A 141928-nucleotide genomic window follows, 5' to 3' on the forward strand; every position below is an offset into this window, starting at 1 on the left:
CTAGGGTGCCCAGTGACCCTTTTCCATATCGCCCTGCAGAGACCTGGGTCAAAAGAGCCCTCAGCTGGCCATCCAACTCCGAAGGCTGGCCATTCCAATTGACACAGGGAGCGAAGTTTTTGGCTAGAAAATTTAACCCTATATTCGTTCTCCTGTTCGGGGGGGGGGAAAGCCAATTTAAAATTAGTGAGAAAACAATCCAATGGGGTATTTTTGGAGCAGGATCCTCCCATCTCGGTCCTGATGGTTTGGAAAGAAATACAAAATTAAACACACAACAGACAGGACACTAACGCACGAATGACAAGACGAATAGGCGCCACAACAAAACTGAAATTAAACCTTCCCTTATTCCTCGTCAGGAACCTCGGGGTCAGGGGAGGCTTACCGGCCCGTCAGCCACCTCACTCCTGACAACAAACGGTTGCAACCGGCCAAAAACTTACCTCCGGAGGTTTTCTGAGGTCTGTGCCTGAGTCTCCTGCTGGATCCCGCCATAGAGTCTCGGCTGAACCGGGGTTCCTTACCCGGGCATCTCGCTGGGGCCTCCAAAATGTAAGACCGAGGGCCTTACCAAACGCTCCGAGGAGCTGAAGTGGAGCACACCCGGGGATCCCAGCGGTGCCTCCAGAATGTAAGACCAAAGGCCTTACCAAATGCTCCAAGGAGGTGGAGTGGAGCACACCCGGGAAGGAACACACCGGCCATGTTGGGAAACAGACCTTTATTAGTCTGGCCAGACGGCACTCCCGAAGCAAAATAGCTCAGAGAGGCACCTGGCTCAGAGTCCGAGGTTGTTTTATAGGGGGTTAAGCGGGGTGGGGGGGCGTTGTTTAACATGTGGATTCACAGAGAAAAAAAAGAACAAAGGTTAGTGGCTCATTATCACATGCTGATGTTCAGCAGACATCCTGACTGACAGTTGCGACCACCCTGTTTACAGATTGTCCTATAGATACTGGGCCCCGGGACATTTGGATTTAGGGCAAACAGATGGCTGAGTAACCTCGCCCTATTACTGATTGTCCATTGTCCCGAGGCAAACACACTCCAACCATCAAATTTACAACAAAATCTAGGGGAGTAATTAACTTTTGAATCACACAGTCCCACACCTGGGAGGAACCCCGCTCCACCTGCAGCCAGGCTTAGCTCCATGCACCTAGCATTGGCAACCCCGTTAAGCCTGGGCCCATCTCTCCCACACCGCTGCTGTCTGGAGCTCTAAGCGGGGCTGGCCTCGAAGCCAGTGCCGGGCCACCCTTCCCCATCTGCAACCAGAAAGGCCCATTTTCGGGTCTCCTGCTCATAACTAGACTCTCCCTCTAGTCATATGGTAATTACAGCCCCTGCTCTACTTCCTTGAAAAGATCCAGGTTGGAGATGCCGGAAGAAAACCTCTATTAATGTATTTGAAACGAGGTCTTGCTTTGTATTCCATGCTGGCCTTGAACTCACTGTATAGCTCAGATTGGTCTCGAACTCCTGGCAGTTCTCCTACCTAGCCTCCCACATACTGGGATTACAGGCGTGCGCCACCATATCCAGCTCTGAAAACCTTTAATAAACTTATCAGTGAGTTATTCAAGAGGAGGCGACCTTCAAAGCCAGAGGACCCCTAAAGGCCAGGCTCCGCCCCTCAGGAGAAGCCAAGGGCTAGGCCACACCTCTCAGTATAAGCCAACCAACAACTAGGCCCCGCCCCTCACCACACACCAACCAACGGCCAGGCCCCGACCACCAGGACTAGCCAATAACCCTCAGGATACTCCAACAGCCAGGCCCCGCCCCTGGATGCCCCGCCCCCGGGCACCCCAGCGGCCTGACCCCTCCCCTCGCGGCGCGCTAACGGCTGGCCCCGCCCCCGCGTGCGCGGAGACGTCCGGACGCCGGCGTCAGCGTGGGCTGAGGTGGCAGTGGCGCAGTCACCATGGAGCTCCCGGCGATGTCGGATGTCATGTTGCTGTCCTTTTTCGTCGGGCTGTTTGCCCTGATGGCGTCGGTGGCAATCGCGCGGGGGTGGCTGCGTGCGGAGGAGGAGAAGAAGAAGGCCAGCCAGCCTGTCGGTACGTTCGGCCGCGGCGGGCAGGAGCGCCGCGTGGTCAGGCTGCGCTGACGGCCGCGGAGGCCAGGGCTGTCGGGCCTCGGTTCCTTCTGTCTGAAAGGAGATTCGGCTCCGGAGGTGCGGTTCTGCCCCGCCGGGCTAGTGGTACCCTGGGTCTGGACGAGCCGAACCGGCGCTGTGTCGGTGCCCGGGGCTGCTGTCGTAGCTCTGGGGACTCAAGCGTGCGGCGGGTTCGAGGTATTACACAATGGGGGCGGGCAAGGGTCCGAGGGCGCTGCTGGACCACCCTGCAAATTGCAGCGCTCCTCAGAGTACCTGGTACCCTGTGACGGGCTTGGGAGTCTTGAAGGAGTGCAGCAGTGTATCGAAAATGTGCATCTGAAATCTAAATCTGTGAATCATAATCCTGTAAACGTGCAAGTGAAAAACATACGCAATTGTCAGGTGCATGCCTGAATTTCATCACCTGGGAGGCTGAGGCAGGAGGGTCTCATGTTGGAAGCCCAGCCTGGGAGGCTTAGTGACCCTCTCAAAAAAAAAGGCAGTGGATGTAGCTCAGTGCAAAGGACCTGGGTTCAATCCCTGGTATTGCAAAGTAAATAGTGTAATAAATTTCACAGAAAGGTCAGTACTAGAAACAAGACCACTGGTTTTGGGGAGAGATAGTCATAGGACTCTTCATTTTGGAAACCATGAGGTGGTTTTTTTGATAATTAGGTGTTGGGTGCTGGGGATAGGTTGTGGCCTCAATGGCCCTCTATTCCTGAGCTACGTGGCCAGCCCATTTTTGGAAGAGTTTACCAGGAAGCCAAGGAAGAGAGAGGCAAAACTGAAGACAGGGAGTCACAAAACAGCACTTGGTGTGACTCAGAGGCCTGGAGGGGCTTTTAGAGCAGGGCCTGATTCTCAAGTATTTCATTTGAAAGTGGCGGCCGCTATTGCTGGCACAGGGTTGATGCTCAAACACATGTTGACTGAGTTCTTAGAGGCCTGCCTTTAATGCATATATTGGGCCCTTTCTGTATATATTATCTTGTCCAATTCTCTGGATCTCTTTTCTGGAAACCAAGACCCAGAGCAATTAAATGACTCCCCCAAGGCCACCAGGTTCATTTGTGCTCTTCGCTCCCCACATGGGGGCAGACGCACTCCCCTTGGTGTGCTAGGGCATTCCCAGCTGCATCAGCCCAGAGAGGACACCTCTTCTATTTGCATGGAGGTGCTGTTCTGTCCAGCAGGAAGCAGCCTCATCCAGGTCAGGTAGTGGTGCTGAAGAATCCAGACCCCAGGCCAGTTCCAAAGCCTCCGTTCTTGCTCATATCACAGGCTTTCTCTCAAGGACAAGGCCACATGAGTTTCGTCTCTTGCTCTCCACTCACTTGGGGCCTGCTGAATCACAGGTAGTCAGTGCTTACAAATAACCAAATGGATGAATGGTGTCTTCCTTATAGCCCAAAAAACAAACAGACCCAAGAAGCCAGGATCTAAAAAGCAGAAACAGCAGCAGCGGATTCGAAAGGAGAAGCCTCAGCAACACAACTTCACCCACCACCTTTTGGCTGCAGCACTGAAGGTATGTGGGTCCCCATGGGTCCCCACATGCGACACGTGGGACTCGTGCCCCTGTTGTCCTTCACCTTTGTCATCGTCTGTGGTGTTTCAGACCCTGCTACCTCTGGCCGAAGTCAGTGGCCGTCCCTGTCCGATCCCTCCTCTGCCCAGCTCACCCTCAGCTTGCTAGTCATCCAGCATCGGGCCTCCAGGTTTGGCTTTGCTGTCTGTTCACCCTTCATCCACCCTTTGCCCAGAGCCATAGTGGGAACATATCATGCATGGACTTCAGCAGCAATGGCAAGTATCTGGCCACCTGTGCAGACGATCGCACCGTCCGCATCTGGAGCACCAAGGACTTCCTGCAGCGGGAGCACCGCAGCATGCGAGCCAACGTGGAGCTAGACCATGCCACCTTGGTGCGCTTCAGCCCTGACTGCAGGTGGGACAGGATGAAGCCTCAGGTTTGCCCGCAGAAGCCCAGCCCCAGCTTCTGGCCTTCCCATATCTGGTTGGGGATAGTGAGGAGGGGCCCAGGGTCTCCTTGAGGGGCAGGAAGAGAGCATCCAGATAGTGTGGACACTGCCTGAGGCTTCCTGGAGGGCTGTACCGCTTTGCAGCAAAGAAACAAAGAGCCAAAGACCTCTTCTACGCAGCAACTTCCAATGCCAGGCTTCCAAATGAATCTTCGGAGCTCTCAGTTTTGTTTTGTTTTTTTTCTGGTACCGAGGATTGAACTCAGGACCTTGCGCTTGCCAGAAAAATTTGTTTCTTTTTTTTTTTTGGTACCGGGGATCAAACTCGGGACCTTATGCTTGCCAGACAAATTTGGCGCCACTGAGCTACATCCCCGGCCCATCTCAGAGTTTTCTGAACCATAGGGAGAAGGTAAAGGAGCCAAGCAATGAGAATCCTTTGATTTTTGTGTGTGTGTGTGTGTGTGTGTGTATTTTGTTTTTTATTCTAGTGATTGAACCCAGAGCTTTTTTGTGTGTGTGCTGGGGATTGAACTTGGGACCTTGTGCTTGGAAAGCAGGCGCTGGAACCACTGAGCTAAATCCCCGGCCCTGAACCCAGAGCTTTAGACATCTCCAGCCCTTTTTACTTTTTATTTTGAGACAAGGTCTCACTAAGCAACTAAGTTGGCAAGACTGGTCTTAAATTTTTTTTTTTTTCAAATTTTCAATCTTCCTGCCTCTCAGAGTACTGGAATTATAGGCATGTGGTTTTTAATAGTTTTAAGATATTTTGAACAAGATGTTATATTGTAAGGTCACACATGCTGTAGGGCGTGAAGGGAGATCTTGATTTTTTCCAGAAGTCCAGCATAGGACCTAAAACCCTAGGCCTCCATCTCCAAGTGAGAAGGAACTATCTGCTCTGTCTCTAGAGCCTTCATTGTCTGGCTGGCCAATGGGGACACCCTCCGGGTCTTCAAGATGAGCAAGCGAGAAGATGGAGGCTTTACCTTCACAGCCACCTCAGAGGACTTCCCTAAAAAGCACAAAGCTCCTGTCATCAACATTGGGATTGCTGACACAGGTGAGAGACAGTCAGAGGGCGGAGCTTGCCTGAGGCTTGAGAAAAACCACCTGACCCAGGTTGTGTTTGCAGAGTAAGTTGTTGGTACCTGAGGGTTTTTTTCGGCCTCAGTGTGACCAAGGGGCTGTGGCTCTAAGCAGCCTGGCTCTGTCCTCCCCTGGAGTCCTGGGAGCCACAGGATGTCCCGGAGGAGGCAGGGCGAGGTGCAGTCTTCACCCCAGTCCTTATCTGTGGTGACCCTTGGCCTGGGAGGGGATCGTGGGTACTTTGGACAGCAAAGGCCTCATTGATATCTTTCTGGGGAATGTCAGTTGGTCAGCTCACTGCCTTTGGCTCATGTCCCTCCCCTCCCCTTAGGAAAGTTCATCATGACAGCTTCCAGCGACACAACTGTCCTCATCTGGAATCTGAAAGGCCAGGTGTTGTCTACCATTAACACCAACCAGATGAACAACACCTATGCTGCCATATCCCCTTGCAGCAGGTGAGGAAGGGCGGGCATCGGGCACAGGGCCCAGCTGGGCCTGTACTGGGCTCAGAGCAGAGAGGCAGTCTGCCGGTGGACTGGGCGCTCAGGGTGGAGTCTTGGGATGCTTAGATCAGGTCTCAGCTCTCCTCCTTGCAGTGATGGGATGTCGTGCAAGCTGCCAGTCCTGTCTCTCTCTTTGTCTGCACTTGTTAGAGGGTAGGGTTGGTGTGCTATGTATCTTAGAACCAGCTAAAAGGTCACATGCACAGAAGCACTTGGTATTTTTTTTGTTTTGGTTTTTTTGTTGTTGTTTTGGGTGTTTTTGGTACTGGGGATTGAACCTAGTGTTTTTGGACTGAGCTACATACCCAGCTTGTTTTTTTGCTTTTATTTTGAGTCAGACTCTTCCTGAGTCAATAAGTTGCCCAGCCTAGGCTTGAACTTGTGATCCTCCTGCTTCAGCCTCCCAGAGTGCTGGGATTCCAGGTGTGTGAACCACCATGCCTGGCTTTAGAAGCACTTTGTTAACAAGTACCTTGGGCTGGGAGGAGTGATAGAACACTTGCCTAATATGTGCAAGCCTCTAGGTTTGATCCCCGGTACTGAAAAAAACATGCCTTTTTCTTTTCTTTTCTTTCTTTTTTTTTTGGCACCGGGAATCAAACTCGGAGCCTCGCACTTGCCAGGCAGGCGCTGTGTCACTGAGCTACATCCCAGCTCTAAAAAATGCCTTTTTCTAAGGAAAGATGTTTAAGGGGTTTAGAGGTGCAAGATGCCCTTCAAATCCAGTTTTCAAGCAAGCTGGGTTTTGTGGCAGGTTTGTGGCCTCATGTGGCTTCACTCCGGATGTGAAGGTCTGGGAAATCTGCTTTGGGAAGAAGGGCGAATTCCAAGAGGTTGTGCGAGCCTTTGAACTGAAGGGCCACTCAGCAGCTGTCCACTGCTTCGCCTTCTCCAACGACGCCCGGCGGTGAGTGCAAGGTAGTGCCCTGATCTCCTCCAAGACTCTTCTGCCTATGGGTTCTGGGGCTTGCAGGGGTCATAGGAAGTAGTCAAGCTTCCTGGCTGCAGTCCTCAGGCTGTCCTGGGCTCTTCCCTGCCAGGGGGTGGTGGAGGCTCGAGCTGTGATGTCCTGTGTTACAGGATGGCCTCTGTGTCCAAGGACGGCACATGGAAACTGTGGGACACCGATGTGGAATACAAGAAGCAGCAGGACCCCTATTTGCTGAGGACAGGCCGCTTTGAAGAGGCGAGCACCATGCCGTGCCGCCTGGCACTCTCCCCAGACACCCATGTCTTGGCCTTGGCCAGCGGCACCAGCATTCACCTCTACAACACACGGCGCGGTGAGAAGGAGGAGAGCTTTGAGCAGGTCCACGGGGAGTGTATCGCTGACTTGGCCTTTGACATCACTGGCCGCTTGCTGGCCTCCTGTGGGGACCGGGCTGTGCGCCTCTTCCACAACACCCCAGGCCACCGGGCAGTGGTGGAGGAGATGCAGACCCTTCTAAAGCGTGCCTCCAGTGACAGCACCCGCCAGAGGCTGCAGCAGCAGCTGGCCCAGGCCCAGGAGGCCCTTAAGAGCCTGGGTGCCCTGAAGAAGTGACTGGCTCAGGCAAGGTCTTGCCACCTGTACCCACTGCCGCCACTTTCTTCCCAGGTGCTCCCAGGTGGAAACCTTCCGGAAGGAGTCCCCTGATTTTCTCACTGGTCTCTGTCCCATTAATCCTATTCTTGGCTACTTAGAGCTCGCTCTCCCCTTACTGGTTTTGACTCCTGGACCCAGGAACAAGGAGCTTCTCTCCTGGGTACAAGAGGTGGCGTCTGTCCCCATCTAGCACTGAGGAGAGTGGTAGAGGAGCGAGAGAATTTGACCTTTTGACAATGCACCGTGACACCCAGAGAAGTTCATAAATACAGAGGTGAAGCTCGGAAACACCCTGAACAAGGTGCAGCTTTGCAGGGTGAGACGTTGGAAACCTGGTTACAGAGCAGGGCAGTGAAGTCAGGGGAAGCTGAGTCTTCACCGGAACCAGGCTCCTGACTCCAGCAGAAAGGAAATGGAATGGATTGCATTCTGGGCTTCTGTTTTCTTCTTTGCATAATGGAGAACAATGCTGTGGCTGCTTCCCAGAGGCGCCGATGTGAAATGAGTACAAAGTCCCCACACTTTGGAGGACGAGGAAAAGAGGGTCAGTGTCATTAACAACCAGCTATAGGTGGGGGTCAAACACAAACTCGTTCCTTAGTAAGGTGCTGTTGGCTAGGACTCAGACATTTTGTACCTGGGTCAGCTTCACATTTTGTGAAGGAATAGTGTTATCTCGAGGTGGGGCTCCTGCCTTTCCGAAGGGTACATTCGCTTAAGGAGCCCTCTTCAGCTCATCACTTAATGTGCTTACCCACCCTGACCGGCACAGCACTGAACAGGGATGATAAATGTGAAGTGGGCTCTGCCATCAAGGATGCCTGGAGGGAGGAAATAAACACATTTTTCATTTATTCATAGCTACAGTAGACTATGATAAAGGTCAAGAGAGGATTGCAACCAGGATGGAGGCATTGGGTAGGAAGTGGAAGGGATACTTTTGATAAGGGATTATGTCTTCAGAAGTCTGAATTTTGGGCTGAGCATGGTGGCATACACCTGTAATCCCAGCACTGGGAAGGCAGGACTGAGGCAGGAAGATTGCCCCGAGTTTGAGTCCAGCCTGGGCTACATAGCAAGACCCTATCTCAAAACAAAAAGTTTGAATTTTGGGATTTGGGGACTGTCTAGGGAGAGGCCAGGAGATGAGGACTCTGGAGGATTTGGGATGAGGCAAAATATATTCATCAAAAATCCAAGTCTTGGGCCGGGCATTTAGCTCAGTGGTTCTGGTGCCTGCCTCACAAGCACAAGGTCCTGAGTTCAATCCCCAGTACCAAAAAAAAAAAAAAAAAAATCATCCAAGTCTTGATCTCTTGACCAAAACCAGGGCCTGCCCTAGTTGTCCCCAGTGCTGTCGAATGTCAGAGCAAGCCACAGCCTTGCCGTGGTCCTTATTGCTCCTTTTTCTTGACACCCTCCATCCACCACCATTACCTCATCCTCACCTCAGAAACCCCTTTCCTTGTGCTTCAGGTGACATGCAGAGCCTGCCACCATCCTGGACATGGCTCCTGTCACCCAGTGGCTTCTGTTTTCCTTTGTTGCCTGGTTAATTTGCTCTTCAACATAGCAGACTGATCTTTTGACAGTGTAAAACAGATCATGTTACTCCTTTCAGAGGTTTCCCTTCACTCTTGGAACAAAATCCACAATTCTCACCCTGGCTCACACAGTGCTATGTAACCTCGCTGTCCCTCTGTGATCCCTTCCTGCTCCAGCCATGCCAGTCTTGCTGCCCCAGAATGGGCAAGCTCTTTGTAGCTTCAAGTAGGCCCTGTGCCTTGCTGGTTCCTCCCTGTGGAAGCATTTTTCTTCTCTGTTGACAGCAGGCTGGCCACAACTCAGTTCTTGGTTTCTTTGTACCTTGAAATTATCCTCCCTGCCGCCGCATCTGAAGCAGCCCTTTCCCCCCATCATCACAGGCATCACAGCTGATTTCCTTCGTTATATTACTCAATGCTGTCAGAAAGAAGCCTGTTTGGATACTTGTCTGCTTCAGGGGTTTCAGCTTCAATGCTTACAAATCTCAAGTGGATGCTAAAATCACTGGAGACTGCAGCAAGCTGGAGGAGAAGGGGTCCTGGGTGTTTGGGTGGGGGGCAGGCTGCTGTGCAAGGTGCCTGTCTGAGAAGCTTGCCATTGGCACCTTACTGAAAACATCAAGCACTATGAGGACCACACAAGACACTGACATGGCCAGGATGTGACCAGCCAGACTCACTGGCAGCCCGAGGATTGAAGAACCCACGAGAATGTGAGCTGCATGAGGACTGGGTGTGCTTCAAGCCAGGTCCCAGGCACAGCAGCTGGGACAAAATAAGCCCTGGGTAAATGCTGAGCACAGACCAAGAGCTGTGGGTAGAAATTGCGGTGTCCTGCCTGCCTCATGCACTCCCGGTCTCCACTGTGGGCTTCCGTTCCTAAGGGTGATGAAACTGCACCAGGGCCTGGCGGATGCCTGATTGTCAGAAGGATGAAACTCTTTGACATGCCTGTTTGGAGAAGCATCTCTGGCCTTACTCTGTGCTCGATGCAGGGAGAGGAAGAATTGTGTTACTAAAGTCTGACATCTTGGTACCGTTGTAGCTGGGTCACTGACTTGGGATCAAGAGCAGGGAGGTAACCTGGCCTCTGGGTTAGTTTCCTCACCTGTAAAATGGGAAGAAATTCTGTCCTTGCCTACTTTCCTATGTTATGAGTTTCTGAGTAAAAATGCTACAGAAAGCTCATTGTACAGTCTCTTTAAGGACCGGAAGTTCTTCCGAGAGATGGTGCCGCTTCTCTTGTAACCATAGAGAAAGTGGATACCAACGTAGAGCAGCAGCTGCCAAGTTTCTTAGGTTAAAAAGTCTTTGTGAATAAAGGAATCATAAATAATTTCAATATTACTGTTTCAACTTCTTTGGGTTTAAAATTTTTCAAAGTAGAAGGCTGGGGGAGCTGGGGATGTAGTTCAGTGGTAGGCACTTGCCTAGCATACCCAAGGCCCTGGGCTCCTGGGCTCCATCTCCACCACTGCCCCCCCCCCAAAAAAAACAGTTGGGGAAACTTAAAATGGTGGCATGTAGCCTATTTTTAAATGGTCATCAAAAACTGAAAAACAGGCAAGGAGGATCACAAATTTGAGCCCAGCCTGGACAAATTATAGGTGAGACCCTGTCTCAGAATTTAACACAGAAGGATCATAGTCAAGCCCAGCCTGGGAAATTAGACCAGTGCAAGGACCCTGGGTTCAATCCCCAGTACTCACCCCCGAGAAAAAAACAGTGGGAATATTTGCATTAAAAGTGTTCTATAATTGGAGGCTACTGGAGGTAAATAGACTGTTATGATGAATTACCAGGGATGGTGGGTTATTTCATACAGCATGAGATAGACCCAAATTGGCCACATATCTAGAGACTTAGTTTGGGGATTCATGTACTCTAAAGTGAGCTCAAGCAGGTCTTCCCTGGGAGCCTGGCTTGCTCTCTGCACACAGCTCAGGTTGAGGCCCACGGAGGGCAGACCTTGGCCTTCATGATCAACTGCTGCAGTTGAAGGCAGGATTGGTCCACAGACGCCTGGGCTGTCTTCCGAGATGCTGACTGCCAAGTCCTCATCTCTGGTTTCAAACACTGCTCCCAGGGCTCAGGAGAAGGATTCTGGCTCTGCCTTCCAGTCAGAACACGCAGCTGGATGGTCACATGTTCTTGATCACACAGTGGCTAGCCCTTGAGTATTAAACCTTTAATCTATCACCTTGCTATTGTTTTTTGCCTTGGTCATTTTCCTGGCAGCTACATCGAAGTTTTTATCTAGTGAACTACCTCTTTCCAGTTATTAATCCATGTGGTTTATAGGGGATGACATAAACCCTCCATGACCCATTAGCAAATTGGGTGCATAACCAATTGGCAAACCCCTTGAACACTAGAAGGGTGAAAAAATATATGAATACATATATATATATAAATATATATATATTTATATATATTTATATATAAATATATTTATATATATATATTTAGTACTGAGGATTGAACCCAGGACCTTCACCCTGAGCTTCATCCCCAGCCCTTAACTTTTTTTTTTGACAGTCTCACTAAGTTGCTAAGTTGCCCAGGCTGAACTTGAACTTGTTACACTACTGCCTAATCCTCCCAGGGTGCTGGAGTTACAGGGATGGGCAGTCACACCTAGTTCCAAAGTGTCACATCTGATTCAAACAGCTTGAACCAGCTGTGGAGTTGGGGGCATAATCTTTTAAGTTCCCCAAACCAGAAGCTACTTTTAAGATGAAAGTGGCACATGCCTGTAATCAGAGCTACGCTGGAGGCTGATGTGGGAGGATTGTGGGTTCAAGGCCACCCAGAGCAGTTTAGAAAAACAAAAAGGGCTGGGGATGTAGCTCAGGGATAGCTTGCCTATCATGGATGAGGCCCTGGGTTCAATCCCTAGTACCAGGGAAAAAAAAGGTCAAAAATAGATGGCCTGGCCCGGGGATTTAGCTCAGTGGTTTTTGCCACCTGCTGCACAAGCACAAGGACCTGAGTTTGATCCCCGGTACCAAAAAATAAAAAAAATAAAAAATAAAGGCTGAGAATGTAGTTCAGTGTGTAGGTCCTGGGTTCAGTCCCCAGTATAGAGGGAAAAAAGAGGAAGAAAAAGAAAAAAGGTGTCTGTGGGGTTGTTCTGTAGCCTATAAATAATAGTTTGTTAGTCTGTAGGTCCCCACCTCAATCATTTTCTTACATAGACATCAGAGCACTCCAGGAGGTGGGGGATGTAGGGTCTTATGGACAAATACAAGGCAGAAACGGGGATCTGGATGTGCAGGGCAAGGACTGAGGTGTGCTGAGGACAGATGGAGGGGCACGGGCTGTGGAGTAAAAGGGAGCTACAGGGGGCTGCGGTGCAGTTCACATGCACATGGCCCTGGGTTTGATCCCCAGCAAAAGAAAGGAAGAGGGGGTGAGAAAGAAGAGAGGGAAGGGAAAGAAAACAAATAATGGGAGAAATCTCAGGGGAAGCCTGGGCAAGGTGGGACAAGGAGAGAAGTCAGACACAACTCCCAGGTGTTGCCTGAACTGGGAGAATTGGAGAAGTCTCGGGAGTTGGCCTGTCTCCTGGCACTTCTGATCTGCCCTGCATTTTATTTTTCTGTTGCTTTCTTTCCTTCACCTCAAGGGGAGGGAGTTCAATTACTCACCTGTGCATCACTCAGTGTGTTCACTGCAGTAGGTCAGGTGCCTGGGGCTCAGGCAACAAGTGCTCAGTTATTTTGCAGCTGCCAGGTGTGACAAATGGATGCACCACCTTTGATCCTGTTATTTCTAGCATGATCCTGTCCATGTGCTAGTTCAGCAGGCAGATGTTCCTCTGTATGCTTATCAGGCCAGGATGCTGGTTGCTCATGACAGTCACAACTGGAAGTAACATCAAGTTTAGGGTTACTTAGGCATTTCTCTGAGAAACAGAGAAGGAAGTTTCTCTAGAGGTGGGAGAAGTAGGCACTACTGATCTGCATCTTGTATGTACCCTAAAGCACTGCTACAAGACTCAAGCAACACGGCAGGCATCAATAAATTAATAAATGAAAGTGGCAGGGGGCAGCAAGCTGTTGAGCCATGTGTAAGATAGAATAGTTACTCAAATATTTATTGAGCACTTACAGTGTTTGTGGATACAGGTTTTGGAGTAGTATATCCACTCTTGTCAGAGGTCAGCTTCTCGGTCACTTTGTCTAGATTGTCACAGGACTCTCATTTCCCTTAACCAAGCATTTATAAAAAGGCATTTTAGAGCCAGATGTGGTGGCACATGCCTATGAACTCAGTACTCTGGGACACTGAGGCAAGTGGATTGCAAGTTGGAGCCCAGCCTGGGCAATTTAGTGACTTAGCAAGACCTGGTGTCAAAAAATATAAAGTGCTGGGGATATAGCTCAGTTTGAAGGCCTTGGGTTCAATCCCCAGGTTTTTGTTTTTGTTTTTTGTTTTTTTAAAGACAGTCAATTTAGCTGAGTGTAGTGGTGCATGCAGGTAGTCCCAGCACGCAGGAGGCTGAGGCAGGAAAACTGATTTGAAGGCCAGCCAGAGCTACATAGCAAGACCCTGTCTCAACCCACATACACAAAAAGCATTTTAAAGGCTGGGGATTTAGCTCAGTGGTTTCACCGCCTGCTGCACAAGCACAAGGACCCGAGTTCGATCCCCGGTACCAAAAAAAAAAAAAAAAAGCATTTTAAATATGTGCTGTGGTCTGCATGGTCTACTGAACCAGAAGCACTATTTTTGTCTTGGTTTTGTGGTACCTGGGATAGAACTCAGGACCTCAAGGCCACTTCACCACTGAGCTAAATCCAGAGCTCCTCCCCCCACCTTGGGGACTAAACTCAAGGCTTTCGAACTGAGCTATATCCACAGACTTATCTGAGACAGGGTCTCCCTGAACTGCCAAGTTGCCCAGGCTGTACTCCAACGGGATCTTCCTGCCTTAGGGTCCTGGTGCTGGGAACTACAGCCACATGCCACCATGCCCAGCACTGAGCCTTTAAAAAAAAAATTGAGACAAGGTCTCACTAAGTTGCCCAGGGTGTGCTTGAATTTGAGATCCTCCTGCCTCAGCCTCCAGAGTAACTGGGATTACAGGTCTGTGCAATCACACCTGGTGAACCAAAAGCTCTTTAAAAGCAAAAATGGAGTACTACTCAGCCATCAAAAACGAGAAATTAGAGACATTTATTGCTAAATGGATGCACATTGAGGCAATACTCTTAAGTGAAATAAATAGGACACACGTGTAAATACCGAGCAGTTTCTCTCCTGTGAGAAACTGGAAGTGTAAACAAGGACTAAAAGGTATAATAGATAATGTGAAATAGGAAGAAAAGGGGCAAAGGGGAAGTGGGAGAGGTAGGGGAAAGGAGAGGTAGGGGAAAGGAAAGAAGGGAATGGAATATGAGAAAAAGAAAAAAAGGAAACAAAGTCTTTGTAAATAGGGAGGGATGGAAGGGTGGAAGGGAGGGCAGGGGAAGGGGGAAAAATAAGAACCAAGAGAGTATGTAAAGGTGCATATCTCCAGTGATGAATGTCATTATATTGTATACCTAAAATGTACCAGTAAAAGGATATACTAAAAAACAAAACAAAACAAAACAAAAAAGCAAAAACACACCATTGTCACTGGGAACAGAGTCCTGCCCAAAATAGAAGTCATTTGATCAACAATTGCTGAATTACATGCCAGGGAAGTGAAGTGCTAAGTACGAAGAATATCCTCTAAAGTTTGAATCTGAACTGGATGTCAGAAAAGTTGTTTGCTCAAAAGGTGAAGAGGTGAGAGAATTCCAGGTGGGAAATAAGTACATGTGAAGATAGGAAGGCATGCTGATGCCAGGCCTGAAATTCCCTGTGGTCGGAGCAGCCTTTTTATCTGAGGTGCAGGGCTGGGATGGTGCACAACCTCAGTTCCATCAATCAGGTGCATAAACTATTCATTGAAGGAGCAAGAGCAAATGGGTAGTGACCTCTGAATCCCCTGGGAAAGACCGTGGACCCCGCCCACCACCTGTGCCTCGCACCTTGCTCCTTGCACAGCACGTGCAGCCAGCGAGAAAGCCCTAGGGACGCCCAGGGCGGGGCGCGCAGGCGCGCTGAGGCCTCGAGCCCCAAGGGGCGGGCGGGTGCGCGCGGTTCCTCGCGCACGCGCACACGGAGGGGGAGACGGCCGCTGTGACGCTCCGGCGGCGGCGCGTGAGGTGCGCGATTCCCCGCGTCTTGGGACCAGTGTCCCGGCTGCCGCCGCCATGTCGGGCCGTTCCGTCCGGGCCGAGACCCGCAGCCGGGCCAAAGACGACATCAAGAAGGTGATGGCGGCCATCGAGAAAGTGCGGAAATGGTGAGGGGCGGGAACCGAGGGTGCAGGCTGGGCAGTTGCGGGCTCAGGCCCTGAGGAGCGCCGCACTAGCAGACGGGGTGGGAGCCGAGCGGCTGGCGCTGGGGGGGGGGGGCGGTGTAGGAGAAGGCGGGAGTAGTGTACGCCGGCTTCGGCGTGAGGTTAGAGGGCGTGCCGGCCGTGGCCAATCAGGGGACCGCCTGGCTCGTGGACCCGCCCACCGGCCTCGGCCGCCGGGTTCCGGCTTCCTGTATCGCTCAGCTGACGGATTCTGGAGTTGCGCACTTTATCCTGGGACAGACCTACTTGTGTAGCATCCCAGTCTCTGTTTCCAAACTGACCGGTGATAGTAATGAAGCATCATGAAGTGGTTTCGGTCCGCCACACCCACCGAGAGCGCTCCACATATTAAGTCGTTTAAGTTTGGTGAGAAATTTCTCGGGCAGTCTAACTGCCAAAGGAGCAAGTGTGGTCGTGGAATGGAAACCTCGTTCCTTCCTCGAAAACCAGGTTCTCTCATGCTGTGCCCTTGGGGGACAATTTCTCTTGGTCCCCTGGGAGCCGTCACTTGAGTCGATTGTAAAAGGCGTCTATAATATTCGTTAAAGACGTCGATTGAGCGACTGTTTTTCTTTTGTGGCACTGAGGATTGAACCCAGGGCCTTCACCCTGAGCTATATCCCCAGGCCTCCCTATATTTGAGCGATTGTTTTGTATCAGGATCTCCGATGTCTCATTATATTAAACTTTCACACCCAACTCCTGAGCCCTTCTCTCTAGCTGATTAGTTTATGTCTGTGTTAACTTTCTCCAGGGACCCTTCTGTAGTCCCTCCCACTCTTCACCCTCCCGCCTCTCAAGGGACAGCTGTACCAGGCACTTTTATTGTCCACTTCCCCGAAAGACGGAGATTCTTTCTCACAATACTCAAGGGTTTTCATGTATACTTGAGACTCAAGTATTAGTTAAATAATTTAGTTTTCCTTCTTTATTTGGGATCCTCCTGGATTTTGGTGAAACCTAAACATCAACAAACTGTTCTTTCTCTTCTTGCCATCCCGTGTCCCAGCAGCCTAAGCCGTAGGGCCATCCTTTCACATTTGGCACTCTAGCAGTCTTCCTTCCCTGTGATCAGTAGTCTTCCTGCCTCTTCTATTGCCCATTCCCCAGTCCGGTCATGTTGTACTGTGTGATTTTGTTTTTTTCACTTCCAAGTACCATAGGCTTTTAAAAGCACACAGCATAGCACCCCTCTGCTTCCAAAGTGATGGTTCTGCTTTGGTGGCTTTTTTTTTGAGGCACGTTCTCACTATGCAGCCCAGGCTGGCCTCAAACTCGTGGTGATCCTCCTGCCTCGCCCTCCTAATTGCTGGAATTACAGGTGTGTGCCACCAAGCCCGGCTGATGGCCTTTTGTTTTGCTTTTAAAGTAATGACCAAAGAAATTTCTTCCCCAAAAAAGAAACTCCCTCCTGTCTGGCTCTTTCAAAGGATGCTGGTAGCATGCCCCTGCTCTGAGAAGGTACCCCCACATCCTGCTCCCATCTCTTTACCTAGTTAACTTATAGCTCAGCTCCGGAGTTGCTTCCTCAAGGTTACTTTGAGAGTCCCCATCTACATCAGGTCCCCTTCATAGAACTTTCCACGGTTGTATGAGATTGAACTCTGCAGTGCATTATTTGTGTTTGACTTTTTAACATACTTAAGTGATACGTTTTTTGGATGACTCAGGCCTGTAGTACCAGCTACCTGGGAGGCTGTGGCAGGAGGATTGCTTGAGCCCAGGAGTTTCAGATCACCCAGGGTGAGAGGGACCCCATCTTTTGCGGGGGGGGGAGGGGGGATAGTTAAACCTAATGATTAAGTAATTAATGGTGAAATGATCTGTTGATCTGTTTCCTGTTGGAATACAGACTCTAGGAGGGTAGGGAGAGACCCCTGGGTTCTAGCATAGGATTTTCTGCATTCCTGGATGGAGCCCAGCACAGTCTTTCCTATTAGGTATTTGTTAAATAAATGAGGAAATGGGATGAACTACTCAGAGATTAATTCCAGTTTCCTAAGTTTTCATTCAGTTGCATTACAATTTCTTGGGGCACCCATTTGGTTGGGACTGGAGGAATAGGGAGCATCATATTTCTCTTGCTAGCAGGAGTGGCAGTAGCTTCTTGGCTGTGGCAGAAGTGGATAACTCAGGGCTTGGTGAAGATAAGAGTGAGATGCAGGCCAGAGCTGGCGCAGGAATGGGGAGCCAGCTCTCCCTCATCATTCTAGTTCTTGGTGTGACTCGAATTGTTGCTGGAATCCCAGCTTACAGTTTATCCCTCCAGTCCTTTCAACATTTTCGTGTGTTTCTAGCAAATCCTTTCCTGCTTAAACTAGCTGGAGAGGATTCTGTTGTCTATACCTGGTAATGCTAATGGATAAAATAAGTGCTTTATGAAAGGTAAAAAAAAATTTCTCTTTAAATTTCTGTGGTGTCATAATTTGCTGAACTTGCCTATAATCCCAGTTTCTTGGGAGGCTGAGGATCATTTGGTTGGGCCTAGCCTGGGCATTTAGCAAAAAACTGTCTCAAAATGGAATAACAGAAGGGCTGGGCAGGAAGCTGAGTGGTAGGGCACTTGGCTAGCACTGAGTTCTGTTCTCAGCACTGCAAGATGAAACAAAAGAATGTGTGTAGATTCCTCAGCCCAGTGTTTAATCCCTTCTACAGAGTAGCCTCAAACTGCCTTCCAGCCTTAGCGTCCACAACTTGACTATTTGCCGTTCCCAGCAAACACTTCAGGTATAATCTGATGATACTCAGGTTGAAGGAACGATCCTCTTGAACAGGAAATTTATTTTGGTGTTACATTCTAAGAATTGCCTTTCTTTTAGGGAGAAAAAGTGGGTGACTGTGGGTGACACATCCCTTAGGATATTTAAGTGGGTTCCTGTGACAGACAGCAAGGAGGTAAGTGTGGAAGAAAATCCAGACAACAAAAAGGTATCGTTTTCTCTGTCTCTGTCTCTCTTTTTGATTATCTCTTAATGAAGGGACTTACTTCTCCGGATCTGAGTTGGAAATACTTGAAGGTATCCTCTGTCATTGTTCCATACAAGGCCTCTCTTTAACATGTGCCCCTTGTTGCCTTCCTTTAGCCCATTCTGCTTTGCCAGGGCTTGACAACCAACATCCCAGGCCTATTTCCTGCCTGTCACTTGTCAGTGTAGCATTCTTGGCACACAGCAGTGCCCTTTGAACCTAGGGCCTCACATGTACTAGGCCAGTGCTCTATCCCTGAGCTGCACCCCCAGCTGATACAGACCATTTTTGAGACAGGGACTCACTGAGTTTTCCAGGCTGGAGTCAAGCTTTTTATCCTCCTGCCTCAGCCTCCCAGGGTGCTGGGATTACAGGGCTGTACTACCATGCCTGTCTGATACCTGTGTATTCTTGAAAAATATATAGTACTGTTTAATACATGTGTATATTATATATAAAACATACCTATTTTACTATAAACTTGTATTTTTTCTCTTTTGTTCAGTCTTGACTGAGCACTCTTCGTGCACCTGTAAACATGACTAGAGCCATTACTTTTGACTCTGGCAGTGTGTTCTCTTATTTGGAGAGACCATGGTTAGCTGCATAGCCCCTGGGTGGTGAACACTCGTATTATCTCCAACTTTCTTTTTCTTAGTTGTTTTTTAAAATTTCAAATCTAAAACATACAGAAAAGTATACAAAACAGAACTATACAGTATAATAAGTACAAAGCTAATATTCTTATTACAAACCACCCAGGTCAAAAAATATAGCCTCACGTAGTGGCACACTTCTATAACCCCAGCTACTAGGGAGGCTGGAGCAGGAGGATCACAAGTTTGTAGCCTTGCTGAGCAACTTTGTGAGACCCTTTCTCAAAATAAGATTTTTTAAAAGCCTGGAGATACAGGTTAGTGGGAGAGTGGGCCCCTGGGTTTGATATCTAGTATGGGGCGGGGAGAGGAGGGGGACAAAAGGATATGGCCTACTCCTCAGAAACCTCTGTGTCACTCTTCCTGACAGGCTCCTCCCTTTCCTCAAGAGGTAATTGCTCTCCTGCCTCTTTTCTTACCTCTTCTCCAGTCACTTAGAAGCATTGGTAACTTTATATAAACAGCGTATTTATGTGTGGTTGTTTGTTTTGGTTTGGTTTTTTGCCCAGCATTATGTTTATAAAAATTAGTCCATGTTGTCTTTGAAGCTATTTGTTCATTTTCTTCCCTTTCTACTTCCCCTCCTTTTCTTAGAAACAAAGTCTTATTATTTTGCCCAGACTGGCCCTAAATGCTTGGACTTAACCCATCTTCCTGCCCCAGCCTCCCCACTAGGAGACTTGGTACTTCCAGGTTTTTTGTTATTTCTTTTTGTTTGTTTTTATTTTGTTTTGCAGTATTGGGGATGAACCCAGGCACATTCTATCAGTGAGCTATATCCCAAACCTTTTTTTTTTGAGAAAGAATCTCAGTAAGTTGCCCAGGCTGGCCTTGAGTTTGTGATCCTCCAGCCTCAGCCTCTGGAGTAGCTAGAAGTACAGTCATGCACCACACCTCAGTATTTTGTTGTTGTTTTGTTTTGTTTTGTTTTGTTTTTTTAAAACAAAGAAAATTGCATCTGGAGCTAATGAGGATGGTTTATGCAGTCTTGAAAATGTGCTCCTTGCACCTTTTCAGTGCTGTGTGGTATTTCACTATCTGACTGTCATCACCCTTTTGATTCTCCTATAGATGGACATTTGGCTTGGTCTTGGTTTGGGGTGAGGGGGAGTGGTGACCCTACGAACATTTTTTGTTCAGCATCCAGGTCAGTGTGTTGTGCATTTTCCCAGGAATGTGTTCCTAGGAGTGGGATTGCTGGGCCTTAGGGTATGTGTATTTTCACCTGTTTTGCTCATGCTAGCCTCTTTTCCAGACTGGTTATACACATACTTATATTCCCACCAGAAGTATGAGAGTTCTGCATTGCTCCAAATCCATATCAGCTTGTGGGACTGTTACACTTAGGCATAAAAATAGCTTCTTGAGGTTTTCATTTAATGATTTACTGTCATTGGTGATGAGGTTGTATACCTAGTCAGTGATAAGTCTTTTGGATTACCTATTTTAGGAAGTGCTTGTTTAAGTCTTTTGTCCATTTTTCTGTTTGGTCAGGTAGTCTTTTTCATATAACTTGTAGAAATTCTTTGTATATAGTGTTCTGAATAATTTAAATGTTCAATTTTATGCAGACAAAATACATAATCTTTTAAAAAAATAAATACTAGGTGTTTCTTTAGTTTTTGAGACAGGTCTTAGTTCAGGCTGGCTTTGAGCTCACTCTAGCTGAGGCTGGCCTCAAACTTGCAATGGTCCTCCAGCATCAGCCATCACGCCTGTCTGTAATAATTGATACTTCTAAATTAAGTCTTGGGGGGCGGGCTGGGGGTTGAACCCAGGGCCTTCCAACTGAGCTATGTCCCCAGCGCCTTTTTATTTTTTTAAATTTTGAGATCGGGGGTCTCACTAAACTGCTGAGTTGCTCAGGCTGGGGTGGAACTTGGCATCCTCCTACCTTAGCCTCTCAAATATTGGAACTACCAGGGTGCACCACTGCACTTGGCTGTTAGTTCTTTTTTTTTTTTTTTTTCAGTAACCTCGTGCTTGGGAGACAGGCGGCAGAACCACTGAGCTAAATCCCCAGCCCAGTTCATTTTGACCTGTTGTTTCTTTTACCTCTTTGCCCCTGTGTCCAGCCCTTCTTCACTTCAAGTCTTATCTTGTCCAGTTCTACAATTTCTAACCTGTTTTTCTTTTTTTGTTTATTTTTTGAGACAGGGTCTCACTTTATGGTACAGGCTGGGCTTGAACTCACTATGTAACCCAGGCTCACTATGTAGCCCAGCTCAAACTCATGGCGATCCTCCTGCCTCAGTCTCCCAAGAGCTGAGATTATAGGCATGCACCACCACGCTCGGCTGTTCTGAGCTTATTGACCCTGTTTTCACTCATTAATCTTTTCTTCAGTTATATCTATTTCTACTAAACTCATCACTTAATTTTTAATTCTGAACGATTATATTTTTCGTGCCACCCTGTCTCAGTTTGCAGTGTCAGCCTGCCTTTCCGAGGAGACTCACCATGTTTGGCTTCCATCCCTCCTTGCATCAGTATTGTCTTCTGTGGACTCTCCTGTTGCTATCTGTCATGGTGCTGGAGCTCCCCAGTGTCGGGGGTGCCTTCCATGTGCCCCTCTTTGTTGCTGACTGCTCTGGCTGCTAATCTGTGATGCTGAGCCCCGGCTTCCCTCTAGGTGAATTTAAGGGGTGCGGTTTGTGTCAGGGCTCAGCCTTCCCTGTTTCCCCTGTGCAGTCTCCTCCTGCCCCAGGGACCCCAGCACTGTTCCTTTGGGGCTGCCTTTATCTGGATCCGTTCCCAGGCAGGATGGCACCCAGCATTCCCAGGTGAATATCTAGGGGCTCAAAGACAGCACTATGCTCCCCACCAGTTCTCACTGCAGTGGAGGTCTCATCTTGTCCGTGAGGGTCAGGCAGTGGGATCTCTCTGGTGGCTGTGGCTGTGTATATGAGGCAGGACCTGTCTCCTCCTTCCTGGGACTCAGGCACCCTGGGCTCCCGTCCAGGTGATTGCAGAGCCTGTGAGCGTAGCCAGCTTGCAGCTGTTCAGGAGAGGGCTGGGGATAATCCCAAATCGCTGTCCCCTGCAGACAAAGCCAGTGGCCCCTGGTGGGAGCACTCAGCATCCCACATTGGGGTGGAGCAGATTCTTGAGCCTACTCCAGCTAGTGTGGTGCTGTTTCATGCACATGTTCACACAGTGGTGGGATGGACCCGCCTCTGGGTGGAGAATTCGGTGTCATAATAAATGAAGTTTGTTCTAGGCCACTCCTGAGACAGGTTGGCTGGTTCTTTGTAAGTTTTACAGCAGCTTTTCTGCAAGCATAGCTGATTGGCCTTGGAAGCACTTGCCAAGCAGCCAGCCTTCTCCCAGTGTTTGTGCTGATCGTGAGCTGGGGTTCAACAGCTGATCTCCCTTCCTGGCAAGTAGGAAAGATGGAAAGGGCAATGATCAGATTGGTCAAGGAAAAAAATATGAAGGAGACCAGGGGATGGAACAGCTGCTGATGGGACAGTCCACTGGCACAAATCTGGTACAGGTAGGGTTAGTCATATGTATTTATATTCTTTCCATTTCTGTTTATAAGCTTTCAAAGTATTTTCCTTTGGATCTCCAAACTTTGAGGACTTCATCCTTGGGAGATAATCTTGATGTGTTCATTGTACATCTACAATGTTGGATATTGCAGTATTGTTTGTAGTATTGAAAAATTTCAGGGCTGGAGATTTAGCTCAGTGGTTCCGCTCCCTGCCTCGCAAGTGCAAGGATCCAAGTTTGATCCCTGGTACCAAAAAAAAAAAGATTATATTGAAGGAATTCACAAAGTTTAGTGTATGCCCAATTGTGTAAAGCTCTTATAACACTTACAAAAATGCCATTGAGCCAGGCATTTTGGTGCACACCTAGAATCCCAGCACTCTGGGAGGCCAAGGCAGGAAGATTGCAAGTTCAGGCCCAGCCTGGGCAACTTAGTGACTTAGCCAGACCCTGTTCAAAATAAAATTTTTAAAAAGGGCTGAGAGTGTATCTCAGTGCAAAGGCCCTGGGTTCATTTTCCAGCACTCCGAAGTTATAGAAGGTTATTCAGTGAAATAGAAATAGAGAAATGTTTATAATATGGTAAGGAGTGGAGGAAGGAAAAGCAAATTATAATACGATGATCCTTTTTCATATGCAGGTTGTCTCTGCAGGTGATTTTTTTTTCTGTATTTTCAGAATTTTATATAGTGAATACATGTTTTATGTGAACACATAATCAGTAAAGAGATGAGAGAAAGGTAATGGTAAAGCCAAATATTGGTGTGGGTGCTATGAAAATAATACATCAAATATATTGCTGCATCTTTTGATTTTATTTTTTCTGACTCTGGGGTTGGAACCCAGGGCCTTGTGTATGCTAGACAGAGGCTCCACCACTGCACTGTGCCCCACCCTGCCATGTCCTTATAGAAAGCAGTGAGATATAGTGTAGTTCAAGAACAATAATATGGGGTCTTTTTGGTTTTGGTTTTTGTTTTCTTTCTTGTTTTATTGAGACAGTGTCTTATTATGTGGTCCAAGCTGGCCCAAACTCACTGTGTAGTCCAGCCTGGCCTTGAACTCATGGTGAGCCTCCTCTCGCAGCCTCCTGAGTGCTCAGATGTTTAAGCATATACCACCATGCCTGGCTCCATTTATACTTTTGATCTAGAAGGAATATGTTTTTACAGATTTATCTGAATAAAGTAGGAAAAGAAGTGAACGTTGAACGTTAGTGCTTTGTTCTTAGTAGTGATAAGCACAATCTGAGTTAAAGCTAAATGTCCAAGAGTTGAGATCTGATTGAATCATGGTAATAGAATATTATGCAACTGTGAAAAATAGGTTTATGGGGCCAGGGATTTAGCTCAGTGGTGCTGCACCTGCCTCACAAATGCAAGGGCATGGTGCTGAGTTCGATCCCCAATACCGGGGTTGGGGGGGAAATAGGTTTATGAAGGGATGGGGATGTAGCTCAGTGTCACCGTGCCTGCCTGGTCTTGATTCCCAGACCAGAAAAAAAATTGGTTTATGTAGCATATGTAGTGAAATGGCAGAGCGTTTGCAATTAAAATTACATCTGTGTGTGAAAAATGAAGGTAAGGACAAGGTCTAGGGATGTGGTTCAGTGGTAGAGCACTTGTCTAGCGTGCACAAGGCCTTGGGTTTCATCCCTAAGGCTGCCAAAAAAAAAGAGGAGGTAAGGACACACATAAATATATACAGCTGATTTATTCAGAAACTAAATTGTGCTACTAGCGTATCTAATAAATTAACATGTATAAAAGATATGAACTGGTAAATGGGAGGTGACTTAGATTTATACATTTTGCTTTTGAAATGCTGTTACTTGCAAAAGCTTCGATTGATTATTTCCTTCACCCTGGCTTATTGCTTGCAAGCTAGCACTTTCCTGTGGTTCTCCTACCCATACGAGCTACATCCTGTTAGCGGCAAAGGCAAACATGCATTGATCATTTGGAACGCATGAGGACGATCCTTCACCGAGGGGTCCTTTTGTCCTGTGCTGCATGCATGATATATATACGGTCTCTTTTTGTCCCACTAGCAGTCCTTTCTTCTCTTCCCCTGTGCTACTAAGACAGGAGTCCTCTTCAGATGAATGTATTTCTTGCACATCCACGCAGGGAAGGGCTGACTGAGCATGTGATTGGAGTGCAGGAGAGCCACAGGGAGCTCTAGGAGAGGCAGAAGCACTTCCTGCTCACTTTTGATTCAGCTTATTTGCCTTAGAAGGGTTTGTTCTACACAGATGCTGAGGCTTGAGAAGCACTGTGCCCAGGATTCTGTTATCCTTGGCTCCCTGGAATCTCAAACCCTCTCCTTCCTGTTTAGTCCTGTTCTCCCGACTTTTGTGGGTTCTCACATAGCAGAGCATCTTTCTTCTTCTTTGTGAGTCTCCTGCTTGGCTCTGTCATATTCTTCTTTGTTTTCCTTTTCTAGAAAGAAAAGTCAAAATCCAACAGTTCAGCAGCCCGGGAACCTAATGGCTTTCCCTCTGATGCCTCAGCCAATTCCTCTCTCCTTCTTGAATTCCAGGGTGAGTTCCATCTGTATGTCTTCCTTGCAGGAAAAAGGAAATTTAGATGATCTCCCAAGAATAAGAATAGTTTGCAGTCCATCTCCTTGCCTGTGGTTCTGCTGTTATTTTGCTAGGCACTTCACAGAAGTCTCTTCATTTACATCTCACAGTAACTCTGAAAGGTGGATAGGAGTAGCCTCATTTTCTGTTGTAGGAAACCAGCGTGAAATATGTAAAATTACACAACTCCTATGTTGCAGACCCAGTGTTGGGGCCTGATGTCCTGGACCAGAAGCTTGCTTCTCTTTAGATAGTATATTTTATTTATTTATTTTGGTATCGGGAATTGAATGCAGGACCTTGCACTTGCCAGGCAGGCACTTCCACCACTGAGCTACATCCCCGGCCCCTTAGATGGTATACTTTAAGATTGTGTCTTTTTGGGGCCGGGGATGTAGCTCAGTGGTTTTGCTGCCTGCCTTGCAAGCGTAAGGACCCAAGTTCGATCCCTGGTACCAAAAAAAAAAAAAAAGACTGTGTCTTTTTTTTTGGTACCGGGGATCAAACTCGGGACCTTGCGCTTACGAAGCAGGTGGCGGAACCACTGAGCTAAATCCCTGGCCCTTAAGACTGTGTCTTACACTAGGCTATCCAGAGCAACGCTTTGCCTCCTAACCAGCCCCTTGCCTGTGTCAGCCCTGGAACCACAGTGCCACTTTTCCAGACATGGCAGTCTTTGTTTATGAAGCACTTCACTTCCATTTCTCATTTTTATGCATCAGCCTGTGATACAAACCAGGTAGTTACTGCCATCCCTATTTAGGAAATTGATGCTCACAGAAGAGTGCCACAGCTCACAAGTGACAGAGCAGTAGTATTTTTATAATAAAGTCTGCTTTAGTGTGGAGGATAGAGGTCTTTTTGTAGGAGTGAAGACGACAGGGGCTTACAGTCTTCTCTTTGGAACGAGATTTGGAGCCAGCCCAGCAGCAGCGCCCCCCCCCCCGCCCCCGCAAGGTCAGTGGCATATGGGAAGGAGAATTCAGGAGACAGTTTTCTAGCTCTGTGAGGGGTGTACAATAATTGAGAGTCTCTGGAAGGCTTACAAGCCACATTTCCTCAGTCTGGTCCCTGTCTCCTCTTCATTCAGGAAATGGTTAATGGGCTCCTGCTGTGTGCCAAGTACTTACTGTGTGTTACATTTGGGAGTCACAGAGCCTGCTGCACAGGTGTGTGAAGCAGTGAACGCAGGGTACACGGCCCAAGAAGGGCATCACAGCGCATGGGCTCTTCCCCTATGTGAACCAAGGAGGCGGGACTGCTGCACTGCTGGTGTAGGGCTTTCCGGAGAGACTGGGGTGTGGAAGTCATAGCAGCACAGAGGACCATTGTGAACAGCCCTTGGGTTAGCGTGCAGCTTGCTGGAGCCCAGGCTGCATGTGGGAGAATAGCAGGCAGTGAGGCCAGAAAGCAGCCGGACTTTGCATGTGGTAGCCAGGTCATCTCGGGTGTACCCTGAGAGGCATGTTGTAGGTGGCAGGGACCATGCAAGGGTTTGGAGAGATTACTCTGGCAGTGGTGTGAGGGCAGGGCACCTAGTGGCTGTCACAGAAGCCCATGCAAGAGACAGTGAGGCCTGAACTAAGGCAGCAGGAGAGGACAGAGCAGGCCCAAGTGAGCTCAGAGCCAGAGGAGACACTGATTTGGTGACTGGCCACTGGAGGGGAGGGAGAAGACAGCTGTGGTTGACTGTTTTGAATTTACATGACTTTAATCCTTCCAAGAGAGTGCCTGAGTGGCAGTCCCTCATCTGTGGGGAGTCAGGCGGCCAAAGGCTGAGTTGACCACCTCCACACACCAGCCTCCTTCAGGTACCCAAGAGTGCCAGTCTAATGGTAGTGTTTCCTGGGTGATGTGAGAAAGATGGGAAGTACTGACTGTGGCTGCATCTCTACCCCTCCTTGCACTGGGCACCTAGGAAAGACCAGCCCCAGGTTGTAATTGGTGGTTGTGAAGAAGCAATTAAATAAGCATAACCCAGCCCTCCCAAGGTCTAAAAGATTTTAGTGTGTCAGTGCTTAGAATATGTGTGATCAAATGGAAAGTGTTTAATTAATCCCTGGAGACTCTGCAGACAATTGGCAGTGCCCAGAAACCCCACTAGAGCCCCCCTTTTCAGGGAGTGTCTGCAACAATGACATGGTGCCCACTGTGTCCATGGCTGGCTGTGAAGATTCCAGGTCCCCAAGAGGAGATTCAGTCCTCTGGCCTGAGTTGAGTTTCTCTTGAACACGCCTGCCCCAACTGTGCCCTTGCTGTGTTTGGTTTTCAGACGAAAACAGCAACCAGAGTTCTGTGTCTGATGTCTATCAGCTCAAGGTGGACAGCAGTACCAACTCAAGCCCCAGCCCCCAGCAAAGCGAGTCTCTGAGCCCCGCACACACCTCTGACTTCCGCACTGATGACTCCCAGCCCCCCACGCTGGGCCAGGAGACTCTCGAGGGTGAGTTATGGGTGACCCCACACAGCATCATGGGAGGGGCCTTGCCTCTGGCCTGATTTTTCTCTAATCCCAGCAGTTGGGAGGCTGAAACAGGAGGATCCCAAGTTTGAGGTCAGCCTGGGCTACATAGTGAGTTCAGGGTTGGCCTAAACTAGATAGTGAGACATAGTCTCAAGAAAAAAAAACTGATGGAATCAGATGTCACCTTAAGTCCTTCTAATGTCAGAACTGTCATGCTCTTTGCATTATATCTTGGGATTTTTTGTTATAGATGTAAGTAGATGTGTATATGTCTTTGGTCCTTGATAGCTTCTGTTGGTGGATGGTCCATTAACAGCAAGTCACAAAATTTTTCTGTGGGTAATCCCAAGTGTGGCTTATATTTGCTGTGTGCTTACTATTTTCTGTTCACAATTTGGGCTCCTTCCATGTACTTTTTTCTTTTTCTCTTTTTTTTGGTACCAGGGATCAAACTTGGGACCCTGCGCTTTCGAGGCAGACAGCGGAACCACTGAGCTAAATCCCTGGCCCTTCTATGTACTGTTTAATTCTCATAGCAACCCTCTCATAAAACTGGGACAGGAGTCAGGATTGGAGCACTTGGCCTAGAGAGTGGCAGAATGGGCTGGCTTCCAGCCTGGCACTGGTGGTAACCCTCTGACATAGCCATACTCTCCACATCTACCATTAGTGACCAGAGTCCTGGCCCCACCAAGCCACTGTTCCTCTGGCACAAAGTTGCCTCCCTAGAACTTGTGGGACACCTCCAGGGGTGAGGCCGAGACTCTGGACCTCCTGCCTGTGTGAGACCCACACTTGGGCTGACCTTGCTTTTTCAGAGCCCTCCCTGCCTGCCTCAGAAGTCGCTGATGAACCTCCCACCCTTACGAAGGAAGAACCAGTCCCACTGGAGACCCAGGTAAGGCAGCCCTCTGGCCTTCCCTGTTTCCAAGGCAAGAAGGAAAGTCTTGCAGTGAGGTCGCATGGGTAGCACCGAGTGTGTTCAGGTGGGCCATGGAGGCAGGCGGGTTGCTTCTCCAGGTCTTGGGAGGGAAGTGGGGTGTCTTCGAGGAGGCAGAGGGTGGGCTGTGAGGGTCTGTTGGAACAGGCCCCACCACTTCTGGCTCCACTGCCTCTAGATGGCGGAGGAGGAGGAGGAGGACTCTGGTGCCCCGCCACTGAAGCGCTTCTGTGTGGACCAACCTGCAGTGCCGCAGACGGCCTCCGAAAGCTAGCACTGCCTGCACACGGCCTCCGAAAGCTAGCACTGCCTGGTGCGCTCCTCCTGGCCCTGCCTCTATTTATTGTATTCTGGCTCTGGCCGTGCCGTGTCACTGGGGTTAGGGCAGCACTGGGGCCGAGCCTGCACACGGGAGCCCTCCAGGCTGGAAGGCCAGCGTAGGACCTGGGGTTGTAGCGTCATCAACCTGTCCCTGGCACCTGTGTCAGCTTGCTCCTAGGAAGAGGAGTGCTTATGTCCTTTTAGCACTTCAGCAGGCTGGAGCCTCAGCCATTCCAAGGTTCGTCTGTCACCTCCTGGTAGCATTCTCTGCTCTAGAACCTCTGGACGGAGCTGCTGGCGCTTCTTCAGGAGAAAGATATGGAAGGCACCTCTGGGGAAGAGAGTGCCGAGGTTACTTGAACTTGAACAAAGACTGTAGATTGTGGGACTGTCTCAGGGCCGGAGCCCTGTGGTCCCCTTTGGAGGCCTGGGTAGAGATGTGGGTGGGCTGGGGAGGCTCTTCCCCAGGAAGGAAGGGCCTGTCTTACACATGGCCATAGTCCCTGTAGGTTTCTTGCCATCCTGGCCGTTCTGCTCCGTCCTCAGGAGGTGCCGCCTCTCCTGGGCCCTCCCGCTGCCAACAGCCCTGTCCCTGTGACTGTCCTGGCCCCATGTATGCACACACGCAGTTTCTGTCTCCACCTGTACATTTCATTCCAGTGTCCCCTGCCTCCTGCCACCACCGACCCCAGCAAGGATCGAGGTTCTGACAACAGAACCCACCCCCCACCTACTCCTCAGCTCAGACTTTATAGAAAGCTCCCTTGCTTTGAAATCTGCATGTTTAATTGAACTTTGTGATTTTATTTTTTGTTTAAAAAAGTTTAAGAAAATGGAAATGGGCAACAACAAGTGAAGACTTATTTTAGCACTGAATAGAATATTTTTTAAATTAAACTATTTGAAATATGTCCTGTTGGTATCTGAGCTCTTCATTCTGGAAGGCTGTGGGCTGGTGTAGGCTGGTGTGGGCCGGTGTGGCGGAGCGCCTGGGAAGAGCAGGCTCTGGAGTGTCCTGCACTGGCGTTGCTGCGAGTCACACTTCACTCACTGGTTGCACTGAGTGCAAGCCAGTCCTCGGGACAGGTTCATGAGTTACTTCACTTTGACCCTGTGCTAAAATACATGAAACGTGAGACATCTGTTTTAAACTCATTAGGTTTCTTGAGACAGGGTCTCTCTATGTAATCCAGGTTGGCTTTAACTCACTGTGTAGCCCAGGCTGGCGTCAAACTCACTGCGATCCTCCTGCCTCAGCCTCCAGAGTGCTGGGATTACAGGCGTGCACCACCATGCCCAGATTCATTTCAAACTGCTTTAAGTATACAGTTGAGTGGTGCTGAGTACATTGATGACGTAGCCATCACCACTGTACAGCTCTGAACTCTGTCATTACACCAAAGACCTTGCACTAGCCTGGTGTGATGGCCCATCCCCACCATCTCAGTTACTCGGGAAACTGAGGCAGGAAGATCACTAAGCCTAAGTCCTGCCTGGGAGGCTTAATGAGACCTTATTTCAAAAAATAATGTTTTTGAGTCAGAGTCTCAACTGTAATTTCAGGCTGGCCTTAGATTCAATTCACTATGTAGCCCAGGCTGGCCTCAAACTTGTGGCAGCCCTCCTGACTCAGCCTCCCAAGTGCTGGGATTACAGGCGTGCATCACCATGCCTGGCTCATCCGGTCTCAAAATTTTAAAAAGGGCTGGAGATGTACCTCCACTTTAGAGTCCCCAGGTTTAGTCCCTAGTACCTCAGAACAAGCAGCAACAAAACTGTGCACCAAGCAAGGAGTCATTCTCCATTTCCCCACCCCCCCACCCCCTAGTCTTGGACAACCACAAATCTGCTTTCTGTCTGAGTTCTTTTTGTTCCTGATTTTAAAGGGAAACAAAAGAGTCATGGTTGGAAAAACGCCAACGTTCTGTGTTTAAGTTTCATTTCCATATACTCTGAAGCACCTCCTCTCTTGGGAGCCTCAGGTATGATGAGACTAGAATGGAAGACCTGTTACATTGTCCCTAGTGTGTTGATTTGTTTTTTGAGACAAGGTCTCACTATGTAGTTCAGGCTGCCTTGAACTCAATATATAGCCCAGGCTGGCCTCAAACTCAAACAATTCTGCCTCAGCTTCCTGAGTGCTGGGATTATAAGTGTGGGCCACCATGCTCTGCTAGTTTTGTTTTTTCTTTAAAAAGTTTACATGCTGGATGTGGTGGCCCACCTCTGTAGTCCCAGCACTCTGGAGGCTGAAGCAGGAGGACTGCTGTCAGTTGGAGACCAGCCTGGGATACATAGCAAGACCCTGTCTCAAAAAAAAAAAAAAAAATTTTAGCTCAGTGGTTTCGCCACCTGCTGCAGAAATGCAAGGGCCCAAGTTTGATCCTTGGTACCAAAAAAAAAAAAAAAAATGGGGCCGGGGATTTAGCCCAGTGGTTCCATTGCCTGCCTTGTAAGCACAAGGACCCGAGTTCGATCCCTGGTACCAAAAAAAAAAAAAAGTACATAACATGCAAGGTGCAGTGGTGCACGCCTGTAATCCCAGTACTTGGGAGGCTGAAGCAGGAGGATTATGAGTTTGATGCAATCCTGGGCTACATAGGGAGGTCAAGGCCAACCTGGACTGCATAGCCAGACCATTTCTCAAAACACCAAAACAAGCAAGAAAGACTGTGGAAATCATTGTGGAGATTTCTAAAAGAAAACTACACGTTCCTTTTGACCCAGCCATACCTCTTCTTGCTATCTTCCCGAAAGAATTAAAAACGTCATACCACGGTGATATATCTGCACTCATGTTTATAGCAGGACAGTTTGTAATAACTAAATCTTGGAAACAGCCCAGATCCCCATCAACTGATGAATGGATAAGGAAGATGTGTGGTTTTTTAATACAGTGGAGTACTACTCTGCCATAAAGAAGGGTGAGCTTCAGACTTTATAGCTAAATGAATGGACCTTGAGACCATACTCTTAAGTGAAATAAATCAGACACACATGTTCAAATACTGCATTGTTTCTCTGGTGTGAGAAACTGAATGTGAAAATAAGGACTGAGATGTATAATGGAAAATTATAAATTGTATAATGGAAAATTATACAATACAAATAAGTATTGTAATTATACAAATGAGGACTGAGATATATAATGGAAAATTGGGAAATAGGAAGAAAGTATTCACATGGGAAGGGGAACAAGGGAGGAGGGAGGGAGAAAGGAAGGAAGGGACAAGAAAAAAGTGAAAGGGCTGGGGATTTAGCTCAGTGGCACTGTGCCTGCCTTATAAGCACAAGGTCCTGAGATCAATCCCCAGTACCAAAAGAAAGGAAGAAAATAGAAATAAATGGAAACAAAGCTTTTGTACATGGTGGGGGGGGCGTTGGGAAGAATGGGATAAAATTTTAAAAAAATTTTTTTGTGTGTGGTACTGGGGATTAAACACAGGACCTTGTGCTTTCGAGGTAGGCGCAGTGCCACTGAGCTACATCCCCAGCCCAATAAAATAAAATTTATTTAAAAAACAAACAAGAGGGCCGGGGATGTAGCTCAGTGGTTTCGCCGCCTGCTACATAAGCTCAATGACCTGAGTTCGATACCCAGTACCAAAATAAATAAATAAATAAAAACTTGTTAAAAACAAGAAAGGACTGGGTGTATAGCTCGGTGCTCCCTGGTTTGAATTGCCAGTACTTTTACAACCAAAAAGAACTGGGTTTTGTTTTGTTTTATTATGTTTTGGTACCAGGGATCGAACTCAGGACCTGTGCTTGTCAGGCGCAGCACCCCTGAGATACAACCTCAATTGCCAGTACAGGAAACAAAAAATTTAACATACTACCAAGTTAGCAAATGAGTGGTATATAAAGTAAGATTATTTTTTCAATGCTGGGGATGAAACCTAGCTCTTAATACGTGCTAGGCAGGTGGTCTACTTTTTCTTTGAGTCAGGGTCTTAGTGTGTAAGTCCAGACTGGCCTCAAACTCCTGCCTCAGCCTCCAGAGTAGTGCTGGGATTACAGGCATGAACCATCATGCCCAGCTAAATGCTCTACTACTGGAGGAGCTATGTCCCCAGCTCTTTTTAAAAAATTGAGAGAGAAAGCTGGGCCTGGTGGCACACACCTACAATCCCAGGCTTAGGGAAGCTGAAGTAAGGAGGAATGTCACAAGTTTGAGGCCAGTCTGTGCCCAGCCCAAGATTGAATTTTTTGTGTTGTTTTTTTGGAACTGGCGATCGAACTTGGGACCTTGTGCTTGCTTGGCAGGTGGTGGCACCACTGAGCTAAATCCCAGCCCCAAAAATTGTTAAAGTGTTTAAACAAAGGAAGGGGCTGAAAGTGTAATGAGCTGGGCTTGGTGGTGCATACCTATAATCCAGCATTCTGGGGAGCTGAGGCAGGAGGATCATAAGTTTGACCCCAGCCTGGAAAATTTAGCAAGACCCTGACTCAAAAAGTAAGCTGGGTGTGATGGCACATGCCTGTCATCTCAGCACTCAGGAGGCTGAGGCAGGCAAATTGCCAGGGATTCTAGGCCAGCCTGGACTACATAAAAAAACCCAACAAGCTGGGCTGGGGAATTTAGCTCAGCAGTGCAGTGCCTGCCTGGCAAGCACAGGGTCCTGATTTCGATCCCCTGTACCAAAAAAAACACCAAGCAGGCTGGGCATGGTGGTGCATGCCCATAATCCCAGTACTTGGGAGGCTGAGGCAGGAGGATTGCCTGGCTTTAAGGCTTGCCTGGGTTACATAGTTTAAGGTCAGCCTGAACTACATGTGAGAACCTGTCTCAAAAACAAAACAAAGAAGCACAAAAAACCAAGCCAACAACCCGAACCCCCCATCAAAATAATAATAATAATAATGAAAAAAAATGATAATAATAAAAAGGAGTAAGCTCAGTGTGAAGGCCCTGGGTTCAGTCCTGAGTACTGAAAACAAATTTAATAAGAGACCATAAAAAATAGGCAGGGCTGGGGATTTAGCTCAGTGATTTTACCACCTGCCTCGAAAGCACAAGGTCCCGAATTCAATCCCTGGTACCAAAAAAAAAAAAAAGACGGGATATAGGACTGGGTTCAATCTCTAGTGCTGGGCTGGGGGGAAAAAATTCCATCCATCAGGGGACAGTAGAAATGGACAGGAAATTGCATAGTAAGTGCTGGTGCCCACATAGAACCAGGTAGGATGGTGAGGAAGGTAAAACAGAGAGCCATCCGTTTATTACTGCATTGACTTCCACCTCTGTGCCACTTCACTGAAACGGTTCTGTGAAAATCAGCCCAGCAGCTCCCACCGCTACCCTAGACTCTTGGTAAAATGTGGCTTAGGAGGATGAGAAAAAGTAGGGAAAGCCACAGAAGGACCACGAGATAGTCCCACCACTTGTACATTTCCTCTGGGTCCTGGTAAGTTCAATACTTCGCACACTTTAATTATTTTTGTTTGACCCAAGTTCGATCCCCGGTACCAAAAAAAAAAAAAAAAAAATTTTTGTTTGGTTTTTGAGGCAGGGTCTCACTGGCCTTGAACTTGTGGTGGTCATCCTGGCTCAGCCTCCTGGAGAGTTGAGGTTATTACAGGCGTGCACCACGACACCTGCCTTATGTCATTATTTTTGAAGGGTTCTGATAACTACTTGTAGACTGTCCCACAACCTTTTGTCCCAATAACCTTTGGCTATTTTGAGAGATTCAGGTTAATTTTTGTTTTGTTTTCTTTTGTTTTTGAGACAGGGTCTTGCTATGGAGCCCAGGCTGGCCATGAACTTGAGGCGATCCTCCTGCTTCAGCCTCCTGAGTGCCACCAAGCCCAGCTAAGGGATGAATTTTTCAAATCAATGTTCTTACTAGAGGTCTTGCTGGCTGCTTCTCATTGGCTTATATCAAGAGGCACATACAGCCAGGTGTCATGTTACACACTTGCAGTCAATCCCAGCACTCAGCAGGCTGTGATAGGAGGCATGGGAGTCAAGACCAGCCTGGGTGACAGAGACCCTGTCTCAGAGAACAACACAAAAGGCCCATACTGTCGGTTTGCCCCATTCTTATTTTTTCAGTTTGTCCCATTATTGGTGATGCAAGTTTGATCACTACAAAGGAGGTATCAACCTTTAAGGCATTTCTACACTTTCTACATTACTGAGTCACCTGTGTGGTGGTATTTTTAGATTATTCTCCAACAGCCTTTACCAGTGATCTTTGTACCCAATGACGATCTGTCTCTGAATCAGTTCTTCAAATGTTGCAGATGTTTTTCTTATGGATTTCATTTCCCCCGAGGCAGGGTCTTGCTGTGTAGCCCAGGCTGGCCTCGAACTCACTGCCTTAGCCTCTTGAGTGCTGGAATGACCCGTGTGCACCACCACACCTGGCTGATCTATCATTGTTTTACATCCATTCACTGGCATCACTTCTGGGTTTTTTGTTTTCTCCGAGAGTATTACTACACTCATGGATTCCCTTTACAGTCAACATGTTATGATCCATGTTTTTGTGTACGTGTGGTGTGGGGACCTCGAACATGCTAGGCAAGTGAAGGCAAGGGCCCTACAGTCAGCTCTACCCGTCCCTTTTTTTTTCTTTTTGAGACAGGGCCTTGATCATGACTGGGAGTCCAGGCACCCAGGCTCTCACTACATGCAGAGCCCAGTGGCCTCCTGAATGCCAGACTCTACACTTGTGCCACCACACCCGACCATTGTTTTTAATGTCCAAATCATTCCACATTTGGTCAGTTAGCATCCTTTGTGTTAGCTCCTGTGCTCTCTGGACATTTTGTCCTTATTCTTTGAGTAATTCCTTATTTTGGGTACAAGATGTTTCAGATTCACTTGGGACTTTGCCAGCCCAGTCATTTTCCCAGTTAGCCCTGGCTCCTTTTAGTGGAAAATAGTTTGGTTTTTTTGGTACCGGGGATTGAACTTGGGACCTTGCGCTTGTGAGGCAGGTGGTGGAACCACTGAGCTAAATCCCCAGCCCCAGTGGAAAATAGTTTTAAAACCCAGCCAGGCAGGGTAGTGCATGCCTGTAGTCCCAGCACTTGGGAGGCTGACGCAGGAGGATCACCTGTGAGTTTAAGGCCAGTGTGGACTACATAGTGAGTTCAAGGCCAGCCTGAACTACATAAGGAGACCATATCTCAAAAAACAACAACAAAACAAAACAAAAATCTAAATAACCCTGGCTTTGCTGAAGAGGAAGTAGTAGAAAGACAGGACAGATCTTGGAGGTCATGAAGGTCATGGTTCAGCTCTACTCCGTAGGCTCCAGGGAACCAGGCAGTGGACAGGATGCAATGGACAGGAGGGAGGCAGAGGCAAATGGGAAGGACATCATCCGCCTGATGTGTTTTACATACTGAGAGGAGACTGACAGTTCTGTCAGTCAGTGGATAGAGCAGTGATAAAATCACAAAAGAAAAAGAGTGAAACAATCCAGAGAAAACAAAAGGGAATAGACTCAGTTCTCACCATGTGGCTCATCTGTGAATAGTCATACTGCATACTGATTTCACTGATCACAATATAATCACAGTATAATTACTTGTGGGATATATTTATGTGTGTGGTGTTTGTGGAGGGATATAAGAGATGCCAAAAGCCAACTAGGCAGGGTGGTGCATGCCTGTATTTGCAGCATTCTAGGAGGCAGAGGCAGGAGGATCACAAGTTTGAGCCTACCCTGGGCAACTTAGTGACTTAGTGAGACCTTGTCTCTAAATAAAAAATAAAAATAAAAATAAAATAAAAGGTTTGGGATGTAGCTCAGTGTGAAGGCCCTGTGTTAAATCCCCAATATGAAAGCAAGGGGGAATGTAAAAAGCCAAAATTATAATACATTAAAAATTACATCTCCCATTGTCTTTTATTTGTGATTTATGAAGCAGGGTGGCTTCCATCCTGCAAAGTGGAACAAAAGCTCCCATTGGGCAACAGAACAGTGGGCTCAAAAGTTAACAGAACAATAGAAAAGAGCTGGTTGCTCACAGGTTACTTCAGATTACTTTCTGTGAGGCTGAAGCAGAAGTCACTTCCTTATGACTCTGACTCAGGTTGACTGGAATCTCCTGTTTTTGAGAAAAGCTGGTCTATTTTGGGATGGATCTGTTTCCTTAAAGTTTCAGTTTGACTATGTGACACTTAGCATGAGTGACTCCACTTTGGTTTCCTCTGGTTTGTTAGGGTCTCGGGGTGCTCTGTGCCAAACCCTGGCCTCCCATCATTCCATTTCACAAAACCTGAAGTCCTCGTCTTCCACTGGAAAAGTCAACAACCAAGCCAGGTGTGGTGGCCCATGCCTGTAATGCCCATACCACAAAACTAAATTAGACTAAATTTAACAAGGGCCAGGAGTGTAGCTCAAGGCAAGGGCTCTGAGTTCAATCTCCAGGACTAAAAATAGAAAAGAATTATGGAGGTAAAGGGCTGGGGATGTAGCTCAGTGGAAGAAGCACTTGCTTAGCATGTGCCAGGCCCTAAGTTTAATCCCCTAGCACCAAAGGAAAAATGAAAAAAAAAAGCCAGGGGGAGCACAAAGTGGGCCAGGGCAATTGCGAGAGTTCTGCTTTTTACAGGAGTATTTCTTTTTGACCTATGTTTATGTTTCTTTTTGGAACTTTGTACATTTTACATGAAAAATATTTGTTGGCCATGTACAACATTTTAAAGCAGAAAGCCACTATAGTAATAGTGTCAGCTAGAAATAATAAAGGCCTAAATTAGGATACTGTTGGGATGGCAGGAAAGGAAAATAGTTTAAAATTTTAAGGCTGTAAGTCAGGCATGTGCTTGTAATCTCAGCCACTCAGGAGGCTGAAGCAGGAGGATCACAAGTTCTAGCACAGCCTGGGCAACACAGTGACTTAGACCTTGCCTCAAAATTGACAAAAAAAAAAAAAAAAAAAAAAAAGGACTAAGAAGGTAGTTCAGTGCAAAGGCTCTGGGTTCAATACCTGGTGCTGCCAAATTTTAAAAATTAAGAAAATCAACCATCATTCCACTTCTCCAAGGTGAGGACTATTCTTTACTTGGGGAGCCCCCATTCAGCTCTCGTGATTGTTCCTGGGGCTCCAGTTGTTGGGGTCTGCTCACAAACCCCAGCCCAGTTTTCACTTTGCACTTCCGGATTCCCAGCTGTGTCCTACATGGCTCTCCTGGGTTCCCAACCCCAAGCTCTTGGGTGATTTTCCCATCTCACAGACCCCAGACTGGACTCCAGCCCACACCCGCCCCAAGTGCTGGTGCAATCCTGGTACCCTAGAATCGGTCTCTGATCTAGAACTTACCTTCCAGGGAGACTGATTATTTTTGTTTGTTTGTTTTTTGGTACCAGGGATCGAACTCGGGTCCTTGTGCTTGTGAGGCAGGCGGTGGAACCACTGAGCTAAATCCCTGGCTCCTTGATTGACTGATTTATGACACTGGGGATGGAACCAAGGCCTCTCTAGCATGATAGGCAAGTGCTCTGCTACTGGGCTGTACTCCCAACCGCTGAACCCAGGGAGCCCTGAGCTATAGACCCCAGCACTTTTTTCTTTTTCTTTGAGACAGTCTCACTAAGTTGCTCGGATTGGGCTGGAACTCACAATCTTCCTGCCTCAGCCTTCCAGCTATCCATGCCCAGCCGAGCCCTGGATTTCCTTGAGATGAGGAGAAAAGGAGACAAGGGTTTAGAACAGGCTGGCTGCATTCAGGGACACCTAAGAGCCTAGGCTCTTGAAGAACAGGCTGGGAAAGTACATGTGGAAACCTTTGGAGCAAGGAAAGAGCTTAATAGGGAGAACATTTAATCAGCGTGCTCGATTGTTGTGAACAGTCCAAGCAGTTTGACAACGTGAGTGTCCTCTGCTTGGAGAAGCAACTCAAAGGTCCTCAACCCTCAGTTACTGCCATTTTCTTCTATGAACTCTGTAGGCACTCACCATAACGAGGTCTAATTATTTATGTATTATACTTCTAGGGCAGACTGTCTTATTTTTTTCCCCCTCTAGCAGCCAGCACTCGGTCTGGAACGTTCCAGGATGCTTGAGTGGATCTAGATTCACAGATGTCCTTTAAAATTATTTTTCCAAAGACGCTTCCACATTATCCTTTCCACCACACCTCTAGAAACAAGCAGGATGCTAATACCCAGATCTCAACTACACTCTTGTCCAGAATAAGTTAACTCTGGCGTGAGCAAGAGTGTAGTTCAAATTGTCCTTCCGCAAAGGAAGGTGCGGGGTTACTTCCCGCCAACTCATCCTCGAAGCCCAACTCCACCCACCCATCCCCGGGCGCGGCCAAGCGCGGCGCCTTTAAGAAGGGGGCGGAGCACAAGTGGAAAGACAAAGCCCCTGGCCGCGCGCTCCCCCTCCCCCCTCCGGCGCACTACACGGACAGTGGTGCCCGGATGTCAGTGTCGCCGTCGGTGACAGATGGCGCAGTGTCTGTGTATTTGAGGGGGCTCCTCTGGCCTGACCTCCTCGAGCTCTCGCGTTCTCTGTTCCCCGCTGTCTCGCACTTTTAACTCAGCTGCCGGAGGCCCGCACGTCTGTCACTAGCGCTTACATAACGTGACCTTTCACCTCTTCAGACTGCCCTCTGGTGCACTGCAACCTAACTACGCGGCAGGGGCAGGAGGGCGGGACCCAGCCGCAGAGCGGCAGCTGCTTCGAGCCAATAGACAGTGAGTGCTGACCAGCTGTCCGCCTATTGGCGCATTCTCCACCGGCGCCACTGGGGAGCAAGTTAGTGTGTACGCTGGCCCGGCCGGGGGGAGGAGGGGAATCTCCCGCCATTTTTCAATAATTTCCTCCGGTGCCACTAAGGAGTCGTGACTGCCGGCTGCGGGGACCCATAGCGAAGATTGGCCGAGGGTGAGAGAGGCTGCTGGGAGTCGCAGGGGTGTGAGTGGGAGCTTCTGCGCGTCCTCGCGCTCCGCTCCATGGCTGTCGTGCGGTCGCGCCGGCCGTGAGGGAGCCGGAGTTCGCGCCGCCCTCTCACCCCTCCCCTCCCCCACCGCCCCGGGAGCCAGGCGCTCGCTCGGGGCCCGGGGCCTAGTGCTGCGCTGCGGGGCCGGCGAGGAGCCGCGCGACCCCCGCTTCCGCCGCCGCCGCCTTCTCCGCCGCGATGGCGCCGCTCTTGGGCCGCAAGCCCTTCCCGCTGGTGAAGCCGCTGCCCGGAGAGGAGCCGCTCTTCACCATCCCGCACACGCAGGAGGCCTTCCGCACCCGGGAGTATCCTTTTCCTGCCGCGCCGGCCGGCCGGCCGGATGCCCACGGCCTGTGTCGGGTCGTGGTGGGAGGACGGGGGCCTGGGCTCTGGGGCCAGGGCAGCTGTCAGGGCCGCCCGCGGGCCCGAGTGCCCAGCTCGCCCCGAGCCTCCGGCCCCGAGTCCCGGATTGCGACTGAGCCGGGCCCGCTCGAGACGCCCCGCGCCGCGCGCCTCCATCCTTACCAGCTCCGCACTTTGTCCCCTGCCTTGGTGACGACGAGCGCACTTCCCTGCTCCCTAACTTGGCGTCAGCCCTTCGGGGAGTACCGGGGAGAAAGCAGACTTTTCCTTTGCGTTTTTTTTTCTTTTTTACAAAATTTAAATGAAACCGTCGACTTAGGTTTTTGAAATTGTACCCGCGCGGCCTCGTGATCCGGCTGGTGCGAGTCTTGATTGCGTCTCTCTGATTTCTGCGAGGGGCAGTGGTGTTTTCTCCTCCCGAGTGGACTTTAGGCCAGGGATGGACTGACAGGACCGGGAGATCCACCTGAAAAAACGAATTTCCAGACGCAGGAAAGAAAGGGAGAAAAGCTGCTTTGGAGGACAGGAGCTGATGCTCTCTTCTTGGGCACACAGATTTGGAATGTTGAAAGTTTAGAAAGAAATATTTTGGAAAATGAAATTAAAAACAACCAACATGTACCTAAAGTTTTTGTGCTTTAATTTTTTGGAACATGAAGCTGATTTTTAAATACGAAGCTGCTGTTCTGATAACTAACATTTCTTGCACAAGCACATACAGTAATCTTTCATTTATAAGTTGTATGGCGTATTTTTGTTGCAGATGCCAGGTGAATCATTTTTAAGGGTTATTGTAAAAAAGAGGTAGATTTCAGAATCAAGCTTGATATAGTACTAGTTTTAGCACCCCTTTGCCCTTAGGAAAGATGAGACTTAATGGTTTCTGTTTGCTTTTGTATGAGAAGACTTGTCCAGGTGAGCTATTTAATTTCTCTTTAATCTTTGCTTTAATGGTGTACTTCATGGGATAATCTCATTTTTGTTTTGAATGCAGCTAGGTGTTTGCACACAAAGAGACTTAGAAAATGAGTCTGAGTTAATCAGGAATTGTCTTGACAGTATATGATAGCGCTGGGCACTGTGGTGCATGCCTGTAATCCCAGCACTTTGGAGGCTGAGACAGGAGAATCACTGCAAGTTGGAGGCCAGCCTGAACTGTATATAGCAAGACCCTATTTCAAAAAAACCAAAAAACAACAAAAAAACCCAAATTACATATCCCTACAGCATCTTGGATCTGCAATGGATCTTGGAGGTGATCTGCCATCCTGGTGGCAAGTGGCCTGAGAAGTTGGCTTGTTGTGGTACACTGGTGAGTCAGGATTATGTACCACTCAGTGCTCTTTCTACCTCATCCCTGTAAGTAAATTGAAAAGAAAGTGGAGTCCTGGGGATCAAACCTAGGGCCTCACAGCCATGAGCTCTACCACAGAGCTATATGTATCTCCAGCTCCTCCACTTGTAATTAGGCTACTTTGTGTCTGTTCCAGCACTCTGGGAGGCTGAGGCAGGAAGATGGCAAGGTTGAACCCATTCTGAGCAATTTCGTGACTTGGTGAGATCTTACCTCAAAGTAAAACCAAAAAGGGCTGGGGGATTTAGTTAAATGCTTAAGCCCTGGGGCCGGGAATTTAGCTCAGTGGTTCCACCACTTGCCTCTGCAAGCAGCACAAGGACCTGAGTTCAATCCCGAGTTCGATCCCCGATACCAAAAAAAAAAGAAAAAATAAAGAATAAGCCCAGGGTTAAATCCCCTGAGTAAGGGGAAAAAAGATTTAATTGGTGATATAAGAATTATTTATCTGTTAAATATAGCACTGTTCTAAAGTTAATTTGCTTTTTAATATTCCAAAACATCAGTGGAGTAAAAATTTACTTGTTGGGGGCTGGGCATGGTGACTCAGCCTGTAATCACTGTACTTGGGAGGCTGAGTCAGGAAGATCCTGAAATTGAGGCCAGCCTGGACTACATATTGTATTCAAGGCTGGCCTAGACTAAATTTTCTTTTTATTTGTGAGAATCTGGCAGTCTTCTTATCATTTATTCTTTTAGTTGTTGATGGTCACTCACACTAGTATTAAGAGTTTAGAAATTTAAAAAAATTAATTTTTCAGGTCTGGTTCTATTGGAGTGTAAGAAACATGCTATAGGGGCGGGGATTTAGCTCAGTGGTTCCACCGCCTGCCTCTGCAAGCAGCACACGGACCCGAGTTAGATCCCGAATTCGATCCCTGGTACCAAAAAAAAAAAAAGAAAAGAAACACGCCATAGAGAAGAGATGAATTTCAAATTTGTAGCAGACACTAAGCCATGTGAAAAGTGACCATAGATAGCTAATTTAAGACTGACAACTCAAGCTTTTCATGTAATTTAGTGAAATCATTGAAATATATATATAAAGAATTTTTCTTAAAATGACAGTTGCAGGGGCCAGAGTTTAGCTCAGTGATTCCACTGCCTGCCTCGAAAGCGCAAGGTCCTGAGTTCGATCCCCAGTACCAAAAAAAAATGACAGTTGCAAACTGATATCTGAAATATTTTCAATGGTATGTAATTTAATAAACATTTCTTCATTTTTTTATTTCCCATAGCAGTATTTAGAACTCTTAACAAAAGAGTTCTTTAAAAGTGTTACATATTAAGGTGTAATTGCTCTCTGGGGAATTTCTACAAGAGGAAGCTAGCGCTTGGAGGATGGTTTTTAAACAGCTGGACTGTAGGTTGGCAGGTTGGCATATTTATTAGACTGTTAGTGGTTTCATAGAGGAGAACGAATAATGGTTGGCTAACAGCTGCATTTGAAGTATTTTTAGTCTCGCTTGTCAATTTATATTATATTTTAAGATTTAATACCTTTTAATTACATGTATATTGTAGCAGATTTATATGATATTTTATTGACCTCAGACTGTGAACTGGTATGTTCTTGAAAATACATGTATATCTTTTTCTTTTTTTTGGTATCGGGGATTGAACTTGGGACCTTGAGCATATGGGGCAGGTTGCAGAACCACTAAGGTAAATTCCCAGCCCACGTGTATATCTTTATTAAACTTCAGTGGATGTTGTGAATAATCACGCATCTAATAACTGGGTGTTATATATTGTTGATTATTGTTTTATAGTTTTAATGTATGGTATATTGGTTCTCAGGGTGGTACCACAGGTAGTACCACAGGTAAGACACTGGATCTTAGTTGAAGAACATTAATTTTTTAGGGGGGTGTTGAGACAGGGTCTTGCTTTATAGTGCAGGTTGGCCTTGAACTCATTATGTAGCCTAGGTTGGCCATGAACTTGGTGTGGCAGTCCTACCTCAGCCTCCCACATGCTGGGATCACAGGTGTGTGTCACCATGCCTTGCTAAGAATATTAACTCTTTTTTTTGATACCGGGGATCAAACTGAGGTCCTTGGGCTTGCTTGCGCAGCAGGCGGCAAAACCACTGAGCTAAATCCCCTGCCCAGAACATTAACTTTTATTAGCCACTTTTGATGTGATTATTGGACATTGATGGGGTAATACACTTGATTGTATCTGAAGTCAAGTTAGATTTTTGTTGTACTTGGTTTTTTTGTTTTTGTTTTGGTTTTTTGGTACTGGGAATCGAACTCAGGACTTTGTGCTTGCTAGGCAGGTGCTGTGGCACTGAGTTACATCACTGGCCCTTTTTTTGAGACAGGGTCTTGCTATGTAATTCAGGCCAGCCTTGAATGCTCTTTGTAGCCCAGTCTGGCCTCAAACTCCTCCCTGCCTCAGCCTCCCAAGTGCTGGGATTACAGGTATGTGCTACCACGGCCGGTGTTGTTTCTGGTTTTGAGGGAGTCTGTCTGTACCCCCTGGCTGGCCTGTAAACTCAATTCTGCCTCAGCTTCCTGAGTGCTGGAGCAAGATGGGTTTTAAGAAAACATTGAAGCTACAACAGTTACATACTGTATTATTTTTATTGGTTGCTTCACATGTCATAGTTTCTAAAGTTTAAAAACAACTTTGTGGGTTACTGTATGAAAACTTAGTACGATGAAGGACTGATTCCTACAGTTAAAATGGCTCCAAGCAGAGTTGACACTGCAGGTTTTAAGTGTTGTAGCTGTATATGGAGTTAAATTGCAGTTGCAAGACAGAAATTAATTATAATTAATTTACTTAGCAGTTCTGGGAATTGAACTTGTGACATTCATACTGACTTGCATCCCCAGCCCTTTCTCAATTTTTTAAAATTTTGGAACAGGACTTGATAGGTTGCCAAGTTTTCCAGACGGGGCTTGAACTTGTGATCCTCCTGCCTCAGCCTCCCATAGTGCTGGGATTTTAAAAGGTGTATGCCACCACCCCTGGCTAAGACAGGATTTTATTGTACAGTTAAAATACTGAGCTCTTAGGTTGATTTAAAAATAATAAAACTATACCAGATTAGGGTTTTTTTTGGTTTTGTTTTTTGTACTGGGGGTGGAACTCAGTACCTTGCACTTGGGAGGCAGGCGGTGGCACCACTGAGCTAAATCCCCGGCCCTATTTTGTTTTTTTGAGATAGGACCTCACTGTGTATGTAGTTCAGGGTGGCTTTGAACTTGAACTCCCAGGGATCCTCCTGCCTCAGCCTCAGTTCTGGGATTACAAGCATGTGCTGCTACACCCAGCTTTTAGAGTTGTTTTAAACTTCCTGGCAGTCTGAGCCATAGAGAGAAAATGGGATTAAAAACATTTTTTTTTTCCATAGAGTCTCAAATTTTTTTTTTTTGTACTGGGGATCAAACTCAGGTCCTTGCACTTTCGAGGCAGGCGGCAGAACCACTGAGCCAAATTCCTTGCCCCATAGAGTCTCAATGTATAGTTCAGGCTGGCCTTGAACTTGCAGTGATCCTCCTGCCTCAGCCTCCCTAGTGCTGGGATTGCTGGTGTGTGCCACACACCCTTGACCTAAAAAGTAAATCTTGAGTTGTTTTATTTGTCATTTTCTCTTAGAACTTAGAACTCTTAGGATTACAGTTATACTTTTTTTTTTTTGAGGCAGGGTCTGCCTTTGTAGTTTAGGCTGGCCTAAGCCTCTCGAGTGCTGGATTTACTGACATGCGCCACCATGCCTAGCAGAGTTAAGCTTTTTTAACCTCCATACTTTCTTGGGCCTCTTCAGTTCAGGCCATCAGGTACTTTTGAAAGAAAGAGTCCTCAAAGGGCCAAAGTGAAACAGCAGCCTATTGTAAGAATGTAGGTAGCTCTTGAAGTCATGAAAGTAGATGCATAATGAGATAGTCAAGAATTTGAAAATATCTTATCATTTATAGCTTACACAACCTTTGGAGAATTGCTTTGACATTTTGTCTGCAATTGTATGTGCTACAGTTGGTGGAACATAAAAACTACAATTGGCGTTTGAGAGTGAGTGACTTATTTTGGTAACCTAAAATCTGAAATAGGATTCAGAAGCAGCTAACTCAGTATCTTTCTGATGGGCTTTGTTTCTTTTTCATTTTCAGTTTGCTTTCTTCTTCTTTTTTTTTTTTTGGTACCGGGCATCGAACTTGGGACCTTGCGCTTTCGAGGCAGGCGCTGGAACCACTGAGCTAAATCCCCGGCCCATTTCTTCCTTTTTTTTTGAGAGAGGGTCTCATTATGTAATTCAGGTTGGCTTTGAACTCACTATGTTGTTCAGGCTGGCTTCCAACTTGTGATCCTCCTGTCTCAACCTCTTGGGTGCTGCGACTACAGGCATGCACCATCACTCCCAGCCACTTTCTTTTGCTCTGAGTCAAAGTAATAACCAGGACAGAATACATAAACCCAAAATAACCATTGTTAGGTCCATTAGGGATTTCAACTTTAGACTTTAGAAATAAATGTAATTTGATTAGCCAGTTAAAATTTTTAAGTTAATGTTGTCAGAGGTTATTTGTTTTGAGTTGCATACCTTAAGTTTATAGTGCTGTCCATTAAAAAATAAGCCATATCCAATGTAAAGTTTCTGTTCTTTGCAGTACTGGGGATTGAACCTAAGGCCTTCACACTGAGCTGCATGCCCATTTCTTCATTTGAGATGGGGTCTTGCTAAGTTGCTTTGGGTAGGCTCTGACCACTTGATTTATTTTTTTATTTAGCTAGCAATATTGGATACTGAACCCAATCTCATATTGAGCCTCGGCCCTTTTTATTTTTTGAGACAGGATCTCATTAAGTTGCTAAGTTACCTAGACTGATTTTGACTCTGTGATCCTGCTGGGATTGTAGGTGTCCCCAGCCAAGCCTGGCTTCTGGTCACATTTTTTTTGGTACCGGTACCAGGAATTGAACTTGGGACCTTGGGCTTGTGAGGCAGGCAGCAGAACCAGTGAGCTAAATCCCCGGCCCTCTGGCCACATTTTTGAAATAGGAAAGGTGAAGCTGGGTGCATTTCAAAATAAAAATAATGAAAAAGGTTGAGAATGTAGCTCAATGCAAAGGTTCTGGGTTCAGTCCCCAGTCCCATACCAAAAAACCCCAAACTGGCAAAACAGATTTTTAAATTTATTTTTATTTTTTATTTTTTTTTTTTTGTTTTTTGTTTTGTTGTTGTTGTTTTTTGGTAGTGGGGATTGAACTCGGGTCCTTGGCTTGCGAGGCAGGCAGTGGAACCACTGAGCTAAATCCCTGGCCCCAGATTTTTTCTTATTCTAAGACCTAGGCTGAAGAAGCACATCCTGTGTGTGGCATGCCTTTCTAGTGATAAAGAAAGAGCTGGAGGGAAATATACTGGCTTTTAAAATCTGCCCAGAAGTGGCACATACCACATTTGTTGGTTCAGTTGTATGGCTAACCCCAGCATGATTTGTTTTGGTTTTGGTTTTTTTTGGTACCGGCGATTGAGCTCAGGACCTTGCGCTTTTGAGGCAGGCGGTGGAACCACTGAGCTAAATCCCTAGCCTCCCAGCATGATTTTATTGGAGCATTAAAATATTGAACACCACGAGTGGGTTGAAGAGTGTACATTCCTCTTACAGTCCACATCACAGTGGGTCAGGGCACCAAATCTGTGGAAAGGATGTGAATCATTGGAACAGTGATCTGCCATATTTGAAGGATCAGGAGATGGATATTTCCTAGGGGAAGTTATATTTGAGATCTAAAGGGTGACTAGTTAGGTAAATAATAGAACTATGTATTTGGCAGAGCTGTGAGGAGTTAGTGTGATTTTAAAGATCCTTGATTTTTTTTTTTTTTTTTTTTTTTGAGATGTGTTGTTGCTGTGTTGACCAGATTGGTCTCAAATTTATGAACCCAAATGATCCTCCTGCCTTGGTCTACCAAGTTTGAAGGTTCTTGATTGTTAGAAATTGAGGAGTCAGGCATGGTGGCATACGCCTATAATCCCAATACTCCCAAGCAGGAGGATTGCAAGTTTGAGCCCCCCCAGGCAATTTGTCAATTTAGTGAGACCTCGTAACTTAGATGAAGGCCCAGGTTTCAGTTTTCAGTACTGCAAAAACAAAAACCAAAATGAAAACAGATTACCCTTTCACATACCTAGAATGAAGAAATGGGTTTGGGATGAGGTTACTGTAGCAGAGAAAGAAACTGAAAAGAGTTGCATGAGACAGGTACTTACGAAGTAGGCTGAGACGTGTGGATTTGGCCTTCAATTTCGTGGAAGTTGTTGAAAAACTTGAATAGAAAGAAGCAAGACTTTTTTTTTTTTTGGTACTGGGGATCGAACTCGGGTCCTTGCGCTTGCACAGCAGGCAACTGAACCACTGAGCTAAATCCCTGGCCAAAAGAAGCAGATTTTTAGGAAGATCCCTATGGCTTCTATGTTGAGAATGGATCTTCAGCCAGTGGAGTAGTGAAATGGCCACTGAAATAATCTGGCCAATAGATCCTGAGGGATCTGAGTAAATTTACTAGCGTGGGGTAGAGAAGTACAGTAGATGGATTTTGGAGATAAGTGAGGTAGGTTTGAGAGGATTAGTAATGGATTGGGAGTTAGATGTGGTGGTGCATACCTGTGATCCCAGCACTGGCGAGGCTGAGGCAGGAGGATCACTGAGTACAAGGTCAGCCTGGGATACATGAGATCCTGTCTCAGAAAAAAAAAACAAAAGGCTAAAGATGTAGCTTGGTGGGAAAGTCCTGGGTTCAATCCTGAGTACCAAAAACAAAAGAAGAAGCCAAAAACCAGTTTAGTGTGGCATACACCTATAACCCCTGAACTCTGGGAGGCTGAGGCAGGAAGATTCTAAGTTTGAGTCCAGTTTGGGCAATTTAGTGAAAACCTGTCTCAAAATAAAAAAATGGGCAGGGGATGTAATTCAGGGCAAAGGTCCAACGTTCAATCTCCAGTACCTCCCCAGAATTTTTTTTTCTTTTTTAGTGAAAACAGTGTGTAGGGTGAGAAGCACAAAGGACCAGAGAAGAATATTTTAAGAGAAGCTGATTACATTGTTGTTGTTGTTGTTTTTTAACATTGTTTTAATATGTTATGCCTGGATTTTTATTTTTACTTTTTAATTTATTTTATTTTTTTGGTGCCGGGGATCGAACTCAGGTCCTTGCACTTGCGCAGCAGGCGACGAAACCACTGAGCTAAATCCCCGGCCCAGAAATGGTTTAGATAATGGTTCTGTTACTGGATAGAAAGGATTGAATTAGGAAATATACTACAGTAGTTGTTTTTAAAGTTTTTATCTTTATTGGTATTGTGTTTGCAGTACATAGTGATTACATTCTAGCGATGAATTGAGAAATACATTATTCATTGCAGTTTGGAACTAAGAAGATGAAGATGATTTTTGCAGTTTCTGACTCGGACGAAAGGGCCATTCAGTGAGGTTGGGAACATCTTTTAGGTTAGGAAGGAGGCAGGAGAGCAGAAGAAAGGCGATAGGGGTCTAGCTAAGGCGTTGGACCTGAGATATCACTGAGGCAGGCAGGGTCACACTCTTGCATGCTGCTGGCCACATGCGTCTAGATCCATGGAGAATGAACTGGGCATGTTATTCCTACTTTGAAAAATAACCAATAAGGCCGGGCATGGTGGCACACACCTATAATCCCTGTACTAGGAGGCTGAGGCAGGAGGATTGCCTGACCTTTGAGTCCAGCCTGGGCTACATGGTGAGCTCAAGGCCAGCCTGAGTGTATAGGGAGACCCTGTCTCAAAAAAAAAAAAAAAAAAGAATAAAAATTCTCTTTTTAGGGCATATTTGTTTATATACTTTCATATTCTCCCTGAAGACACAGTAAATTTTTTAAATGTAGCCAAACAATATATTAGATTGTTATGAAGCTTTTTGAAATAAACTTAACAATTCTTTCTCTGGTTTTTTCTTTTTTTTTTTTTTTTTGGTATTGGGGATCAAACTCGGGACCTTGTGCTTTCGAGGCAGGCGGCAGAACCACTGAGCTAAATTCCCAGCCCTCTCTGTTCTTATTTTACCTCCCCTCTGCTTCCCCAGTGGAAACAGACTTAAACAGAATACGAATCTTACTGTGGTAATGTTCTCATGGAAGCCATCCTGTTACTTCCTTTTCTCTGGGATAGGTCTTTTATTTTTGGGGGACAAGTTTTCCTTCTGTTGCCCACACTGGCCTTCACTTCCTGCCTCAGCCTCCCAAATAGTTGGGATTACAGGTGGATGCTGCCACACCTGTGTTGGTTTTGGATTGTTTTTGACTCAAGGTCTAGCTAGGTAGCTCAGGCTGACCCTAAATTTGCTGTGTATCTCAGGTCTGCTTCAAACTTGGGATCTTTGAGGCTCAGGCTCCTGAGTGCTGGGATCACAGGTGTATACCATCATAGGACTTAGTTTTTATAAATTCTCAGGGATTCTATTTCTGACAGTTTTTACTGCTATAGTACTCTGTTTTTTAATCACTTAGATGTTGCTATCAGCCCTGTTGAGGGAAATTAATTTATTGCTTAGATTTTGGCAGATCCAGAGAAATATCTACAATGAGTGAAAGTGCTTATAATATTGGCTAAAATTGTTATTTTGGATTATAGATATTGTCCTTATTTTTTGCCTTTTCACTGGTCATTACCCTAGAAAATTTAAGAATCTTCACATATTAAAAATGAACACTTATGTCGGATGTGTGGTGCTGCACATCTGTAATCCTAGTACTCCATGAGGCAGGAGGATTGCAAGTTCAAGCCCAGCTTAGGAAATTTAGCGAGATCGTGTCTCAAAAATAAAAATTTTAGGACTGGGGATTTAGCCCAGTGGCACCGAGCCTGCCTTGCAAGCGCAAGGTCCTGAGTTCGATCCCCGGTACTGCAAAAAAAAAAAACAAAAAACCTAAATAAATAAAATAAAAATAAAAAATTTAAAAAGCACTGTGGATAGCAGCACAGTTTGTAATAGCTAAAACTTGGAAACAGCCCAAATGCCTATCGACTGGAGACTGGATAAAGAAGGTGTGGTTTTTTTATAAAATGGAGTACTACTCAGCCATAAAGAATGAGAAACTAGAGACATTTATAGCTAAGTGGATGCACATTGAGGCCATACTCTTAAGTGAAATAAATAGGACACGTGTTAATACCAAATAGTTTCTCGGTGTGAAAAACTAAAAGTGTAAATGAGAATCAATGTATAATTGATATTGTGAAATAGGCAGAAAATGTCTAAAGGAATAGGAGAAGTGGGAGAGGAAGAGGAAAGGAAAGAAGGGAAAAGGAAAGGAAAAACATGGAAATAGGGAAGGGTGGAGGGGGTGAAGGGAGGGCAGGGGAATGGGGAAAAAACAAGAACCAACAAACATCATGTAAAGATACAAGATCCCAATGATGAATGTAACTATTGTATACCTAAAATGTGCCAATAAACTAAATGGGGAAAAAAAAAGCGCTGTGGATGTAGCTCAGGTTCAAGGCTTTGGGTTAAATCCTCAGTACTGCAAAACAACACAAAATTGAAAATATGAATCCTTGTTATTTGGAAGATAATACTACAGAGGGAGCTGTTCAAATACTTTGATTTCAACTAGTATAATATGTGTCACTTGGAAAGTACATGGATTGGCAGCTAGTTGTAGTGTCAGTTTGTTTTCTTGCATAGCATCTGTTGCTGCATATGAGAGTAAATTAGTTACTTGCCATTTGAATTTGAATGTGGCTGACTGACTGTGAGTTCCATTCGGGACAGTGTGGAAAGTTGCCATATGTGTATGTGGCACTAACTTGTGTGCTGTTCTTTCTTTAACTCCCTCCTGAAGACTCACCGAACCACATCTAATAAATGATCTTGTGAATGAAGTATTACTGGACACAACATAAAGACTGGATAAATACTGTATGAAAAGTATTTTTAGGACTTTTTGGGGTTTCATTTTTGTAGTGCTGGAAATTCGACCCAAGGCGTCAAGCGTGCTGAACTGTATCTCCAGCCCTGGAATTTACTTTTAAAACCTAGGAAGCAACAAGTGTTTATCAGGTAGAATAGAAGGCTATATTGGTAAATGGACCATTAGTATATGTACAAGGTTATTACAAATTAACTGTGAGACTGAAACTTGCTGACCATCTGAATTGTGTAACAGTTACATTTACCTAATTTTTTTTCCTTTTTAGACAGGGCCTCACTATGTATTTCAGGTGAGCTTTGAGCTCACTATGTAGCCCAGGCTGATTTTGATTTTTGAGCCAGTCCTTTTGCTTCAGCCTCCCTAGTGCTGAGATTACAGTGTGCACCACCATGCCCAGCTTTTTAGAAATTTTTAATACTGTGTGAGTCTTGTGAAATGAAACTTTCGTAAGTTGAGGAAATCACGTATGTACTTACTAATGCTTGTAAAACATGACAGACCATTCTAACCATACTTTAGCCTTAATTTTGCCTTGCATTTACCACTTGAAAACCTTCATACCTTGATTTTTTTTTTTTTTTTTTTTTTTGGTACTAGAGGTTGAACCTAGGGCCTTCTCACTGAGCTGCATCTCTATCCCTTTTAAATTTTTTATTTTGAGACAAGGTCTCACTAAGTTGCCTAGGCTGGGCTCAAATTTGTGATCTGTCTCAGCTTCCTGGAGTGCTGGGATTACAGGCATGCACCCTCATGTGAACCTGGCCATTTTATGATTTTTATGCTATATATTATAAGAAGGATGCTGTAAGCTGGGAGTGGTGGTGCATGCCTGTAATCCTGGCACTCAGGAGGCTGAGGCAGGAGGATTACCATGATTTCGAGGCCAGCCTGGACTACAGAGTGAGATCAAGGCCAGCTTGTACTACAAAATGAAACTGTCTCAAAAAAACAAAACAACAGAAAAAGATACTGTAGATTTTTTTCTATAGATAAGTATGAGAATGGGTTGGTTGTCTATGTTGGTTAATATTGTTTTCCTGAGCCACTGCAACAGAGAGTATGAAGCCCGCTTGGAAAGGTACAGTGAGCGCATTTGGACGTGTAAGAGTACTGGAAGCAGTCAGCTAACGCACAAGGAAGCCTGGGAGGAAGAACAGGAAGTTGCTGAACTGTAAGTAATAGATGCATTGCCCACTGACGCTGTCTTCACCCTGAAAGGGGGGTGGGTATTGACCCTAAAGCAATATTTGTATTTAAATTTGTTTTTCCTTTGAGACAGGGTCATGCTATGTAGTTTAGGCCGGCCTTGAACTCACTGTGTAGCCCAGACTGGTCTTAAACTCATGGACAATCCTGCCTCAGCCTCCTGAGTGCTGAGATCACAGGTGTGCTTCAGCACACCTAGCATGTATTTAAATTTAGGGGGCACATGTGCTCGCTTCGGCATCACACATACTAAATTTAGGGGGCACAAATTGGAATACATTCTATTATGCTGTATTGATGTCTGGTTGCTTTTGCTTAGTAGCATTTTGCTAGTAGCGAAGTGGGTGGAATATATTTATGTGTATACTTTCTAGGTACTGTTTTTGCTAGGCCTTTAAGTGCTTTTGCTCTTTTTTTTTTTAAGTCAATCAGTTAATTAATTAATTAATTTTGGTACTGGGAATCAGACTCAGGGACTTGCGCTTGCCAGGCAGACATTTGTACTTTTGCTTTGTGAGTATTTTGGAAATAGAGTTCTTTTTTTTTTTTTGGTACCGGAGATCAAACTCGGGACCTTGCGCTTTCGAGGCAGGCACCGGAACCACTGAGCTAAATCCCTGGCCAAGAAGATATTTAAAAAATAAGGACAGTTTATCTAACTGAGGAGGTTGAATTAGATATTATAAATCCTGTTTGAGTCAGGCATGGTAGTGCACCAGCACTCTGGTAGGCTGGGGCAGGAGGATTAAAAATGATTGAATTCTTTTTCTTTCTTTGTTTTTTGTTTTTGTTTTTTTTTGGTATCGGGCATCAGACTCAGGACCTTGTACTTGTGAGGCAGGCGGCGGCACCACTGAGCTAAATCCCTGGCCCAGGATTACAAATGAGAACACAGCAGTGACAATTCAGTGAGACCCTGTGTCCAAATGAGAAAAGAACTAGGGATGTAGTTAGCTCATTGTGAAGGCCTTGAGTTCAATTTCCAGTACTACAGAAAAATTGCTGGTTTAATAAGTGAAAGTATCTTGTTTTAATTTGCAAGGGCTTTGGAGTTCAGATCATGGTTCCAGCATGTTAACTTTTCCTCATTTATTTTCCTTATCTGTAAAATGAAACTTGTAGATACCTCACAAGGCATTGTAAGAAATAAATTAATTAGGCAGGCATGCTATTGGATACCTGTAATCCTAGCACTTAGGAGGCTGAGGCAGACAAATTGCCAGGAGTTCAAGGGCACCCTAGCTTACATTGTGAGTTCAAGGCTAGCCTGAACTACATGGCAAGACCCTATCTCAAAAAAAAGAAAGTAAATGCATATGAGGTATAACTCATGTAATCAAGAAGTTAATGTCTTCCTCACCAAAGATGATTGAAAAGAAGTCCACTGCAAAAGTAATTTAAGGGGGAAATGTTCAACCTTACTGGTGATAACTCCTATTGCTCTTATTTGTGGATGAGGAAACTAACTTGGATAGATGAATCTGAGAAAGCTACTTTATTTTTTAGTGCTAAAGGTCAAACCCACAGCATCATGCATACTTGGCAAGTGTTCTACTCTGAGTTACATCTCTGTCTGACAAAGCTACTTAATTTTGTTTTGTTTTTGTTTTTGAGACAGGGTCTCACTATGTACCCCAGTCTGGCCTTGGACTCATGGTGATCTTCCTGCTTCAGTGAGTGCTGGGATTACAGATCTGTGCAACTGCACTCGGTGACAAAACCTTTTTAAAAGGTCTTAGCCAAGTGTGGTGGCACACGCCTATAATCCCAGGGAGGGAGGCAGGGGCATTGCCATGAGTTTGAGGCCAGCCTGGGCTATACAGAGAGTTCAAGGCCAGCCTGAATCACAGAGCAGGACCCTGTCAAGGAACAAAAACAAAAAAACCCCAAAAGTCTTTGTTTTCCTTATAAACTGTATGGTTTTTGATTTGTTTTGTTTTTGCTATTGGTGATAGAAACCAGGGCATTTTGTCACTGAGCTACAGCCCCAGGTTTTAAAATATTTTCATACAGGGTGTCAATAAATTGTTCAGTTGTTACAATCTTCCTGCCTCAGTCCCCCAAGTAGATGGCATCACAGGCATGCACCACCATATAATTTGTAATCTTGGTAAACGTACTAGTGCCCTGCATATGTTTGCTAGAGGAATGCTTGTTTCTCTTTGGCCCTAAAACTGCTCTAAGAAGCTAAGTCTTAAAAAATGTTTGAATTGACCTCAGTTAAATCTATGAATAGGTTTTTCTGTGTTTTCTGGGTAACTGAGAACATATTTATTTAGTTTGAAGGAGGAGTTCCCTACTTGGTATGAGAAACTTGTTCTGGAAATGGTTCACCATAATACAGCATCGTTAGAGAAGTTAGTAGATACGGCCTGGCTGGAAATCATGACCAAATATGCTGTGGGGGAAGAGTGTGACTTTGAGGTAAGTGCCTGGTTTTTTTTTTCCTGTGGTTTAATTCACTGTCAGAATTGAAGCTTCCAACATAGATTACAGAACACATTTCTGTACGTGTAAAGTTGTGTTATATGTGAAGTTTTACTTAATATCCAGCATTATAAAGATTAAATTTTCAAGCCGTATTGATTATTGAGACTGTTTAATATTGTGATTATTGTTGCCTTATGTATCAGTCTTTTTGATGATTCTATTGACTTTCTTTTTGGCTTTGTAATTTTTTCTTACTTTTAAGAGACTTTTAGATACATTTGATCCAAATCTTCACTATAATTACTTGAGTTTTTTCTCTTTCTACGTATATTTATTTTTAAATTTTCCAAGATAACTATTATGAGAGTGATACCTAACACTAAAGCAGTCTTTTTTTTTGTACTGGGGTACTGGGGATCGAACTTGGGACATTGCTGTTATGAGGAAGGCAGCGGAACCACTGAGCTAAATCCCCAAGCCCTAAAGCAGTCTTTCTGTTCTGCTCTTCGAGTTGAGCTTTGTTGTGTGTTGGTTGTGAAATGGCTGTATTTACAGTAAGGGATCCTTTTGAATGCAGAAGAAGGGAAATCTTTCCAGAAGTGTAAAAGATAAAGTGTACCTTTTATCTTCACGTGTTTATCTTTACATGTAGTTGGCTAGATCTTGCCTTACCCTTGGCTGTGAGCTGAGAAAGTAAGTATGCTGGCAGGCTGGCAGGAAGAGAAAGGGAGGGAAATGGCTTAGGTGGCCATCTTGGTGGCAGCAGCTCGGTAGTATAGTAGCCAGTAAGGTATGAGACCAGTATTCAAACTTCATGTATTACTTTAAAAGTCTTCATTCTTTCCTTGTTATTTCACTAACGTACTCTGACTCCCTATATCTTGTAGCTATCTTTTAATTTGTGATGTCTGGAATTATTTGGGGTTTTGTTTTTCTTACTTTTGTTTTTTGAGACAGGATCTCACCATGTATCCTACACTAGCCTGGAACTGAAATCTTCCTGCCTTATCTTTCAGTACAATCTTGTATATAAACATGAGGATTTCCTCATTAAATTCTGGAGAAGGGTTTTTGTTTAAGAAGTTTAGGACTATACCTTTATCCATCACAGTCTTCCTGTGCTGAGACAGCAGGTGTGTGCACTACTGTGCCTGAGAGGTAAATTTTGTACAGGGCTCAAAAAGTATGTCATGACTTTACCTCTGAGCATTGGAGAAACCTCCACCTTTTAGTGGAGACAGAACCCAGAGCCCTAGGCATGCTAAGCAACAGCTCTACCACACAGCTACATACCCAGGCCCTTTGCAGGGTTTTAAATGGATGATTAAAACAATCAGATACTTGTTTCTAAGACTATTTTGGGGCCAGGGATGTAGCTCAGTGGCACCATGCCTGCCTGGCAAGTGCAAGATCCTGAGTTCAATCCCCGGTACTGAGAAAAAAAAGAATCTACTACTTTGGCTGCAGTGTGGAGACATTTATTGGAGTGGTCAGGTGAGTGGATTTGAGGAGGCTTATTCTGAAGCTAGTAACAGAGGTCCAGGTGAGAACTGCTGAGGGTGATGGCTGGGGTGTTTAAGAAGAGTGGACAGGTTGAAGATTGAGTTAGTAAGTGGAAAGAACACAGTAGTTAGATGAGAAGGCTAAGTAAGCAAAAAAGCTCTCAAGAATAACTCCCAAACTGGTTGGCAGGGTGTACACCTGTAATCCCAGCACTCTGGGAGGCTCAGGCAGGAAGATCAGAAGTTTGAGTCCAGCCTGGGCAACTTATTGAGACCCTGTCTCAAAATAAAAAAGGACTGGGATGTGACTGAGTGTGGAGGTCCTGGGTTCAATTTCCAGTACTAAAAAAGAAAAGAAAAAGGGTGATTCCTAATTAATAATCTAGTACATTCAAATCCACAGAGAATTATTGTTCAGCCTAAAAGTTTAAAATCAGTAGATCATCAGTCCATTTGTTGTTGCAGTGGGATTGCAAATGAGAAGATAGGGGTTTTAGACTCAGCTTTGTTACTTTGTAGCAATGAAACTTGGGGCAAGGCATTTTGAGTACATGTGCTGCCTAAGTTTACAAGCACAGCAAGGCATTTTGAATGTTAGTTTACTTCTCAGAACTGCAGGGTTTGGCTACAGAGATTTAAAAATAGCTTTATTTCCTATTTTTATGCTTGATATAGCATAAACTACACACCATTAATATGTACAAAGTGGTTGAGGTATTAACATGCTAAAGTCCCAACTGCTTGAAAGGATGGAGCAGGAGAATCATGAACCTATGAGTTTGAGACCAACAAGGATAACAGCAAGACCCTTCTCTCAAAAGAAAAAAAGAGTACAGTGTAATAAATGTTGTTTTGTTATTTGAGATGGGTTCTCCCTGTGTAGATAGGCTGGACTTGAATGCACTGTGTAGCCCAGGCTGGCCTGGAACTCTCAATCCTCCTGCCTCAGCCTCCCAGGTACTGGGATCATAGGTGTGCGGACACCTCTCCTGGGTGATGACTTGATATACATCTGTGAAACTTGTCAGTCAAGGTTGTGAACACATTCCTGACATACTTGTTCTTTAGTAATCTCTTCCCCCTATTTCTCCTTCCCCTGTGCTGATCTGCTAGATAACTATAGGTTTGTATTCTCTGTAGAGTTTTGTGTCAGAAAGACATTGTCTATTTTTTTTTCTTGGTCTGGCTGCTTTCACTCTGAATAATTATTTTAAAGGGAATCCTTACTGTTACAGGTATCAAAGTTCATTTCTTTTTATTGCTAAGTAGTATTTTTTTGTATGTATATACTATAATTTGTTTTTCCATTTACACATTGATAGATATTTGGGTTGATTTTTGGCTAAACAGCTGCTGTGAATATTTGTATGCATGTTTAAGTGTGAACATAAGCTCTTTTCTCTTGGGTGCATACCTGGGTGTGGAATGACTGAGTCATAGTGATGTAGGTATAGTTTAACTTTTAAAGAAACTCTCAGACTGTTTCTCAAAATGGTTAAACAGTATATTATATTCCCACCATTGATATATGAAAGTTCTAGTTTGTCACATCAGTGCCAACACTTGGTATGGTTCTTTTTTCTCTCCTTCCTTTCTTTCTTCCTTCCCTCTTCTTCCTCCTTCCTTTATTCCTTTTGTGGTACTGGGGATAGGCAGTCTTCCTGCCTTAGCCTTCTAAGTCCTGAGCTTATAGGTACATGCACCACTATGCCTGATTCAAAATATTTTTCTTGGACTGAGGATGCAGCTCAGTGGTGCTGCGCCTGCCTGGCAAGTGCAAGGTCCTGAGTTCGATCTCCGGTACCAAAGAAAAAACAATTTTTCTTTTTTCTTTTCTTTTTTTTTTCTTTGAGACAGGATCTGGATAAGTTGCCCAGGTTGACCTAAAACTCTCAATCTCCTTGCCTCAGCAACGCTCCTGCTTCTGTCTCCTGGGTAGCTGGGATTGTAGGCATGTGCCACTGTGAATGCCTATTGTTTTTATTTTTCTCTTTTCTATTTTGTAGTACTGGGTATTGAAACCAGAGCCTCAGGCATGCTAGGCCAGCACTCTCCCAACTGAGCTGTATTCTTTTCTTTATTTTTTTTTTAAGGATGGCAAAGTTCTGTTTAAGGTAGGAAAAGAAACAGGCTCTGAATAATGAGCCTTGGCCAAGTAAAAGTAGGGAAATAAGTATACTCTACAGCACAAGGGTGGATCATCCATGCAAGAGAGAACACAGTGGCCCTGAGCTATAGTCTTAGTCCCAATCTTTTGTAATTTGGCTTTTTAAAAAATTTTTGACATTTTGATAGTTGAATTGTATCTTGTGTTTGTTTGCTTTTGTTTTGGGGGTACTTTGGATTGAACCCAGGGTCTTCCCACTGAGCTACAGCTTCAACCCTTTGTATGTTTTGAGATAGGCCATTACCAAATTGTCCATGTGGGCTTGAACTTGGGATCCTCCTGCCTCCGTATCCCAGAATATTAGGATTAAAGCATGTTTCACCGTGCTTGGCTCTCATTTTCTTTTTTTGTACCTGGGATCAAACTCAGGACCTTATACTTGCAAGGCAGGTGGTGGAACCACTGAGCTAAATCCCTGGCCCCCTTTTTTAAACGTGGTTTTAATATGCTTTTTCCCAAATGCTCATGATGTTGAACATCTGCTTCTGTGCTTGTTGGGATCTATTTGTTCATATTTTCTTTGGTTGAGGATTCAAGTCTTTGTCCTTTCTCGGGGGCAAGGTTACTGGGATCTGAACCCAGGACCTTGCAAATGTAGGGCCTTGTGTGTGCTGGGTAAGTGCTCTACCACTGAGCTATATCCCCAGCAGTCTTTCCATTTTAAAAAATGGATTGTTTTCTTACTTTTTGAGTGTTCTTTGTGTGTGTATATTTTTTTCTTTGTGTATTCTGTACATGGTGTTCTTTGCCAGATCCAGACAGGCTTTTGCAGATATTTACCCTCCATTCTTAAGGTCGTGTTTTTACTACTTTGCCAGTTTCTTTTGAAGAAGTTTATACTTTTGAAGAAACCAATTAGCAAATAAACCTAACCCTATCTGTAATTACATTAAATGTAAGTTATGCTGAAGGTTTCAGTTAAAATACAGAGATTGTATAAGAAGCTATATGCTGCCTACAGGGAAGATACAGATAGAGTAAAAGTAAGAGGATGAAAAAAGATACACTGTGCTAGTATAAGCAAAAGAAATTTGAAATGTCTATATGAGTATCAGACAAAATAGATTTCAGACAAACACAGAGGTAAAGGTCTTTTTGTTGTTTTTGTTGTTGTTGTTGTTTTGAGACAGGGTCTCAGTTTGTAGTTCCGGCTGGCTCTGAACTCACTATGTAGCCCAGGCTGGCCTCGAACTTTCAGTGATCTTCCTGGCTCAGCCTCCCCAGTGCTGGGATTACAGGTGTACACCACCACACCCGGCAAGGAGGCCATTTTTAATGAAAAGGGGTCAGTTTGTCAAGAGGATACAGTAGTTCTTACTCTTGATTTTTTTTTTTTTTTTGTAGTTTGTTTTTAGTAGTTTTTTATACATGTAATAAAACTTCCAAATATATGAAGCAAGAGAATAGAACTATAAAGAGAAATAGACAATTTACATTTATAGTTAGAGATTTCAGCACTTCCCCTTCTCAATAATTGATAGAAGAGGTAGGCAGAAAGTCAGCACAAATATTAAACCCTTGAACAACACTGCCAACAAATTTGACCTAATTGTCATTATAAGATATTCCATCTAGGGCCAGGGATTTAGCTCAGTAGCTCCAGCACTTGCCTCGAAAGTGTAAGGTCCCAAGTTCAATCCCCGGTACCAAAAAAACAAACAAACAAATAAGATATTCCATCTAACAAAAGTACTCATTCATTTCAAGTACATGCTTTACCAAGATAGAATAGACTGTATTTTAGGCCATAGAATATTCTCAGTAAATATCAAAGGAGTCAGGTCTTCAAAATACACACTCTGATTCAATACAGGGTCTCACCGTCTCAAATTTAAAAAAAAAAAAAAAAAAAAAAGGCTAGTAGTGTATCTCAGTGTGAAGGCCCAGGGTTCAATTCCCAGCACCTTCCCAAAACAAACAAAAACAAAAAAACCTCACAAAAACCGTACATTTACAACAATTGAAAATTGAAGTTTAAAAATTCACTCCATTTGCAGTAGCATCAGAAAATATGAAATGAGATTTGACAAAAGATGTGTACCTCCCTACACATTAAAAATTATGAAACATAAATTTTGTGAAGAATTAAAGATGAGAGCTGAGAATTAAAGATGAGCTAAATAAATGGAGAGTTACACTTTGTTCATGGGTCAGAAAACTCATTAAAGAGTCATCTCTTCTCAAATAATGTATAGACTTAACAAAGTTGCATTAAAATCTCTGTACGGATTGCCAGACTAATTGTAAAATTCACTTAGAAATCCAAAGAATCTAGTCAAAGCAACTTTGAAAAAGATCACCAAAGTTAGAGGCCTAAGAATATCTGATTCAAATCTTAATTTGAAGTTTCTGTGTTAAATAGATCAGTGGAGCTGGCTAGGATGCAGAAGTAGACAAGCACAACTGATCTTCAGTAGACATGGAAAGGTAATTAAGTGGAAAAAAAGGAATCTTTTTCAACAAATGAGTTCTCAAACAATTAGATATCAATATATTGAGTTTTTAAAAAAATACAAGTTTGTATGCATATTTTAGGCTAGTACAGTGATTGTCCTTTGGCCTTGTATATTGGGACATAGATTGTGAACTAGATTATGATTATTTTATTCTTAAAGATATCACTTTTGCCTAGAAACCTGAGAAATAAAGTTCACTGTGTTTGAATACTTAGATATTAACGAATTTTTGTTAGGTAGGTGAGGAGGAAAGTATACTGGATCAGATATTCTAAGAATTATTGTTAGATTTCTAATTTATTTATTAAATACCTCTGGTTTTCTTTTCTGTCTTCTTTATAGGTTGGAAAAGAGAAAATGCTGAAGGTGAAGATAGTGAAGATTCATCCTTTGGAGAAAGTAGATGAAGAAGCTACTGAGAAGAAATCTGATGGTGCCTGTGATTCTCCATCAAGTGACAAAGAGAATTCCAGTCAGATGGCTCAGGACCATCAGAAGAAGGAGGCAGTAGTAAAAGAAGATGAAGGAAGGAGAGAGATTATTAGTATGTATGATGCTAGCTTTCTTGAGTGAGTTAGGAGGCCCTGTTTATTTTCTTACACACAAATCTTAAAGAGTTCTCTAGCAACTTAATGTGTAATTAAGTTTCTATATAGACACGATTTTGTTCATTTATGATTCAGAGAAGCAACTAAAATGTCTACAAAGTGAATTAAGACTTAAATCTCCCTATATAATTGGGATATTGGGAAGTTATTTCCTGTAGTTGCTTAGAAATTCGTGTGCTCATTGCTAATTACTCAAGATAGTAAAGAAAGTTTGTTTTTCTTTACTTTTTTTTTTTTCCTTAGAGGTTGAACCCCGGGCCTTGCACTTGGCGTTCTACCTCTGAGCTACATCTCCAGCCCTTTTGTTTTTTATTTTTTTAATTTCTTTGGTACCGGGGATCAAACTCAGGTCTTTCCGCTTACAAGGCAGTCACTGGACCACTGAGCTAAATCCCTGGGCCTCCAGCCCTTTTAAATTTATTTTTTGCAGTACTGGTGATCAAACCTAGGAACACTCTACCATTGAATTACTTCCTCACTCCTTTTTATTTTGAAACAGTGTCTTGGTAAGTTTCCCAGGCTGGCCTCAAACTTGTGATCCTCCTGCCTCAGCTTCCTCCCACGTAGCTGGACTATACAGCCCTCTGTTACTCTTAAAGTTGCAAATACGTCCGTATGTGTAGAGTGAGGTGATCATGGTAGGACAGAAATTATGCTAATCCCTACTGTTACCAGTGCAAGCCAGTGTGGTGACTCAGATACTTGTATTTTGTGGAATCTGAGTCTCTCCTAGATGGAGCTTCTAGAATTCTGAAATTATAATGTCTAAAAATAATTCCTAAGGATCTGGATACTCTTTAACGATAATGTTTTGAAAATTAAAGAACTTGGGCCGGAGGTTTAGCTCAGTGGTTCTGCCACCTGCCTAGCAAGCACAAGGTCCCAAGTTCGATCCCCTGTACCAAAAAAAGAAAAAAAGACAATTAGAGAACTTAAACATTGCCCACTAGAAAAATGATTTTACTTCTGAGGCTTTCAGTTTTAAAAAAGAAAATCTTTATAAATAAGAAAGTTAACTTTTGTCTTCAAAAATGAGTTCACAGTGTGTTTGGTGTGTATTAATCTGTGGCTATTAGAGAATCAAATACTTTACTTCGTTTATCTGTTGTAGACTTTGGACTAGATGTTAACCAGAATGTCATGTTGTCTCATCCATTCTGTTTTATGTCTCCAGATGTTTCAAATTTGTGCCAGATGGTTTTTGAGGGACTTCCTTATCATAGTCTAAAGAAAACTTCTGAGATTGTAGTTGAGGTAGGCAGTCCCGGTTATTGATCCTTCAGGGTTTTTTTTGTTTTTTTTTTTTTTTGGTACTGAGGATCAAACTCACAACCTTGCGCTTGGAGGCAGGCAGTGGAACCACTGAGCTAAATCCCCAGCCCAATCCTTCAGTTTTTCTGCTCTGTATTATGAATGCTACTGTCTGCATTTTCTAATTTCTCTCTTCCCTTTTGATACTGAAGTTTTTACCTTTTTTTTTTTGTACCAGGGATCGAACTCAGGTCCTTGTGCTTGTGAGGCAGGTGGCGGAACCACTGAGCTAAATCCCCAGCCCGATACTGAAGTTTTATAACTTTTGGGTGTTACTTATTATCCCCTGAGGTTGTTAAATTTTTAGGAGCTGGCTGATGATGCATCTTCTAACACTTCTCTTCTAGAATTAGATCGTTGAAATACCACTTGTTAGCTTTATACCTGAGCATTATGTACCATAAAACCCCAAATTTTATGCTATGAATTTCTTTTTTAGTGTTTGTGCCTTGGTTTAGATTTTAATTATTGTAATTTAACATTGTTGCTAGAATGAGAAAGAGGGTGGTAGGCTAATGAATTAACGTTATGACATACTTTGATATTTTCTGAGAAAAGTGATTAGAATTTTCTTTCTTGTGTGTGATTAGAATTTTCACAGGAATATAATAGACAAACTCTAGTATGCATCACATTTTTTCACCAGATGACTTGGCTTTTACTTCATGGGGCTTGGGGGAATAATTTCAGCTTTGTTTCCTCCCTCTCTCCCTTCATTCTTGTGAGGTTTGGGTTTGAACCCAGGCTTTGAGGATGCTAGATAAGAGCTTTGCCACTAAGCTAGCTTTGTAGTCCTAACCTTATAGTTTCCTTGTTTTCTGTCAGCACAGAAGAGGGCTATCTCTCCTTTTGGGTCAAGGCATCTGTGCTTGGAAAACCATTCCCTCTTTTTTCTCAAGGATTTGGATTATCTTTTATTATTCTAAGTATTTTTAATTCTCCAGTGTTTCTTCTAAACCTATTACAGAACGAACCTGCTTCTTTTCTTTTCCTTTTTCTTTTTCTCTTTTCTTTTCTTTCTTTTTTTGTTTTTGTTTTGAGACAGGGTCTTGTTGCAAAGCCTAGGCTGGTCTTGAACTCACGATAATCCTCCTGCCTCAGCCTCCCAAGTGGTGGGATTGCATGCCCAGCTTAGAAGGTTCCATTTTCTAAAAATTGTAATGATTATCCTCCCTTGATTCTCTTTGATTTCTGTCCTATTTATTCAAGCCAGGGTTTGTTTGGAGTTTAGTTTTGTTACTGGGGACCCGGGGTACTCTACTATTGAGCTACATCCCCATCCCTATTTATTTACTTTTTAAAATTTTGGGACTGGGTCTCACTAAGTTGCCCAGGGGGGACTCAGACTTACACTCTTTCTGCCTCAGCCTCCTCCAGTGCTGAGATTACAGGCATGCACCACTGTGCTCAGCTAAGCTGGGGTTCCCCCACCCCCTTTGATTTTTGATACAGGGTCTTGGTGTATAGTCCAGGCTGTCCTCAAACTCAGTGATCCTTCTGCCTCAGCCTCTTGAGTGCTGGGGTTACAGGTGTGTGCCATCACGTCTGGCAGCTGAGGTTTTTTTTTTTTTTTTTTTTCTGGTACTGGGGATCAAACTTGGGCCCTTGTCCTTGTGCAGCAGCCAGGGAAACCACTGAGCTAAATCCCTGGCCCATAGCTGAGGTTCTTGAGAATGTTATTTGTAGTTATTGATCATCGATATATTCCTTATATCAAACTTCTGCCTCTTCATACCTGAAACAGTTCCTTATAATAAGGTTATAGGTAACTTCCTAATTGCCATGTCTAAAGATTTCTTCTTAGTCTGGTTTTCTGTTACATTTAACGTTGATATTTACTCTCATATCTTTTACTTTATTATTCAGGGTACTGAGAACTGAACTCAGCCTTTGCATTGAGCTATTTTCCTAGCATGCCCCTTTCCCCATATATATTTGAGACAGTTTCACTAAATTGCCCATCTTGATCTCAAATTTGCCATCCTCCTACCTTTGCCTCCCAGAGTGCTTGGGATTACAAGCATGTGCCACCACGCCTGGCTACTTTTTCCTTACTTTATTCACTGTCTTATAATTCTCCAAGTACAGTGTTCTGGTTCTTTACCTCCTTATTTTCTTGCCATTCTTTGAATTTCTTTTTTCCCTTAAAGTGTATTATATCTTTTTATTTTTCAATTTGCATACTGTTGTAGCTCAGTCATGCCCACAATTAATTCAGATGTTAGCTTTGTATACTTATTTTCAGTCTTACCTCATTTTATTCATCTTCTAACTGTTGAAATTATTATTGCTATTTTTTTCTTTTTTGGTTTTTTGAGACAGGGTCTTACTATGTAGTTGAGGGTGGCCTTGAGTGCTCAGCAGTCCTCCTGCCTCAGCCTCCCAAGTACTGAGATTACGAGCATGTACTACTACACCCAGCTTTTCTTTTTCTTAGTTGTTTTTTTTTTCCATATTAGTGATCTTTCCAAAACGTACATCTTATTAATTAGGCTGAAAATGCTCCTTCAGTTGCCTAGTATTCGCAGGGCAGACTCCCTCCTTTTTACACATGAGGTCTTGTATAACCTGGGCATGGCTCACCTCCTCACTCTGATTTTTTTACTATACTATGTTCACGCATGGCTCATGCCTTACAGTCTCTGAGCAAGTTATGCTCTATTTATGTGTTCATGCTTCCATTTCTAGACCAGGTGTTCCTTCTCTGTACTCTCCTAATTATTTTTGGTTTTGTTTTTGTTTGCAGACAGGAAGGGTCTCACCGTGTTGCCTAGGCTGGCTTTGAATTCATGATTCTCTTATCTGCCTCTTGGATAGCTGAGTTTATGGACACTGCATTTGTCTTTTTAGTATTTTTGTAGGTTTTATTTATTTATTTTTGGTACCAGGGATTGAACTGGGGACCTTGTGTTTGCGAGGCAGGTGGTGGAACCACTGAGCTAAATCTCCAGCCTGTTTTCCAACTTTATTATAGTATTTACCTTGTAGGATTGTAATTATTTACTTATTACTCCCCATAGACTTTATCTCCTTGAAGTGAAGAATATTATGATTCAATTTTGGGCCATATCACCCAGAGCCTGGTGCAGAGTGGGTAGTTAGTGAGGTTATTCATGAATCCATGAATAGAGTTAAATGAATTAATTTTTTCACTAATTTTCTATTGATTTTATTAGACGACCGAGCGCGTAGATCACCACGAAAACTTCCTACTTCATTAAAAAAAGGAGAAAGGAAATGGGCACCTCCAAAATTTCTGCCACACAAATATGATGTGAAACTACAAAATGAAGACAAGGTTAGTAATTTACACTAAATGTTTTATATGTGATAAATGTTCAAGAGAATACAGAGGGTTGGTTTTCTTGGAGAGAGTATTCTAAAGAAAATGTAAGTAGGCTGCTTTGTGAAGGTGTGGCAGGGAAGGTGCGAATGTCAGCATGGGAGGTAATCCGGACGTTTTAATTCACGTCACATGAGGACAAAAGGAAGATGAACATTCTCTCAGGAGACTTTTTGTCAATATAAACCTAAAGCTCCTGTAATACAAATGTGTGAATTTCAGTACGTGTCTGGCTGGGTGGTAAATCCTTGTTGACTGTAGTTAGTATCATCACTACGCGAAACTTTTCTGTGAACATGATCTGTACCTTTTACAAGCTACACAGTAGGCAGAAAAGCTGCAGGGATCCTCTGGGAGACGACTGTTATTGTTGCCGCACTTTGTGCTTAACAAAGCTTGCTTTACGACTGAGCCCAATTTGAGATGGGGGTTTCGAGAGCAGAAGAAAACAGTGCAACCTGGATCTATCTTTGAAGTCGCCCAGAAAACTATCTGGACTCAGGGACTGCAATCCCAGAAAGCAGAGGACAGCGGCAAGCAAGCACCTATGCACAGAGGTCAGAGAGGGTAAACTGCTATCCCAACGACTCAGAAAGAAGCTGGAAAAGATTTCACCTACTTAATAGTGGTACTCATTGGAATCAGCATTACAGGTGGCTTGTTTTACATGATTTTTCTTCATCCAGTCCTAGTAAGATATATTGGAAAGCTTTAGAAAAATGCAGAACACATCCCGAGGTGATCAGTTTCTTTGGTGAGCCTGTTAAAGGGTACGGGGACATAACGAGACATGGTCGAAGGCATCATGTCAGTTTTATTGAATATGTAAAAGATGGGCTGAAACACAACATGTGTGAAATTCTACATTGAAGGGTCCAAGCCAGGGAAGCAAGGAACAGTGCATGTGGAAGTGAAAGAGAATCCAAAGAATGGTGAATATGAATTTCGGTACATGTTTGTGGAAGTGGAATCCTATCCTAGAAGAACCATTATCATTGAAGATAATCTATTCCAAGATAATTAAAAGAATCAACCAAGCATACTGTTTCCTGGTGGGTGTGAAATCGTGCAGATTCATTATGATCTTCACAACTCTCTTCCAGAATTTGTTCAGAAGAGTAAGACAGGAGTATATCACTCATAAAGGTGAATGTAATAGGATATTTGATGCATTTAGACAAGCCTTTCTTGTGAAAAATCATGAAATAGATGATATTTTATTAGTGAATTTTCAATTATGGCAGTATTTCTGCTCTAATATTCATGATGAGAATTTTTTGTTACTGAATGTTTTACAACCTGTAAATAAAACAAATTTCAATATTTTGGGGTTTTTTTTTTTTGTACCAGAGATTGAACTTGAATCCTTGCGCTTGCGCAGCAGGCGGCGAAACCACTGAGCTAAATCCCCGGCCCTTTGGGGTTTTTTTAATATTACATAATTATATAAAGCCAGCAGAAAAAATTAGAACTAAGAAAAATGTCAAGGACCAGGGATTTAGCTCAGTGGCACCATGCCTGGCTTGTAAGTGCAAGGTTTTGAGTTCGATCCCCAGTACTGGCGGCGGGGGGCGGATGTCAAAAACATCTTCCATATAATTTGGAGTCTCTTAAGAGAAAATATGAAATTATTTGAGGACTATAATCAGTTAGATGATAAATACATCATAGAAAGGCTGTGGAAATTGTATGACTTAGGAATCTATTTCCTGTTTCTCACTCTGTGATTGGAGGCACTGTCTACGCTGCCATCTGGTGAACTGGCTCTCACTCCATCTGCTCTAGCAGGTGTATGGGCTGTGCAGGTCCTTCAGCCTCATCAGACCTCACCGTTCCCTGGTTGGCTGGTGACTGAGACGATGGGTACAAGTGCCTTGATCATAGAGGCCCCAGGAGGTGTCCCTAGCCCCTTCAGAACTTATGCTGTTACTTGACACTGCCAAGAGAATGCCAGAAATAAGTGGGAGTTGTTCAAATGTGTGTGAGGCCCTTTTAAAAAAATATTTTAAAAATATGAACACTTTATTTTACTTGAGGTACTTGCTGGAAACCTATTAAAAAGTGACTTTCACTTACAACTCCTTATCACGTAACTAAAGTGCTCTGTGACCCTTTATCTGTGGAGGCTTCAGAGTGGAGATTCCCCAGCACTGTTTCTTTGTTCTTTAGAACTGACAGTGGAGGGGTTTCTGATGGGTTTTTGAGATCCTAGCATATTCAAAATAGAAAGATCTTCAGGAAATTTGTTTCCTTGCCTAGTTTATCTCCTTAAGTGAGTTAAAGTTTTGGTTTGACTGCTGTCTTAAGTATTTTATTACTTTAATTCTAAAACTTTCACACGTATAGGAAGTATGGAAGTGTCACAGCAGAACTGTTCTCTCCCTGAGGGAACATGCTTTCAGTGATAGGGTGAACTCTTAATTTGGGGGTTAGGTCTCTCAGCCAGTTTTTCTGCCTTCCCAGTAGATTGTTTCTTATCAATTATACAAACCTATTATTTTGTATGCATAATAAACTTTTAAAGTTTTTAAATGTGATCTGATTTTGTTTTTTGCAATATACATACAGATTATCTGCATCTACCTAGCTCTGCTAGTGAATCTCAGTGTAGTTTGATTTTATTCAACTGCTCATTGACATAACTTTACTTCCAAAGATGTATTACCACTTAAAATTATAAAAAGGTATTGCGTCTTGAGACCATAATGTTAAATGAAATAAATCAAACACGGGCTTAAATATCACATGGTTTCTCTTATGTGAAAAATCCAAAATATAAATAAAGAGCAAAGTAAAAAATAGATAATAGGAAGTAGGGAGATCTTTCTCAAATGAGAAGGGGATCAACAAATGGAAGGAGGGAGGGGAAGGGGATGGAAAATGATTAAGATGTGTTATGTACATGTACCAACTCCCTACAAATAGTGTAATCATGTACTAATAAAAAGGCAAAAAAGTATTGTTTATCGTTTTATAAACATTAATTGGTTATATCACAAAATTACTGAAACATGTTAGTATCATATGAGAATTTAAAATCAACGGAAAATAAGCCACCAACAACCAGAAAACAAGAAAAAATACAAATAATTTATTTCTTGTCTACATTTGTAAATGATGTTTCCTAAAACAAAAACTTAGAGATAATTATAAATAAACATTAATCTACTTAAAATCACCTTAAGGAAAAATGTCTTACATTCTACATACATGAACAAAATAAGGATTTTTTTATCTTATTAGAACTTCACAAAGTGACTATAAAGCGAATGAAACATTTCTCTCCCCTGACAACTTAGTTTTCTACCTGTAATTAATGTGAGGCAATTTTATAGAAATCTTACAGTAACAAGTATTTGTTGAGGCAATCATTTGATCAACTGCAACAATCAGTGCTATGCAGAAAAGCACCTGATACTTTTGAAGCCCTGTATTTTAAATTAGTTGATTATAAGATAATTAAAAACATTTTTATAATATGCTTTCTGTATCCTTCTAAATTCTGTAAAATCTGTGGTAATATCCTCTAAATTTTGATATTGTAATTTTAAAAATGTAAAATTGATACTGTGTAATAGGAAGAAAAGGTAGAGTAGGAGAAGTGGGAGGGTTAGGGGAAATTGGAAAGAAGGGAAAAGAAAAAATATGAGAAAAGGAAAAAAAATGGAAACAAAGTCTTTGCAAATAGGGAAGGGTGGAGGGGGTGAAGGGAGGGCAAGGGAAGGGGAAAAAAATAAGAACAGGTTACTCATGTAATGGTACAAGATCTCAGTGACGAATATAACTGTATTGTATACCTAAAATGTACCAATAAACTTAATGGAAAAAAAAGATGAAAATGTAAGTAAATCTGTTTTTTTTGGGATAGAATCTTGATGTAATTTAGGCTGGCCTTGAACTTGTGATCTTCCTGTCTCAGCCTCCAGAGTGCTAGGATTACAGGCGTGTGCCACCTGAACTGGCTCCTTCGTTTATTTGAATTACTAAAAGCCAATAATAATTTTGTAATTGAGCTTCTGAGTTAAAAAATGAGTCTGTCCTTAGTAATTAGATTTCCCAAGGAAATACCTTTTCCCATTTAAAAGTAGAACAATTTAATATAATTAAACTCAGAAGTTAAGTCAGCTATAATTACCGCATTTATAAGGAACCTTATAAAACTGCCAGGTAATAACCTACAACAGTAGATATTCTTAAAGTGGTGCTGTGTATTTTATTGATCCTAAAATGCTTGGTTTTTGTTTATTTTGTTTTTTTTATGGCTGGAGGTCGAATCCAGGGTCTTCCATGGTAGGCAACTGCTCTGCCAGTGAGCTGCACACCCAGCCCTAGTTTTTAATTTTTTTTATTTTTGGGGGGTTGGGGTGGGTACCAGGGGTGGAACTTGGGACCTTGCGCTTACAAAGCAGGTGGCAGAACCACTGAGCTAAATCCCCAGCCCCTAGTTGTTTTTCAGAATCAGGATGTATTTTAAAATAGTTGGCAAGAATTTTTTTCTTAATGGTATATAAAATACTGTGTCTGTTTCATTGTTTATGTCTTTATTTAAGAAATACAACTTATTATTTGCAGCTGTTTCTACACAGGTATGACTAGAATCTTGGTTTTTATAGCTGTGAAGAGGTGGGCTAGGAGACTGGATGTGGAAGATAGTTCTTTTGTCTTTATAGATAACCCTTTCACAGAAGAAACAGCTAAGTCCTGAGAAATTTTACTAATTCTCTCAAAGGTTCTAAATTAGTAGATGAAGAACTCAGTTCTTTTCCCCCTTTTTTTATAGAGTGTGTGTGTTGTTGTTGTTGTTGTTGTTTGTTTAACAGAGTCTCACTGTGTAGTTCAGGCTGACCTTGAACTCATTAGGTAGCCCAGGCTGCCCTTGAACTCTTGGTAATCCTCCTGCCTCAGCCTCCCAAGTGCTGGGATCACAGGTGTGCACCACCATGCCCTGCAGTTCATTTTGACTCTTTTGTTTTGTAGTTGGTGATCTGGGGAGAGACATGATTGACATGATTGGATTGTTAGGATTTCTTCCCTCTTTCTGTCTTCCCTCTTCCCTTCCTCCTTTCTTTTTGTTTTGCTACTAGGCATTGAACCAGGGCCTTTGCACTGAGTGACAGCCACACCCCTTTTAAATTTTTATTTTGAAACAGGGTCCGATAAGTTGCCCAGGTTAAGTTCAAATTCTAAATCCTCCTGCTTCAGCCTCCCAAGTGCTGTGATTATAGGGGTATGGTACTACACCTGGCCGTTAGTATTTCTTATGTTTGAAAATTAGATGTTAAATACAATTTTTCATCAAGTTGCATACCTCTCATTCAGCATTTCCTTACAGGTAGTAAAAATTGATTATAGGAGATAGAAAATGCAAGTAAGAAAAAATAAATTTTCTCTTAATTTCATACTCAGAGATGATACATATTTGATGAACGTAGATCTGGTTAAGGGTGATTAGCTCTAGGTGACTTGTTTTCTGGTCCTGGGGTTTGAACTCAGGACCTTGTACTTGCAAGGCAGTCATGGTGCCACTGAGCTAAATCCCCAGCCCCTAAGTGACTTTTAAAAGTAGGAGTATTGCATGGGTATTATTTTGTAACTTGGTTTTATGTGGTAAGCATCTGTAGTGTCATTAAATTTTCTTCCAAAATAATATTCTCAGATTGTAGTGTGTGTAGTATTCACCAGGGGAACTTATTAAATCTGTAGATACCTAAGCTCTGTGGCCAGAATGTCTTGTAAATCATTGAGTTTAAGGCCCAGACAGTTGCATTTTAATAACATTGTACATGTATATATTTTAATTTTTAAAATGAATCCCTTATCAGTGGACTTAAATTTAGGTAATCCCTCACTCACCTTTTTTTCTTTCTTCTCTATTTTAAGCAGTTAATGATGACTACATACAGTATTTCAGTTCAAAGGGTATACACATTTTTAGAACATGTCAATAAATTGCCTAAGGATATCTTTAAATTTATATTGTGGTTCTGAAATTATTCTGCCTTCTAATTTAGAACCTTTTTTTAGAGATGGAATTATGAACTTTTTGGAGTGCTATAAGTTTTGGTTCTCATTGGTTAATTGCTTATCTCAGTGGTGAGTTACTGCTTCTTATCTCACTAGATCATCAGCAATGTGCCAGCAGACAGCTTGATTCGTACAGAGCGCCCGCCAAATAAGGAGATACTTCGGTACTTTATACGACACAACGCCTTACGTGCCGGTGCTGGTGAGAATGCACCTTGGGTGGTGGAAGATGAGTTGGTTAAGAAGTATTCCCTGCCTAGCAAATTCAGTGATTTTTTACTGGATCCATATAAGGTAAGGTTACTGTTAATATTTGAACAGCAGAATAGACCACTGTTGTGTTTATTTTCTCTGGTTGCTCCAGTAGGATTAGACTCAAAACAGATTTTGAATATAAACATCAGATAATGAATTTTAAAATTTTTAGATATTTGTTTTGTTTTATACAGGTTGTAATTATATGACTAAAGGCGAGAGGTCACATTGAATAAATAGCTCCTAGTTTGATTTGTTTTTGAGATACTGGGGATTGAAAGCCAAGCCTCTGTGCTAAGCTACATCCCCAGCCCATGTATTTTATATTAAGACGGTCTCAAGTTGTCTAGGCTAGGCTTGAATTTGTAATCTTCTTGCCTCAGCTTCCTAGAATGCTGGGATTGCAAGCATGTGCCCACACACCTAGCTTGTTTTTTCCTGTGTTTCTTTTTTTTTTTTTTTGGTACCTAGCTCGAACTTGGGACCTTGAACTTGCAAGGCAGGCAGCGGAACTACTGAGCTAAATCCCTGGGCCTTATATATAATTTTTAAAATTGGCTTTATATGTCAGATAAAATGATTAAATATACTAGCAGCCTTGAAAAAAACCTGGAATTTGTATTACTTTGTGACATGTAGTAGAAACCTAACCATTTGTTTACTTAGCATGATTTTTACCCCCTTGCATCTCATTTGATCTTTAGAGCATTTTTATGAAGTTGTAAACAATTTCTTGTTTCCCCAACACTATTTGACATTTCATGGTTTGTTTCTTAATATTTTGCATATAAGCTACTTTTCTTTTTTGTAAAATTAGTTTCCTTAAAGGACCTTTGACTTATCTCTGTATTGCGTTATTTATATTTGTTCACCTACATCATTGATGGCGAATCTTTGAGTGAGTGCCCAAACTGCAATCCAGAACCCGCTTGCTTATCACAAAGTGCCAACACTGCAGTTAAACCTGACTATTACTGAGGGTTTTGTTTAGGAAAAAAAGTCGTACATTAACATCTTTTTGTCTTAAAAGAAAAACAAATAACAGGAGCCGTAGGTTCACCACCCCTGACCTAGATCATCAGCAGTGTGCCGGTATTGCCAGCAGGACATAGTGGAGGGAACAACAGGTAGAACATGAAACAGTACTTTATTTATTTATTTATTTATTTATTTATTTATTTATTTATTTATTGTTTTGGTACTGGGGATCGAACTCAGGACCTTGCGCTTGCGAAGCAGGTGGTGGCACCACTGAGGTAAATCTCTGGCCCAAACAGTACTTTAACATAATTTATTGAGGATTCAAGCTGATCATATAGGACTTACTCTCCTTAAGGGCATGGAGTATTTTGTTTTCTCTTTTGTTTTTGTAGAATTTAATGTTTTGCCTGCCCTGTAAATACTGTTACTGTGGAGGGAGCCAAGGCCTGGAGAGAGGAACCAAGTTCTTAGCAAACTGATGGGTAGAGAGGCTTAGTGGGAGGGTGGAAAATTACTTACAAGTATAGTGATTTTGCAGTGTTACCTGAGTAGGGCCTAGTGTGATGAGGAGGAGGAGGGTGTGTTGTCTCGTAAACCCTTTCTAGAATATAAATTACTTGAGAATAAGAACTGTTATTTTTTAATCTTGTAAATTTGGCATAGTACATTTGGCTTTTAACAGATACATACTGTTTAAATCATCTGTCTCTGTGTATGTCTGTCTGTGTGTGTCTCTCATATACAGAGAGCACTGAGCTACATCCCCAGCCCTTTTTAAATTTCATTTTGAGACAGGGTCTTGCTAAGTTACCCAGGCTGGCTTCAAATTTGGGATCCTCATGCCTTAACCTCTTGAGTAGCTGGAGTTACAGGTGTGCCCCAACATGCCTGGCTATTTAATTTATTTCTTAAAGAATTTCCATTTGTTTTGAGGGAGAAGAAAGCCACTGACAGTTGGATTATAAGGATAACATAATTTTTATAAGCCTAATGTCTTAAGAGAAATGATTTGTAAGACAATTTGATAAGGTAATATTATCTAATTTGAAATCTTCCATTTTAGAAGCCCATTTTCCTCTTGTCATACATAGCAGCCCTTAGTAGTCTGTCCATAATGTTTGAAGTGTGGTTTTGGAATGATAGATTCTAGTAGGGAAGCCTTTTGGCAAAGACAGAAGAAAATAATAGTTTTTAAGACATTTAGAAGCTTGAACATTTTTGGGCTAATTTATCACTGTTCTTAATACATTTAAAAACCATTTTATTTTGAAGTAATTTCATTCAGAAGATTTTGCAAAATACTATTAAAGAATTTGTATGTACTCTTTAATTAGATTCCTCAAATGTTAACCTTTCCCATAACTTACTTGCAAGTCAGAATGCCCTCTCAGAAAACATTTGGATATGCATTTCTTAGAGACAAGAACATTTCCTAAATGAACGATAATACAGTTATCAAATGCAGAAAATTAACATAGAATCAGTACTATTACCTAACCATTGGTGGTGAACCCGTGGCACACATGCTACAGCTGGCTATTTGTTGTTATTCAAAGCTTTAAGAGGGTCGTTATCACTGACCTTATCTATAGTTCTAACTCAAATTTTGCCAGTTTTCCAGTCATCTCCTTTTATCCAAAAAATTATTTTGATTTTAGTAGGGTCCAGTGTGGAATTATGAGTACTTTCTGTATGTCTCTTTGGTCTGTTTTAATCTGGAACAGTTCCTCAGTTTTTCTTTGTGTTTCAAAACCTTGACTTTTTTTGAGACAGTCTGGATAGGTAGCCTGAGCTGGCCTCAGACTTACTGTGTAGCCCAGAATGGCCTCATATTTTGTGTTCCTCCTGCTTCCATTTCCTGAGTGCTGGGATTACAGGTGTGTGCTACTTTTCCCCACTAAAACCTTGGCATTTAAAAATAATAAAAGGCCAGTTATTTTGTAGAATGGGTCTATTTCCTCATGGTTAGATTCAGGTTTTAAATTTTTACTAGAAATACTGCAAAATTGATATATTCTCAAAGGATTAAATCAGGTGACATGATATAATTTTGTCTCATTGCCAGTGATACAAATTTAAAAATATAGTTCTTGTCCTAATAACCAATTTCACGTAGTATTCAAAACACTTTAAAAGTACTTTCCAGTAACACATTCAGCAAACTTTCTGATATAGACATAAAGATATTTCTGATACAGAAATAAAGGGATTGTGGTAAATTCATGTGAATATTGCCCTCAAGCTCCTGGCATATGACCTTAAGTGAATGTCAGGAATGAAGTGAGACTCAACATAGATTGCCCAACAGATTCTACTGTTTATTATTAAGTTCATTTCAGCATCTGAACTAGAAAAAAACTTTATTCCTTTTTACTCTTTTTCTCTAGGCCTCCCATGTTGCTGAAAAATTCATAAAAATTTTTACCTATTTGTTGATTAGGGAAGGTCCTTTGCCAAAAAATTTTAATGCTGCTAATTTGGATATCCGTTCTTTTCTCCCTCCCTATACACCAGTCTAGTGGATTAATTGTGCTGAGTGGTGGATAGGGAAGACCCTTATTAGCACATAAGTGGTTTTATACTTTTTCAGATCCCCCTGAGTCCAGCCATGCCGGCTCCCATTTGGCTGTGACTACCCAGCATGCCCCATGCTGAGATGATCCAGTTACTGAAGGACTGCTCTCGTGGGGAGCCGGCCTGTTGGGAGGGGGTTGGGTGAGTTAATTTCTTTCATTTTTCAGAAAAATAAAATTATAGTGTGGCTTGGCAAAAAAAAAAACAAAAAACACCCCACACACTGTATAAATAAAATTGGGGGCCTGGACCCTCTGACAGCCAAGCTATCCACTTTATGTCATTTCTTCATAATAGTATTCTAAGTTTGAATCTTTAAAAGAAATATAATCAGTAAATTAAGAAATGTCCCAGCAATTACAGATTTAATTACCAAAAGATACCTGTTTTAAATTCTAAAATGAAACTTAGTCTTGCATTAGTCTTTTTAGTGATAAATTTTATTTCAGGATAAACTTAAGGTATATAATCTGCTGTTCTGAGCAATAGAAAAAGTATCAGGATGCCTGTTTCTACCGTGAAGATTTTCCAAGGCTAGTTGAAGGCACATATTTGTTTTTTGTTAGTGACTCATAGGAGAGTCTCTGAAATACTGTTCTCTTTGAAGTACAAATAGTACTATTGTCCATGAGGGGCCACTTTTAAATTTAGTTCTAGGAAACTAGGACCAGGAAATTCTGTATTGGAGAAAAGGATCTTTTAAGTTGTGCTTGGAGTTGATGTTTTTAATGAGCTAAAATCTGTCAGCCTTCCCTGAGGATCATTGGGGCACCAAACATCTGGGTTTAATCATGCAACAAAAACAGTCAGCTAAGCTGGCCGTGGAGGGACATGTCTGTAATCCAAGTACTCTGGGAGGCTGAGGCAGGAAGATTCCAGAATTTAAGCCCAGCCACTGCAGTTTGGCTAGTCCCTGTCTCAAAGTAAAGACAATTATTGCAAAGGCTTTGGGTTCAATCCCCAGTACGAGGAGAAGAGAAAGGGACACAAAGTAGTCAGCCAGAGGAGGAATAGTCTTCAGATAGTTGCAATCCTTAATAGGTAATTTTGCTTTTAAAGTTAGAGAAGTTAGAAGAGGGATTTCTTAATTATAGCCTACTCACCAGTGCACTGTTTTTCTACTTCTTGTGTTGTGATTGTGTTTGTTTCTCTGGTATTTCTGTCCTCAATGTTTCAATCTTAGTTGGCATTGTAGCACAGCCTATAAAATTTTACTAAACTTATTTGCTGTACTCCTGACAAGAGTGTAGGTGCTCTTCTGTGTTACCTGTGAGGTTTCCTTTGCCTTAGCTATTTCCCTGTTGTCTTTTTGTTGTTGTTGTTGTTTTGGTACCAGAGATCGAACTCGGGTCCTTGTGCTTGCACAGCAGGCGGCGAAACCACTGAGCTAAATCCCCTGCCCTTCCTGTTGTCTTTTTAAGGGGCTTATCCTTTCATACTCTGTAGCCTCTAGCTGTTTCTTTGCCTGTAGTTCCATTTTACATTAGCTTGTCCTACCTGCTGCCTCCATGTAAATTTTCTCAAGTTAGACCTGTCTATTTAACACCTGGAGTTTCTGTGTGCCACCCATGTACATAGCTCCCTTTTGTAGTAGAAGTCAAGTATTCTAAAGGTTATCTAGTTTTAGCTGCCAACTTTTTTCCTATGTAACTATATTCTTTAAAACATTAAAATCATAGGTCCTGGTGGTACCCACTCCCCCCCCAGCAGTACTGGGGAACGAGCCTAAGGTGTTTGCACTGAGCAATGAAGGATTAAATATGAAAATCTAGCCCTGTTTCAAGAGCAGCTCCCCCGACCCTCGTTGAACCCAAGGCCTCTGCATGCTAGACAAACGCTCTACCACTCAGTTTACCACCCCCACCCCACCCCCAGCGTAGACTTTTCAGTCTGGGTATCAAGAAAATTTTGTATTGATATAGTAAAAAACAGCTAGGGCTGGGGATTTAGGTCAGTGGTTTCGCTGCCTGCTGCGCAAGTGCAAGGACCCAAGTTCGATCCCCGGTACCAAAAAAGCACAAAAACCCATCGAACATGGTATCTTATTTTTTTTTTTTAAATTGGCATACGTCTGTGAAGAGAAACGAATGTGTAACTTTACCTGAATATCTGGGGAAGAGGGCCTTTAAAATAAATACTGGGGCTGGGGATTTAGCTCAGTGGTTCCGCCGGCTGCCTTGCAAGCGCAAGGATCCGAGTTTGATCCCCGGTATCCCCCCAAAAAAATATTACTTTAAATGAGTTTTTAAAATTAATTTTGCTCCTATTCTTAAATTCTAGTACATGACTCTGAATCCTTCTACTAAGAGGAAGAATACTGGATCTCCAGACAGGAAACCCTCAAAGAAATCTAAGACAGACAATTCTTCTCTGAGTTCACCACTAAATCCTAAGTTGTGGTGTCATGTACACTTGAAGAAATCATTGAATGGTTCACCACTCAAAATGAAGAACTCGAAGAATTCCAAGTCTCCAGAAGAACATCTAGAAGAAGTGATGAAGATGATGTCACCCAATAAGCTCCATGCTAACTTTCACATTCCTAAGAGAGGCCCAGCTGCCAAGAAACCAGGGAAGCACAGTGACAAGCCTTTGAAGGCAAAGGGCAGAAGCAAAGGCATCCTGAATGGACAGAAATCCACAGGGAGTTCTAAATCTCCCAAAAAGGGTTTAAAGACTCCTAAGACCAAAATGAAGCAGATGACTTTGTTGGATATGGCCAAAGGCACTCAGAAGATGGCACGGGCCCCACGGAATTCTGGGGGTACACCTCGGTCCTCTAGTAAACCTCATAAACACCTGCCTCCTGCTGCCCTGCACCTGATTGCCTATTACAAAGAAAACAAAGACAGAGAAGACAAGAAGAGTGCCCTCTCCTGTGTTATCTCTAAAACTGCTCGCCTTCTCTCCAGTGAAGATCGAGCTCGTCTCCCAGAGGAATTGCGAACTATTGTTCAGAAACGCTATGAGCTGCTGGAGCATAGAAAGAGGTGGGCCTCTATGTCTGAAGAGCAACGGAAAGAATATTTAAAAAAGAAACGACAAGAGCTGAAAGAAAAGTTAAAGGAAAAAGCCAAAGAACGGAGACAGAAAGAAATGCTTGAGAAATTAGAAAAACAGAAGCGGTATGAGGACCAAGAGTTAGCAGGCAAAAACCTTCCAACGTTTCGATTGGTGGATACCCCTGAAGGGCTGCCAAATACCCTCTTTGGGGATGTGGCCCTGGTGGTGGAGTTCTTGAGCTGTTATTCTGGGCTTCTCTTACCAGATGCTCAGTATCCCATTACTGCTGTGTCCCTCATGGAAGCCTTGAGCGCAGATAAGGGTGGCTTTTTGTATCTGAACAGAGTGTTGGTCATCTTACTGCAGACCTTACTACAAGATGAAATAGCAGAAGACTATGGTGAATTGGGGATGAAGCTGTCAGAAATCCCACTCACTCTACATTCTGTTTCAGAGCTGGTGCGGCTCTGCTTGCGTAGATCTGATGCCCAGGAGGAAAGTGAGAGTTCAGACACAGATGACAAAGATTCAGCACCCTTCGAGGACAATGAGGTGCAAGATGAGTTCTTAGAGAAGCTGGAGACCTCTGAATTTTTTGAGCTAACATCAGAGGAGAAGCTACAGATCTTGACAGCACTGTGCCACCGGATCCTCATGACATACTCGGTGCAAGACCACATGGAGACCAGACAGCAGATGTCTGCAGAGTTGTGGAAGGAGCGGCTTGCTGTGTTAAAGGAGGAAAATGATAAGAAGAGAGCAGAGAAACAAAAACGGAAAGAAATGGAAGCCAGAAGTAAAGAAAATGGCAAAGAGGAAAATGGGTTAGGTAAAACTGATAGGAAAAAAGAAATTGTGAAGTTTGAGCCCCAGGTAGATATGGAAGCTGAAGACATGATTAGTGCTGTGAAGAGCAGAAGACTGCTTGCCCTGCAGGCTAAGAGGGAACGGGAAATCCAGGAAAGAGAAATGAAAGGTAAAAGTTCATGCTGAGAGGAAAGGGGGAAGCCCTTTAGAAGACAGTAAAAGAACTTAGCCACAGTAATGATAGGGTCTCGTGTCATAACTAGTCACTTATATCTGTAATAGCCCAGTGCTATTTTATTTATTTGAGAGAGTGTTGGGGTAGGAGTGAGGTTCTCAGGATTGAAATCAGGGCCTTGCATATGCTAGGTACAGCCCCAGTCCTACCGTGTGTTTTAGGAGAAATGTTCAGCATGGATTTTTGCAGTTAAATGATAAACTAATTTGATGTTGGAGTCAACAAAGAACCAAGCCCACAAATAGGTATACTGGAAACATGACTTTGGAAGTGCTGGCCTGGATTCAGATCCCTTCTGTCTCTCTCAGCTTTATTCCTTTGGACAAGTTTATTTCTTCATGTTGTTTAAGTTGGAAGACAAAGTTTTTGAAGTCTCTAGCATAGTCACCCGCTTAGATAGTAATCTTTACCTTATTAATAATTAAGAACTTAAAATCTTGGGCTTTGATGAGTCCATCAAATCTCAGCTTTAATAAAAGTAAAAAGTTTTATTAAGTAATTCTCACTGGATATGATAGTACACACTTGTAATCCCAGTACCCAGGATTGTGAGGCAGGATTACCATGAATTAAAAGCCAGTCTTGGCTACGGAGTGAGTTTGAGGCTGTCCTGGGCTATATAGCAAAACCTGGTCTCAAAAACAAAAAGAATGAATGCTCATGTCATACAGTTTACTCATTTATTGAGTATTATTCAGTGTTTCACAGTATATTCCCAGAGGGCTATAAATGTAACTATGGTAACACTTGCCTAGTAGAATACGTGAAGCCCTGGGTTCAATCCCCAAAACCAGACACATTTTAAAAAATACACACACGTGTGTGTGTGTATGTATATATATATATGTATAATTATTAACACACAATCTATATATGTAATCATTACCACAGACTTTTTTCTTTTCCCTTTTTTTTGTTTTGAGAGACAGAGTCTTGCTATATATTTCAGTCCAGGCTTGAACTTGCTGTATAGCCTAGGCTGGCCTTGAACTTGAGGCAATCCCCCTGCCTCAGCCTCCCGAGTGCTGGGATTACAAGCATGCACTACCATGCCTGGCTCCCACAAACAGTTCTATAACATTTTCATCACCTCAAAAAGAAATTCCATACCTGGTAGCAGCACCTCATCCACCCATCTTACCTGCCTCAGGTGATCACCACCAGTCCACATTCGTCTCTATAAATTTCCCTAGATGTTTTCTAAAGTGGAATCATACGATACATATGTCGGGGTTTTTTGGACAAGTTTCTTTCATGTAGCATGTTTCTAAGGTTCAACTGTGTGGTAGTATATAAAACAAGACAGTATATGAAAGAGGCCAGGCACAGGAAGCCACCTCTACTTCTAAAACCCCCCAAAAAGCCCTGGGTGTCACTTATTCTTTTTGGCCCCAGCCCCTTGGAGGCAGCCACCAATGTATTTTGTCGGTGGATTTACCTACCCTGGATATTTCTTATAAATGGAATCATACAATTTGTTGCTTTTCATTTCTGACTTCCGCTTAGCATAATGGTTTCAAAGTTTGTCCTTGTTAGAGCATGTATCAGTATTATATTCCTTTTTGGGACTGAATAATACTCTGTTGTTTGGCCATATTTTGTTTGCTGTTCATCAGTCAGTATACACTGAGGTGGTTTCTGCTTTTGGCTGTTAAACGAACAATACTGCTATAAACATTAGTGTAAAAAGTTTTGTGTAGATCTGTGTTTTCATTCTTCAGGGCACCTAGCAATGGAATCCCTGAGTCAAGGGATTTAACCACTTCAAGAACTTGCAGGATTCTGATTACATTCTAATCAATACTTGTTATTCTTCGTCTTTATGGATATAGCCATCCTAGTGGGTGTGAGTTGTTACCTGATTTGTGATTTTGATTTTCATTTCCTCCATGACTAATAATGCCAAGCATTTTTTCATAATCTGTTGGCTATTTGTATCTCCTCAGAAAAATGTTAATTCACATCTGCCTTTTATTAAATTGTTTTCTTATTTTTGAATCGTAAAACTTCTTTAATTGGTAGGTACAACTTCCTTGTGTTAAATCTCTAGATTTTGGATTAATTTTGTAGATCAATTTTGAGAGTATTGCAATCTTAAATAGTATGTCGTCTGATCTGTAAATACTTTGCATTTATATAGATCTGTTCAATTTCTGTTAATGTTTTGCAGTTTTCAGAGTACAAACTTAGTATTTCTTTTGTCAGATTTATTCCATAATCTTAACTTCCAAGATTTCTTCTTTGCCATCCCCAGTTCCATGTTTGTATGTCTTTTCTTCCACGTTCTTTCATTAGAAAACATGTTTCTTTTGCCTGGTATGGTGGTGCATGCCTGTAATCCCTGCACCAGAGAGGGTGGGGCAGGAGGATTGTAGTGAGTTGAAGGCCAGCCTGGGCTACATAGTGAGTTCAAGGCCACTCTGAACTGCATAGTGAGACCCTGTCTCAAAAAAACCCCACCACCATCACCAACAAAAACCCAAGAAAACTAAATTTGGTGTCATGCCCCACCCACCCACCCATGGGGAATCAAACCCAGGCCACTCTACTACCAAGCTACATCCCCAGCCCTTTTTATTTTTTACGTTGAGATAGTCTTGCTAAGTCACCCAGATTTGTCTGGAACTTGGAATTCTTCTGCCTCAGCATCCCAAAGTGCAGGGATTACAGGCATGTGTCACCATCTCTGCATGTCTGGGGTGGGGGTGTTCTTGCTATGTTCCCGGCTAACCTCAAATTTGCAGTCTTTCTGCATAAGGCGCCCAAAATGCTGATTTGGTCTTTATGATTTACCCTAAATTGATTGGTGCTTGTTTGTAGTCTTAGGAAAATGAGCTTTTTGTCTTTTTTTGGTACCGGGGATCGAACTCAGGACCTTGCACTTGTAAGGCAGGCGTCGGAACTACTGAGCTAAATCCCCAGCCCCTCTTTTTTTGTTTTTTGTTTTCTGAGACAGGGTCTCACTGTGTAGTTCAGTCTGACCTTGATCTCACAATGATTCTCTTGCCTCAGCCTCCTGAGTGCTGTGATTACAGAGGTGCACCACCATGCCTGGCTACCTTTTTCATTTTTCTTTTTTTCCTTGATTATAATTTATCTGTTACTCTTTTATCATCACCTTTGTGCTGTTGTCTGTATAACCATTGTTACAGACATAGTCCATCATTCTAGAAGACTATTAAAAGTCATAAATTCTTTGTTTATGTTTTTGTTTTTTTTTTGAGATAGAGCTTTGCTTTGTAGTTCAGACTGGCCTTGAACTCACTATGTGTCCTAGGCTGGCCCCAAACTCCCAGAGTCCTCCTGCCTCAGCCTCCTGAATGCTGGGATTTCAGGCATGTGCCACACCTGGCCATGTATTAATTTTGAAAATAATATTTGTTGATGGATGTACTTTGTATATTTTCACCATATTGTAGGTGTAATCATTAGTAAAGGATCAGAGTTAAAAATCCCAGCATCATAAATAGCACTCTATACCTAACAGTGGCAGTTTGTGACAGAGAGAAGCTTAAAAGGTAGTAATGTTGGGCTTTTTTGTTGAGGGAAATTTCTGTCTGAATAGAATATACTCACAATGAAAAATCAGAAATAGAGCAAGTTTTTTCTGTTCTTAATAATAACAGTTTGCTGAATAATAATAGAAAAATGTTATTCAATGTAGAGTTTTTTGAGTGCTGGGGAGTGAACCAGGACCCAGGCAAGTGCATTACCACTGAGCTACACCCCCAGCCCTGCAGTAATTATTATTGTCCACACGTGCTTCTCTACCCTAGCCTTCTCAGTTCTTTTGTCATCATGCTGTTAAGAATTACTGTCAGATTTCTCAGTCCTAGGTAGGTTTTATCTTTTTTTTTTTGGTGCTGGGGATCAACCTCAGGACCTTGCACTTGTGAGGCGCCGGTGCGGTGTCACCAGTTTTATCTTGAAATAGTTGTTTTATTAGTTTTTCCATCCTTATCTTTTTGAGGATTCAGTGGCTGTGATGGGTGAGACTTCATAAAAATTCAAGGAATATAGGAGGACCAAATAGAAGTTGGCTGCCTCACATGTCATTGTAACAATTCAGAGAGGGAAACTAAGGTTTGATGAACATCTCCTTTATATTGGGTTACCTTTTTACCTTTGCCAGTGAAACTAGAACGGGAAGCTGAAGAAGAGCGAATACGGAAGCACAAAGCAGCCGCTGAGAAGGCTTTCCAGGAAGGAATTGCTAGGGCAAAGCTAGTCATGCGTAGGACTCCCATTGGTACTGATCGAAATCATAACAGGTAAATTACTAAATTTAATTTTTTAATTTTGTGGGGCAGTTATTACGAGTTATGAAACTTAAGAATAACCTTTCCATTTGAATTTTCAAGTTCTGTTTGAAAACATAATTACTCATCACTTATTTATTGACTATTAACTATGCCAAATGGTGAGGGTTAGAGTTAATTAAGACATGTTCCTTGGCAGGGGATGTAGGTCAGTACTAGAGTGCTTGCCTAGTATGTTCAAGGCCCTGCACTGCTCCCCAGAAAAGACTTGTTCTAGCCTTTAAAGAGACTGCAAATATGAAACTTACGTGGTAGATGAAATGTAATCCAAGTAGAGTACTTTAAAAATGGTGATATAGGAGCCGGGGATTTAGCTTAGTGGTGCTGCTGCCTGCCTCCCAAGCCCAAGGTCCCGAGTTTGATTCCTGGTACCAAAAAAAAAAGTGGTGATATATTTTAAATGCATGCATTGTGTGGAACCTCAAGATAAAAAACTATTAGAAGTTATGAGTTTTAGACATTAAATGAGTCTCATTTCAAAGACTTGTTATCCCTTGCCCTGCCTTTATAATTTTTATCTGTCTGGAATTCTGAGCAAAGGAGAGGAGCTGTCAGCTGTGGTTATGAATGCTTTATCATATTCTGTAGTCATTTCTCCAGCAAAATGATCCAACAGTGCTGATCTATTCATTATCTTACTAATGCATGATTGTGATTTGTAGATACTGGCTTTTCTCAGATGAAGTTCCAGGATTGTTCATTGAGAAAGGCTGGGCACACGACAGCATTGACTACCGATTCAATCATCACCGCAAAGACCATGCAGACTCTTCCGGTGAGGATTACTGTCCCCGCAGTAAGTACAGTGTATTGGCTACAGATGCTCCTTTAATTGGTAATGGGATTATGTTCTGGTAAACCTATTGTAAGTTAAAAGTAGGGTACATATCAAAAGTTGATTGAGTACACATGACCTACCAGACCCCAGAAGCTCACAGCAGAGTAGTACACTGGAGAGTGTGTGTTTCCCCTCATGGTTGTGTGGGTGTCTGGGAACTGGTTTCCTGCTGCTGCTGCTGCTGCTGCTCGGTATTGCAAGAGAGTATAGTACCACATATTGCTGGCCTGGGAAAATAGCTGTTTCCACTGCATGTGTGCCATTTTCCCACCATTGTGAAGCTGAAAAAGCTTAAGCTCGTAGGCTACATTATTTTTTTTTTCAGTACCGGGGATCAAATTCAAGACCTTGCACTTGCGAGGCAGGCATGGTGCCACTGAGTTAAATCCTTGGCCCTTTTAGGCTGAATATTAAGGAGTCCCTTTCCTGTGTCACCTTTTCCATTTGCAAAATTTCTTCATTGCCTTTATGTAAATGTAGTTGAGTGAGGTAGGTGGACCTGACTGCATAGAGAAAAGGAGGTTAGGGACTAAGAAAGCAGAGTTGTATGTCCTTTCTCTACCTTCAAAATTTAGTTGCTCAGTATTTAGGGAGTATCTCGTAGGTGCAAAGCAATTTTTAATGTGTATGTGGGAGTACAGCAGCAAACCAGACAGACAACATCCTGAATGTCATTTAACCTAAATTATAGTAAGAGGAAACAGCAAAATAGGAAGTACTTAACTAGAAATAAATGACTCAAAGATAGGTGTGGAATACTGTCTGTAGTTCCACTTACTCAGTAGGCTGAGACAGGAGGATCACATGAGCCTTGGAGTTTGGGGCCAGCCTAGGTAACCTACCAAAGGTCTCTGTTAAACAAAAGCAGCTGAGAAGGGTCATAAAGGATACTGGTGTGTTCTTCATCTAGGTGCTGGTAATATACATGTATTTGGTATGTAAAATAAATGTATGTATACTTTGCTGAATATACATTCTCTCTTGAATTATATATGTTATGAATTTCATGAAATTAAAAAAAAAAATTTTAAACATGAGATGTCAGACTTCTGAACCTCAGTGCTACTTATATTTTGATGCACGATTCTTTGTAGTGGGAATTGTCCCATGCATTTTTTTTTTTTGGTACTGGGGATTGAACTTGGGTCCTTGCGCTTGTGCAGCAGGTGGGGAAACCACTGAGCTAAATCCCCAGTCCATCTCATGCATTTTTTTATAGGATATTGAGCAACATGCCTGGTTTCTACCCACTAGATGTCAGTAGTAAACTCAAATATGTCTCCAGTCGTTGCCAAATGTCCCCTGGGAGGCAGCATTGCTCTCTGTTAGAGCCACTGGGTTAGTATAACCCAGTGAAAATTGCTTCTTGCACATATATCATGTTGTTTTGAGAAGTCTTCACTTTTTTTTTTTTTGGTACCTGAAATCGAACTCGGGTCCTTGTGCTTGCACAGCAGGCGGTGAAACCACTGAGCTAAATCCCAGGCCCTCCTGATCCAAACTTTAAACTTACAAAATTTTTAAATAAGGAAACTACTGTAAATTTTTAAAATATAGCCCCAAACTTTATATGTTTTCATGTTGCATTTTTATATTATATGTAGATTATGTTACTTTGTAGAAAAATCTAGTTTGGTTAAACTGTAGTTACAAATAGGCAGATGGGAGAGGAGTTCACTTTGGAGTCAGGATCTTTGGACTGGGGAGAGATTCTGACTGGATGAAAGATTGTTTCATGTGTTTCAAAACCTTCTGGCTGTTGGGCATGGTGGTGCACACCTGTAATCCTGGCACTTGGGAGGCTCAGGCAGGAGGATTACTGTGAGTTTGAGACCAGCCTAGGGTACATAGTGAGTTCAAGGCCAGCCTGAACTACATAGTGAGTCCCTGTCTCAAAAAAGAAAAGCATTTAATGCATCTAACTTAACCAGTGGCATAGATTAGGAGCATAGTAGTACATTGAAGACTGAATACTGCAACCTTAGGAAAAGATGAAAATTTGAAGTATAGTCTCTACTGATGAATATCACTTTTGTACTATCATAAAGTCAGGAAAATGTTAAGTTGAACCATTATAGTAAATAAGCATCTACTAAGCATATCATATTTAACAGGCAGCATTTGTGTTATTAGTTGTTGGATTTGGTACTGGGTACTGGTAGGTTTGAAACTAGGAATTGGGTATTTACTATATTACAACTTAATGTTTTCATCTTTCTTAGGTAAGAAAGCAAACTTAGGCAAAAATGCAAGCATGAACACACATCGATCAGCACTAGAAATTGCTGTGGAGACCACCATACCCAAACAAGGACAGAACCTATGGTAATGTGAGCATTCACTTGGTGGCTTGCTCTTTTCCCTTGAGGAAGAAAATATTTAATATAATGACTTTATCTTTTTTTTTTTTTACTTTATCTGTTAAGGATGCTTTGTGTCACATTGATTTCTTGTATATCAAAACTCATTGCTTTAAAAAAAATTACCTGATTCTTTGATGAGCAGACATTTGTTTTACTCAAAGCTTAGAATTTGATTTCTCTTCCTCTAGTGTAATACAGATCTCACATAGCAGTAGAAATGTTCTTGAAGCTATTTGGTTGGTTGGTTGGTTGGTTTTTGGTATCAGGGATTGAACTCGACCTTGCGCTTGCCAGGCAGGCAGCAGAACCACTGAGCTAAATCCCCGGCCCTTCTTGAAGCTATTTGGAAATAGAAGTATTGAGAATTTTTCTTAATTAAATTTTATTAAATAAAATGTATTCATAGTAAGTTATTCATAGCTTATAAATATATAAATTAATGGATAAATTTGATTAAATTTTATTAATTGAAGGATACAATTGTATATATACCATTAATTATCCTTTATATGCACTTATGTTTCTAGGTTAAGGAGCTAAATTTTTTTTTTTTTTTTTTTTTTTGCAGTACCGGGGATTGAACTCTGGACCTTGCACTTGCAAGGCAGGCAGCAGCACCATTGAGCTAAATTTTGAGAGTCTCTTCTCCTTTTGATTGCATTAACTGTTTTAGTTGTTATTGCATATGTTCTAAAGACCATTTTTCTTTAGTTTGGGGTACAGGGTTAGTTTTTGAAGGTATATATAGAAGTGTTAAACTTTATAGACTTTTTTCATTATTATAGTAGGAAACATTGGATCCAATGTGGTAGTATAAAGCTAAATTTAGGTCTTATGGAAACAGTAAAATATTTATCTTGATTATAGATATGAGACTGAACAGATTTGGAATTCTGCTTTTCTATCTCCTACCACCAGCCCTAGACTTCTTACTCAGTGTTTGGTCTTGATTGTTTTTCAGAGTTGTAATTTCTGGTTTTGTCTCTTTAGGTTTTTATGTGATAGTCAGAAGGAGCTAGATGATTTGCTGAACTGCCTTCATCCTCAGGGAATAAGAGAAAGTCAACTTAAAGAAAGACTAGAGAAGAGGTAGGATTTTTCACCTTCTGCTAAGTGAAAAAAGCTGAACACAAAATATTACACATAGTGTGATTTCATCTATCTGGAAAACCTAAAATAGGCAACTACAGAGAAAGTAGATTGTTGGTTGCCAAGGGATAGGGAAGGGAGAGATTTGGGAGGGATAGCTGCTAACAGGTATGGGATCTCTGGGGTGATGAAGATGAGTTGGAGCTAGATAGTTGTAATAGTTTCACAACATAAAAATCCCAAGACTTATTTGCTTTAAAATGGTGAATTTGGGGCCGGGGATTTAGCTCAGTGGTTCTGCCGCCTGGCTCGCAAGCACAAGGTCCTGAGTTCAGTCCCCGGTACCAAAAAAAAAAAAAGGTGAATTTTATGTTACTTGTATTGTATCTTTAAAAAGTAGTAAAACCCTTGTTGGGCCTACAAAATAACATCCACTCCAACTAGATTTTTTAGTGCACTTTCTTTACATTGTTTCTGTCAAAAGCCATTATAAGGTTTTTGGAGTAGAGCTGCCCCTCGTTTGATTTTCATAGGTGAATTTAGGTTTGATTGAAGAGACAGTAATACCACTAAGTACATCCTTTGCAACACCACTAGACTGTGAGTAATAATGGATATGTCATACTGATTTTATGCCTGTTTAATGTGTATATTAACATAATATTAAAAGTCATAATACAGATGTATCAGCAGATTAAGAAAGACAAAGAAAATACAATACCCACGCTCAAAATGGAATACAGATACAGTAACTAGGCATGGTAGCACACACCTGTATAATCTTAGTGCTTTGGGGGGGCCGAGGCAGGAGGATCACAAGTTGCAGCCCAACCTGGGCAAATTAGCAAGACTTTGTCTCAGAATAAAGTAAAAAGGGCTGGGGATGTAGCTCAGTGCAGGGGCCTGGGTTCAGTCTCCACTGCCAGCACCAGAAAAAGAGAATACATGTATATGATAACTTCTTTTCTTTGGCTATGGCATTTGATAGATATGTGTTACAGATTGACAGTACCTCTTCTTGAACCATGTTTTTTAAATAATGTATTATTCATATATATATATATTGGTACCAGGGTTCGAACTTGGGTCCTTGTGCTTGCAAGGCAGAACCACTGAGCTAAATCCTCACCCCGAACCATGTATTTTTAAAGCTCTTGTGGATTGGTTTTTTCTTTTCTTTTCTTTCTGGCATGATTTTGAACTTTTTAAAGGCTATCAAGGCAGTTTGGGATTTACTTTCCTTTGCTAAAGTGGCATCTAATGTTTTTTTGTGTGTGTGTTTGTTTTTGTTTCGGTGCTAGGGTTCGAACTCGGGTCCTTGTGCTTGCGCAGCAGGCAGCGAAACCACTGAGCTAAATCCTCGGCCCTGTTTTGTTTTTTGGTTTTTTTTTAAAATAACAACTCCATTTCCCTTTTTTTTTTTTTTCCCCCTGGCACTGAGGATCGAACTCAGGATCTTGTGCTTGTGGCGCAGGTGCGCTGCCACTGAGCTAAATCCTCAGCCCCTCCTTTTCTATATAATGTTCCATGAGTTTATATACTACTGACTTTACCCCGATTTATCCAGTCACTTATTATGGTTATTTTAGTTGTTTCCTCTTGAGGAAAATGAAGGGGATAAGATAATGTTTAACATACCATATCAGGTTCATAGTTGAAAAATAAAAATATATATGCTGTTGGGCTGGGGATGTAGCTCAGTGGTTCTGCCACCTACCTCGCAAGCACAAGGTCCTGAATTCGATCCCCGGTACCAAATAAATAAATAAATATGCTGTTTATAAGTAAATATGTAAATGATGAAGGATATAGTAAAAGAGTGGCTTAACGGATACTAGGGCAGTTAGAAACAAAATTATTATATTCATTGAACATTTATAAAATAATCATATACCTACCTACAAAAACAATTGGAACAATTTTTTTTGTTTTAATTTATTTTTTGAGACAGGGTCTTGCTTTGTAGTGCAGGCTGGTCTTGAACTCACTATGTAGCCCAGACTGGCTTCGAACTCATGGCAGTCCTGCCTCAGTCTCCCAAGTCGTGGGATTATAGGTGTGTGCCACCATACCCAGCTCAATAAATTTTAAAAGCAGATTTACTTTCAGGGGTAGCAGTATAGCTCAGTGGTAGAGCACTTGCCTAGCTCAAGGTCCCTGACTTCAAACCACAACCAAAAAAAGAAAACTGACAGGATACATTCTCCAGTCAAATTGTAGTGATGTTATAAATAAATTCTCTGGCTGGAGATTTAGTTCAGTGGTTCTGCCACCTGCCTCACAAGCGAAAGGCCCCGAGTTCAGTCCCCAGTACCAAATTAATTAATTAATTAATTAATTCTGTAATGTAAACCAAACTGCTACTAACTTAAATATATTCCTAGATATGACTTATAGCAAAGAAAAATTATGTAGAATCTAGAAAGCAATGAAAGGAACCTCCTTTATAAGAAAACCAGTAGGGCTGGGCGTGCTGAGGCAGGGGAATCACATAGTCAAGCCCAGCCTTGGCAATTTAGTGACTTATGGAGATCCTGTCTCAAAATAAGAAAAGGGCTGGGGATATTGCTCAGTGTAAAGACTCTGGGTATAATCCTCGGTACTACACAAAATAACACAAAACAGTGGAACATGGAGTTATATTCAGAGAAATAATGTTAAAAATTTTATTATAAGACTGAAAAAAGTTTTTATCTAAGATGCTACTGAGCTTTAGTTTCCGTTTTGTAGGAAGACACAGTAGTCTGTGGCCTACCCAGGATGGAGAGTCTTACGGGAGTCAGTCTTTATTGCTGGAAGATCAGAGAATTAATTTTTACTGTGGAGGTGATCGGTTCTGAAGTTATTTGGTCAGATTTTCCACTTATATTTACATCTGTTCAGTATTGTGATGTGTTCTAAGCAGACAATTTAAAGTTATCCCAGGTTGGTAGCAACTTCTTGGCAACTAAGAAATACAAGTTCTCTGGAAGAGTGCAGCTTCACATAAGGCCTACCAGCAGTTCCCACAGATGAAACTCCAGGAAGCCTACGGTAAAAAAAGTCACAGAATATGTAAAGAAACTGGCAACATGAATGAGAATTAGGGAAAGGAATATTTGCCAGACACTGGAATTATCAAATAGAAGATAAATGTTTTTAGAATAAAGCAAAAAATAAGAGAAATTTGAAATTTTGTGCAAGAAACATGACACTATTAAATACCAAGGAGAAACAAAAAGATATCTATAAATGAGTCTTGTAGACAAAATGCATCGTGCAAGTAATTAAAATTTAAAGAGCACTTTCAAAGGTTTATTTCACCTTTTCCTTCTAGGTACCAAGACATTATTCACTCTATTCATCTGGCTCGGAAGCCAAATTTAGGTCTGAAATGCTGTGATGGCAACCAGGAGCTCTTAAACTTCTTGCGGAGTGATCTCATTGAAGTTGCAACAAGGTTACAGAAAGGAGGACTTGGATATGTGGAAGAAACTTCAGAATTTGAAGCCCGGGTAAGAATACAAGAAAACACCTTTAGAAAGGTGGAACTCATGGGAGCTCAATTTGAAATTGTTCCTTAACGCTATTTGACTTCTCAGGATAACCCCAGAAATGATATATTTGAATTTGTCTTGCAAGGTGTGCATAAAACCAGAAATTCTTTATATATGTAGATTTCTGTCCCCTTTTCATCTTTTGCTGATGATAAAAAAAAAAATGTAGTAGTTGGCTCAAAACTTTCATTTGAAAAAAAAACTTATCTTCATTTCAATGAAAGGTGGTGGTCAATTGAGACCATACTCTTAAGCAAAATAAATTGGACACACATGTTTAAATACTGCATTGTTTCTCTGGTGTGAGAAACTGAAAATAGAAATAAGGACTAAAATGTATAATAGATATTGGGAAATGGAAAGAAAATGTTCAGATGAGAAGGGGAACAAGGGAGGAAGGAAGGGACAAGAAAAAAAGGTGAAAATAGAAAGAAAAAATGGAAACAAAGCTTTTGTACATAGGAAGGGGAAAAGGGGGGGATATATCATATACAGGTGCTAATTCCCTATGATGACTGTTATCATTATGTATGCCTAAAATGTACCAATAAATGTTTTGCTATTAAAGAAAAAAGAGAAAAGAAAATTGGTAGTCAAACCGTAGTCATTATATTGTCATTTATCATAACTTTGTGATACCGATGCGTTAAAGTGTGACACATGTTTGTGTATCCTGCTTTTGACCATTCTTTACACCCAGTTACCTCGGGAGAGTTGTTTTATGTTGAACATCAATCATAGTATTAAGTGGCCTGCCTTTAAGGCCTGTATTTAAGGCCCATTTATAGCCCCCATACATTGCTCAGGAAGACCTTTGCCAGTAATGGCAAACCTTTTAGAGCTTTTAGTGATAACAGCCTGCTGCGGGATGTGTGCCATGGGTTTGCCATCACTGGTATAGGTAAAACTCTGAAGAGACCTCAGTTCCTACATTAGATAGGTTTAGGTATCAAAGCTGAAGAAAAGATTGGAAAATATCCATCAGTTATTAAAGTTTTTTTATTGATTTTAAATCATAAAGTACACATAATCCCAGATATTAATGTTTGTGGATCTTTTCAAATTACAGTCAGCCCTCTGTCTATCTGCATCCACATGTTAAGTTAACCTTGATGGAAAACATTCAAGAAAAAAATCACAACTGTACTGAGCATATACAGACTTTTTTCCTTGTCATTCTCTAAACATTATGTTAAAACTATTTACATAGCACTTAATGTATTAGTTATAAACCATCTAGAGCTTATGTGAATATATAGAAAGACGTGGTATAGATGATATGGAAATATTATGCCATTTTATATCCAGATGGGAGTGTGTTCCTGGACCAGTCCTCTGCAGATACTGAGGGTGCCTATTTGTACCCACTATGGCAATGTGTATTCTTTGGAGGGGGTGGTTTTGAGACAGGGTTTTGCTGTGTAGCCCACACTGGCCTCAGACTCAGGATCTTCTGCCTCAGCTTCTCAAGTGTTGGGATTACAGGTGTGCGTCACCATGCCTAGCTGCCTTTTTTTTTTTTGGTACTGGGGATCAAACTCAGGACCTTGTGCTTGTAAGGCAGGCCCTGGAACCACTGAGCTAAATCCTTGGTCCATAGCTGCCTTTTTTTGAGACTGGCCTCTATATTATCCAGGTTGGCCTTGAAGTCTTAATTCTCCTACTTCAGCTGGCTACGTAGCTAGGATTATAATGTGTGTCATCACTCTCAGCTTTGTGGCATATGTGTTCTTATAGTTGAATGATTTTTCTGAACATTGAATCTTTTTCCTCATTTTCTCTAGTTATAAGTAGTTTTAGTCTCTTTTACATAGTCTGTGTTTCTCATTAGATCAGTAAATTACATATAACATCTTGCACATGCAAGTTTTTTCTTAATTATAGCAGTGAATTCATATATTTCCTAGAAAATCAGATTTAAACATTTGTTTTTATTTATTTATTTTGGTGCCAGGGATTGAACTCAGTAGTACCTTGTGATTGCAAGGCAGGCGCAGCACTGCTGAGCTAAATCCCCAACCCTTTAATGATTTTTTTCAAAAATTGATCCCAGAAATGAGTTTGCAAGTTTTTCTCTTTCTTTCTTTCTTTCTTTCTTTCTTTCTTTCTTTCTTTCTTTCTTTCTTTCTTTCTTTCTTTCTTTCTTTCTTTCTTCTTTCCTTCTTTCCTTCTTTCCTTCTTTCCTTCTTTCCTTCTTTCCTTCTTTCCTTCCTTCCTTCTTTCTTTCTTTCTTTCTTTCTTTCTTTCTTTCTTTCTTTCTTTCTTTCTTTCTTTCTGTCTTTCTTTCTGTCTGTCTGTCTTTCTTTCTTTCTTTCTTTCTTTCTTTCTTTCTTTCTTTCTTTCTTTTTTTCTTTCGTGCCGGGAATCGAACCTGGGTCCTTGTGCTTTTGAGGCAGGATCCTGAACCACTGAACTAAATCCCTGGCCCTGCAAGTTTCAAATGTTACACATTTAATTTTTTCCCTAGTAGATATAGCATAAAATTATTCTTCTTTGTGGCCACAAAAATGGTAACTTTTTTTTTGTACCGGGGATCAAACTCAGGACCTTGTGCCTGAGCACAGCGCCACTGAGCTAAATCCCCTGCCCAAAAATGGTATTTCTTAATTGGCATGCCTTGTGTGACTGACAAGATAGTATGCAGTGTTTATGAGCATGATTTTTTTTTTTTTTATGAGCATGATTTTGATGAGGGGATTTGGCTGCCACTTACTCATCCATAAAATACATGTGAGGCCTAAAGGAGATTGAATATGTAAAGCACATTACCTGACAAGGAGGCAGAAAGTAAATTTTGATTCTTCTCAGTTTGTCTTTGCATTAAGACCATAGTTTACCCATAGTAGGTAGTTGTCAATTGTTGAACAACCTGAAGTAGATGACTGAACATACTGTGAAACTTTTTTTTTTTTTTTCTGGTACCGGAGATCGAACTCAGGTCCTTGCGCTTGCGCAGCAGGCGGCGAAACCACTGAGCTAAATCCCCGGCCCTGTGTGAAACTTTTGAAAGTAGGGGAAGTCTCTGGAAGTAGTCGACTACTTTTAAATACATAATCTGTCCAGTAAACTAAGGAATATAGCTATATCATGTCATGTGGCCTTTTTGATATTTGAATCTAGATTGATTTGAATTAAAGGCTCTGCCTTCTTGGGAGGCTGAGGCAGGATGGTCATGAGTTTGGAGCCAGCCTGGGTTCCATAGTGTTCAAGGCCAGCCTGAACTACATAGTGAGACCCTGTCTCAAAAAAAACAAAAGACAGACTTCTTCCATCTTTTCCTTGGCCTTCTTTTTTTTTGGTACTGGGAATCGAACTGAGGACCTTGCGCTTGCGAGACAGGTGCAGTGCCGCTGAGCTAAATCCCTGGCCCTCCTCGGCCTTCTTTTAACCTAGTTTTTAAATAATTTCCTTAGGTCATTTCACTGGAGAAACTGAAGGATTTTGGTGAGTGTGTTATTGCCCTTCAGGCCAGTGTCATCAAGAAATTTCTTCAAGGCTTCATGGCTCCCAAGCAAAAGAGAAGAAAAGTCCAAAGTGAAGATTCAGCAAAAACTGAGGAAGTAGATGAAGAGAAAAAAATGGCAGAAGAAGAAAAGGTATTTAGCTATTAAACATGCACAGTAACACCTCAGTTTATGAGCACTTCTATTTGTGAATAGTTTGGTTCACAAACAGAAACTTTTGGCAGAGTTTTGATTACATTCACAAACTCCACGTCTGGTGACAAACATGACCATAACCATCTTCCGTACACAAAAATGCAGACATCTTTCCCAAAATTGTAAAATTATATTCGTAAAATGAGGTATCACTGCAGTTTTAGTATTGTATAGAAGAGTGTAATTTGCTTTTAAAGAAGTCTATCCGTGTCCTTCTAGCTGCTTATATAAGCACTGTGTTCTGAGCCAGTGTTGTTCCTGGCTGGTTTTGGGAGGGGGGTGGTTTTTAAGACAGGGTCTCACTATGGAGTTCAGACTGTCCTTGAACTCAATGTGTAGCCCAGGCTGGCCTCGAACTCGCTGCCATCCTCCTGAGTGCTGCAATTACAGGCATACACCACCACACCTGGCTGTTCCTGTTTTTAAATGGTCATTTCCACTAGGTTTGTGGTTTCCAAATTGGTCTGTGGAGCAGAGGTATAGAGGAAGTATACCCTAAACCCCCCTACCAGAGTTCAGTTCTCTTTTTTAAAAGGTGGTAGTGGTTATTGAATACTTTCTAAATGGCAGTAAAATGCACATAATGTAGAATTTATCATTTTATGTGTACAGTTCTAGATTCATAGTATTACACAGATATCACCACCATCCATTTCTAGAATTTTTTTTTTTTATCTTACCAGCCTGAAACTACATACACTACATTAACTCTCATTTCCTCCTCCCCCCCAACCTCTAGCAACCACCACTATGTCTCTGAATTTGACTCCTGTAGGTGCCTCATAGAAGCAGAATCCCACAGTATATGACCGGGATTCTGTCCTCAAGATTCGTGCATGGTTTACCACATGCCAGAAGTTTTTTTTAAGGCTGAGGGCTATTCTAGTATATGGTAAAAGAAAAACATTTCTCCAGCCAACATACTTCTGATGTGAAATATGTGAGTTTCTTCCAGAGCAAACAGTTCTCCAATTCTTTACCAACACCAAGTGGTAAATTCAATTCAGTCCTGATACTGTTTGCTCTACTCTTTGTGGCGTTTGTGTCAGATCCCCCAAGTCAAGGATTTGGTCTCGCAAGATTGCCCTCCAGATTCCCATCCCAGGTTGTTACCTATACCAACTGTAAATAGAGGGTTTTCATGATCCCTTCTTTGCTAAAATGGCTCACAGAAATCAGGGAAGCATTTTGCTTAGGCTCATGAGATTATTATGGACACATTTCAGAAGCAGCCAGATAGAAGTGAAGTATCGGACAGGCGTGGGGCTGGGGAGTGCACAAAGCTTCCATCCCCCTCTTGACCTCCACCCTTCCACTGTTAATCCGAAAATGCACTACCTACACCTAACCCACCCACATCATAGCTTAGCAGCACAGTACCATAGGCCCCTGGGTGTTTCCCACTTCTGATTAGGTAGCTGACTGGGAACTGTGCCTTACAGGTCCTGCCCAGCAGCATCAGAGAGTATTGTTCCATATTATCATCAGCCTAGAAAAAGGTCCAATTGTGAAGTCTTACTAACGATAGCCTTTTTTCACTGTCTTAAGGTCTGAACATAGGAAGTTGAACCATTAAGACAGGGGCCATCTTTGTCGATGAACAGTGCTTGGCTACCAGGGCCTATTAGAGAAAATTTCTCAGGAGAAACTGAAAACCTGGGTTTTAAAGAATAAGTAGGAATTATCAGGTCATTGTAGGAGTAGCATATGTCTTTTCAGTTTGAACTGAAATTGGCCTCTTTGTCACTGACGGCTAGTTTTAGTTTGTTCTTTTAGTTTGTTCAGAATGAACCTACTTCTTGCTAAAATCACCTCAAATATTTATACATAGTCGTCGTTCCCCCGCCCCCCTTCTTCCTGAGGCCACAGGTGATGGGTTATATGGGGAAGATAATTTTGGGTGGGAGGCAGAGCAGAGAACAAAATGTTCAGTCTAGGTAAAGGTTTAATTCACAATTTAGGGACCTCACATGTATGTTGTTATCTTCCTAGGCTAAGTTGTCACCTTCCTATATTCCTTTTGATAGCTGCTTAGCACCTACATGACCTTCTAAATGACATCTGAGATACCAGATCTAAGATACCAGATGGTTATCTAGTCCCCTTTTTTCATTGGGCATTTGTGTCATCTTTAATGGTACGTAGGTTTTATTTTTAACTTGGCTCTATACAAAGAATCTTTCTTGGTAAGTTCTTTCCAAGAGGGCCATCTTTGCTTGCCATTTCTTTTCCTTTAACATTTTCTCTGAGAATTAGCTAGTATGTATAGAATTCTCATTAAGCTGTTTTTGAGTACTAGGAGAAACCAGTCCCCCAGTGAAGCTTAGCTTGTGAGAGCACTTGTTCCTTAGCTTAGCTGGGGGAACCTGCCCCTCCCAGGTCCAGACACAGCACAGAAGTGGAAAGCCAGAGAGCTTCTGGAAGTCAGTCTGATGGCATTGAGTGGCTGGGCAGTGTTCTGCGTGAACATGGCGTCATGCCCCGCAGTTCCCTACCACGGAGCAGCTTCACTCCAGCTCAGAAATTTTCCACTGTCCTTTGCTTTGAAAGTTTCCACTTAGCAAGGGCCAAAGTTTTTCAGCTGGCACTAGGCTGTTGCATGAGTTTGTCAGCCGCTAATGTGGGCTCCATTTGCCTTATTTATGAAAGTAGTTTGTCTTTTTAATCATTTTATGATAATAGATTATCTCAAGTATTTATGGTTACTTTGTTTCTTTGAATCAAATGGGAAAGATAATGTATAATTTGACAAAATTCTGGGTTTTCTGGCTCGCTTTTACTTTGGTTGCATTTGCCCTGACAACCTGTTACTTGTTTTTCAATTTTATTTTTAATTGAATTTAATTTATTATTTTAATTGTAGAAATTTCTGGGGTACAGTGTGGTAATTCAGTACATGTATGCAGCATATAATAATCTCAGAGTAGTTAGCATTTCCATCTCCTTAACATATTTAAAAATTAACACATAGTCATTGTACATATTTATGGGCTACTGTTGATATTTCAGAAAATAATGCCTTATGAATTTGCTTCTCATTCTTGTACAGACACCGTGTGAATTTTGTGTATCCTTCCAATTTTGGAAGGCAGCTAGAACTTGGTTTTCCATTTTGAATTGTCTTTTGTAGACTTCTGCATTGTTACATCCCTCCCAAGAAAGGATAATCATCTTTCCCAGGGTTAAGCAAGGGAACTAACAGTGATTTGCATATATGATCCTTCCCTTTTGGTTTGTTATACCTACTTCTAACTAAGAATTAACTTTATTTAGGGCTGGGGATTTAGCTCAGTGGTTCCGCCACCTGCCTCAGAAGCACAAGGTCCCGAGTTCAATCCCCGGTACCAAAAAAAACAAAAACAAGAATTAACTTTATTTAAACATATGCTAGACAATTTGAGTTTTCCACCAGAATAATGTATCTAGGCTCCAAACAGCACTGTAGAACCCAAGGTTTTTACTGGATACCATCAGTGTTGAGTGAAAATTTCAACTTGCTAGTGTTTATTTTTAAAAACATTCCCTTGAATGTACAAGATTTTATTAAGTTTTGATTTGTTTTGTTTTGGGGTTTTTTGTGTTTTAGGTTTTATTGGTACCTAGGACCTTGCGCTTGTGGGGCAGACGACAGCACCACTGAGCCCTTTTGTTTGGATTTTTGAGACAAGATCTCACTCTGTAGCCCAAGCTAGCCTTCGGTCATTCATGTTCCTTCTCCCTTAGCCTCACAAGTGCTGATGTTAAGGGCTTGCACTAGCATACTGGGCAGTTTTGTGTGTGTGTGTGTATGTGCGCGCGCGTGTGTAGGTGATGGGATCAAACCCAGGGGTATTCTACCACTGAGATAACACCTCCACCCCCAGCCTTTTTTTTTTTTTTTTTTTTGAGATAGGTCTGGCAATGTTGCTCAGGCTGATCTTAAAGTTACAATTAACTTTCTTCTCTTAGCCTTCAGAGTAGCTGGGATTATAGGTATGTGTATTCACACCTAGCTATTTTGTTTCCTAAAACACTGAATCATTTGGGATATTGTACAATGAGAGACCAGCATGTTTCTCAAATCCTGAGTGTCTTATGTTTTTGCCCTCAAAGTTAGAGGCTGAGCTGGGCATGGTGGTACACATTTATAATCCCAGCACCCAGGAGGCTGAGGCAGGAATGATGTACTGTTACAAGCTATGTGATTGAACCTAGAAGGAGAAGGCCACCATTTAAGATCTGTTTTTTAAAAATAAATAAGCTTATTTCCAAGATCTTTTCAGATTTCTAAAAAAAACTTTAATGAGGCCTAGTTTGAGATGCTCAAATTTCATAATGACTAGGAAATAATTAGGAAATATACAGCAGTACTGTGTGTCCATAAGACTGTTTTCTCCAGTACTTGTGTGCGCTGCATCTGGCTTCTCACCAGAGGACAGCTAAGCTCATTTGTAGTCCAGCCCCTGCTTGTTATCAGAAGTCTAAGAGCTGAACCTGAGGCAGGAATCTAGTTCAATCTAGGTGACAGAGTGAAACTACATCTGAAAAAAAAATTTTATCTTAAATTTATATTCTTTTGGACAGATTTGGATTATTTATCTGTGTTTAAATGTAGACTTGTGTATTTATTGTATCTTTATTGTTCATAAATTTATATATATAGCATTCTCTGGATTCTATTCTTTTGTAGAAAAGAGAAAGGGCAGCCTTTATTCCCTTCCCTCAGCCTTCAGCCATAGTGAGTGCTCACAGCTAGCTCAACTCTCTTTGACCTTTGGTAATGTTTTTGTTTTTCTCCCATTTCCTGAGATGGAGCCCAGGGCCTCAGCTATCCCCCCAGCCTCTGTGTTGTGTTTTTTGACTTATCTGAGAGCAATTACCACTAAATTAGTATTTGTGTACAAATATGCTCATTTGATCATTTATGCAGGATACACATTGAAAACTCAAAACCACTTTACAAAATAGCAGTATAAATTAACTTGACTAAAATGGTGATTTTGTTCCTCCTTAGAATATGTATAGGAGAGAGGGGATCATGTTTACTGTGGAAATTCCTAATGTACTCCCCCCCCTTTTCTAACTCTGTTTTTCTTGGGCTGTTCTTTTAATTTGTATTCTCTGTTGATGGGGAAGCACAAAAGTAGGTTATGCTGAGAGTAACTGTCCAGAGTGAAGTCAGGCTAACTCCTGGGACCTTAAAATTTTTACTTTAGTTAGAAGAAGACAAAAGAAATATTTTGTATTGGGTAGTTAATACTTTAAGTGTTGTCCAAAATGCTTTACAGAGTCTGTACCATGTATAGGCCCTGTAATCTAGGTTTATGGCACAGATTAGTCTGAAACAGATTATCTTGCTAACCAGTTTTGTCAGGTATACAACATTGTTGCATGGTAGCATTTATAGCACAAAAACATTCTTACTTGGTTTTTTTGTTGTTGTTTGTTTTTGTTTTGTGTTTTGGGTGGTGCTGAGGAATTGAACCTAGGGCTTTGTACATGCTAGGGAAACACTTTACTGCTGATCTACATCCCTGTACTTGGTTGCTACTTTGTATTATGGGTTTGTTTTGTTTTTTTCGGTACTGGGGATTGAACTCAGGACCTTGGACTTGCCAGGCAGGAGAAGTGCCACTGAGCTACATCCTTAGCCCCTAGCTTCCTGTTTTTAAATGATATAGAATCTTTTAAGTGGACTCTACTTATTTCAGTGGTTTTGAGGTCATTGTAGTAATCTGGCCCGGTTTGCTTTCTGGTTAGGTTGCATCTGCCCTGGAAAAGTGGAAGACAGCAATCCGTGAAGCTCAGACTTTTTCCAGAATGCATGTCCTACTTGGGATGCTTGATGCCTGTATCAAGTGGGATATGTCTGCAGAAAATGCCAGGTGCAAAGTTTGTCGAAAGAAAGGTATGTTTAAATCTCTAATCTGGGTGCCTCAGGGACTAAGCCTTCCAGTCTCAAGACCTTTTCTCTCCAAAAGAATTTTGTGTGCACACATTTTAAGTGTGGTGGAGAAGTTTTACCCTCTTCTGAGGTTTTATCAAATGCTTGTCTTTGAATTTACATGCTAGTGAATCAGAGCAGATGCTTCTTCAGTTTAGAGTATACAATAAGAGCGGTTGATCTCACCAGATTGAAGATTTTTAGAGGGCAAATTGACTTAATCTGAATTTTGTGATCATAGAATTTGAGTTATCTATGCAGTGAGATGGGTGCTTCCAGCAGAGGTCAGTTTTTGTACATTCCAAAGAACGCTGACTTGGTCATTTCAGCACTGAGTCCTTACAGACCGCATCATTGGAAATAATTTGTTTTGAGGCTGGGATCTAAAAGCCATATGGTTAACTTCTCGGTAGCTTAAGTTATTTTTTTTTTTTTGATACTGGGGATCGAACTCAGGTCCTTCCGCTTGTGAGGCAGGCACCGGAACCACTAAGCTAAATCCCCAGCCCTAGCTTAAGTTATTTTATGAATTAGGTTAAGGTTTATAATTTCTAAGGATAGAAAAATTCTATATAAAGTCCTTCAGTTGCTGATTAAAAATGAAGGTTTGAGGGCTAGGGATTTAGCTCAGTGGTTCCGCCACCTGCCTTGCAAGTGCAAGGACCCAAGTTCTATCCCTGGTACCCCCAAAAAAAAAAGAAGAAGGTTTGAGAGAATTATCTATGATAAGCTGATTCAGTGTGGTTTTTCAAATGTAAGGAGACAAAGTGACTTAGAATCACACCAGCCATCACTTGGTTTTTGTTGCCTCTTAGTAAATACTGCTCACCCTCTCCTGGGTAGATTTGGGGAAATAAGTTAGGAGCCCTCTTCTCTAAGTTACCTATACTCTGGTTTATGACATATTTCTTTTCAGAAAATGACTGCATTTTTTTTAACTGGGTTGTAACTTCTGGATGTTTGTTCTTCTGTGGTGTTGGCTGAGGGTCAGCAGTTCATTCTTTCTTTTTTTTTTTTTTTTTTGCAGTACTGGGGATCGAACTCAGGACTTTGTGCTTACAAGGCAGGCACGGTGCCACTGAGCTACATCCCCAGCCCAGCAGTTCTTATATATGTCAGTGACTCCTGCTGTGCTATTGATAATGCTGTGCAAGTTTTATCTTTCTGCAGGTGAGGATGACAAACTGATCTTATGTGATGAGTGTAATAAAGCCTTCCACCTGTTTTGTCTGAGGCCGGCCCTCTATGAAGTACCAGATGGCGAGTGGCAGTGCCCAGCTTGCCAGCCTGCTACTGCCAGGCGCAATTCCCGTGGCAGGTGAGAATTTTTCTTTTAAAAATAAGTGAATGAAAAAATTAAAATAAAAAAAATAAAAATAAAAATAAGTGAATGAGTAGATAAGCTTCAGTTATTTAAACTTGAGTAATTCTAGGGCGCTCTAAGCTAATCTTTTGAGTACAGAGCTTGATCATTTATGTTGCTTCAGTGAAAGCTCGAAGGGCTCTGATCTGATTCTGGTTGCATGTTGACATTTCTAGTTTTCACTCCTAGCCACGTCTATAGCCTTGATCATACTTTCTTCTCAGGTAACAACAGATCTGTCTCCTTCTACCTTCTGCAACCATCCATGGCTAAAAGCCTACCATCGAACTTAGTTTACCTTCCCTCCCCATAACTACTGTTTCCTTTCCTTGTTGTGATTAGAACTTTGGCATCAACTTGGACATGGACCTTCTCTTCCTTATCCTATATATTTATTAATTTGCCATGTTACCAGTCCAATGTGCAAATATCTTAAGGATTACTCATCTACTCTGCAGTCTTCATGGTCCCTGCTATTATTTGTCCCTCCTCCCCATGTCTGACCCCCAGGCTCCATCAGTGGCTTTTCCACTCTCTTCCTTACCTCCTGTCTTTCCCCCTCTACCCATCCAGCTATTACAGCAATATCAGAATCATATGCATAAGGCAAAGATCTGTTCGCTTTCCTGAACTAAACTTTCCATCTTTCCATTGCCTCTAGAATAAAGCCCACCCTTTAAGCATAACTTCTGAGACTTGGCACAACCCTAACCTAGGTGTTTTGAGCCCTAGTTCCTCTGCATACTGTTTGTTTTTCATCCTTCCTCCCATCTGGGAATACTCTCTGTCTAGCACTCCTAACTGGGTAAACTGCCCATGGCCTAGCTCAAATTGCACTGCTTTTTCAAAGTCTTTTACATCCTTAGAGTTGTTTCTCCTCTGTGACAGCTGAGCTTTCAATCTCTGAAACAGGATTTCAGCGCCTGTATCTTGCCTTTATGCTTAGTTTTGTACACGGCTGCCTCCCATGAGATTGTCAGTGTGAGTAGCGGCGATGCTTTGTTCTACACTCCAGTATCAATATGTCCAAACACAGGACCTTGTAAAGAGGAGACACCTAATATTTGCCAAGTTAATTTGTTTCCCACATCAAACTTTGAGGTTGTAAAAGGGAACTTATAGGCATTCTGGCGTCGTCTCCCTTATAAAGGGCAGAGCTGTTTGATCGTGACCCCGCCTAACAGTATTACCAGATTATTTCTCACTCCATTCCAGCTACACTTAGAGAGATGAGGCATGCTGCCATGAAGTGGTGGGGCTTTGGACCAGCTGCTCTGAGCTGGGATTACCATTGCTTTGATGTCATAGTCATCTGCAAGCTGTCTCAGCTCCTGGAAGTGGGCCATCAAGGTGGAGTAACACCTGTCTCGGCTCTGTTTATCCTTTCAGTCCACCCCAGAATCGGGGGCAGCTTTTAGTACCTGAAATGTTACCTTATGTGGCTCTTTTTGTGAGACAAAAGTAATAGTGTTTTGTATTGTTTTGCGTGAAGAGGGGTACAGTTGCAGTTTGGTCTTGATTTCTTTTGCCATTGGTGTCTTGTCTAAACCATTTGGACCTGAACAGAGGGAGGCATACAGCTGAGGCTTCATTTTGCATTCTGTGAAAAGCTCTCCTGGCCTAGGTGCGGGGCCTCTCCCCTTATTATCAGCTCTATCTCATCTGTGAAGAGCAACATGTCACTGGGATCCCTGTGGGACTCAGCCCCTCTCAGGACCACTTTGGGATAGAACTGTGCTTCTTACATGATTTTTCCTCCTCATAGGAATTACACTGAAGAGTCTGCCTCTGAGGACAGTGAAGATGATGAGAGCAATTCAGAAGAAGAGGAGGAGGAGGAAGAGGAGGAGGAAGATTATGAAGTGGCTGGTTTGCGGTGTAAGTGCTCAGTTGGCCTCACCAGGCTCCCCAGCTGACGAAGCAAGGCTGGGCTGGCAGTAGTCAACGTTGCTGTCTTCTCTTTCTTGAGGCTGAGCTGCCATGTGCTGAAATTGGTTTCCAACATGATATTCATGACCCGCCTATATGGAAGTAAGGTGATGTGGTCTCAAAGATACCAACATGTGACAGATTGACTGTTGTAAGATGTAGTGGTGTTCAGGTTTTCGAGCATGTTAAGGACAGCACTGGTTGGGGGTGGTGGGGGTAAGTAGCCTGTCCCATTACCATCTCCTTAACTGCCTTTTGGCCTCTGGTGCAGTGCTGCTGCTTATTTTTCCTCTCTGGTTACAGTGACTTTTCTCTTCTGTGGAATGTGCAGATGTGTAGCTTTGCTAGTTTGAAAAGAGAAGGCTGATTTTCCCTGGCTCACATGGAAAAATGTTGAAAGATTCAAATCTGTTCTCACTAGATGGATGCCAGTAGGGGACACAACCTCATCAGTCATGCTCAGCACAGGCCAGTTCTCATGTTCTTCTCTCATGAATTCACTGTGTGGTATGCAGCTCAAACTGGCCTCAGATTCGCAGAAAACCTCCTTCCTTTGCCTCCCAAGTGCTGGGATTACAGGTGTCCCACCTCCATCTCCACCGCCATGGAACCCAGGGCCTTTTCACTGAGCTATTTGTTTGTATTTATTTTTAATTTTGAGAAAGAGATGGGTCTGAATTTAAGAGCCTTTTTTTTCTTTGTACCAGGGATCGAACTCAGGTCTCTGCACTTTCGAGGCAGGTGGCAGAACCACTGAACTAAATCCCCGGCCCAGGAGCCCATTTTGTTTGTTTACTAGATGTGATTTTCAAGAATCCCGGGGTAGGTGAACAGGTGGTCCCTTGATCCTACATTGTTAGGAAGGTGTCCTTGTAATGGACGAGACCGAGAGTCGGGATTGAGTGCGCATTTGTCTGAGAACAGGTTCTGAATATAGCATTGAATTGGTTCTGTTTATTTTCAAACCAGTGACTGCTTTCACTTCCACATTGTTGCTTTTTCCAAGGAACTGTTCCTTTTCTAGGATTCTAGAGACTCTAGGGAAAGGATCTAAGAAGTATTGGGTACTTCAGAGCTTTTTGTCTGCTCTACCATTCAGGCCGTTCCCAGAGTGCCCAAGCATCTGAGCCTCAGCTTCTTCCCCTCTTCTCCTTTCTTACTAGTCTGGTCTTGAGCCAGAGGCCCCAGAAGAGTCAGTGAAGGGTTATGATGGTCAGAAATGGAGTGAAAGCATTGTTCATTGGTTCTTTGTGTCACTGTCTGCCTTGGACCCCATCTCTGCCCAGGTGTCACATCTGCTGTCCAGAGTTTCAGCAAGGAAAGGCTGAGGAACGGCCTTTTGTCGCCTTAGTGGAAAAGCCCCAAGCTCGTCCTCATGGTGCTTGCTCCCCGGGGAGGACTGAGGGTCTTTGGTGGGCCTGACTTGGAGTACCTGTTGTCACCTGGAGCCACAGTAGTCTCAATGGCCTCATACTTAGTCTCTGCAGTGCTGCACAAGGCCCTTAGGGAAGTGGCCCAGCCCACTTTGTGGTTTTCAGAAATGAAGGAAAGCAGGACTGTGGCCAGCCCTGAATTGAATTTGGTGAGAAAGACGTGGCTTTTAACATAAGTCACCTTTTGTGTGTGTGCGTGCGCGTGCGTGTGTGTGTGTGCGTGCGTGTTTGAAACAGGGTCTTGCTATGTAGTTTAGACTGGCCTTGAACTCATTGTGTAGCCCACGCTGGCCTCAGACTCACAGTGACCCTCCTGCCTCACCTCCCGAGTGCTGGGATTACACGTGTCCACCACCACACCTGTCAGTGACCTTTTCTATAGAAAGACTCAATGGAGGGCCGGAGATTTAGCTCAGTGGTTTCACCGCCTGCTGCACAAGCTCAAGGACCTAAGTTCCATTCCTGGTACCAGGAAAAAAAACAAAAGACTCAATGGAGTCTTTTTTGTTTTGTTTTTTGATTTTGAGTGTAGGATAACTCGGTTGTGAAATGGATTTAGTTTTAAGATCAGATTCCATCTTACATGTAAATGCTGAGCTCTGGCTGTGGGAGACCCAGGTTGCCCTGTTAGTAAGCAGCTTTTCCTCAGGTACAGTTGAGTCCTGCAAGGCCCTTGGCTGGAGTAACAAGGGTAGAAGTACTTGGGGACCTGGCCCTCTGAAAGATGTTAGAGAGTTGAGTTGAGGGAGGGTACGCATTCACTGCACTTGCTATCCCTTAGTGTCTTGTTTGGGAGGATCAGAGAACGGCGAGAGCACCCTATAACCCAAAGGAAGCTGCTGCTTAGCCTGTCGGAATGGTCTTATCCTGTCCCAATGTTCACTCATGCTCTCTTGCTCTGAATTCATATTGATTTCAGTGAGACCTCGAAAGATCATCCGGGGCAAGCAGATTGTCATCCCCCCTGCATCTAGGCCAGGCCGCCGACCAGGGAAGAAGCCACATCCTCCCCAGAGGTCACAGCAGAAGGCATCCCCTGTGGACGATGTTGAAGTGGATGAGCTGGTAAGAGGCACTTGTTACCTCCCTCTCGCCTTTCTGTTGTATTCCGCACCGCACCACTAGGAATTCACCAGGCAACAGGTGGGAAGCTCCCTCCCTCCTTGCTCCCCCAGCCAGGGGGCTGAGGAAGCAGATGGGTGGCCTCTGGGCAGACAAGACAGCAGGCCCTCCAGGAACAGCTATGTCCGGCATTCCCCTGCTGTGCGGCCTGCAAACTGTCTGCTAGTTAGCAGCAGCCTGAAACTTATTAAGGATTTTAAAATAGTATCCATGTGTCTCTGGTGGGCCCAGAGGGGCTGGGTCTCCCTTGTGGGAATGTCAGCAATGTGGAGCCTCACTTACTGTTGGGTCTTTTGCCGACAGTTGTTAGGGGAGGGACATTCCCCTCCCCTCTGCACTTCAGCCAATGTAATTTTAGTAGTTTTGTTTTAGATCTACTTGAGTGTTGAACAAAAAGAAGCTCTTGTAAACTTGCTTATTTTGACAGATCACATTGGGGTTGGGGACATAAAGCAAGCCGTTAGGGAGATCAAAGGGCATTAAAGAGCCTCCTGGGCCCCTCCCACACCCTTTACTGCTGTGCCTCCTACTGCTGAGAGTCCCAGCTGGCGATAGCTACCTGGAAGGCAGGCCTCGTGCCTTCTCTCTGTAGCCACGTCCTCCTACGCACCTGCCATGGACCACCCCAGGAAGGGAGTAGACCTCTTGCTTTCTTTTTTTGGTACTGGGGATCGAACTTGGGACCTTGTGCTTGCAAGGCAGCCGTTGGAACCACTGAGCTAAATCCCTGGCCCGACCTCTTGCTTTTCTTCCCAAAGATGCCTCTCCCCACAAAATAACCCGTCTGGCTTTTTCCAGTTGCTTATTTATACCCATCCACAGTATCGCCATAATCCCAGGTCCATCTGCTGTCAGGGCCAGCATCCTGTTGACAGTGGCCCTCTCTCGCCGGCCCCAGCAGTTCTGCCGTTAATGCGGCAACTGGTGCCTGCTCCCTGCCGCTTTGATCCCCATCCACCAGGGAGAAGGCAAATGGGACGGATGGAGGATGCCTGCCCCTTGCTGAGAGTGTGACAGACTCTGCTCCAAGGAACTGGTTGAACTCTGTTTTCTTTCTAAAGCAGAGATACACATTTTCTTCTCTGTCTACTCCTGCTGTGCTCTGAGACCTGTGATAAGATTCTTCTTTCTTTTGTGCTAGGTGCTTCAAACCAAGCGCAGCTCCCGGAGGCAAAGCCTGGAGCTGCAGAAGTGTGAGGAGATCTTGCACAAGATTGTGAAGTATCGCTTCAGCTGGCCCTTCAGGTGTGCGGGGCAGGTGCTGGCACTGCCCTGGGTCCCCTCCTTCCAGGACGAACCTTGGTGGCAGAGGGATTAACTTGTTCACGTGGGGAGGGAGGGACGGTTCTGACAAGGTGGACACAGCTCTGTCCCCCAGGTGGCTACTACCTACAGCTGTGGACCTTCAGGCGCCGGTTACTAGACACCAGGGTTTCTCTGAGTTGCATTCAAGACCATGCAGACATCTCCATTTGGTTCTTCTTTACAGGGAGCCCGTGACCAGAGACGAGGCCGAGGACTACTATGATGTGATCACCCAACCTATGGACTTTCAGACAATGCAGAACAAATGTTCCTGTGGAAACTACCGCTCAGTGCAGGAGTTTCTCACCGACATGAAGCAAGTGTTTACCAATGCTGAGCTTTACAACTGCCGCGGCAGCCATGTTCTGAACTGCACGGTGAAGACAGAACAGTGTCTGGTGGCTCTGCTGCATAAACACCTTCCTGGTCACCCGTATGTCCGCAGGAAACGCAAGAAGTTTCCTGATCGGCTTGCTGATGATGAAGTGGACAGTGATCCAGAGCCTGTTGGACAGTCCAGGGGACGAAGACAGAAGAAATAGAGGCGGGGGCTGTGGTAAGGGAGGTGGGGGACAGTAGGAGACAACCAGGGCGGTGGGAGAGGAAGTTGGAGAACTCCAAAAGGAAGCAGTCACGGAGTCCAGAAATGCCTGTCACTCCAAGCCTGGGCTGTTTTTCTCCAATTCCCCATATGGCCTTATTCAAGCAGAGCTCTTGGGGAGGCTGATCCTGGTCTGATAGTCTCTGCCAAGAAATACTAGGGGTAGAAGAGGGCCTTAACCCTGCTTTCTGGGAGTTTCCAGGAGGAGGCCAGGGGCCAGTTCTTCCTAGGAACCCAATTCTTTTTCCTTTCCTCCTTCCTAAGGTTCCCCCATGTTGGCTCCCACAGCAGTGCCAAGCCCCTCTGGCCTCCAGGGAAGGGTGACTGTGTTACATAGCAGGATCAAGAGGAGCTAGGCCATTGGGGAGGTGGTGTTGATTTTCTTTTTAATCTATATTTATACACAATCTTGTTTCTTTAAGCCCATACTGTCTGTTCCACCTTCTCCCTCTCAGGTGACAGTATCAGTGAGTGCCATGCAGAACCCTATATTCACCAGCATCATGGGACAGTTGTGGTCTTTTGAGCTTGGCAGAGTAAAGGGACATTCCCTGGAGCCATTCCTGAATACCCCTCCCCTTCTTTGTGACAGCTTCCTCCCTCTTCCCATCTCACCTCACCGCCTCAGAAAACAAAAAACTAAGGCACTTCACTCGAGACTGGCGTCGTGCTTGTAATCGTGCTTATAACCTTTACTTCATGGATCTGGCCAGAGGGTGTTGGAGCCCAGCCCACCCACACACCAGACAAGCTCTTAGGGAGCAGAAGAGCAGGAAGACTGTAATGTTTGACGTTTTTTAAATTGACTTTTCTAGTTATTAAAAGTTGCTTGTTTTAGCAGTGATATTGTATAAAGAACATCTTGTAAAATATTTGTCATCTTGCTTTGGCACATGTACAGTACAATTTCTATGATGACGTGTTGCTTTACACCCCCATCCTTCCTCGGCCAGCCTGCATTTTCAGAGAAGCTAGGTCGGAGGTCCTCGCAAGCAGGTAGTGGGATCTGGTGGTGCTCTGGGCCGTTTGCCTACTATAGTGGCTCTTTCCGCCTCTGTGCCTGCCTCCTGAGTCCCCACTCTGGCCTCAGACTGGAGCTCTTGTGACTTGTGCATCTCAGCAGGTGGAGAGGAGTGGCCGGAACCTCTGTGAGAGCCCTTCCTATGGCCAGGCTAGCCTAGTTGTTACAGGTAGGCAGAAGTTTGTAGTCTTTCCCTTTTATGACAGATTTTTGATAAACGTATAAGACAGGGTTTAATTTTCTTTTCTATCAACCTTGAATTTGGAAAATGTGAGCACCTCAGCTCTTTAGCCCACAGTTGCCGCTCCTTGGACCGAGATAAATAAAGCCTCTTGACCTGACACTTCAGGTGTGATCCTGTCTCCCCTCTTCCCTGCCCAGGGACTTGGGAATTTGCTCCAGTGGCTGGTGGGTGGGTCACCGTCCCTTCTCCTGTAGGCTTGGAGTGAGCACTGACCTTACAGCGTCATAGTCCCAGCCACCACCGCCTTCTCCTGCTTCTTATCCTAGGTCCAGTCTGTCCTTGTGCTAGTGAGGATCCTGTGTGCCCGCTGCAGTGACACCTGCATTGTTGGTTGGTTTTTAAATTGTCTTTAAGGAGGAAGGGCCCCATTAAAGGGTGAACTTGTAATAAATTGGGATTTCAAATAAACATTATGTACCTGTGTTTATAAGGAAGAAACAATTGTGGTAGCTCTTTCTTTGTGCTCTTGGGGTAGTGGCAATTGGGGAGCTGCTTTCCCTTGACCAGGCCAGAGCCTCTGGACAGGTTGGCCCCACCCATTGCACCCCAGCCTGGGGGGAAAGGGATGGATGTAATCCCTATTCCTGGGTAGGTGGACCATGGCCTCCAAGCCTCTCGTGGCCTTGCCTATCTCAAACCTCCAAATTTTTCATCTGCAGCTAGAGAGAGAGTATCCTTCAAGACTTCATTATGGAAATTTGTGTGGTCCTTTAAATTTTGGGAAATTCACAGTATTGGAAAACATTTTTCAAGGAAAATCTCGAGCACACAGAAAAGAATAATGAATCCCCATGTGCCCAGCTTGCACTGTTCCAACACACAGCCACTCCTGTTTTATTTATACTCATTTATTTATTTATTTATTTATTTTTGGTACCAGGGATTGAACTCGAGTCCTTGCACCTGCGCAGCAGGCAGCGAAACCACTGAGCTAAATCCCTGGCCCTATACTCATTTATTTTTAAAGTCCAGTTGATTTGAGCAGTTGAGTAGGTCGCTGCAGGGCAGCAACCTGCCGGTGGAATACAAAGATTTTGCTGAGCCACTGCTATGATGCTGTTTACTGGGAAGTGGAGCTCCCCAGCCCAGCCACCTGAGCTAGAGTAACGAGAAAAGCATTGGTGCACCGGGTGCAGGCTCTGCTGCTGGCCTCCTGGCCTTGGAGAAGATGGCCCTCAGATGGCCTGCACTGGGCACTTAGGGATGCTCAGGCCTTCAGGAGGAAACAGGCTTCCCGACATCATGCGTGCTCCAGCCTCCAGCTCTGGAGAAGAGCTGTTCCCTGAGACAGGCCAAGTTTCCTAGGCTGGCCTTGAACTCAAGCCTCCTGCCTCAGCCTCCACATGCTGGGATTCCAGGCATGCACCACCATCCCCAGCCTTACCTCTGAACATACTTTGCACAACAGTTGGCACTTGGCATTCCCAGCCTCCACGGGTCATGCCTCCAAGGTCTGGTCCTGATGTTGCTCATCTCAGCACATTGCTCCCTGCCCGGGCTGTAATCTTGAGGAAGAAGCCATTTAGTGATTACCAAGTGATTACTGCAGATGGGGACATGAGACTATTCCTAAGGATGGTCTGAACTGCTGCTTCCGGGAGTCACCTGGGACCTACCACTCTGCATCCTCATCCTTGGTGTTCTCTCCACCTCACGCCTGGATTCTAAAGCAGCCTGAAGAGGAAGCGCCTTACCAACCAGCCAGTCCTGGCAGAAGAGGTTCCCCTGTGGCCCTGTCCTAACTCCTTACCTGGGCCTTAGCGACTCCTCAGGGCTGGCGGCTTCCTCCTTCAGGGAGCCACTTCTGGGGGTGAGCCCCGGCCCTGGGCCCTTGTGGACACAGAAGCAGGGCTAGGAAGCTCTTAACTCAGACCCTCACATGCACAAGCTCAGACCCACCAGACAGGCTGGGCCTGGGCCACTGCACCCTGAAGATGAAGGACATCTCGGGGAGGGAGGGGGTGGCCATGTCAGTTTCTGAGGTACTGCAGCTTGGCTCTGAAGTGTCCTTTTTAGGGGCTTAGGACAAGAAGGTCCCGCTGTGGGAAAGGAGTGGGGCTCCTCACCCATCCCCCGCACAGCTCTGGACATGACCTCCCTAAGTTACACACCTTGCTGTCCCTCACAGGGCACCCAGTCAAATCCGAGGTAGAGATGACAAGTTTCCGAGGGAGACTTAGGCTCAACTCCCTGTGCACCCTCACTCCTGACTCTGACTTTGAGCCAGCCAAGCCCTCTCCCACACTTGGGTCTGTAAACGGGAAAGGACGATCCAGGTGGGAGACCTGGCAAAGGTCATTAGGACATGTGTGTGCTTCCTTCCTCTTTTTCTTCTTCGGTCTGGGACCCTTCCTTGGAGCTTCCAGGCCTGAGAGGAGGCCCCAGGACTCCCCAGTCCTGGCTGCTGTGAACCATCCCAGCCCCAAAGCAGAGCCCCTTGGGACCTGCCTTTCAGACCCTGCACTGCAGTCCTCTGCACTCCCCAACTCTTCTCCCTGTCACCCCAAAAGCCAGCACCAGGCTTGTTCCTGCTGAGTGAACATGACCACAAGCCACTGGCAAGGAAGAGGGCGCTCAAGGTACCCTTTGGATGCGCACCCCCATGGCTTCTCTCTTCCCAGGTCTCTGGAATCCTGTCCCAGCAGGGCACCCCACGCACACACACCCGGTGGCCTCCAGGAAGCTTCCTCACTCTCCGGGGAGTTACAAGGAGCTCGGGTCAGTCAGCCTCAAAGGCACAGACGGGTGTGCTCTGCAGGAAGAGAAGGGTGAGACGAGGGTGTGCCCAGTGCAAGGACCTGCAGAGGTTGGGGAGGGGGTCACAGCTACAGTTCCCCTGGGGGTCAGGTCAGTTCTGTTCCTCCTTAACCCCCTCGACCTGTTGGGGAGCTTGACCCAACCTGTTTGCTTCTCTTCAGACTTGCTTGCCCCTACAAGCCGCTGGCGCAGTGCAAAGAGCTCCTGAGAGGTCCTGCCTTTGGGGTTCAGCGCTCCTACTGACAGGAAGCAGGCAAGGTGGGCACAGAGGCTCCTCCCCAGCCTGGGCCTCCCCTTGGCTCTAAAGGGCCGGGAGCAGGGCTGGGCCCTTTGCATCTCTTGATGCTGAAGGCTGGTTGTGTAGTACACCCAGGGGCACTCACCAAGACCTCACCCGGGCCGAAGTCCGCTAAGGCAGATGCCAAGACGGGGTCCTGGGGTCTGATCCCAGGCCAACAAGAGGCCTCTCGGATACCCACACAGACCCAACTGGCTTACGAGGGGACAGAACTGAGAGAGGCCCCACCAGCCCTGAGCTTCCTTCCCCAGGACCCAGACAGTCCCTTTCCCTACCTCCTGTCACATGAGTGTGCAAAAGCCCCAGGTGGAGCTCTGCAAACTTCCAGACCTTCCCCCACTCACAGCTGCCACCAGCACCCCAATCCTGCCACTGCTTCAAGAGCCGGGGCCAGATTCCCACTCAGCTCCAGGCCTCCTCTTCGCAGGTCATGTCTGTGTTACCCAGATGGCTCCCGGCCAGTCTGGCCCTACCCAGGGATGGGAGGGCCCCGAGCAGGGAAAGGGACACACCAGCCATTTCATGGGGACAGTCACCCTCCAGCCTCAGTCACCAGGGAAGGCAACCTTTGAGACAACTTGGAGACAGGCTGATGCCCTCATTTGCTGCACAAATGAGCGAAGCAGGGCCTGGGATTTAGCTCAGTGGTTTTGCCACCTGCTGCGCAAGCGCAAGGACCTGAGTTCAATCCCCAGTAGCAAAAAAATAAAAAAATCTAACAAATGAGCGAAGCAAAGTGTGAGAAAGGGAAAACTTACTCATGGCCCCAAATGGGTTAGACACCCCAGGGCCAGGTGGCAATGCCATCCCTAGGGATTCCCTGGGTATCCTGGCAGGCATCCCAAACCCGCTTCAGAGACATGCTACTCGGGCCCCAGAGATGCAGAGGGCAGCAAATGCACAAAAATGTCCCCCCACATATGCGCTTGCATGTGCACGCATGCACATGTACACACACACACACACACACACACACAGTGTCCAGGACTTGAAAAATACAGCTGTTCTGCAAGGGAACTTCCTCCTGATTGGTGGGGAACCAGAGGTCAGGGGCCTGGGGTGAGCCCCCCAACTCGGTGCACACAGGGAGCCTCCTGCAGGACCCTCACCCTCCTACCTGCCCCCTTTCCAGCCCAAAGAGGAGTCAGCAGTGCCACACAGGGGTTTATTCTAGTCACAGCTTCCAGAGAACACAACAATAAATTACATCATTAAATAAACTCCCTGCTGGATCATGCCCTCTGCCCCCTCATCCTCTCCTAGGGCCCTCGGGGAACTCAGGCAGGCCACCCCCTGCATTAGGGGGCGCAAGGGTGTGAGCCTTACTGGGTCCCTGATCCTCAGCCCCCTGCACTCACTTGCCTGGCCTTGACAGCTGGACAGCTGCTAGTCAGCTGTCTGGGGCAGGGGGGTGGCGAGGAAGAGGGGGGCAAGGAGGGGCAGCCACCACCTGGAGCCAGGGCTGTGTTGCTAGAGGTGTGTGGGGTTCTCTAGAGAGGGGTCCATCTTAGTCATGTGCAAGACCACCGTGGGGCCCTTATAGTGGCAGTGGGTGCCACGGCCGTAGCCTGTGGGGGCCCTGCAGGCCTTGGCCCGGGCCCGGCCAGCAGCCATCTTGCGGTGACACAGGCTCTGCCAGGTCTGGAAAGTCTTGGAGCTCCACACCCAGACACCGCTGGTGATGCCCACCACCAGAGACATGAAGATTTTAAGCATAAAGACAGCCACGGTGGGCACGGAGCCCCCTGGCAGCGAGCAGTCCCTGCGGCCTCCGGGCACAGTGGCCAGTGTGCACGGTTGCTCTGTGGCCCGAAGGCGCCAGAAGTCCATGTTGAGACGTTCGTAGACATAGCAGACAATGACGCAGGTGGCGGGCACCGTGTAGAGGATGGAGAAGACCCCGATCTTCACCATGAGTTTCTCCAGCTTCTCTGTGTTGGTGCCACCTGTCTTCATGATCTTGCGGATGTGGAAGAGTGCCACGAAGCCCGTCAGGAGGAAGCTGGTTCCCAGCACCAGGTAGCAGGAGAGGGGCACCAGCACGAAGCCCGTGAGCGCTGCCACGTCCATGCTGGCCACATAGCAGAGCCCGGTCAGCTCATCCCCCGCCACCTTGCGCAGAGTCAGCACAACGATGGTCTTGAGTGCCGGCAGCCCCCAGGCCGCCATGTGGAAATAGCTGCCGTGGGCCTCAATGGCCTCGTGGCCCCACTTCTTGCCGGCCGCCAGGAACCAGGTGAGCGTGAGGACCACCCACCACAGCGAGCTGGCCATGCCGAAGTAGTAGAGCAGCAAGAAGACCAGCGTGCAGCCCGTGTTCTCCAGGCCCTCCTGGATCACGTAGAGCGCGCCCGCCTCCTGGTCGCAGGCCACGCTTTGCGCGCCCGCCACGGCGCGGATGAGGAAGGCCAGCGAGTACACGTTGTAGCACATGGAGAGAAAGATGATGGGGCGCTCGGGGTACTGGAACCGGTGAGGCTCCAGTAGGAAGGTGAGCACGGTGAAGGCCGTGGAGAAGAAGCACAGCGCCGACCACACTGCCATCCAGACGAGCGCGAAGTCCTTGTCGCGCTGCGACCAGAAGACCTCGACGCCGGGCCCGCAGCGCGGCGCACACGAGCGGCTCTTCTCCACGTACTGGAACTTCTCGGGGTTCTCACAGGCGCCGCCGCCGCCTCCTCCCGGGCCCGGGGCTGCGTCTGCGGGGGGCCGCGCGGGCCGGGGCGCCACGGGCAGCATGCCCAGGCCCTTGTGGGGCTCGGCGGGGCCGGCCGTGGCGTTCTCGGGCGCCTCCATGCAGAGCGCGTGCGGGTCGTTGCGCGTGGGCAGCCGCGCGCAGTCGAGCGAGTCGGGCCAGCCGAAGTTGAAGTGCTGCATGATGGGCGCGCAGCGCAGCCGGGCCTGCTCGCACATGGGCCGGCAGGCGGGGATGGGCGCGGAGACCTGGTCGGTGCACATGGGCGCGTAGAGCGAGCACAGGAAGAAGCGCAGGTGGCTGTGGCAGCCGTACTGCACGAGCGGTGCGAACTCGGCCAGCTCGGCGGCCGCCTCGCCCTGCGACGTGTGGCCCAGCAGGTTGGGCATGCGGGTCAGGTTGTAGCCGATGCCGCGGCACATGGGGATCTCTATCGCCTGGCACGGCGCCGCCCCGCGCCCGCGCTCCGGGTCGAAGCGGCCGATCTCCAGCGCCGCGCCGACCGTCGCCAGCAGCTGCCACAGCAACAGCGCCCGGCGGAGCGGCGGCGACACGGCCATCCCGGGCCGAGGGCGGGAGCGCGGCCCCGGCTCACTTGGGCCGCGCCGTCCCGCGCCCCCGTGCCTGCCCGCCACGTCGCGGGGCGCGGGCCATCGCGAGCCGCCCACGTGTGTCCCGGCAGCCGCCCCGGGGACGGAAGACGCCGAGCCCGCCGACCACCGCTACTCAAGTCGCAGCGGAGCCGGGACCCGCCCCGGTCTCCGAGGGGCCGCGGCTACAAGCTCGGGGGCGGGCCTTTTGGAGGTCACGCCCAGAAGGCGGAGCGTCGTGTACCGGACACGCCCCCACTGGGCTTTAAAGGCGCCGCTCCTCTCGAAGCCACGCTGGAGTCCCTAAGGGGACCCAGGAGCAGATAAGTGGCTTATCTGTCCCATCTCCTTCCCTTCCCGTTCAGATCTACGAACTGTCTGCGGAAAGATTCTATTGCATACACCCACCTACTGGGTCATCTCTTTTCAGATGGGCAGAACTTGTCCAAGGCCTCCATGCTTCGGGAAGCCTCGGGTTTCTGCTCAGTGCCGATGGAGCTCAGCCTCTGCCTCTGCTGGTTGCATGTGACTTTGGGCTCCCCTTTCGGAGCCTCAGTTTCCTTTGCACACCTCTGCCTTTGATCCCGCTGCAGACTCGACCTCATGGCATCTGCTCAGCCATCCAAGAATGTCATCCTCATTTCCAGGTGGGGAAACCATGGCTCAGAGAGGCGTGACATACCCAAGGCCATAGAGCTACTAAATGTCCCCTTTGTTATTGCCTGACACTGGACCCCATACTCATTTCTTAAGGCCACCACGCCACTACCCCCAGCCGTGTTATTTCCCGGGCACCCCACCCCAGGATGCCCCCTTGAGGCCTCCGGGACCTGCTTAGAATCGGCCACGGTTTCTGGGTAGTTCTGCATGTGAAACCAAGTGCCCCTGGCCTGCACAGGCGGCCCTGTAGAGACTGTCCCAGGCCCTTCTGTCCCCTTCTCCTTGGCCTGGGAATCCCTAAAGCACTGGGACTCAGATTCCACATTCGAGCCCAGGCCAGGGCCAGGCACCCCAGTAGCTCCCCTGGGATCCTTAGAAAATGAGCCAGGATTGCAGGGGGCCTGGGAAACTCCCACTGCTTTTGACAGTGACCTTTCTAACATTCCTGCAAGGAATCCTGTGCCCATTTCACAGCTGGGAAGCCGAGGCTCGGAGCACTCAGAGATTTTCTTGGGACTGCACAGCTCACCAAGCTCGGGGCTGGGGATCAGGGTCACCTCTACTGGAGGAAGGCCGCTGCCCACCTGTCTCAGCGTGCCTGCCTGCACATGCCTGGGATGCAGGGAGGAGTCTGAGAGTGATGGTGAGAAAAGCGGGCCGTCCCTTCCCACACATGCCTGTCAGTGCTCCCTCCCCTGAGCCCCGCACTAGAGCCAGAAAGGGACAAAGAAAGACATATGCTGTCACTGGCATGCACCCAGCCCCTCATGCTCCCAGAGGGCCCAAGAGATTGGGAGCCAAGGGATGGGGAGAAGCAGCCTGCCCTGTGCCCAGCACCCACTAGGCTCTCAGCCTGTGTGAGCTGCAAGAGGTACAGCTGCTAGAAAGACCTTGAACTTCCCAAGGAGGCATGGCAGGGGTGGCCCCTTGGGAGGTTCCCCACATGTCAGCAGCAGGCCCCCATGGCCTCTCCCCTGTGATACCAGCAGCTGCCCAGGATCACGGACCACGGACCACATCTTTTCCCTCCTAGCAGCCCAAGAGGCATGGGGCATGGACCAGAAAGTGGCTCAGCCTGCCTTGTGAGTCCCAGGTCACCGGTCACCGAGTCCATGCAGAGGGCTCCGGAGCTGTCCCTCTACTAGCAGCCGGCCTGGGAGCGTCAGTTGCTGGGATGCCCACTGCAGGACTGGCCTAGGACCCATGTTTTGTAGAGAGGAGCCAGGGCCATTCCTCTGGCAGCCATGGTGGGGAGGGTGCCCCAGGGGCTGTGGGATGCCAGGCCTGTCACCATGGTGACAGCCAGCTCCTGGGAAGCCAGAGGTGGGGGGTGTGGACCGGCCCCGCCCCCATGCAGATGCTGCCCGGGAGAGAAGAGGCCTCTTGGGCCACTTGCCCACCCACCCGGCTTTGTCACTCGATCCCACTCTTTACAAAGGTGGAACAATGCCCTAAGCTCTCACTGAAAAGGAGACTATGAGGAGGGCTGGGGGACAGAGGAGGGAGGTCCCCATCAATGCCATCCCCACTCCTGCTCCCCTGGCCAATGCCTCCCTTCCTGGGGGCCTTGGCTGGGGGAGCGACATCCTGACCTGTATTCCTGCTGGCCCTCCTGGAGGTCCTTCTGACCACGTCGTAAGGACTGTGGCCTCCACTCACAGCCCACTGGACAACCCCCAGGGTAAGCCCCGCCTCCCCTCCCTTCAGCTCTGGTAGTGCCCCCTCCAGGACCACCCCCAGCCACCCTATGCCCTGCTGGCCCTGGTGCCACCTCAATACCTCAAAGCCACTGCACTGCTCCTGTGCCTGTCACCCCACAAGCCCGGGGGGGTCCTAGAGGTTAATGCCCTTTGGCATCTTGGCACCCATCAATGTCTGTTGGTGAAAAGAATGTCGGAATGAGGAGAGGGCCATGGATGCTTTGGGTGAGGTTGAGATTGTCCCTGGGGATTGAGATGTCCAAGTGAATGAGCAGGGACCAGGAGGACCACCTTGCAGCTCCACCAGGTGCCCAGAATGCCCCTCAGGAGGGGCTGTTGGTGGGGATGGGGCCCCACAGCATGCCACACACCTGCTTCCGGGGCAGGGCAGACAGGAACCCAAGGTGTGTGTGGAGATGGACAGCAGCACACCTGTGTGGCTCTGTGTGTGTTTGCCCACTGCAAGGTGCATGCAGGTGCCTGGTTACTCCTGTACACAGCACAGGGCATGGGGTGAGCCTGGGCAAGGGCCCCGGATCGGGCTCAGGGAATGTGCCCACCTCCTGCAGCTTGAGCTCTCCTTCTGACTCAGTTTCCCTTTACGAGGATGTCAAGACCTGAACTACACTATTTGTGTCATCATTACCAAAGAAGTGTTTTAAAACTCTTTACTGGGGCTTTGACAGTTTTCACAAGGAACTCAATGTTAAAGACGAGCAGAGAAATAAAAGAATCTGCTCTTCTCCCCTTCCAATCCTTACCCTGCAGTAACCTGTATTGAGTCAGTGTCTCTTTGGATACTTTTTGCTAGACTTTATGAACACACGTACTATAGAATGCAATCCTTATCTTTTCTTTCTCTTATTAAAATGGAATTGATGCTGTATTCCTTGCATCTCATTTTTCTCACCTAAAAATCTATCATGGAGGGGCCAGGGATGTGGCTCAGCGATGCAGCACCTGGCTGGCAAGCGCAAGGCCCTGAGTTCAATTCCCAGTACCCAAAAAATCCATCATGGACAGCTTCATGGATCTGTGAGAAAAGTAATAAGGGAGTGGGTGTCCTAGCTTGGCAGTGGAGTGCTTGTCTAGCACGCCCAAGGCTTTGGGTTCCATCCCCAGGACCACTGAAGTAATTAATAAATAGTAATTTAAAAAAATTTATAGCAAAACATTTATTGGTACATTTTAGGCATACATAATGATAACACTCATCATAGGGAATTAGCACCTGTATGTGATATATCCCGCCTCTTTTTTCCCCTTTCCCCCCTCCCCTCCCTATGTACAAAAGCTTTGTTTCCATTTTTTCCTTCTATTTTTTTTTCTTGTCCCTTCCTTCCTTTCTCCCTCCTTCCTCCTTTGTTCCCCTTCCCATTTGAACATTTTCTTCCCATTTCCCAATATCTATTATACATTTTGGTCCTTATTTCCACTTTTGATCTCTCACACCAGAGAAACAATGCAGTATTTGAACATGTGTGTCTGATTTATTTCACTTAAGAGTATGGTCTCAAGGTCCATCCATTTAGCTATAAATGTCTGAGTCTCATCCTTCTTTATGGTAGAGTAGTATTCCATTGTATAAAACTATTTTTAAAATCTTATTTTTGCAGCCCGGGGATTTAGCTCAGTGGCTCCATGTCTGCCTCAGGAGCACAAGGTCCTGAGTTTGATCCCCAGTACCAGAAAAGAAAATCTTTCTTTTGGTACCAGGAATCAAACTCAGGGCCTCGTGCTTACCAGGCAGGCACTGCACTGCTGAGATACATCCTTGGCCCCATTGTATAAAACTTTAAAAGATATTTATTTATTTATTTTTGTAGTACAGGGGATTAAAGTCAGGGCCTTTGTACTGAGCTGCACCTTCTGCTCTTTTATTTATTTATTTATTTATTTATTTATTTATTTATTTATTTGTATCGAGAATCAAACTCAGGTCCTTGCACTTGCGAGGCAGGTGACGGAACCACTGAGCTAAATCCCTGGCCCTATTTTTTCATTTTGACACAGGGTCTAACTAAGTTGCCCAGGCTGTGCTCAAACTTGGGATCCTCCTGCCTCAGTTTCCAAGAGGGCTGGGATTACAGACACACCCGGATTACAGACATGCCCCACCATGCTGAGCTAAGAATAGTAAAATGTTAATGGTAGAATGTAGGTGGTGAATGTTTCAGTGCTCACTGCCAGTTTTTGTTTCATTCTTCTTTTGTTTATTTTTTTTTTGGTACTAGGATTCGACCTTGAGTTTGCAAGGCAGGCAGCAGAACCACTGAGCTAAATCCCCGGCCCTTTTGTGTATGTTTAAATTTCCATAAGATGATTGAAAAAAAGACCTATCATGTATATCTTTCCAAGTCAACACCCAAGGATACAACTTCTTTTCTCTCTCTCTCTCTCTCTCTCTCTCTCTCTCTCTCTCTCTCTCTCTCTCTTTCTTTGAGACAGGGTCTCGCTATGTAATTCAGCCTGGCCTTGAACTCACTCATGGCCATCCTCCTGCCTCAGCCTACCTAGTACTAGGATCACAGGTGTGCGCCACTGCTCCTTGTTCTTTTTAATAACCACTTTTATTTTCACAATGTGGATTTGTTATAAATTACTCAGCTACTTCCCTATGGACAGACATAGGTTGTCCATGATTTGATCCATATCCCACACACAGATAGAGGGAACAGGCATGTGTATCCAGGGAGAGCAAATCTGCCCCCAGGTTGTTTTGTAAATAAAGTTTTATTGGAACTCAGCCATGCACATTGGTTTACAAATAGTCCATGCTTCCTTCAAAGATATAGCGGCAGGGCCAGGGATTTAGCTCAGTGGTTCTGGCACCTGCTTCACAAGCTCAAAGTCCCGAGTTCGATCCCTGGTACCAAAGAAAAAAAACAGTGGCAGAGTTGAGCTATGACAGAGACCACAGAGTCAGCAAAGCTGCAAATATTTACTCTTTTTACATAAAGTTTGCTGACTCCCAAATGAACTTGTGGTTTTATTTCTGTAGTGTAGAGCATGAGAATTCAGATTGCTGGGTCAATGCATATGTGAATTTTTAAAAGCACTATTGAGGGAATTCTTGATGATTTATGATAAAGTACACATTACAAATTTTTTGTGGTACTAGGGATGGAAGCCAGAGACTCCCGAATACTACTAGATAAGTGCTCTACCACTGAGTTACATCCTGGATCAGGATTTTCTTAGAATTTTTAAAAAAAGTATATTGATCATTTCCGAAATTTCCTTCCTCCCCACTCCTGAAGTGAGCCCATCACAGAATTTGTGCTCTGTCACTATAAATCAGTTTGCATTAGTTTTATATAAATGGAATGTTAATGTGATTTATGTAATTTTTTTCTTTGTAGTACTGGGGATTGAACCCAGGGCCTTTGCACTAAGTTACATCCCCAGTCCCTTTTTATTTTTTATTTTGAGACAGGGTTTTGCTAAGTCACTGATTTGCACAGGGTTGGCTGGAACTTCCAATCTTCCTGCCTCAGCCTCCCAGAGTGCTGGGATTTTGTGAATTGTTAATAGCAGGCTTTACCCAAAGATTTACCCTGTGCCAGGCAAAGGCTGCTCTGTGGCCCCTGCAGGTCACACCACACACTGGACTGAGTGCTGGGGACACAAGATGTTCAAGGCTGTTCATGGTCCGCTGGATTCACAGCCAGGAAGTGACCGCAATGGTGAGAGCTGATGTGCTGTGAGAGAGGGAAGCAGAGACGGTGATGCCTGGGCGGACTCTCAGAGCCACGTGGAGCCGGGAAGGAGCGGGAAGGGCGTTCTAAAGGGGAACCCGCCTTGGCAGGGCGCTGGGGAGGAAGCAGAAGAGCCAGCCGCCGCTCCTCGGGCTTCACCCTGGGCACCGGGCGCCCTGGAGGGTCTTAAAGGAGGGAGCTCTTTCTAAGTCTGCACAGAACTCTGGGGGCAAAAGACAAGCGCGGCTCTGCCAGGGGGAGCAGGATCAGGACAGGGGCCGGGGGACACTGCTGGGAAGGGGCGTGAGCGCGCGCCAAGGCCAAGAGCTGCGGGCTCCGGGGAGCCCGGCTGCTGCTGAAAGCCGCTTTTGTGCAGCCCGGGAGCTCCTGTTTCGTTGACGTTGGAACCTGCTGCTTATTTATCCAACTCGAAGGGAAATTCAGCAGCAGCGGAGGGGAAAAAAATAACTTCAGCTGCCTGAGCTAGGAGGAAAGAGGCCCCACTGCCCTCCGCAGCCCTGCCCAGCCCAGAGGGGCCCAGGGCCCCGGCAGGCAGCCCAGGCAGGAACCGGCCCAAGCTGCCCGAGCTGAGGCCGCCTGGCCCGGGACCCTCCTTCCCCACGGCTCTGTCCAGGTCTTCTCCCAGGGGCAGCCATCTTCCTCCTGCCCAGGCCACACCTGGCCCCCATAGGCCTCTCTGCCCAGACTGGCCTCTGCCAGGGGTCCCCGGGGTGTTCTGGGCCACTCTGCCCTAGCTGGTCGCCCCCAGCCCCAGCCCCAGCCCCAGCCCGGCCATCGTAGCCAAAGGAGGGCCCCGGTGCTAGGCCCACCCACGGGCAGAGGGCAAAGCCCGGGGAGGACTCTCAGGTGGGCGAGTGATCTCCAGCCGGGCACAGGGTGGCCTCCCTGGCCGGAGCAGGCGCAGGTAGGAAAGGCTGTGGGCCTCCCGCTCTGCCCAGGCCTGGTCTGGGGGCAGATAGCCCTCCCAACGTCCGCACTTTGCCCCAGTGCACCATGTGCACTGCGCGGGTTCCTCCTCCTTTGCCCTGGTTTGGCCATGACTGTGGCCCAAAGCAGGGGACACCTAGGGTCGGTGTGGCTCCCTGCCCCAGCCCAGACGCTCAGAGTGATTATGGTTGCTTTTGTTATAGGAGAAACGGCATGGCAAAGCTGGCTAGAGAAATGAGCAGGACCTGTTAATTACAAGATTCCGGGGAAGTCGAGGAGCGCGTATGTAGAACTTCTCGCGAGCTCCCACGAGATGCGGACGACATAAAAAAGAGCGGCCTGTGTGCAAAACAGTTAGTATGAATGTTTGCGGTGTGGCTTACTGCTCGCCTGAAGCTTGCTCTAAAGAGCTGGTTTCTCCCGTACCCATTTACCCCTGCACTTTTCAAATAACCTTTTTGGCACTGTTTTTTGGCTTGTTTCCTCCAGTTTTGTTCCAGCAAGAACAACCTGGAATACTTTTGATTGGCGAGCCATTTCTTTCTTTTTTATTAAATTATTTTATTAGTACATTGTAGGTATACAACACAATTACATTTCTCATTGGGAACTGTACCTTTACATGATGCATCTTGGTTCTCATTTTTTTCCCCATTCCTAGCCCTCCACGCCCTCCACCCTTCCCTATTTACAAAGACTTTATTTCCATTTTTTCCATTTCTCATCATTTTTCCTTTCCCTTCTTTCCTTTCCCCTGCCCCTCCCACTACCCCTACCCCTTTGGACCTTTTCTTCCTATTTTACATTATCGATTATTCATTCTAATCATTGGTACATTTTAGGTATACAATATAATGACATTCATCATTGGAAATTTGCACCTTTACATAGTCTCTCTTGGTTCTTATTTTTCACCCTTGCCCAGCCCTCCAACCTCTCCATTCCTCCCTATTTACAAAGATTGTGTTTCTATTTTTCCATTTTCTCATATTAAAGCCATTCCCTTCTATCCTTTCCCCTAGCCCTCCCACTTCCTTCCCCTTTGCCCCTTTTCTTCCTATTTCACATTACCTATTATACATTTAGTCCTTATTTACACTTTCAGTTTCTCACACCAGAGAAACTATTCAGTATTTATTCATGTGTGTCCTATTTATTTCCCTTAAGAGTATTGGCGAGCCATTTCTAAAGAAACTACCCTATAACACAATGGCTTGAATGTGTCCCCTAAAATTTCACGTGTTGGAAATTGAATCCCCAAATTTGTGTGTGTGTGTCATAATGGGGATTGAACCCAGGGCCTTTGTACTGAGCTACATGCCTAGCTTTTTAAAATTTTATTTTGAAACAGGGTCTCACTAAATTAAATTGCCCAGGCTGGACTGAAGCTTGCAATCCTCCAACTCAGCTTCCCCGAGTGCAGGGGTCACAGTCGTGTACCACTATGCCCAGCCTCAAATTCCTGTGTCGAAGGTAATTTGGAAGGGGGCCTTCGGCAGTGATTAGCACTAGATGAGGTCATAGGGTGGGGACCCCTAGTGGCATTAGTGACTTTATAGTGAGTGAGAGTCATCAGGCTGGCTTGCTGACTCTTGCTGGCCCTCCCCGCGTCATGGACTTCCTGCCCTCCAGAACTGTGAGCCAAGTAAACCACTCGTCTCTATGAACTACCCAGGGTGAGGTGTTCAGTCACAGCAACAGACGACCCTGGCAGGCTCTGGGAGAGCTGTGGTGCACCCTGGTCTCTGCTCTTAATTCCTCCTCCAACAGCACATCACAAATCCCACCAGCTCCCAGCAGCCCTCAGCCTCTCTGTCCAGCTCCAGGGCCCCTGGCATTGCACTGGGACCCAAGCTCTGACTCCTCCCTCCTGAGCCTTTCTGGGCTGTAGGACTTGAAGCCTCCTGTGGAGCCCTCCTGCCACCAAATTGATCAGCACAAGAACAATGACAATGACAATGGCAGGACCCCTGTTATCTGTTTCCTCCCCAGAGCAGTCAGGGCTGGGTTTAATTCCTCACTGTCCCCAGTAAAGGGCTTGGTCAGCCTGTTTAATACCCCATGGTCCTCCACCTGAAAGCGTCAAGACCAGGTGGTGCTCCGTGGTCCACCCTGCCTCACCCGGAGCTCCTGGACCACCCATCTTCTTGGCCACCTCAGAGGGAGCCAGGAGGGTGGGGCAGGCCCGGGTGGGGTTGGGGCCAAGGGCACAGCTTCCTCCCAGGGCCTTGCAAGGTGGCCTCTGGCATCTCAACAGGACGGGCTGCTTTTTCAATAGAGTGGCCTTTGCTTCCTCTCCTGGTCCCTCCTGGCCCTTTCCACCCATGACCTCATTGTTCTCGTTGCTCCCATCTCACAGATGAGGAAACTGAGCCCTGAGAGGTGAGAGTGGAAGCCAGGCTTGTGCCTTGCCTCCCCCTCTGCCTCAGCCTCCCCTCCCTATCTGGGCCCCTACTGCTGTTGGAGCTAGGAGAGTGGGGAGGGGCAGCAGTCAAGTGCAGTATCGCTGTCCCTTGGGGATCCCGCAAGACCTCAGGTGTCCCTTTGAGGCACTCATGCCCTGGGACACAAGGTCTCAGAATGATTCAGAGCAGTTTCAGGAGTCAGCGGTCCAGATTCAACTCGTTCCCCATGACTGTGGGGATAAATTACCAAGCCTTTCTGTACTTTCATTGTCTTGGCTGTCACAGGATCCCTGAAGGGACTTGATGACACAGGTGGCATGGGGACTCCACACACAAATGTGGGGCCAGGATTAGTGTCAGTTCACCCAGAAACTTCCTCCTTCCCATCACCCCCCCCCCCATGATTTGGGGGTAAAGCAAAGTCCCAAGTTGTCATTGGAAGCTGCACTTTCTTTTCTTTTTATCTTTTTTCTTTTGGTTCTGGGGATTGGTAACTTGCAGCCCTCCTGCCTCAGCCTCCCGGAGTGCTGGGATTACAGGTGTGCACTACTACATCCAGCTTTTCCTCTTTTTACATAGAAAGAAGTATAATATATTGTCATCTTTCAGTATCAGCTGGGAGTTGGCTCCAGGACCTCCCCTCCTGGGATACAAAAGTTCAGCGATGCTCAAATTCCTTATGTAAAAGGCACAGTGTTTGCACTGAGCCTGTTTGGACCCTCCAGATACTCTAACATCATCCTTGGCTGGGCCAGGGATTTAGCTCAGTGGTGCCATGGCTGCCTCGCAAGCCCAAGGTCCTGAATTTGATCCCTGGTACTGTAAAAATAAAATAAAATAATCTCTGCTGACTTCTAATGCCTGCTGCAGTGCGAATGCTATGTAAACAGCTGTTAGGCCGAATTGCTTAAGGCATAATGACAAGGAAAAGGATCTTTTCATGTTCAGGCCAGATGCAATTATTTTCTGAATATTTTCCCTCTCAGGTTGGTTGGATATTGGATGCAGAGCCTGCATATGGAAGGAGAATCGTATGTATAATTTATAATATACATATATATATATATCGAGAACTCAGGATTGAATCCAGGGCCTTCACACTGAGCTACATCCCTAGCCCTTTATTTTTTAGTTTTATTTTGAGACAGGGTCTAAGTTACCAAGTGCCCAGGCTGGGCTCAAACTTGGGATCCTCCTGCCTCAGCCTCCCAGAGGGCTGGGATTACAGGCCTTTGCCACTATGTCTAGCTGATCTTATAGATTTTAAATAATAAGGATTATTATATGAATTTAAACATAAAAAAGTGAAACCTGGGGGCCGGGGATGTAGCTCAGTGGTATTCCACCTGCCTTGCAAGCACAAGGTCCTGAGTTTGATCCCCGGTACGAAAAGCAAAACCCAAAAAATGGATACCCCATGCTCTCCATGCCTCTCTCCACACCTCTGGAAGGCCCTGTGGGCGGTTGAGTTTGCATCTCCCTATTTTACAGGCTTGGATTCTCATACCTACTTAGAAATGAGTAAGATTGGGGTACTTTTATTTATAATTAACTTTTCTTTTTCAGTACCAACCATTGAACCCATGGTCTGGTGCTAGGCAATGCTCTACCACTGAGCTACATTCCCAGCCCTTTTTATTTTTTATTTTGAGACAGGATCTCTCCAAATCACTAAGTTGCTCAGGTTGGCCCTGACCTTGTGATTTCCCTGTCTCACCCTCCCAAATAGCTGGGATCATAGGTGTGTGCCACTATACCCAGCTATAAATAATTTTTTAATGAAAGTAATACTTGCATCTTTTGCTTTTTTTTGTTCCAGGGATTGAACTCAGGACTTTGGGCTTGTGAGGCAGGCATGGTACCACTGAGCTACATCCCTGGCCCTTTTTCTTTTTAGTAAATTTTATTGTATTTTATCCTTTTCTCCCCCTCAATCCCCCATTGCTTTTTCTTGAAGTATTAAAGAATTAAAATTAAAATATTAAAGTGCACACATTTAAATCTGAGTGCAGAGGTGCATGCCTGCAATCCCAGCAGTGAGGGAGGCTGAGGCAGGAGGACTGCAAATTTGAATCTTGCCTGTGCTATGTAGCAAGATCCTGTCTAGAAATAAAAAAATCAATGAGCTGGTAGTGTAATGTAGGAACCTGCCTACAAGCTGAACTTGAACCTGACCAAGGGGTGACAAAGATGAAAAATAAAGAGACACAGAAACAGGTTAAAAATCTGGGGGGCCAGGGGCTCATGTCTTTCTCCAACATAGAGCCCCAAGTGACTGGCGCCCCTTGGCTTTATTCACCCAGACACGGACACGAGCAATTAGGGTTCCACAGGACTCATCTGCCTCCCTCCCTCCGTGGTACTTCTCTGATAAACAACTTAACCTCAGGTGTTTTTACTTTTCCCTGCAGCGTGTTAGCAGCTTGCATGCCCTCTTCTCCGAGCTTGCCGAGGAGGCCAGTTAGGCCTCATTCTTCCCATCTGATCTCCACAATGTAGCATACTTGGGTTCCATCCCAGCACTGCAGAAAAAACCCACACTTTTTCCATGTTCAGCCTGAGAATTATAATGACACCCCAGACCAAGAGCCAGAATACATGCATTACCCCAGAGGCTCCTTTGTCCCCCTTCCAGTGATCCCCCAGACACCGGGCTGTCCTCACCACTGCCACCCAGCCCGGTGGTGCTGGCCGTCAAGGTTGTGCAGAGCAGAACCCTCTGGAACTCGCTGGAGGTGGCCTTGGTCCTGCCCCACCAACGGCATGTGGCTTGCTCCCATCCCAGTTGGAAATAGGCTGCTTTGAGCGCTCTTGAACTTGCCTTTTGGTACAAACCCAGCCGAGGACTGTCAGATCAGAGGACAGAGTGCAAGAAGTTCCAGTAGTTCTAAGGTAGGATAGAAAAAAGAAAGGCAGATAGAAATGAGAGGAGGAAACTAATTTAAAAATTGTTCTTTTTAACTTTTTTTTGGAGACAGGGTCTCACTGTGTAGTCCAGGCTGGCTTTGAACTCTCAGTGACCCTCCTGCCTCAGGCTCCTGAGTGCTGGGATGACAGACATGCACCACCACATGTGGCTTTTCAGGTGTACTTTTTTTTTTTTAGTACCGGGGATCGAACTCGGGTCCTTGCACTTGCACAGCAGGTGGCAAAACCACTGAGCTAAATCTCCGGCCCCTTCAGGTGTACTTTTAAGCAAACTGGATCTCCAAGATACAGTAAAGCTACCCAAGATTACAATGCCCTTCTCACCCCTCCTTCTGTTTCCAGGGTTCTCACTCCTAATGCCCTGCTAGTCCTAAAGATATTGGAAGTCCACACATTTGGCCTGTGTTGCAGGATGAATCCATAAATTCCACTTCCACTCTCAAAGGAGCAGCTGTTAACGATACTTGACCTCCTGACTTCACACACACACGCACGCACGCACACGGTTTGCATTTTAACCTCCTTGATAAAGGCAGTTGTTGCTTTCACCAGGGAGCAACCTGACCCTAAAGAAACACACGTGAGGTAAATGATAAATAACTGAAAGAAATAAGCACCCGGATTATTTGTCTTGACACCCCACAGCCACATATAAGCCCCCATTCCCCGACAGAGTGCGTCTCCCCTCCAGCATCCCATCCCAAGCCTAAGGAAGTCTTCGGTTCTCCGTGACGAGTCAAGTCCTACTCTGTGGACCAAGTGAGGTCCCCATCGCCTCTTGTGGGAACCTCCTGGGTCCCTTCCAAGGGATGGTTCTGTGAAACTTTTTTTTTGGTACCGGGGATTGAACTCGGGACCTTGTGCTTTCGAGGTGGTGGAACCACTGAGCTAAATCCCCACCACAGTTCTGTGAGACTTGAAAAGGAAGCTGTCGCTCGACCTTCCCCACCTCAGAGATCACCACTCGAAACTTTTCAGTCCTTTTTCTATGATCGAAAAGAGAAAAATAGCCAGGGGTGGTGGTGCACAACCATAATCCTAGCACTTGGAGGCTGAGGCAGGAGGATCACTGTGAGTTCAAGGGCAGCCTGAGGTACATAGCAAGAGCCTGTATCAGAAAGAAAGGAAGAAAGAGAGAGAAAGGAAGGAAGGGAGGGAGGGAGAGAGAGAAAGAGAGAAAGACAAGACAAGGAAGGGCAGAGGAAGAGCAGACCCTGTCCTCCTGCCCTCAGATGTCAGCGTCTTTGGACACCAGACTACACCAGGAGCCCCCAGGCTCTGGGGTCCTCGGCCTGGGATGAGAGTTTCACCACTTTCTTCCTTGACCCTAAGGCATTTGGATGAGGACTGGGACCCCAGTACCCCGGGGTTCAGCTTGGAGGTGGCCTGCGGTAGGGCTCTGTGTGGCCCCGACACTCCTCTCATGCACCCTGTGCTCGTCCTGTGGCTTCTGTCTCTGAGCACCCCAGCTACCACAGTCCCTTTGCATGTGACTTTCCACCTCGGCCCCTTGTGCCAAGGGAAGCTGTGGGTTCCTAGTGTTCAGACCTGGCTGGTTTCTCACCGCCAGGATGGTAGGCCACCAGCGAGCCTTTCCAAGCCCACACTCACACCCCTGCTTCCAGGAATGCTGTGTGTGTGTGTGTGTGTGTGTGCGCGCGTGTGTGGCTGGGGACTGAACTCAGGACCTCCGGCATGCTAGGCAAGAAGTGCTTTACCACTGAGCCACCCCCCAATCCTCTTTTCTTTTTAATCTTTTTTTTGGTACCAGGTGGGTTTCGAACTCAGGACCTTAAGCTTTTGCTTTCCAGACGGGCGGCCACACCACTGAGCTAAATCCCTGGCCCTTTTCTTTTTTACTTTAAAATAGGATCTTGCTAAGTCACTCAGTGATCCTCCTGCCTCAGCCTCCCAGAGTGCTGGGATTACAGGTGGGGGCCACCAGGCCTGGCTGCACATGCATCCTTAATTGTTTGTTTGCAGCCATACTTTGGGTCTGGAATGTCCACAAAAGGCCCATGTGTGAAAGGCGCGGTCCCCAGCCTGTGACACTACTGGGGGCCAGTAGGACCTTTAAGAAGGGGCCGAGTGGAAGGAACTTGGGTCTTTGGAGCCAAAATAAACCTTTCTCTTTCTGAGTTGATTGTCTCAGGTATTTGTTATAGTGACGTAATGCCAGCTGACACATTTACTTTTAACTGCCATGTTCTTTTATCATTTGTAGGAAACTTTCCTTCTCGATCCCTTTTCTTTTCTTATAGCACCCTATTCCTGTTTCATAGTAACATTGAATAAAAATCTGCAGAGCAAGGAAAATGCCAGTCCAATGGACCAACAGGGTCAATTTTTAAATCCAAATAGAGAGAATCATGCCCTGCATACTATCACTTATGTCAACATGGAAACAGGCAAACAAAACGATATGTATGATAAATATCAGAGGAGCACAACAGGGCAACTGTCACACTTGCAGGAGAGCAGGTCTGGGTGGGGAAGGAGAGGTTGTTAGGATTGGGAGGCCCAGACAGGACTCTAGGACTGGCTTTAAACAGGGTGGGGGCTCATGGATGTTCATTTGAAGACAGGATTTAACTTGAACACTTCTATTTTGGTATCTTCTATTTTCCTATTTAAGAAGGAAAAGGGGGCTGGGGGCAGAGCTCAGGGGTAGAGTGCTTGCTAAATATGCATGAAGTCCTGGATTCAATCCCCAGCACCGTAAATGAGTAAAGTAAGATGGGAAATGTACATGAAGAATACAAAGCAAAAAGTGCAAGTCCTTGTCCCTTCTCCTGCCTGAGTGACTCTGTGGGTGAGTCTGGATTTCTCTCCTGGCAAGAGGCACTGATGCTCCTCTCTATGCACATATGTTCAGGATACGAGTTTTCTTTCTCTCCTTTTTAAAAATAGTATGGGAATCACTTCACACTGAGCTACATCCCTAGCTCTTTTTTATTTTGAGACACAGTCTTGCTAAATTGCCTAGGCTGGGTTCAAACGTCAGCCTCCGGGATTGCTGGGATTATGGGGGTTCCACTGCATGAGTTTCCCTCAAGTGATTTATGTGTCATTCTGCAACCTTTTTCACTTCATAGGCTTGGACATTAAAAGTTCAGTCTGCCTTCTTTTCAGCCCGCACACAGCCCTTTACACAGTATTGAAACAGCTGAGCACTGTGCCTTAGGAACTTCTGCATGGGTCGTGAGGGCTAAGGAGAGGTCAGATGAAGCCAGGCATGGTGGTGCACGCCTGTAACCCCAGCATTGGGGAGGCTGAGGCAAGGAGGATCACTGCCAGTTCGAGGCCGGCCTGAACTACATAGTGAGGAGAGGACAGATGCTAAGTGCTAGTGCAGGGCCAGGCACACCAGGCCCATCTGGAGAAGAGACTATTCCTCTCTGCCTCAGTTTCCTTACCTGGGAATTACAGTAACCGTAAAATGCTTTATTTTTATTTTTATTTATTTTTTAAAATGCTTTTAAGTGAGGATCAGGCACAGCAGCCTCACAGTGCCAGGTACAATACTCGTTGTAACATTTACAACAGGAAATGTACCAGCACTGCTTGTTTTAATGACTATAACTATCTATTCTTTTTTTTTTTCTTTGTGGTACTAGGGATTGAACCCAAGACCTTTCTCACATACGAGGAAAGCACTGAGCTACATCTCTGGCCCCTTTTTATTTTATTTTGAGAACAGGGTCTCTCTAAATTACCCAGGTTGGCCTCAAACTTGTGATCCTCCTGCCTCAGCCTCCCAAGGGCTGGGATCACAAGTGTGGCCACAACAGCCAGCCTTTGTTTTGTATTTTGAAAGTTGCCTTGGTTCTTTTTCATTTTCTCTTCGAGATGGACACGAGTTCAAAAAATAATCCTATTAGCATTAGGGAAGAATGTATTGAAGTTATAGATTAATTTGGGGACAGTGACATCTTTACATATTGCCCATCTGGAAGCAGTCAGCTGTCTGCATTTGGAACTTTTCCCTCTCTCCTCTTTCCTTCGTCCAGCATGTGTTTACTGAGCACCTACTATGACCACATTCAGGGACACAGAAGTGACAGATCCAGCTCCAACTGATGATGGTCAGGGTGACAAACACCCAGTGAAACCCACAAGAGGTGGTATCAGGCTTTGAGGAAGGCAGACGCAAGCTTGGGGGTGGCATGGGTTGGACCTGCCTGTGAGAAGCTGGGAGGCACCAGGGCCAGGCGGCTTGGGGGCTCCTCCCTTCACCCTGGGTTGGCAGGTCAGTGCCAGGCCGGCCCTGAGCCATGACCAGGGGACAGAGGGGAGTGGGGAATGATCTCTCAGCCGGGAGGGGCCCACGAAGGCCCGAGGTGCCCATTTCCTGTCGTGAGGCTTCACCCCATTCCCCAGGCCCCCGGAATTCTGCCTTCCGGCTGAAGGACGAAGGATGAGCCTCACTGCGTGCTGGGACTGGGGACCCCCCTCACCCCTCCCCTCCCCTCCACCCTCAGGCCCCTCAGCTGGGGCAGGGCTGTCCCCAGAAAGGAGCAGGAAGTCATTGGAGACCTTTAGCGAGGGTTACATCATCAGGTCTGCATTAACACCCTGGGCCCAGGGGAGGAAAGATCGGAAGAGACTTGTGTAAGTGGGGAGTGGTGGGCGGAGGGAGGGACGCAGCCCATCGGGACACTGGCATCCACAGTGGCGAGGGGTCAGCGCCTCAGCCGCCCTCACGAGGGATCAAGTCCAGCCTGGTTCTCAGTGGCCCAGCACAGCGCTCTCCTGCCTCAGCCTCGGGCCAGCTGCCTGGCAGGAGTGGGGACCTAGGGAGGGAAGCCAGGGCATCTCCTTGAGGGTAGGATGTGCCCATGAGGAGCTGGGGCACAGGGCTGGGCACCCCAGGGTCCTCCCTCCAGCTGACCTCGCAGGTTGGTGCCAGGTGGGCCCTGAGCTGTGAGCAGGGCCGCCCCACGCAGGGGCCCTGCCTCACTCCTGGCCTAGCCTCCGCAGCCCCGGGCCACCCCCCACAGAAGCCCTTTCACGGGGCTGGCTCCCCACCTGGCAGCCTGCACTGGAGCCTCCTTCCTGCCCGGCCCCAGGCTCCCCAGCCCGGCTCCTGCGGGTGGCGGCCGCCTGCACAATGTGGCTCCTTGTTCCCAGCCCAGCCTCTGGAATTGGCCCATTTCCTGCCTGGGCTGTGGGGCCTTTTCCAAGGTAAATAAACAAATACAGAGAAGTTGAGGCCTGGAGTGGAAAAGGGGGTCTTGGGGGTTTCCTTCCCCCACCCCAGCCCCAAGCCATAGCTGCTGTGAGGCCACAGGGTCGGGGACAGGAGGGTTCACAACCCCTGGGGGGATAGGACCTGTAGGTTTGGGCCCCCTGCCCAGGACTGTGAGCAGGGCGCCCACTACGCCCCCTTCAGGGAAGCCCAGGGCAGGCAGGGATTCCCACCTGGGGAGACAGCAGCTGACAGCGGAAAGGGCTCTGGGGTGCATATGGTGTCATGGATCCCTGGGCCAGGCTGTGGTTCCAGGAAGGAAATGAACGCCCTGCAGTCAGATGCTGGTCCGCAAGGGCTCTGCCTGAGGCCTGCGGTCCCTCGGCCCAGCTCTGACCTGGACCTGTGGCATGAGTGCTCTGGGCCTCGGTTTCCATGGCTGTGGGATGGGGTCACCCTGTCCTCAAGGGAAACATGATGTGCCAGCACCCTGGAGTCCGGGTGGGAGATGAGTCTGCATGACCAGCACCCTGCTCCTGGCCTGGGGAAGAAGCCTCAGCCAGGAGGTCGGCTCTGCTGTCTGTCAAATGAGGGCTTTGAGGACTCCAGCTCCCACCAGGGCTCAGGATTCAGACTGAGCACTGCACCCACCTCCTCCCAGGGCCCTCACCCTTCAGATCCCAGGCAAGCCTGCCCTGGGCTGCAAGTGGAAGAAGGGAGAGAGGGCCATGCAACACACCCCTTACAATTGTTCCTTTTCCCAACTGTGCCCCCATGCCAGTCCTGTAGAGAAGACTCATCCATCCTTTGTCCATCCACTGTCCATTCAACACCCATGCATCCATCATCCTCTTCTCCATCTATTTATCCATCCTCCATATACCCTCCATCCATCCATTCACCCTCCACCCATCCACCATCTATCCACCCATCCATCCATCCACCATCTATCCACCCATCCATCATCTATCCACCCATCCATCCATCCACCATCTATCCACCCATCCACCCATCCACCATCTATCTACCCATCCATCCATCCACCATCTATCCACCCATCCATCCATCCAACATCTAACCACCCATCCACCATCTATCCACCCATCCATCCATCCACCATCTATCCACCCATCCACCCATCCACCATCTATCCACCCATCCACCATCTATCCACCCATCCACCCATCCACCATCTATTCACCCATCCATCCATCCACCATCTATCCACCCATCCATACATCCACCATCTATCCACCCATCCATCCATCCACCATCTAACCACCCATCCACCATCTATCCACCCATCCATCCATCCACCATCTATCCACCCATCCACCATCTATCCACCCATCCACCCATCCACCATCTATCCACCCATCCACCATCTATCCACCCATCCACCCATCCACCATCTATTCACCCATCCATCCATCCACCATCTATCCACCCATCCATACATCCACCATCTATCCAGCCATCCACCCATCCACCCATCCACCATCTATCCATCCTCCATCTTCCATCCTCCATCCACTATCCATCTTTAATCATCCATTCTCCATCCACCCATCATCCAGCTTCCATCCATCCTCTGTTCATCCATCCAATCATCCATTCACCCTCTATCCATCTTCCATCCACCCTCCATCCACCTGATGAAATCCAGTCTCAGCCACTTCACAACTTCTAGGGTGCACCCCCTTCTCAGCTGACACTTGGCCTCTGTTGCTACCTCCCTACCCCACAGCCTGGATCTTTCCCTTCATCTTCATTCCATCAACATTCACCAAACGCTCGCTGGTTACAGAAAGGAAAAAGAAATTTGGAAGATGGGGAAGTGATCCTTGCCCTGGAGAGTCTTACTGTGATTATGGTCAAATGCGGGCCTGAGGATATATTCGGAGAGATCTTTGGATTCCTTGAGAATTTAAATGTTTAATTCTCCTTTCAATGAAAACTGTTTTGTTATTGTTGTTGTTGTTTTTGAGACAATCTCCCTATGTTACCCAGGCTGAACTCAAACTTGTGATCCTCCTGCCTCAGCCTCCCAGAGTGTGGGGATTACAGTTGTATGCCACGACACCCAACTCACTGATGACTTTTAAGGGTTACATATTGGCTGCAATGAGAAACTGCTTTTGCAAGCAATCCTTCGCCATTACAATGCACCCCTATAAACTAAGGCTTTTGTTTTTAGGCAGTGTTTTCCAGACTTCAGTCCCGGGGAGCTTAGGAGTGTATTTTCATGGTTTCTGATCACTTTGTTTCCCTTAAAAGATGTATGCACCAGAGTTGGGCATGGTAGTGCCCGCCTGTAATCCCAGCACTTGGGAGGCTGAGGCGGGAGGATCACTGTGAGTTCGAGGCCAGCCTGCACTGCATAGTGAAGCCCTGTCTCAAAACAAAACACAGAGTGGGGCTGAATTCAGCAGCGCACAGCCATTGTGAGCTCCCTTGGGGTCCGGGAGGCCCATCTTCCTCAGCTCTGTGTCCTGGGTTCCAAGCAGGACCTGGCAAGGTGGGCGGCTAGGGTTCGAGTCAGCAGGCTCAGTGGCCTTTGATGCCGGAGGACAGAGGCTTAGGCTCCACTGAGCACCACAGCCTGCCTCTTGCTCTCTGGGCCTGCCTCAGCTTCCCTGTGGGGTTTTATCCATCTGTGGTCCTGGGGACTTGGACGGGACCAGGGTCTCAAACATGAACATGCAGGGCCAGTGCTCTGCCTCTGAGCTTTGCCTCAGCCCTCTGGGGTAGCCAGCGCTAACTTCGCATCTCTACCCATGACGTCTGCCATCTATGTGCCAACCTGTCACCTCTCCCTGACATCCCCTCTGAGTCCTGACACCTTTGTCCCTGGGCATCTCATGGGTAATGTGGCTGGGGCAGAATTCTTGCAGCCCCACCCTCTGTGGCCCCTCCTCCCTTCCCGTCTTCACTGAGGATCTACAATGCATCCAGGTAGAAGCCGAGACTCAGCTCCCTGCCCTCAGCTCTGTCCACCACCCCTGGGGGCCCCAACACCAGCAAATACCCAAATCTGCTCTGCTCCCTGCAACCCAGCATCCTCACTGGACAGGGTCACTTGCCCAGTTCATCACTCTGCAGGAACCAGGCCATAAATAAGACAAAAATGGGTATGAGCTACAGTATGGCCTCCCACTGCTGTGACAGTGATACTGGAATGTGTCTGCCCAGGGCTGGATAGTGTAAGGTTCTGGGGAACTGACTTGGTTTCTCAGGGATCCAAGCTCTTTCCAGCTTACCACACATCCTTTCAATGTGCTTTTTGTTGTTGTTGTTGTTGTTTACTTCTGGGCCCAAGGTGGCAGCTGGGGCTCCAGCCTTCACACCCACATCCTGAACAATCCAACAGAGGAAGAGGTAAAGAACACGGAGGCAAAGGGATATATGTCTACATATTGAAGGCTTTCAGAAGGTGATAGGAAATATTCCTATTCTTAACCAACTGCCCAGAATTGGTTGATAACCATACAAGCTCCAAAACAACAAAGAGATTGTTCTGAGTGGCCGTATAACCACCTGAAACTCAGGGGTTCAAATCCTATGAAAAGAGATGTTAGGGAAAATCATTGTGCAGAATGAGATGGAGGATCAGTGGGTTTGATTATTAGTAAACTAGATTATTGTTCAGCAGCGCCCCCTCCTTCCACCTGTTCTACCCATTCATGTTGAGCCACATGGCTAGCCAGGCCAACGAGCCAAGAACAGAGCTTTACCATGTGCTGGTGTGTTGGGACCAGGACTCTTGGGCTGCTGTCTTTGCCTGTGGGACCCTCGTGTCCCTGTCCCACCTTGGCCTATGGGAGGATGAGAGACTTGGGCCCAGTCCTGGACCCACCTGTGGACTGGAGTCACATCTAGAAGTCAGCAGAAGCATGAGTGAGAAATGAGCGCTTGCTGTTTCAAGCTTCTGGATTTCACACAGTTTGTTATGGAGCAATAGCTTACTGCTACAATCAGATGGACTCACTTGGGTGTCTAGTTCTCTGGCCTGAATGCTGCATTGAGTTTGGCCTCCTGTGAGTGGAGAAGAAGCACTCCCGGCCAACCCCTCCCAGGGCAGAGCATCAGTAGGAGCTGCCGTTGGTGGCTGTGCCCCCACCATGTGGGTGAGAAACCAAGCTGCAGATACTGGATGATGTCAGACTGCGGCTGCCTGCCCTTAGGGCCAATCCTGGGCTCAGACACCAATGGAAATAGATCCAGCCATGTTCTCCTCCTTGCCTGGCTATTTCCAGGAGAGGGCTGTGGCCAGATGCATACATTTTTGGAAAGAGGCAAACTTTTGCTCAGTCTGCCACTCCTACCTCCTGCCAAGGCCCACTTCCCCTTCCTCTTATCCAGACCTGTCCCTTGAAGCAAGTGTGAACCCCAAATACAAAGCCTTGTCTGGCCCTGAGCAGAGATGGCTCCTCACACTGAGGCCCCAGGGACCCAGGTGAGCTGGACTCAGCTGCAGGGTGGGCTCCCCAGGAAGACCCACAGCAGGGAGAGGCCACACAAGACAGGCCTGAGCTTCCTCTCCAAGTGAACAAGAGAGGCCAGGTGTATTTATAACCCAGGGCTGGAGGGGACCAGGCCTCACATAAATCATGCTATTTCCTCGGCAGGGGTAAAAATAGCCCCGTGGCATCCTGCACATGCGGTGCATGGAACAGAGCTGGCCAGGCCTCCCACACCCAGCCACCCTCGGTCACGCCAAGCGACATGATCAGGACCAAGTTTCCACCGCCTGTCCCCCTACACCCCTGAGGGCGTGTGTCCCATGGAGCGGCTGGGGCCCTCAGCTCGGCCCCGGGTGGAGGTGGAGACACAGAATGAGTCTTGGGACTAAGCTGAGATGGAGGAAGGGCTGAGCCAGGCAGCGAGTGGGGAGACAGGGGAACATATGCTGAAACCCCAAATAAACATCTGTTACCTGACAATAGGAGAAACTGAGGCAGAAGAGGAAGGAGGACCTTAGGGCAACCCTGAATGGGCCTCAGCCTGTGCCCTGGGGTCTGCAGCAGGGTCTTGGGGGAAAACTTACAACAAAGACTCTGGGGCCCCCCAAGATAGGCTTTGGGGGGTGGGGAGCAGAATTTCGTGTCCCACAAGCCCCCCACTGCTCCAAGAGCTGCGCCTCTCCCTCAAGCCGCCCCGCCCCTGCTCTTTGTGTGCCCACTTCAAATCCAGCCGCTGGGAAGAGGGAGGGAGGACAGGTCAAGGCCACCTCTCGCAGCTCTGCCTCTGTCCCTCCCCCTTGGACTGGCCAGGTTTCCAGCTGTCCCTCGGTCAGCCATGGTGGGAAAAAGTGACCTGCTGGAAAAGTGACCTATCTGGGGCACAATCACACCCTGTCCAGGCCACACGGGTGCCCAGTGTCCTAGCCTCCCTTGGGCGTGGCAGAGGCAGCTTTGGGGGTGAGTCCCTGGGGTCAGGTCTGCAAGAAGCAGAGGGGGCACCGACAGGTGCTGTAGACACAGCAGCAGTGCCACAGGGGTTTGAGCAGGGGCCTCCGATGGGAACCCTGTGGTTGGGATCGCAGTGGAAACCTAAGCTCAGTGCTGCTGCTCAGCTTCCCGCAGGGTCTCTGTCTCTGTCCTCGACATCCAGGACATGGGTGCCCAGCCACGCTCAGGCCAGAGGTGGCAGGGTGCCCTCCCCGCTTCCTGGCACCCAGCCCTCCTCCTCAGCAGCAGCCTCTGCCTGGCACAGCCTCGCCATGCTCTGGGCCCAGAGCTCTGGTGGATCCTTCAGCCTCTGAATTGATGATTGGTCCCAAGCATGGTTCCCACCACAATCACGGCCAGGGGAGCCGGGAGGGGAGACCCAGCACCCACTCGGGACCCTGTGATTCATTCTGCAGGGGCAGGCTCTATTTCAGGCCTTGGGTGGGACAGCAAGGCCCCTGTCCATTCAGTGATTACATCCTAGGGAACCTCACAGTGAAGGGATTAAAAGCAGAAACCCTAGAGTCATCTGGGTTCAAATCCCAGCTCTGGCTCAACAAACTCTGGGGTCCCAGAGTTGTGTGATGTTGGACAAAATACTTAGCCATTCTGTGCATCTGTTCCCCTGTCTGTAAAGAGAGGCCAATGCTGGGACCTGCTTGGTGGCACACGCCTGTGATTCCAGCACTCTGGGAGGCTGAGACAGGAGGATTTAAGTTTGAGCCCAGCCTAGGCAATTTAGTGAGGCCCTGTTTTAAAAGAAGAAGAAAAAAAAGTAATGGAAGACATAGTAGAAAATGCTAGGAAGTACAGTGGTCTGGGTTCATTCCATAAAAGAACAAATATTAAAGCTGAGATACCTAGAGGATTGGACATGGGCAATCTTCACATGGATGTGTGAAAATGCCCCACTGAAGCTCAGTGTTTGCAAAATTAATATGCACTCATTAAAAGTATATTGGGGGAAAACAAAAAGGCAAAACCCCTAAAAAGCCTGAGAGAATATGTTAATAATAATATTGAGGCTTCCTATCAGACACTTCCAAATGCTTTATAGAATTAATGCAATAGTAACCCTTAGCTGTTACTACCATACTTCTTTTTCCTTTGAGACAGGTCTCTCTATGTAGCCCAGGCTGGCCTCAAACTCCAGGCGATCCTCCTGCCTCAGCCTCAAGAGTGCTGGGATGACAGGCGTGCCCCACCACACCCAGCTCTAGTGCATTGTTATTTATCTCTATCCAGCAGGAGAAAGGACAGGCTTCAGGAGAACTAGGAGCTTGGGGTGCGGTCCAGAGCCCAGGTTTCAGTGTCTTCCAGGCCTTCCTAGCCTGTGCTGGGCTTGGGACATGTGGCTGGACTTACTGTAGTGACAGAGGGCTGTTTCCCATCACGGCGCCCAAATACTGGAGGTGGAGGAAGGGGCCTTGTTCACTGCAGCTCACAGGCACCCTTTGGAAATGGTCCTAAAGGATATAAAAGGGCAAATAAACATTTGTTCAATAAACCTACTAGAACTTGGTAAGAACAGCGAGAGCCTGTGGTTTCTGAACTGAGACCCGCTCCCACCCAGAGCGCACGAAGATGGAAAATCTGCTCCGGCCTGGGGCACCCAGGAACACTGGGGCACCCAGGAACACCGGGTTCCTCTGCCCTCACTCCCTTGGAAGGTTTCTGCCCAGGAGGGGCAGGAAATGAGCACTTCTCATCCTATCCCCAGTGACTGGTTGCCTGCCCATTGTTCCGGGCCAGTGTGTCCAAGAGGCGG

The 141928-nt window shown here is 45.4% G+C and overlaps 4 protein-coding genes and 1 pseudogene across 8 annotated transcripts; 4 read left to right on the forward strand and 1 right to left on the reverse strand.

The window, feature by feature from the left end:
* Positions 1–1870: 1870 nt before the first annotated feature.
* Tbl2 (transducin beta like 2) lies at positions 1871–10161 on the forward strand. 3 transcript variants are annotated; one of them, XM_004840067.3, is made up of 7 exons: positions 1871–2066; positions 3517–3638; positions 3874–4058; positions 5007–5158; positions 5516–5642; positions 6445–6597; positions 6771–10161. In XM_004840067.3, the coding sequence occupies exons 1-7, from the start codon at positions 1931–1933 to the stop codon at positions 7231–7233; spliced, it is 1338 nt and encodes a 445-aa protein (XP_004840124.1). In that variant the 5' UTR covers positions 1871–1930; the 3' UTR covers positions 7234–10161. The 3 variants fall into 3 exon arrangements, with proteins under 3 accessions (XP_004840124.1, XP_087052388.1, XP_087052389.1); XM_087196262.1 differs by having other exon boundaries at positions 1901–2182; XM_087196263.1 differs by having other exon boundaries at positions 1922–2182; positions 3729–4058.
* A 4797-nt stretch (positions 10162–14958) lies between these two features.
* On the forward strand, positions 14959–29554 carry Bcl7b (BAF chromatin remodeling complex subunit BCL7B). Its single transcript, XM_004840068.4, has 6 exons — positions 14959–15159; positions 18036–18111; positions 24780–24876; positions 27191–27361; positions 28201–28280; positions 28501–29554. The coding sequence occupies exons 1-6, from the start codon at positions 15068–15070 to the stop codon at positions 28594–28596; spliced, it is 612 nt and encodes a 203-aa protein (XP_004840125.1). The 5' UTR covers positions 14959–15067; the 3' UTR covers positions 28597–29554.
* Positions 29555–39362: 9808 nt separating this feature from the next.
* Baz1b (bromodomain adjacent to zinc finger domain 1B) lies at positions 39363–110223 on the forward strand. 3 transcript variants are annotated; one of them, XM_087196261.1, is made up of 21 exons: positions 39421–39860; positions 52251–52367; positions 54682–54826; positions 60864–60928; positions 61300–61501; positions 66053–66174; positions 72340–72537; positions 78334–80032; positions 84231–84369; positions 85080–85213; positions 87478–87580; positions 88609–88707; positions 92024–92201; positions 95657–95839; positions 101642–101789; positions 102996–103143; positions 104954–105066; positions 107470–107615; positions 108814–108917; positions 109162–109533; positions 110034–110223. In XM_087196261.1, exons 5-20 carry the CDS (start codon positions 61315–61317, stop codon positions 109517–109519), a joined length of 4059 nt encoding a protein of 1352 aa, XP_087052387.1. In that variant the 5' UTR covers positions 39421–39860; positions 52251–52367; positions 54682–54826; positions 60864–60928; positions 61300–61314; the 3' UTR covers positions 109520–109533; positions 110034–110223. The 3 variants fall into 3 exon arrangements, with proteins under 3 accessions (XP_087052384.1, XP_087052386.1, XP_087052387.1); XM_087196258.1 differs by lacking the exon at positions 60864–60928 and having other exon boundaries at positions 39363–39860; XM_087196260.1 differs by lacking the exon at positions 60864–60928 and having other exon boundaries at positions 39363–39860; positions 85080–85192.
* LOC110348134 (mitochondrial import inner membrane translocase subunit Tim21 pseudogene) lies at positions 66309–67397 on the forward strand (annotated as a pseudogene).
* Positions 110224–115183: 4960 nt separating the features above from the next.
* Fzd9 (frizzled class receptor 9) lies at positions 115184–117236 on the reverse strand. The gene has a single exon (XM_004840072.3). It carries the CDS (start codon positions 117151–117153, stop codon positions 115369–115371), a length of 1785 nt encoding a protein of 594 aa, XP_004840129.1. The 5' UTR covers positions 117154–117236; the 3' UTR covers positions 115184–115368.
* Between the last annotated feature and the right edge of the window lie 24692 nt (positions 117237–141928).

This window comes from Heterocephalus glaber, unplaced genomic scaffold, assembly GCF_053883595.1.
Source record: "Heterocephalus glaber isolate CG9 unplaced genomic scaffold, H.glaber_assembly_v1.0 deba00001610, whole genome shotgun sequence".
In the NCBI taxonomy this organism is placed as follows: Eukaryota; Metazoa; Chordata; class Mammalia; order Rodentia; family Bathyergidae; genus Heterocephalus; species Heterocephalus glaber.

Bases quoted from the DNA above. Each gene is read 5' to 3' on its own strand.
- Fzd9 (XM_004840072.3), bottom strand. From the start codon at position 117,153: ATGGCCGTGTCGCCGCCGCTCCGCCGGGCGCTGTTGCTGTGGCAGCTG.
- Bcl7b (XM_004840068.4), top strand. From the start codon at position 15,068: ATGTCGGGCCGTTCCGTCCGGGCCGAGACCCGCAGCCGGGCCAAAGAC. The intron at 18,112-24,779 runs GTAAGTGTGGAA...TTCCTTTTCTAG, and splicing joins CTGTGACAGACAGCAAGGAG to AAAGAAAAGTCAAAATCCAA. The intron at 28,281-28,500 runs GTAAGGCAGCCC...CACTGCCTCTAG, and splicing joins CAGTCCCACTGGAGACCCAG to ATGGCGGAGGAGGAGGAGGA.
- Tbl2 (XM_004840067.3), top strand. From the start codon at position 1,931: ATGGAGCTCCCGGCGATGTCGGATGTCATGTTGCTGTCCTTTTTCGTC. The intron at 2,067-3,516 runs GTACGTTCGGCC...TCTTCCTTATAG, and splicing joins GAAGGCCAGCCAGCCTGTCG to CCCAAAAAACAAACAGACCC. The intron at 5,159-5,515 runs GTGAGAGACAGT...CCCTCCCCTTAG, and splicing joins CATTGGGATTGCTGACACAG to GAAAGTTCATCATGACAGCT.
- Baz1b (XM_087196258.1), top strand. From the start codon at position 39,754: ATGGCGCCGCTCTTGGGCCGCAAGCCCTTCCCGCTGGTGAAGCCGCTG. The intron at 39,861-52,250 runs GTATCCTTTTCC...CCACTGCAACAG, and splicing joins GAGGCCTTCCGCACCCGGGA to AGAGTATGAAGCCCGCTTGG. The intron at 107,616-108,813 runs GTAAGAGGCACT...CTTTTGTGCTAG, and splicing joins ATGTTGAAGTGGATGAGCTG to GTGCTTCAAACCAAGCGCAG.